The sequence below is a fragment of the Anser brachyrhynchus genome, assembly GCF_964034855.1.
Source record: "Anser brachyrhynchus genome assembly, chromosome: 3".
In the NCBI taxonomy this organism is placed as follows: domain Eukaryota; kingdom Metazoa; phylum Chordata; class Aves; order Anseriformes; family Anatidae; genus Anser; species Anser brachyrhynchus.
In genome coordinates, this window is record NC_137696.1 from 66,439,373 (window position 1) to 66,583,551 (window position 144,179).

The following is a 144,179-nucleotide window of genomic DNA, read 5'->3' on the forward strand; positions in this document are numbered from 1 at the left end:
TTCTGCCCTGGCATGGCCCCTCTTCACACCCTGAAAGGAAAGGGCTGGTAAGGGAGTTGGGCTGCCACAGGAGTACTTCTCCCTGCGGGCAGGGAGAGGTGACTGTCCCCTGCCCTCTGGCCACTGGTGGGGCCGCACTACCAGCTGTCTTCATCCAGATGTTGGGAGGAGGGAGATGTCCTGTCATTCACGTTGGCATGGAAAAAACAAGAGCAGATCTTCTAAGGCGTGACATTTTGTGATATTAACAGGAGCACAGCTACTAGATTATGCCATCTCCTCAGCACTCATCAGACCATGTGTGGACACTGCCTCCAGTCAGGGCCCCCGGGGTGGGAAAGACACTGGAGCAAGCTCGGGGTGGCCAGACCAGAGCAGCTGTCCAGGGCCGGGAGCTGAGGGCTGGGGCTGGCTCAGCCAGGCCGAGATGGGGCTGGGGGCTGCCAGCGGCCCCCCCCCATGGGGAGGCAGTGGTGGAGACACAGCCATGGGTGCACGGTGGGAGGCCAACAGACAGCGGGCAGGCCTCGGGAAGAGAGGCTGAGGCTGTAAGGGAAGGGTTGTTGTGGCGGGGCTGCCGGCAGCGGAGCAGGTTCTGTGGGGGTTTGCACACCCGAGTGGGCACAGCCCTGAGCAACCTGGTCCAACCCCGCAGCTGGCCCTGCAGGGAGCAGCAGGTTGGACTAGGGACCTGCTGAGCTCCTGCTCAGCCTGAGTGACACTGATTGAGTCCTCTGATTCTATCATTTCTAAAAACATATTTACCTGATAAATGGGAATTGTTCCTTCAAAGTGACTCCATGCTCTAATGAGATGAGCATTCAGCTTTTGTAATTGTCAGTCTCTCCCTGTACTCATCATATTGGGGAAAAAAAAATAAATCCATAAACAGCAACTGCTATAGCATCTTTGAATATTTTTTTTCTGTCTGCAAAAGAAATTACCAAAGTTTACCATTGGAGGGAGATAGCGATGAAGCTTTTGCTCTCTGACGAAGTATAACGGTCTATGCAGAGAGGAAACATGAAATAAACAAATACTTCTAGGCCAGGTGGTAAGCTTTGTATTTAGGTTGACAATAAGTTGCTGAATACCATTGCATTCACTGTTATTGTAAACTCTGGGAATAGATATTGCTCGGCAGCCAGAAGTAGCAGGTCCCTGCCCTGAAGACACTGTGACCTAAGATCACAGGGTTAAGCTTATAAAAAGCACCTAGACTCTTTTGAATCAAACGGAATTAAGCTTCTAGAAGACTGATACTCAGGATGGGATTTTCAGTGTGGTACTGCAGGACCCCTCTTTTAGATGTCCTAGTGAACTCCACTGCCTGAAAGGTAAGAACCCTACACTCCTTTCACAATATGCGGAGAGGTCTAAATCATTATCAGCTGGATCCACAAAAGCCAGTGCACCTTCAATTATAATATAATATACATATAATATGTATACTATGTACTATATGCTAACATATAATATTATCTGAATTCCCACCTCTTCCTAGTCTCCATACTGAAGGGAACTGGTGATTTTTGATCACAATTCACCGTCTTGAGCTCTCTTCCAACACCAGCTGCCTGTTCTGTGCAGAGTTCACACGGACTGCAGCCATGGTGACCTTTCTGCAGCAATACGGGACTAGCAGAAATAGGACCAGACAAGGAAGAATGTGAGATTTGACTCTTTTTCTTTGTCTGTAAGAAGTGAAAGCAGCATTTCTTACCTCATAGATAACCATTAAACTACATGACTATTACATATTCTGAGACAGCCTCTTGCAAAAACAGTGTTTTATAGTGCAATCTCTCTCTCTCTGACCTAATTAAATTGCAATTATTCACGGCAGTTTATTATTCAGATCATCAAATAGAATCACAGAGTACCCTACTGCCTGGTATTTATGGTATTCACATCTAAATTTGTTGGGCATGCCTTTCAGAAGAGGATGGAATTGAATGATCTTCTCCTACTCCAGATAAGAGAGTTTCCTGGAGTGCAGTCGGAAGAGGAGAATGGAGCTGAATATGATCTGAGGCAAAAAGGTGGAAGTACTTCTACTACGGGGAGACTTCATTAGTAGAAGTGCTCCAAAACCACTTCCCAGATCAGATGAGAGAAGCAGACCATTATTAGATTGAGATGTGTTAAGATTGAGGAATCTGACTGATAGCAAATGGAAGTGCTTTCAGGAATTGAAAACAGCCAAGTGAATGAACCACATTTGGAATTTAAACACCTTCAAAGCAATTTATCTGGAGTTATCTTCTTAAAACACCTGTGAACCCAGCCTAAATGCTCACATAGTCCAAAACTGAATAATCATGTTGAAAGAAGATGCCAAGAGTCAGCTGAGATATGGTCACTAGCCAGATATGCATGCTTAAAGTGTTGCAAATATGAAGCATAATTAGGTGTTTTGTCTCACCCTCCAGATAACATCTTTGTAGCACCTTAGGTCAGGACACTAATGACCAAAGATTATGTCTGACCTGAGGAAGAGATTATTTACTGAATCAAGATCCTAGACCTCAGCAAATGCTAATGTAAGTGTTTAACTAAATTCATGTTAACCTCACTGGTTGCTTGAATCAAGGAAATTCCAGTTCAAGCACATACATAAGCATTAGCAGCATGGAGTTAGGCCATAATATATTTTGGTTCAAATTTATCCAGAAATTCCATTCAAGGCCCATAGCCGTCCAATTCACTGATGCTGAACTAATTTGAGCCAGTTTGTACTGAAAAAGAAAACACTTCAAAGTGAGTAGATTTTCCATTCCAGCTCCTCTCTCCATCTGACCTGCATGCATCCAGCAGACACTGTGTTTTCAAACACAGACACTTGGTAGGGAGGAAATCAGGCCACCGTCCTCCTATTCTTGTAACAATACAGGCTTTTCTAGCAGTGGGAGAATGCTACCAAATGCACGGCCAGGTTCCTCATACAATAATAGTGGTTCCCAGCTGCCTCTCCCTCCTATTACACTCAGTATCTTGGTTCATAAACTCTGTGCACAGAGGATCTGTTTCTGTACCACTGACATCCCGAACATATGGGAAGGAGATTAGGAAAGGAGGGCTGGAAAGTGAGATACTGCAGTGTCTACAACTTTCACCTGTTAAAAATCAGTGTGTTATGGGATATTGTAGATAGTTTTGATGTAATGGAAAAGACCAAGTGTGTGCAGGTAAATGCAGAGAGCTTCCTTACCTTTCGTTCATCTTCTGCTGTTTAGAGCTTCATCCTCATGATTTCCAGTCTCTGCTCCTTTTTGTTCCTTGAAAGATAAGCATCTCCTCGGCACTGAAGTGTGTATTGGTTGCATTGTACTCACTGCACTGCAGTCCACAGCCATGTTGTGGCTGCAGCACCAGTAGCACAATGAACTTGGACAAGGTGACTGGTATGGCTAAACACAGTTGGGTCTCCAAGTACATAAAAAGCTAGAAGCAATCAAATTGTAAGAGTAATTTCTCATCCTCAGTCTCATGAATCTTCTGAGCGGAAAGTACAAAACCACCTTAAAGCTTTCTATCCCTGAAAGTGGGGTAGGTCCATCTCTAAATACGCTGTGAAATATCTAGTAAAATTAATGAAGAGGCCAAATGTTCTTGCATTATTCAAAGATGGTTGTTGGCTACTTTAAGGAGTTTCTTTTGTGAATAAAAGTAAAGGCTCAAAGATCTTCTTACATGTATCTGAAAGATGACTGCTGATGAAGTGATTGACACACCTTTTAGCTTTAGAAATGAAAGACTGATTTCCATGTGGCAGGAATAACAGTTTTCTGTTTTGAAGAAAAATTTTATGTAGTTAGAAGAAATTTAACCATGACTTCATGAGGCCAAGATCTTGCCACAGTCATCCAGAGCACTGTAACTGTGCTGCTGTAAAATCTAGTCTTTTAAATTATTCTTACATTTTTTGTAGTATTTTAAAATAAGTGAGGCAATATTTAAAGTTTACATTTCCAAATGGGTTTTATTTCCTTGCATTCAATTGCACAGACTGAAAGATTGACACAAGTGTACTTAGAAATAGGTTCCTTGGCCTTCATGCAAAGATATAAATGGTTTTATTTTCCCCAAATCTGGGTACCTTACAGTTGCCTTTGGAATGACTAAGTCAACAGGAGATGCCTGCATTCCCAATGCTCATGAAATTCAATCTATTTCTTTAGGTGCATAAGTAAGAATTTAGGGCTCAGACACATGATCTAATTATGTGGTTTAGCAAGTTGATACTCATCTTATGATGTGTGATAAACTGTCCTTTCATTTAACACAGCTCAAATCAGCCGGAGAACTCAGAAAGTCTTCTGTCACAGACATAAATGACAGAGGTCCCACTGTCTCGAGTGGAGTAACTTCACTACAAGGCCAAGATGTTTTACTTCATGCTGTATGTACATTGACATGCCTATACAGTGTTTGTTCTGGGTTTCTTATCTTTCTTGAAGCTGGCATTTGTGCAAGTCTACAGATGCATGCTCTTTTCCAGCTGCAGCTGTGCCAAAGAGAAGGTAAGTGCACCAGCCTACTCCTCCCTCTAATGCTGGAAATTATCACCGTCTTTGATCTGCTGGCCAGGCTCCTCATGTGACTTTCCAGAACTTGTTTCAGTCAAAATAAGCTGCTGTAACAGTGGCCATTCTTCAAATTCTTAAAATTGACTCATCTCATTTTAGTGGATGTTGGTTAGAGGCCACAGAGAGAAGGTGACGAGTGTATACGGACGAGGTGCCGCTTCAGTAACCTCTTCAACTGGTGCAGCTACATCCTGAAAAGGTACGTGTCCACAGCCTACATGCAATTGTTAATTGAGTTTCCTGTTGTCAAGAAGCATATTCTGGGAACAAGCTGTCTGAAACAGCAAACTGTTTACATGACCCAAGGAATTGCTCCAGGCAAGATGAATGATCAGGCTGATGAATATGCTAATATTGGTCCTTTTAGGTTTTTAAAAGTTCAGTTAAAGAAAGTTAAGGGAACAGAAGAAGAAAAGGTTGCTGTAGAACAAGAGGTGGCTACTGGAAAACAGATGTGTTTATCCTTGAGGGTTTCTTTATTTTTGTTGTTTTATTTACACTTATAAAAAGTCAGCATCAGTCATATTTGTCTTGGTTTCTGGTGACCATTATTTTAAACTAACTGTGTACATTGTTGGAACATACAAAGAGCACTTAGTGCAGAAAGCTTTACCTGGCTGATGACTAATTTCACTTTTAGTTCCTTTCCGGATTACTTTTTCTGACTAGCTTCAATGAAGATTTCAGTTTATACCTACGGTAGTCAAGAGAATGTTTTTTTGTTTCATTTGCTATTTCTTCCTCCACTTCCTCTTAACCTGTGAGGCAGACTTCTTGGAATTCTACCTTAATGAAATTCATTATAACAATAAATCCCAGCATTAGCAAGTGACCCATGCTAATCTTGGATTCGCAGCAAGGCATGAAGCAGAAAGTCAATAGGCTACTTTTCACACTACAGCTTGGTAAGAATAAGACTGAAGTAAATAAAAAAGTGCCTTTTCTTATGAAAAATCTTTCCTAAGAAGGAAGGGAGACCCCAAACACTTGGTTCTGCAGAGGGAGAGGATGAACATTTGGTCTCTTGTAGGACCAGCAGACAGGACAGTGCCACATCAGCAGAACTATTTTCTATCAGACTTTTCTATCTAATAGTACCCACCAGTAGGAAGGAGTCTACAATCATGTGGAGTGGGTAAGGGGTGGGAAAGAGAGGTTACCTCCATAGATCACTGCTACACGTTATTGTGTTATGGATATCTTTTTTATATATGAGTATATCGTATTATGGGTACATATAGTTACATATGTACCCTTTCCATGCTTTGCAGCCAGGGGTACTCTGAGGCTAGAAATGGGTTTCCTCTCTCAGGGATAATCATGATAACTAGAGGCCAGGTAAGGCACAGAGACCCAAAAATTCATCCAGAAGAGAGGTAATTTTTATAGCGGAACCTGCCAATGAATTTAATAGTTCTTGTGCAAAGAATGCTGCAAAGAAAACTTGAAATGGGGCAGTCCATGTTATTGCCCAGGATTATCAAGACTGGTTAACATTACACTGTGGAGCTGACAGATCAAAACACCAAGGCAAATGTTATTGTTTTTCGGGCTGAGTCATAATTATGTATGGTGCACTTTCCAGTAAGAGTTTATCTTTCATCCTTACAGACAGCTGACACATAGATTACCATTCATCAAAGAATTTGGGGTTTCTGTGAATAAAGATAACTGAAAGGCACTATACCAAAGTAATTTGTGGTCTGTGCTTAGTGGGGAAAACAATGACTGATTGCTGAAGCAGTTAGCCCTGATAAAGGCAAAGAAACAGATCAAAATGAATATTGAAAGTAATTTCCAAGTCAAAAGCTATAATCTTATTCCTGAAACTGATGTAAAAAATATGGTCCACTTCATTCTCATTCACCAACAGAAACAAGACTAACAACGATGTTTCCCAGCAGTCAAAAGTGTGCAGAATCTGCCTGAAGGTTCTGGACATTTTTGCTGTAGTAGTGCAATTTTCTCAAGTCCTGTTGCTACTGAGGGACAAAGATGTAGCTGAGCCTCTGTGACTGAACTCCGGCATTGTGTCAGTGGATGGCCAGCACTTACGGGAGGAAAAATTGGCTCTGACTCTTTAGAGTTTTTCACAGTTTTTATTTAAAAATTTCAGAGGGTTGGTTGCTTTGTTCGTTTTATGATTTTATATATATATATATGTTATATATATATATATATTACATTTATCATGGGCTTATTAAGTTAATCTTTATCAGGGGAGAAGTTGAAGCTCAAGCTAATTTCAGCCTTTAGAGAGCCAGCCCCCTTGAGCTCACTGGAGAGTCCCTGGGGAACGACAGGATCCCCCATGACTTGCTGTGTAGAAGAAGGCAACCCAGGGAGATTAGTTTGCATAGAACAATAGCTGTTGGACTGGGGATACAATCACCCCAATCTGTACAGAAGGGTACAACCCTCCCCAGTCTCAGTGGTGGCTTTTTTAAACCTGTTTTGCTCTGTTTTGTCTAATCCTCTTTTTAACCTGGAGGTTTGCTCTGACTCCACCATGGCTCTCATGGCAGCATGTTTCAGAAGTGCACTGCCTGCTCTGTAAAGTTGCTTTTACCTGTTTTAGACCGAGCCCTGTTCTACTAGTGGAGAATTTGGGTTAACGTCTTCTTCCTCACCTTCTCCATTGCCTTTCTGATTGTATAAACCTAAGTCATATCTTCTCACCTCTCCCAGCTGAGCCCTCCCAGCCTTCTGCCTCTCATAGCCTTGCAGATATCCTCAGCTGATCTCTTAGGCTTTTAATTCATGGAGTATTAATGTCTTATGCAATGTAAAGCAGAGTTTTAGGATAAAATGTTTATGCCATAGTAATAGCCTGAAGACCAGTGGATACCTAAGGCTGCTGTGCCTGGTTTTGAAATAATGAGCTGGCTCAACATTACCATGAAAAAATGATCCACAGACTGCCACAGTAGTGCATAAATGCACACCTTGTTGCCGGCTGGATGTTTTGAGGTATTTTGTTTTGGAGGAATTTAGATCTGGTGGTGAAATCAAGCAGCTGAAGTCCATGATTCTCCATGGTATTATTATATTTCCTCTTTTTCAGGAAAAAGTGGGTGCTCTGAACTTCCAGCTGAAAACAGCCTGCCCTACACAGCTAAGTAAACTGTTATTGTCAGGAATGTGGGCACTCTCCATTTTATGCCAGACTGTGTGCGCGCTCCCTGCTAAAGCATTTCCTTTAGCAAAACAAATAAGCACCACAACGACAAATACTACAACAATCGGTCAATTGAGAGACTGAAACACTACTTTGCCACAGTGAATTTTCCACATGAAAAACTCAGGGCCTGAAGAGATGCTTTTACCGCATCTTATGTCAGCACCATATTTTCCCCGTGATCCAGACCTCACAAGCATTGCTTCCTAAATTTCAGAAAACAGAGAAGTTTTTATATTATAATATGTTTAAATCTGCTCTCATTCTCTCTTGCATGACATAAATCAAGAATCCTATTGTTTTCTCCTGGTGGAAGCATGGTCCTACCTGAAGAAGGCAGCAGGGTATTTGCTCTGATGGTCTTTCTGTACTTTGCAGTAGAAAAGCATCTCAAACAGAGCTGGATGTCTTGGAACAAGGCAGAGATTTCAGGCCATGAGCCATGAGCCACCTAGTTTGTATCACTCACTTATAAAGCGTCACAAGGCACAGGGATATTTTTGCTCTCTTAAAAGAAATGCACATTAAAATGGTACATTCCCTAGTTAGTGAACAACCATATGAAAAGGTGTTCTTCTCTCCCCAGCTAGCAGCAGTGGCTCTGTGGTCATTTGGTCTTCTTCTGTCTAAAAAAGTACAGTACATTCCTTAGTCCCAGCCACCTTGACCGCTAGCTGTTGTGTTTCCTATGTCAGAGGAGATGAGATCATTTATACCACCAGTAATGGTGTCTGCAGAAGCTCTTCTTTTGTGCCAGGTCATAGTGCTGGTCTGGATGAACTACGAAAAGGATCTACAAACCATTTAAACTGCTTACTGTTTTAATTGGCTATTAGATATAAGCCTTCACTCTCTTTGGCTTCTTCCTGATAAAAGAAGAGAGGACCCTGTTGAGCTATCTTGGTGGAGGAAGATTGCACGAAAGCAGAATTTTGCAAAAAATCATTAAAGAGAGAACTTAGAGCAAGAAGTGAGAGGAAAAAAAAAGAAATAAAATAGAAATCTGAGGGAAGAGGATGAAAAGGTAGATCTGCAAACATAAGACCTGTGGAACAGAATTTTATTCAAATTATATCTTGTCACATCTTCCTCGTGTTCAAGAGAAGGAAGACCATGTCAAATACTGCTGAAATAGATAGATGGGAGTGATAAAGTAATTATGCAATATATGTGGGGAGTGATAAGGCCATTATGTGACTTATGTGTTGGAAACTGATTTTGCCATTAGTGTGTATAACAATAAATTAGGCTTGTTGAACTTTATCCCTAGGAAACAAAGAAAGCAGAGAACACAGACAAACCTGCCAGTTTATAGACAGTACATGAAACACCTAGCTCATTCTCCTGTGCAGTGCAGAATTTGTTTGCCTTAAAATGAGTAGTGATGTGGCTGCCTTTGAAAAGCAGCACTGAAAGCTGATATTTAACTCTTCTACCCCGGAGTGTCTGAGAGAGGCAATTCAGATCCTGGAACAAGAGAAGCAGCTGAATCCCGGGGGGATGGCTCCTGGCAGCCTTCATGGAGGTGCTCTGATGGAATCTGTGGGCATGATGCTTCAGATGATCCATGGTATCCTGAGAGGAGCTGCTGCATCCTTGTGAGGTAAAAAATAATAGCAGAAACAAAGAATGAATTATTCTTTTATTTGCTGATGCCAGAAAGCAGAGTGTTACAGACAACAAGCTTCTACAACATAGAATGAGCAATGGGAGTCTCACTATTTTATCCCTCACCTTGCTCTTCCAGCTCAAGAAGAATGAGTAAATTTAGGAATAACTGACAAAACTTTTCTGCAGAGGGTGTTTGTGAGGAAGCTGCGTAGCAGAATGAAGGCTACTTGCCAAGTGTCCAGCCAGCCTGAAGAGGGTCTGCAAACATTGCAGGACTAGACATGATGAAAAACCATTTGAAGCAGACATATTTTTTTTTCATTAACATGTCTTCCTCATTTACAATTCAGTTAGCACATGCACTGTGGCATCCAGGAGGATATGCTGTGATACTCCAGGATACTGGTACAACACTATAGCTGGTGCATTGGGTTTTGGCACAATGCTTCTGAAATACACACTGTAAAAAATGGCCAACAAAATGGTGTTTTCTGAACTCAGCCTTCCTACCTTCTACATTCATCAACACTCAATAGAGTGGTAAACAAGCTGTAATCTGTCTGAGAACCAAGTGCTTAAACAGATTCTGTTGCAAGATTTCACTTATTATCTGAACACATGGGTTGCTTGAAACTTTCTGTTCTTTACACACTTTCTGCAAAACCCACAACAGCAATAGTCAAATGTTCTTACAAACTTTTCATGGACTTTAAATTATTCTTTTGTTTATTCTGCAATGCATTAACTTCTAATACTAATATGATTTTTTTTAAAGGAATATAACATGTATCATCTGAAGTGCTGGGTTTTTTAAGGTCATGTTGGCTCACAAGTTTTACTCGTCAGAATGTGCAGCTTTGCTTCTGTGGATGTGATCATCTGTCTTTAGTTCAAAGTCCAAATTACCTCTCAAAATCTGATTCAAAAATACAAATAAGCTTTGTTTACAGCTGGGTCTACTCTAAACGATGCTTATCAGCTGAACTCCTGCCTCTTGTACAGCTTTTAAAACTTCAAAGTGCATAAAAAACACAATCGTGTCACTTTTTTTTTCTTCTATGTTTGCCAATAGCATCTAGTTGTTGGCTAGGGAGCTAAGAACAAAGTACAAGTGATAATGGAATTATATTGATAACAATGAACAACAGCAATACAAAAATCCCAGTACTGCCCATGTGACAACCAATGCACAACAAATAACCTGACATCTGGGCACCAAGTTCCCCATGGACTGCTTTGTCATTTTCCAGTATACTCTACTAAATAAGTCATGTGCTCCTCCCATTAATTTCAAAACTACTTGAATGTAAGCAAACTTTATTCTGAAATGTTTATAATAAAAGCTGAAATGTAGCAAGCCAAGAATTTTCTAGGATATTTACTTCAGCAATTACATTTTGAATTGCAGAGGTTGGGATTTTTTCAGGATGAAACAAATCTCTGTGTTTCTGTATCATATGCTTTTGTGAGATACCTGTGAAAGTAAGTTTGCTGGCTTCACAGAAAGCTATTGATCCCAGTGGAAGAGGTTTTCAGTCTGCCACAGGGTTGATGGTGATAAACAGGACTGTATTTAATAGTAGAAGTCTGTTACTACCCAAAACTCAGTAAAAACGATGTCTTGACAGAAAATTGTTCTTCACACAATGGAAGACTGTATTTGATATAATCAGCACAAAAGCACATTGCCCTCTTTCTGGTAATCATCAAATGTTTGGTTTCTTAACTTGGAAATAAACAAGCCTCAAGGAATCTGAAAATTTGAGGTTTTATACATCTCACATACTGGTTTGTGTGGTGTTTTGTGTTTCTTTGTGTGTGTGTGTGGTTTTTTTGTTGTTGTTGTTTTTGTTTTTTCTTTCTCAAACCTAGCTAAATTTGCAAATACTTTAAAACAAAATTCCATTCCAGTAAAGAATGGACATGGAATGGAATGAGAAGACAATTTCTTTTTTAATAGACTTAAACATCACTCTAGTTCAAATGAAATACTTGGGTGCAAGGAGTTGCCACTGTTGCTTGCAGGACTACAGCACATTTCAAAAATATTTTGTGGTCTTTAGAATGTGACAACTGAGCAATAACATTGAAGGCTCACATATATTATTCAAGCGTTTTATATTCTCAACCTTTAGTCTCACTGGTACTATTTGATTTCACAGAATCACAGAATTGTAGGGGTTGGAAGGGACCTCAGGAGATCATTGGGTCTAACCCCCCTGCCAAAGCAGGTTCCCTAGAGCAGGCTTCCCAGGTAGGCGTCCAGACGGGCCTTGAATATCTCCAGAGGAGACTCCACAGCCTCCCTGGGCAGCCTGTCCCAGTGCTCCGTCACCCTCACCATGCAGAAGTTCTTTCGCATGTTGGTGCGGAACTTCCTGTGCTCCATTTTGTGGCCATTGCCCCTTGTCCTGTCCCCACAAACCACTGGAAAGAGGTTGGCCAAATCCCACTGTCTCCTACACTTAGATATTTGTAAACATTGATAAGGTACCCTCTCAGCAATCTGTGATTCACTTTTGTCACTCTTTGCCATACAACGTTACATAGCTTTTGTTGTGTGTCTTGAGGGATGGCCTGACCCTCTGCTAAGGATGGAGAGTGTGCAACCAACTGTATGAGCGATTGTGCTGTGTCAATTGACACAATTTTCCCTCTAATTACAGACCCTGGTGTGGCTTTTCTTCTGAGTGCAATGAATGTCAGACCTTTAACTTGTTTTCTGGCACATGGAAATTGTGTGAGGGCCTGAAGAGCGGTTCCAATGGAACTTAGTTATAATGCAGGCAGGCTTTCGGTGTGTGAGATCATCCATAGGCTAGCATAGTATCATAGGATGACAGGGCTCTGCATCCCACTTCAGTGGAACCAGCTGCATGAGACTGATGGTGTGATGGGAAGTATGCTGCAACCTTCCTGTTTCCAGGAATATGTCTGGAAATAACCTCGTGATTTAGGAGATGTCTCTCAACATCTCCACTGAGGATATGAAACCAATATGCAGTAAAACACAACAGCCCAATTTTAAATGTGGATTTTCCTCTTTGCAATGATTTTTTGAAGCTGTTTGGTGTAGGACTGTGGTTAGATTTTGTAGTTCACTAGCTAAACACAGTAGAAATTCTCCAAATGCTAGGAAATCACATTGAAAAACTTGCTTGAAATGTTAAGATGGCAATATCTGTATCTCCATCATTAGTAAATAACAAAGTTAAAAATCTCAACCTTCCAACCTTGGGGCCATGCTGCAAGGGTAGTCTGTGGAGCTTTGATGTCAAAATTGGGCAGGGACAAATCAACTGCTACGTAAGAGTACCAGTACTGTTTTCATCAATAGTTGAGAAAGACGGCAAGAGAGCTAGCTACCTCTTTGATAAAGATTATATACAAGTTTACAGTTCTGCAGTGCACTCTGACTGTACTTACAACCACAGATATAATTCTCTGAGACGCTTGCCTGTATCTATATGCACAAGGTACTAGCATCTTTGAAATCCCATCTGGCTTCTCAATGGGCTATTGCCTAAGCTGGAAGATGTATACCTTATTGTCAAGTCAGTTTATAAGTCCTATGCTGTTTGGGTCCCAAGAAAAATCAGAAACCATCATTCTTACTATGTCCCTCTTTATTTTCTGGACTGTTTTTGCTAACAGTTTGGTTGCTTGGTTTTAAGTTCTGGAACAAGGGGGTAAGATTATTTCCAGCAAGAACATTTCTGTTTGGTCATCTGTTTCACTACTTAAATTAACCCCATGTATGTCAACTTGAAAAGTATGCTGAAAAGGCTTCATATCTTAAGGAACTTTTCTTGGGCATGCTGACTGTAGAGTGCCTTTTGTAGCAAGAATTGCAAACTACTTTGGTGCTGGCTTATATTATCTATGGTGTATATAGTTCTGTGTATTGTCTGTAGATGGTCCTCAGAGACTGCAAAAGTCATATTTTCTGTTAATCCATGAAATGAATGGTTAAGCACAGGTATGAGCTAAACTAGAGTCATTCACGGATTAATTTTCTTTCAAGATGGCTGTGCTATTATCATTTATTTGCTTTAAAAAATCTGATTTTAAGTGTGTTTGCAATGATAACTGATCAGTAATAGCTGTGACTTTAATTAAGAACTCTGTCTCCTCCTCACACTGTTCCATCTTTACGACACTTCTCTAAAACTATTAGTAGAGGATGTATATAAACATAATTATCACAGTATCACAGATTTCTAGGTTGGAAGAGACCTCAAGATCATCGAGTCCAACCTCCGACCTAACACTAAGTACTCCACTAAACCATATCGCTAAGCTCTACATCTAAACGTCTTTTAAAGACCTCCAGGGATGGTGACTCCACCACCTCCCTGGGCAGCCCATTCCAATGCTTAATAACCCTTTCGGTAAAGAAGTACTTCCTAACATCCAACCTAAAACTCCCCTGTCGCAACTTTCGCCCATTCCCCCTCGTCCTGTCACCAGGCACGTAGGAGAACAGGCCAACCCCCACCTCTTTACAGCCTCCTTTAAGGTAACTGTAGAGAGCGATAAGGTCGTCCCTGAGCCTCCTCTTCTCCAGGCTGAACAAGCCCAGCTCCCTCAGCCGCTCCTCGTAAGACTTGTTCTCCAGACCCCTCACCAGCTTGGTCGCCCTTCTCTGGACTCGCTCGAGCATGTCCATGTCCTTCCTATAGCGAGGGGCCCAAAACTGAACACAGTACTCGAGGTGCGGCCTCACCAGAGCCGAGTACAGGGGCACAATCACTTCCCTAGACCTGCTGGCCACACTGCTTCTTATACAGGCCAGGATGCTGTTGGCCTTCTTGGCCACCTGGGCACACTGCTGGCTCATATTCAGCCGACTATCAACCAATACTCCCAGGTCCCTCTCGGCCAGGCAGCTTTCCAGCCACTCATCTCCCAGCCTGTAGCTCTGCTTGGGGTTGTTGCGCCCCAGGTGCAGGACCCGGCACTTGGCCTTGTTGAACTTCATACAGTTGACCTCAGCCCATCGCTCCAGCCTATCCAGATCCTCCTGCAGAGCCTTCCTGCCCTCGAGCAGATCGACACACGCACTTAGCTTGGTGTCATCTGCAAACTTACTGAGGGTGCACTGGACGCCCTCATCCAGATCATCGATAAAGATATTAAAGAGGACCGGCCCCAGTACCGAGCCCTGGGGGACACCACTAGTGACCAGCCTCCAACCAGATTTGACTCCATTCACCACAACTCTCTGGGCCCGGCTATCCAGTCAGTTTCTAACCCAGCGAAGCGTACGCCAGTCCAAGCCACGAGCAGCCAGTTTCTTGAGGAGAATGTTGTGGGAGCGTGCTAAGATACAACAAAGGAGCGTGCTAAGATACTCAATACAGTATCAAAAGTACTCAATACTGTATCAATTGCCTAATGAATACATCCATCTTTCCAATAATGGGTTGATTTTTACATTACTGCTAGACAAAGGGTAGTTTTGTATTTAAGGCACAGGACTTAAGTCAATTAAGTAAGGGTCAAATTTAGGCTTGAATAAATGGGCTTTCAGATTCTAGTGGGAATTGTGCACATTTGTATTATGGTCTGTTTTGTTTCCGTTCTTGGCTTTGTCTTTGACTTCCTCTGTAACACTTGGACAAGTTACTTCACATATACATGCCTCGGTTTCCATGTTGTAAATTGGGGACTATGCAGAAAATTAGCCCACAAAGCGTTCAGAACCCAGCTTAATTAAAGGTTGCAAAGGCAATTTTGTTCCTCAGAGGAGAGGCAGCTTTTTATTACAAACTACTATCATAGCTATTATAACGTACTGTAGTTACTAGGGTCTATTTACTTCCCCTTGTTTTATGCCAGTGTAAATTATGTAACCTCCACGAAGGTTTTCTTGATTTAAAGCAAGGATGTTGGCTACATATCAGCTGCTAAGTGTCTCTGACCAGCTGTCACTCAGGCAATTCTCAGCTTTTGAGAGGAATTGTGAGTCTCCAGCACTAATTTTACTTCTGTTTCAGTTTGCACAAGCTCATTGTGTTCATTTAGAGAGGGCTGCAAGCAGTCTTGATAGCAATCAAGAGGAACGGCAAAAAATATGGTCCTCTTGACAAGCACTTATGGGAAACACAAGACTTGTAACTGGGAAATGTGAGATATTTCACTGTGCTGGAATGCGAGTAACAGAGGAGAAAGAGTCTCTGTGTTTTAACTCCCTCCTGGGGCTAAACAATATGTCCCCTCAGTAAAGGATATCAAAGGCAGCTGAAGGATATCTTATTAGAGCTAAATTGCCAGGGAAGGTGGGCAGGAATGAGCAGAGAAAACTGTGGGTTTGGATTCCTGCAGAATAACAAACTCCTGATTTCCTGTGTTGCTCTTTCTCTTGGGGATATTTTGGTAACTGGCCAGCCTCAGCCTGGTGGCAACTGAAAGGCAACTGGCCAAATGAATAGCCCCGATGATATGAATAATGATTAAAAGGTTAAAAAAGCCCCATGTGACTAGCTGGCGTAACAGGAGCATGAGTAGACCAGGTATGCCAATAAACGCATGGCAGCAGTTTTACTGCAGTAATTAGATACATACACAGCATATAGGCTTTTACCCTATTTACTACTTCAGTGTTCTTATCCCTCATTGCTGTGATATTCTTTCATCAGCCTAAGTAAAAAATGTTATTTGCTTGAACTGGGTGAAATAAAATAAAACCAAATCCCAGACCAGGAAGTTTTTCTCCAGATTCTTTCCACCTTCCTTGGCATCTTTGATGTGTGACCCTTGCCACCCACCACCCTCTCTTTCAGCTGGCTGTCCCTGTAATAGCCTCCGAATGAAATGATCGTCCCCAGGACCAAAGAGGAGGCTGTGGTTTTCATAGACGACTGCCCGCTGCAGGCACTGCTTACTTGTGGTGTTTATTTCAGTCCCTCCTAGCTACGGTGCCTGGAGCTGGAAGGGTCAGTCTGCAGTTTGAATTGGCATATTTTTAAGGTCTTTTCTATTATGAAATATTTATGAGAGGAAACAAGGTTGGACATTCCTGCAACGGGTCCAGTGTAAGAACGCTATGTGCCTTCCTCCCCGAACATGTAAATGCAGTCAGTTATTTAATGGAAGACTCACATACCTTGTTCCTTTACATTTCAAGTGAGCTGTCAGAGGAATGTAAACATTTATTTGGAGCAAGCCCTCAGGTAAAGGATTACCATATGCCGCACAAGGAAATTCCAGCATGCCCACCAAAATTTATGCTGTGGAGAGAGCTATGAATAGAAAGTTTGTACACTGTTATGAATATGGATAAAATACATCACTCATGGCCGGGCTATGGCACGCAAAATTGAAAAACACATATTTTGGATCACACAATATTTTCAAAAATATATTTAAAAGAAAATAAACATGGGATCTTGTGTGTTCATTTACTGTTTGAAGTACCTTCGGGGAAGAGAGACATCAACAATTTTTCTTCCAGACCACTCACTTCTCTTGATAACAGGGGGTTCTTTGGGAGAAAGGCAGAAGGCTAATTCCTGGGATCTCTTTGTTTCCTTAGCCAGTGACCATTTACTGGGAGTTTATTTGGTGTTCAGAGCTAGCAAAAGCAAATGCATTCAGAGGGCTACGTTCAGTTTTAAAGGTCAGAATTCCTCATTCTCAGCCACCTCACAAGGTGACCTTTTCATAAGCATTACATGACCCTTGTTCACCTTGCAAAGAAGTGTAATTAACATTTTTATTACTATTATTCTACAGCCAGCCAGTCATCACTGATGTTTTGGTGTGGTCAGCATCAGTTTCTTTTGAAGTGAAAGAACTGCTAAACGTGTTAAAAAGAGATGTTAAAACTTGTGTCTGTGAGGACAACCCCACTGTGCAAACCAATGGCTTCTAGACACCTCAGCAGCTCTGGGTTGTACTACGCAATGGTCATGTCTGAGCTGTAAGAGCTTGCTAGGATGACCCCAGGCCATGCAGAACTTGTGCACTCCAAATCCTTATGTCAGCCCCCCTCTAACTGCATTTATAGCAGTGCTGCATGAGTTTCTTTCAGTGGGAGGGACTCACGGGGTTGATCTGCCCTTACTCTGAATATCTGTGGTTGGGCCAACTCATCGATTTCTGCTCAGGGCCCTTCTGCTGCCTGTTCACTGCAACATCCCTTTCCACCACAGTTTCTTTCTGTGTATGTGTGGAAGTGACAGGAGAACAATGCTACACTTAAATAAGAGTAAAACTACCTTATTGGTGCTGAAAGAGAAGTGTGAGACAGCGAAAAAACAGTGTTTGGCAGCACCAACTTTTAGTGTGGCACCAGGCCCAAGCTGTCCAGATTTATGTTGATGCAGAGGAAGGGAGGAGTTTGATGTGGGATATCAAACTGGTTTGATTATCTTATACTTTTACCACAAAATTGGGTATATTTTAACTGGAAATTACACCTGACAATTGAATGAGAAACATTGAAAAAAAAAGTTATTGATTTAAAGTCTTAAGACTCCTACAACTTAAGGGATGGCAGCCCAAACCTAGCTCAGGGTAGCTATGGCACCTATGTTCAAGCTGAGCATCAACAAGCTCCCCAGGAACATACACACACATACACATACATGCACACATGCACATGGACACCCCTACCCTCCAGGCTGTTCATACCCAGAACAATTTGATCTACAAGTATCCTACACACACATGCCCCTGTCTTCCTCCAGCACCCTGTCCCAGCACAGTCTCCCGTACTCATTGCGGGGGTACAGCAGGGTAGCTCCTTCATGGGGCACTCTGAGCGCAGTGTGATACCTGGAGTTATTGTCGGTGAGAGACAACAAGGAGGTTTGTTTAGTGATGAAACAGCAAGGTACAGCTAAGGATGAACAACTTTGTTAGAAGAGAGAGGTATAACCATCGAGTAAGAGCTTTACTGCAGTGTAGGTGAGTTGCTAGGTGAGGCTGAAGTGAACAACCAACCTCAGTCTTTTTGCCTTTGATCATATCTTTTAGAACAGGGTTGGGAATACAAATTCTGAAGTTATGTCTGAGAGCATTGTCCAAATGCTTCTCTAACTCCAGCAGGCTTGGTGCTGTGACCACTACCCTGGGGAGCCTGTTCCAGTGCCCTTTATGGTGATGAAAAGATTATTAAGAGCAAATATTTGGAGGCTAGAGAGTGAGAACATGGCTGTTGTTGTTTTAGCATTAATAGACTGTTTCCTTTGAGCATCAAATGCCTTAGTTATTAATTCTTAGTCTATATACTCTCTGACCTCACTGTAAAGAAAAAATATTACTACCCACTTCAGTCTACTAATATTGGGATTAAATCCCTGGGAGGTGATTGTACCCCTCTGCTCTGCCCTCATGAGGCTCCACCTGGAGTACTGGATCCACGTTTGGGGACCATAGCACAAGAAAGATGTGAACCTGTTAGAGTCCAGGGAGTCATAAAAAGATGATCAGAAGGCTGGAGCACCTCTCCTATGAAGAAAGGCTGAAAGAGCTGGGGCTGTTCATCCTAAAGAAGAGAAGGCTCTGGTGTGTCCTTACTGCAGCTTTTCAATACTTAAAGGGGGATTATAAAAAAGATGGAGAGCAACATTTTGCTTGGTCAGACAATCACAGGAAAAGAGGGAATGGTTTTAGACTAAAAGAGGGGAGCATTAGATTGGATATTAGGAGGAAATTTTTCACTCAGAGGGTGGTGAGGCACTGACACAGGTTACCCAGAGAAGCTGTGGATGCCCCATCTCTGGAGGTGTTCAAGGCCAGGCTGAATGGGGCCTTGGGCAACCTGGTCTGGTGGGAGGTGTCCCTGCCAATGGCAGGAGGTTGGAAATAGGTAGTCTTTAAAGTTCCTTCCAGCCAAACCTGTTCTGTGGTTCTGGTTCTAAAAAACCCTAATGGTTGGCTGAGAATTGATACTTAAGAAAGCAAGGGTAGTGTTCAAATGAAATACGGTATCATAACAATTAAGGACTTCAGACTATTCAGTGTCATTATATTATTTATGCACATCTTATTTGTTGCAGCAAAAGATCAAGGTGTTATTGCCATTTTCTATCTGAGGAAACTTAGACAAGAAGCTTTCAATGGTGGTGGCAGAGATAGAAAACAAAATCTAGTGTGCTTACTCGCAGGCTGCTTTTTGAGCTGGAGATCATTTGAAACCACTTTGAACTTTTAACATCTGATGAATTTTTAAACATGCGGCCCTACATGAAATATCTCAGTCTAGCAAACAGGATAGCCAGTTTGATCCTAAAGTGCATCAATCATATCATTGTAGGTGCTGAAAAGTGGCATCAGAGTCCAGCACCCACATTTAACAGCTGAGTGCAGGAGCCGGGAACAAAGACTTTCTATCCTTGTGCCCACTTGCACAAACATCGCAGTGCTCTGAGCCTCCACGCTCTTAGCGTGCGCCTCTGTGGGTGTAAATCACATGAAAGGGATTCTTGGAAGCACTGCCCCAAGGAAGGCTGCGATGTGCCCACAGTTCCTGGGTGGCAGGCCCCTGGGTGAGGCACAGCCCTTCTAATTATGTCCAGTTAAGACCTTCAGGGTGGACCCAAAGTTATTTTCACAGTTTGCGTGGAAAACATCTCACAGATCCAGCATATTCACTCTGCGGCATGAGGGCTGTAATTTGATAGGGAACCCTTTTTGTGGTGTGACAACCCACAAACACCCTCGGGCCACTGCTGGCAATGTGCCCGATGAGGAAGAAGCAGAAGGCACTATCCCAAAAGGCTCCTGACCTGCTGACCAAATAATGACCAGCAGTCTAGTGTTCTCGAACACGAATTTGGCTATGGATTTTTTATGAAAATTGTTTCTAAAAAAATGGTGTGCCATACAATAATTTACAGGCAAGCCTACATTCCCAGGATCACAGTTGTTTCACTTGTGGGATGGTATATTGAGGTATATTCATAACTTCAAAAGGTGACATAACTAAAAGGTGACTGATGTCTGGTTCATTTAATTTGCTGTGGGCTCCTTGCAGACAATGCACTTGCACATGCAAGTTGATTCCTCTCTGTCTGTACACCTAATATGCAAATTTTATCTCGAAAATTAAAGCCCCCAGGGAGGAGGTTCCATCAGTGCTAGCCAACTTGTGGCCAGACAGCAACCTGAGCTCTTTTGAGGTCCATTAGAGCAGCTGCTGTAACAAAGAAAGGTGTGTTTGATTGCGGCTACAAATAACTGGCCATTCCGGAAGCATACTTTTGTCCCCGGGGAGCAGGTGAAGGTGAGTGGCAAAGCAAAAGCTTCGAGGCAAAGAGGCAGACAGCGAGGGTTTTACAGAGGGCACAAAACTCAGGCAAGGTACTTAAAACTCCCAATGCAATATTTAATAATCCTTAATGATTTCTTTATCTATTTTTCTTTCTTTCTTCCTTTGGTTCTTTCCTTCTCAAATAAATAAATAAAACCTTAAGATTTTTAAATCAATTTTGTGATTTGGTGGCAGGAATGGGGTTTTCACTTATCATTTGTTAATGTTTAGAATATCATATTTATTATTATTTAATGTATTTGTTTTAATCCCCTTAGTTGACATTTCTCAATGGCAAATTCCAGGTACACCTGTGGATCACATGGTGTTGTTTCTTCTTGTTTGCATAAACATACATAAACATAACTGTTCTTCCAAACCAAAAAAAAAAAAAAAAAGAACTCAGAAACAACTTGCACAATAAACATATGTGTAAAATTTAGTATGTGGGAATGACAGATACTTCCAAGATCATGGAAACAGATGCCAAATAAGAAACAGTGTAAGTTTGTACAGCTCAACGGTCTTGAATAGGAGAGGAATCGTAAATCAGATCTACTTGTTTTGTTGTTCTTGATTACTTTTAATTTTTCCTTTCAGTAGTTATGAATAACAAACAGATTGATTTAAGTCATTTTAACATTTGTACATGGTTCAGAGAGTGAGCAGTGATAGAAAGGTATCTTGCAGTAGGTAATATTTAAGATAACACAACCTGTTGCTTTTATGGGATTATATTGGTTCTCAGGTACTTCAAGTCCAGATTTGTAAATGTGTCAAGTTCAAATTGCAGAAGTAGGATAAGCATCCAAATTTAACTTTTTTTTTCTGTTTTTTTTTTTCCCCCACAGTATTTGACACCTTTAAAGCTTAATGCAATTATTATGAATATGAATGTTAATTGTTGCTGGATATATAAGAGACATATTAGGACATACAGCTCTTTCACTACTGAATTAAAGGCCTGACAGTGATTTATGAGTAATGAGATTATAGCTGTCATGCTTTTGTCAAAAACTTGAATCCCTTCCAAGTAATATTTATATTATGAATATGATGCAATTATCTGTAGCAATATTATGACACCCACTTTTTTGGGTTTTGAGTATGGTCAAATTTAAAATACTGTTTGTGACTACTGGTGATATGCTTTTGTTTTGTTTGGGTTGTTTCTATTTTTCACAAGGCAAGGAACATTTTTTCTTACTTTTGCTGGTAATAGCGGCTGTACAGATTTCAAGGAATTGAGTTTGAAATGTGAAACTGTATGTGAGTGCCAATAATTGTATATCTAATATATATACACATAAGTCAATTAAATGCAAGGAACAAAAGACAGTTTAGAAGTACAAAAAAAAACTTTGGGCTGTATATGTTTCTATGGTGAAGATGCAGACATTTTATGGTGAAATTCCTCTGACAGTTCTATAACGTGTGCTGTAAATGCAAAGGCGGCCATGCTCTGTTGTTTGCAGTTGCAAAGTGTTGGTTCTTTGGCTTGGCAATATGACATTTTGCTCTCTGAATCTGTCTCTTCAAGAGCAGCTAAACCCCTCAGTTGCATTTGCATCCTCCAAATAACAGCCTTCTTACTGGGGCCTGGTCTTAGTGTGCCAAGGAGGACTTTGCTGATTTGCCATCTTGGTTGTGAATTCTCTTGGTAAGATACCATGACTCACCTTGATGCATCCCTGCTGTGGAGAGATTTTACAAGCGTTCTGAGCAAATCCAAAGTGCTGAAATGCGCACACAAGAAATCTACTTGCATTGCTGGTTTAACATCCTGCAGTTTATCACAGGTCGTACTGATCTGTGTTCAAGAACTGAGACTGTAGTACAGGTAAATAATGAATCAGACAACTCCAAACATGAAAAGATTTATTTCCTGTAAGGTGCATCATGAATTTCCTTGCAGAGCTAGTCTAGAGTTCCTCAGAGTCTTTATAGGATATGACTGTGGTCACAGACTCCCACAGAAAAGTTTTACAGTATAGTGGTGAGCCTGGAATATGCTGGTCTTTTAATATTATACACACAATATCTTCAGCCAGCAGATGCTCCTGATGAGAATTCATACCTTCTCCTGAAGTCGTTGTAGAGATGCTAGCTCTGAGATGGAATATATTCCTGATTTCTGTAGATATTTATACTTATCAGTGGTTTGACAGACTGTTTGTTAGAACAGAAATTCTGACAAAGGTAAAGTTTACTGCCGCTAGAATAGAATAGTTCAGTTGGAAGAGACCTTCAAAGATCATCCAGTCCAACTGCCCGGCAACTTCAGGGCTAACCACTAGTTAAAGCATATTATCAAGGATGTTATTCCAAATGCTTCTTGAACACTGACAAGCATGGGGCACCAATTGCCTTGTTGGGAAGCCTGTTCCATTGCTTGACCACCCTCACAGTAAAGATTTTTTTCCTAATGTCCAGTCTGAACCTCCCCGGCATGGTTTTGTGCTGTTCCCGAGTGTGCTATCACCAGCCACAAGGGAGCAGAGACCAGCACCTCCCTCTGCACCTCCCCTCCTCAGGAAGGTGCAATGAGGTCAGCTCTGAGCCATGAGAGAGCAATGAGGTCACCACTGAGACTCCTCGTCTCCAGAATAGACAGTCCAAGTGTCCTCAGCCTCTCCTCACAGGACATGCCTTCCAGCCCTGTAACGAGCTTTGTTGCCCTCCCCTGGATGCTTTCAAGGACCTTGACAGCCTTTTTTTATATTGTGGAGCCCAGAACTCCTCACTATATTGCTGATGAGGCCACACCAACACTAGTATAGTGGGAGAATCACCCCTTTTGACCGCCTGGCTGTGCTGTGTTTAATGCACCCCAAAATGTCATTTGGCTGCCAGGGCACGCTGCTGGCTCATGTTGAGCCCACCATTGACCAGCATCCCCAGATCCCTTTCTGCTGAGCTGCTGCCCAGGCACTTGTCTCCCAGTCTGTGCCTGTGCCCGGCATTGCTCCGTCCCAGGTGCAGCACCTGGCATGTTCCTTCATGGAAATTCATGATGTTGTTGATCACTGTTTTCCTACATGGATTTCTACCTTCCCTGTTAGTTCAATATGAGACATTTAAAAATAAAGACAGAAATGCATGCTTAGCTTCATAGGTCTGCATTACCTCAGAGGAAGGAACTGGTGACATGAACTCCATTTTTGCCTATGCCACAAAGAGAACACAACATTGTTGGTCTCCTAAAAAGTCTGTGTAAGAGTGAATGACATACTTAAAGCAACATGACATCCTACCAGAAGACTAAAGTGACAACTTTCCTAGAGTAAGAAATTAGATGATCACTGGACACCTTGTACTCATCTCTGATGTCACTTTTCCTTGAAGTGTACCAAAACTTCTAGTATATTGGAATGTCTGGTATGCCAAAAACCACCCCTAGATAAACAGTAGCTTTATAAAGTGTCATGTTAAAAAGCAGACTGAATTTTACACAGATTTGCAATAGTTCGTAGCTTTCTCTATCATGCAGAAATTAATGCTGCTATCTAGAAAGGGATTCCCCTTTGATACTGAGATTGCACAGCAACCTGTTCTTGAAAAGATAATCTTTGCAAAACTGTGCATTGACTGAGAAAGGTGAATTATAGAAGAAGACAAATACTATTTTTTTCAACTTGTCTTTGTTTTAATGAAAACTCATTTTAAGCTGAGACCTGGGTCATTTCACAGATTCCTGTCACCTACCTGTGGGGATTATGTTAGGAGCTCAGTTACCTTGCAGCAAATGAAGGAAGATGGACTTATTCAGAAGATGGCCCCTGGGTGGCCTGAGTCACTTTCTAGAGCTGCCTTCTTTCATGGTCTATAGGTGTAACCAGTGACAACTATGCTCTTACCCAAGGAGTCCCAGATGGGTGCTGGAAGCCAGAGGGTTGAAATTCAGCCATAGACCTCATCCTAGCTTCATCATGTAGCTCCTGGAGAAAGAAACTATTATTGTTTTTTCCCCAATGTGGACTGCATTTACATAAATTTATTCTGATTTTTCTTGTTGCTGGAATAACATACTCCCTTTTCTGTCAAATTCCACACTCCTCCTTCCTGCAAAACCCATTCTTCATCTCTGTGTCATATTTCTCCTTGGCGGATCCACTTTCACAAGGATCAGACTAGAAAGATACCAGCAAAGAAGCAGATAGAGATAAGCAATGTGATTATTTTTTTTTCCATAGTCACAGGATTTCTTCTGTGGCCATGTCTTGAGCTCTGTACGCCTGATGCTCCCAAATTCTTAAAATAGCATTCAGTGAAGCAATGTGGCACACCAAAATTGTTTGTTACACAGAATAATGCATTAGTTAAGTCTTCTGCAGGTCTGGAATTTGTTCCATTTAGTCCAAAATAAATTATAACCTTGTCCATACTTTCTACACATTTGCAGAGCATGTTTGCATGTACATTCCAATAGCTTTATAAATAATTATGTTCCGTGTGTGATAGAAAATTTCCAAGGGAAGCATCAGGATCATTATTGAAAAAGTCTTGGAAAGGATTAAGAATAAATTAATTGGGTCCGATTTACAAATATTTAGTTATATTTTTGTAAGCTCTGTGGAGGCATAGGGAGTATGCTAGGTATGTCTAGCACTGCAAATACAGAGTGCTTTCACTGTATTATTTTTGCCACTTAGTGGTGAGAGGCTACATTAAAATGATTTAGTAAAATTTAGAAACTTGCAGAATCTCAGTTAATGAGATCTCTGTTCATTATTTTTGGACCCGGCTCAGTTTACTATATGATGTGCCTGTATCCTGAAACTATGATCTAACTATTGAAGTTGCTGGGTATCAATTTCAATTTGGCCTTCTTTTTTATTATTTTTCAGGAAGATGAACTCTGAATAAGTATATCTTTGCTTAATCTCTTTGCTATCCTAATCTCTACACCTATATCAGAATATCTTAACTGTATCTACCCTAGTATTCTAATGACTGTTTTCTCTGCAATAGACACCCATCCTTTTTTTTTTATTTATGATTTTGCACTTGCAAATATAATTATTATTATAATTAATCTTAGTAGTGACTAATTGTATTTACAGATCTTGCAGGAAGACTCAAAAAAGCTCTACAAGTCATTTTCTTTTCCCCTTGAAGTTGTGCCACAACTTCAAAGAGAGAAAGAAAATAGGATTTTATGCATTTGGAGTAGCTAATACCACAGTATTGGATTAGGATAGAAGCTAGTGAGGATATCTGAAGAATATGGAGGGAGCTTCTTTCTTTGAATATGCATTAGATCACTGATCTCTTAGTTATTCGTTTCTATTTCTGTCAACTGTAATACCTTTATATTTTACATTTTTCTCCATTTTGAAATTATTCATCTAGTAGGCCTCTGTTGCAAAATGTGGGCAGGGCTGAAAACAGACAACTGTATATTAACCACTATGCTCTACTTCAAAAGATGTCAAGACGTTGGAGTAAATTGCAAAAGTAGTAGGTCCAGCTGTGTTATGAAAACCCAGATCTTCACAAATATTATTAATTCTGTAATATTTTCACAACACTGATTAATTTATTGCAAAAGGAAGGAATGTGATATTTTACTAGCATTTACTCAAAGCAGCATGATTTTTTTATGGCAACATTTTGAGTATAGTAAGTAACAGTCTTCTGTCATGCTTTTCAACAGCCTAGCACTGGCTTTGCACCAAAGAGAGTTTTAAAATTACACCATGTATGTCATACTTACATGTCTAACTTAGTCTCTTCCTGCTATGTTACACTGCACATGTTCAAGAGCAGCTGGGGTATGAAATCTGGCACTGACACCACAGAAGGGTGAGCCAGACTCCATGTACAATAGAAATCAGTGTCTGGTCAATTTATATGCAGCTTCTAAGAGGCACAATTGACCTGTTAATTTTACCCAAACTTAGAGATACTTTGGGGTACAAAGCCTGCCTTGGGGAGTGGGAGAGACTAGTATAATGTAGTAAAGTAGAGTAGAGTAGGGTAGGGTAGGGAAGGGTAGAGTTGAGTTGAGTTGAGTAGAGCAGAGCAGAGCAGAGCAGAGCAGAGTAGAGTAGAGCAGAGTAAAGTACAATATAGTAGTTCTGCTGTACTCTGGAGTTTGAAAACCTTCTGCAGATTAAACCCTGCTTTCTGAATACTTCATGTCAAAAGCAACCAGTAACCAGATTTGAGTATTGAATATAGATAAATAAATAGCACCAAAGTGTTTCAGTGAAAATCTGTTCAGCTGTGCATAATGTACCAGTAGGTTTACTTTAAACCAGCTCCAATTAACGTGTAGTAGTTACACTGAACAGATGAAAATCTCTAATGAGGCCACTAAAATACACAGCAGAACTATTCTCCAGAACCTTATGAAAACACGTAGGAAATATAAGAATGTGATTCTCTCCTATTCCTTGCTCTAGTGAATTTGGTGATGATGTAACAAGGTTTTTCTTGTTGTTTTTTTGCTTTGGTTTGGTTTGGTTTTGTTTTGTGTGTGTTGGTATTTCCCCCCTCTCCACCCCTCCAAAAATAAAAAAAAAAAAAGGCAAGAATATTTTTAATGAGAGACCAGCAATCAGTTTACCAAAAAGTGAGCAAATAGGTTTTTGGTTTTTCTGAATTTGGGGGTTTTGTTTACGCTTCCCATGAAAGGAACATGGTGGTTAGGCACCTTCCAAATTACCAAGCCAGCTCTAAACTTTACAGCCATTGAGTACCATATCATTCTGTATTGTATTGAGTTGCATGTGTCACTATGGTTGTGTATGGCTCTAGAGCCCTTCTAAGAAAGCAGTAGCCATCATATAAAATTATCTATACAGGACATGGTTTTATTCAACTCGTTCTCTGAAGACAGAATATTTTAAAAACTTGGATTTTCTATTAGCTCTTCGTAATATATCAGGAAATCGTTAGCTGTTCCCAGCAATGATGAAAACATATCCATTAAGTTAACAGAAACTAAAAACAGACACTTCCCTAAAACAAACAAACAAAAAAAAAGAAAGGAAAAGAAGGAAGGAAGGAAGGAAGGAAGGAAGGAAGGAAGGAAGGAAGGAAGGAAGGAAGGAAGGAAGGAAGGAAGGAAGGAAGGAAGGAAGGAAGGAAGGAAGGAAGGAAGGAAGGAAGGAAGAGAAGGAAAGAAAGAAGGAAAGAAAGAAGGAAGGAAAGAGAAAGAAAAGGAAAGAAGGAAAGAAGGAAAGAGAAGGAAAAAGAGAGAGAGAAAGAAAGAAACAAAGAAAGAAAGAAAGAAAGAAAGAAAGAAAGAAAGAAAGAAAGAAAGAAAAAGAAAGAAAAAGAAAGAAAGAAAGAAGGAAAGAAAAAGAAAACATTCATATAAACCTCAAGCAAACCATATCAGTGATACAGAAAACACATCAAGAGCTCATGAATATCTTGTCAACACCAGAAAAACCACATCAAGCATGTGATGCATAGCCCGAGAGATGTCAGACAAGGGGCAGGGTTTTTCTGTGCCACAATTATATGGTGTCAAAGTAGACATCCAGGGCTCACTATTGAGACTGAGAAGTTTAGTCATGCAAAGTACATACTTATGAATTCCTTTAAGGTAATGCTTTAAAACCCCCCTCACAATATTTATTTATCTTAATGTTCTGGAATGCTCTTAATGACTACTGATAAGAAAAATACATATTTCAGAGAACAAATACAACAGAAATAGTGATTATTTTTAAACACATTTACTACTGGGAGATAATTCAGGAAAGAACTTAAATGGATTACCCACATGCAAGCCTATTATCTGTAAGATAACGTTATCAGTGCTTCACATTGTAAGTTAACACCATAAAGCCTATGAATCATTTAAGACTGGAGTCTAAAGCTCTTTAGTAGAGAAAAGAGATGTATTGCTGCAGCATTAGGTCCTGTTCTCACAGGAGACTTTAGGGAACTGTACCTAAAAGGAGTGCTTTCTGTGCTTACGCCACAAATACTATTACCAAATCTTTGGCCTACTGGAATCTAGTATGGTGGCTGCCATCTTCATACAAGCTATCCAGCAGGATTTGCCTTGAGATTTCTGCCACAATTTTTAAAGAAAATCTTAATAACAGCTGGTGTGCTGAAGCCCCTGCTTTCAAATACTGCTTTCTCATTTCCTTGTGCACTACTGTCTGTCTACTTCCTTAGAATATAAAGAGGGACAGTCTTTTCACCCTGTATTTGCATTGTGCTTGCCACAGGGACACAAAGTTTTGGGCAATAAATGCTCTTTTTATCTTTATTCTTTCTCATTGTTTTTGCTTTTACTTATTAAAACGATTATTATCAAGTAGAAATGGCTACATTTTGATTTATTCCTACACAGAAAGGACTGGAAGACAAATCTTCCATCTGTTCCATCAACAGAGCCCAAATATAGCTGCCGTGGTAGTCCATTATCGATTAGAGAAATGCCAGCTCTATTTGCTAAAATACCCAAAGGCTCCTCTAATGCAGGACTTTTCAGCTTAGCTGGTGCCCTAGCAACTCTCTTAGTTTTTCCATTAAATTGTTTATGCACACTCTTAGGGATGGCTGTAAAGCTCTTGCTACATATGCGTGACTACATTTGCTATCCTGCTATTCCCAATTAACAAAAATAGAAGCATTATAAATGTCAAATCAATTCTGAACATTCCTCTACTTCATGAAGAGTTGGTCATTAATGGGGGACAAGTAATCATGTGAAAGAGTGGGCTTGGTAGGCTTAAACATGAGCTGAAACCCTGGGAAACAGCTATGCCTGGGTTTGCCAGGTGACAAGCCCTGGAGGCTGCTTGCTTGACAAAATGAGACACAGTTGGGGTGGTGTAGGGCTAATCCTGTGCTCGTCAGCACCTAGACAATGTTACTTTGACATGATACCTGGATCATATAGACCTTTTGTCAGTGCTGGACAGGCAAAATGAAAAGGCAAGAGGACAACTGGAGAACAGGTTGCCTACTTTGCGGTGGGCAAGTGAAGAAGCAAACCAGAGCAAGGGCAGCTGAAGCAGCAAGGGAAAGTGTAGGCAAGGGAAAGAATTGTTCCTTCTCACTGGGCTTAAAATTCCAGTTTGGTTTTAGCAACCACAGGGATTTACTGCCCTTTCAGTTGGTGTGATGAAGCCCAGTGGGTGTCCTCTGGTGACCCACTTTTGGGTCATGCCCCAATGCTTGTAAGCTTTTGGTCTGTCAGATCTCTGAAATAGGAAGTTTATTCTGATGTGGTTCTTGCATGTTTTAGGAGATGTTTTGGAGGGAGGTTTGATGTAGGTCATGGAGCACTGATGTGGTTTGTCTGTGTTTTTCCATCTGTTTTTGTTCAGGGAGGGACCTAGTTTGAGTTCTTTTCACCACAAGGCAAGTTCCTCATTTCACAGATTTTTGCATGATCCCCTTGCATTTTAGGAATGTCTAAAAGCCAAGCTTGACAAAACGTAGGAAGTGTCTGATCCTGAAGAGCTGTTGGAAAATTCTCGCCCAAGATTGCATGCCACCACCAGCAGCATTGGCACAACAGTGGCTACTTTTCAGAAGTCATTGTGTAACCAAACTTTTCCTTGGGTTTTCAGAAATGCCTTAGCATTTGACATGTTTCAGTATATTTGAAATTCCTGTTGGTTGCTTTTTGGACACCAATGAAGATTCAGTGTAAGAGGGGGACCTGCACCATTAACTTACAGCAGTCATAGCTGGGCAGCTGGGTGCTGGGTGGACAGAAGTGCACACCATTTCCTTCTGGAAGAGGTAGATACCCTCTGGAAGTAGACTGTCTTGTTGTATAGAGAACTGGGGGAACACTGAAAGGAGGTTGTATGGGTCCTCTAAATATACAGAAAATGCATCTGTCTCTTTCCAGTTACTGAATAAAGAGATTGAGCATCTAGACTCAGTCTAGCTCCTGACAGCGTCTTGAAAATATGATCTTAGTTGATGAAAGGGCAATTGAACTTTCTATCAGTTTCCTTCAGTTTAAGATTCATTGACCTGTGCAGAAGAAGCATTTAAAAGTATTCTTTTTATTTTTTTTTTCTCCTAGTTTTCCCTCTTCTATTTGTGTTCCCGAGTGAAAAAGCACAGTTCACGTTAACTTAGAAATGTTCACATTAATGTAAAATATGGCACAAAAGTAACTTCTGGTATATTAACAGAAAATCCATCCATCAGGTTCGCCTAAGAGATGAAGTCTACAAACTGGTGTGTCCAGTAATGACAGAAATAGCAGAAAAAAATAGTTAGAAAGTACAGACAACAAGATTTTCTTCACTTTTGGCACATCAGCTGCTCTCCTTATAGCAGGGCTGCAAAACTGTGAGAGGAGGTAGGTTGGGTAGTATGTGGTGGCAGAGGGAAGGCATGACATAACTAATAATTATCTCATTTCCTTGGTAGATGACTTAAGAACTCATGACTTGGGCTTTCCATGATGAACCAATCAGCATGTAGTGCATTTCCTAAAGATATCTGTAGGTACACACAGTGATGTGATGTTATCCTTGTCTTTGTTTCTTATTTCCACTAGTACCCGTGTATACAAACACATTGCCCACTGCTTGGGTCAGAAGACCATTTGACTGACCTATGGCTAACCCTGGCTGTGGTAGATCTCACATAATTTGGCTGATAGCAGAGTGAAGAGCTGGAGAAGAAAGGCAAAAGATCTAATGGTAGCTGGCCAACCAGATCAAAAGGTCATTCACTTTCTTTCTTGTAGGGTATTTCAGGGACAAGGAACAATGACTGTACCAAGAAGTAATATTAGCAGATAGCCATGGACTTTCTTTTCCATGGTCTGGAAGTCATAAAATCAAGTTGGAACTATGTTACAGCTTAGGGTGTTTGGGGATGGAGGGCTGAGCAAGGTAACTGAGGAAAGCTGTTTGATCCATGTGGATAAGAAGTATAATGTGGTGTGGTGTGTCAGGGACAACATACAGCTTAGGTTAGATGGTGTAAGTTTAAGACTAACTTTGTCTAACCTAACTAACTAACCTTTGCTATGTACCAGGTTCATGCAGCACAAAAAAATAACTAAGTCCCTAAATACCAAAATAATCCACAAGAATCATGGCCATTCTGTCATGCTTGTGCAGAAGGCTTTTGGCCCATCTGTAGTGTCAGCAGTCTTGAAGAACATGTAGACTTGCAACACAAAACGAAAAGACATAAATGACAGCCTTGAGGTTTTGCCCTTAACTGCTGTAGTAAACCACCAAAGGGACAAAGTTTGCTTCCTGAGCCAGACTGGTCTGCGCTAAGCTATGCTCACCTGACTGTCAGTGTAGGATACTGGCACAGTATCAGTAAATAGAAAGCAGTACTCAGAAGCCATTTACCAGGCTGAAGAATCAGTACAATCTGTGACAGGAAAGAATGTCTTGGCAACCATACTTGAACAATGTTTCAAGAGCAAAACTGAGACCAATCATGCTTCCAAATACTGACTGTTTTTTGAAAACAAGTGAAATTTATTACAAATGATTTTGTGCTGATCCCTCTTATGCAAGATGATGTTTAAAATTGAATATTAAAAAAAAAAACACACCTAAAAACTCACTTATGAAAAAACAACCAACCTGAGAAAAAGGCGTTCTCAGATTTTGTTAACCACTGCTTAGAAGTGTTCTTGTCATGACAGAGTGTAATTGCTACTACAGGTAATGGTACCAAAGTCTTTATTTCACTGACTATTTTTGAAAGAAGTAGGGAACTACATTTAACAAATTTTTTTTTCTTCCCAACTCACACATTTTCTACGCAGTCTGGGAAAAAAAAAACACCACACATCAAGAGATGATATATACAAAGATAGTACTGTTGGTTCAAGAGGTACCAAACCACAATCTGTCAAAAGGAGGCAGAAAATACTACTGTCTTCCTCTGCTCTTACACTTTTTCCTATTTATCTGCACTGAATAGTTGGAGAAGGATATTGGCTATATGGACCTTTGGTCTGACTCATGAGTCGTCTTATGTTCTGTCTCAGTTCTGGTATGGGAAGTATAGTAGTAAGAGGCATGATGTAAGATATTGCTGCTTTACTTTTCACAAAATCAAATACTGATGGCACTTATACCTTTTCAAGAATACAGAAACATTGGACTTTTCTAACCTTAGATAAATATAAAATGTGTATCACATGAAAACCATCCTGTCATCAAAGCCAATATAACGTTCACAGGCTGAAATAACGGTGAAGCGATAACTCCTTAACAGTAGAAGATGGTTATATCTGACCACAATAAATGGTCTTTTCTTTTGTAAAACAGACCAAAATGAAAGATATTTATTAATTACCCAATAATCCTATGAGGCAGGTGGTATTTCCTACCAGCATCTGACAATAGCAGGGACACACAGCTGGCATGGCCCTATTTATTGATTTGAGCTAAAATATGAAAAAAAGGCACATATGAATGAATTTTAGTTTTCTGTACTGTGACAGTTTCATCTTTTTTATCATACAATCTTCATCTAGCTTAGGAGGATTTTTAGCCTGGGTTTTGTAGCACACTTTCCTCCTTTAAAGAACCCCAGCTAATGCTATATTTCCCTAACTTAGTAAGATCAAAAACACTTAGTGTACATAGTTTTTGAGTCTACACACTGTTTTTGTCATTATTCATACGCTATTTCTGTGCAAGCAGGATGCAAAGGTCTCAGTCACTCATATGCATCAGTCCATTTGTTCAAAGCCCATAAAAGAGAAACACAAAAACTGAAACTGCCCTTCCTTGAAAACCTACAGCCATTTTCTGTGGAGTTCCTTGAACAGAAGGAAAGTCTGGATAAAACCAGATACAACCATTAGGTATGGTGAGCAACTGTAGGATCACAAACTTCAACTGTGTTGAAGTGTGTAAACCTCCAATGGTTAAATATATGCATTTGCAGTGATTGTAAGTTCCCAGAATGTTGCAGGTATTTCCATAATTCACAATTCAATCCTGAAAGGATAAATTAAATACCTTATAGAAATGGTATTATTTTCAGTTACATTCTGAGGTCTTCATGCTCAGAGACAAACTCTTCATGAGGGACAATGCTTTAAGAAATGCAAACCCTACAGACATTTCCAAGCTGATACTGTGTGTGCTCCATAGCTGTACATTTCCATCTGTTTGGGCTGGCCAAGGCAAACATACAGTATCTTGAATAAGTTTCTGCTTCCTCCAACAGCATGTAATGGGTAAATCAAATTCAAGCTAGTGGGAATTTAACTACATTTGAGGTACTACTCCAGCTAGGATTTGTTTATGACTGATTATGTTGCACACGTCAAGATCACTGCTAATCTTTGGCATGAGGAACTGATTAAAAGGGATTTTTATATTTTTTTACAACAATTATATTTTCTTTAAAATCTTCCTACAAACAATCTGTTGGCATCACAAGATGTTTTCAAATCATTGATGGAAGTTGGACATAAGCAAACATTTTGACTGAGAAGATGACAGAAATTTTCCTAAGTAAGATGACATTAAGATAATTATATGCAATCTTTTTTTCCAATTTGTAAGAAGGATAGGTAATGTCCTGTCAAAACACTCACCCATACACTCTTTGCACTTTTCTGAAAAGATGATCACACTTATATTTGCTCTTACAGATGCTGAGTATATTTCAAAAGCAATAAATAAATAAATAAATAAATAAATTTAAGAAGAAAATTGGCAATGCTTCTTCTGCTGCCTATTTTCTGAGTGGATTCATAAGAACCACTCATCATAAGATGGAAGCAAGTGTGTTATGGCAGCCTTGCTTTCCCTGCCCCTTGGTCACCTTCGGAGCCATCATTTTACAGCTCACAGATAGAGCCTGGCCCAAGAGTCAGGGACACTTTTGTGAGCCACTATGCCACTCACATTACAAAGATTTAATACTGGTGGATGAAAGCTCTCAGTGTATCTCAGGGTTAGGCTTTTGTATTACTTTGGTGTAACAGAAAAGAGAGAATCTATGGTTTGAACCTGACAGTGAGAAAGGGAATGAGAGAACAGTGATGTCTTTTTGTGGGTGTAGGAACACAGAGATGTCCTGACGGCTCAGACATATGGGCAAGAAAAGCCTTAAATAGTTCCTATCACTTTTCAGCAGATTCTTGCCATTAAAAATGAATTATTTTGAAGTGAAATTCTAAGTGAAATTTGCTGTCATTATCTCTGCCCTTGGGGTTTTTGACCATCTTTGTTGGCTTTCTCTAAGACACCTGCTGTAGTCTGAATGAACTGATAACAGGTCTGTCCCAGACTTGCTTGGGAGACTGTGCCACAGCATGTATTAAGTCTAATGCTTCTGCTACTGCAAGTTTTTTCACTAAAGCAAATTATCACCACCAAACTACAAGGTTCATCGGAATATGAGTGTGAATATTGCTATATACATGCATATTCATTTCTAATTTCAATTTTAAGGGATGGCCTTTATAGAATTTTCTCCATCTCCAATATGATAGGTAGAAATTCTCTTCTCTGAAAAAAAAAAAAAAAAAAGATTTGATACCACAGCTCAAATTTGTTCACTTGCCTTTCTTTTACCATTTTATTTCGGCTAAGGAAACAAACAAATGAACAACAACAACAAAACATAGAATCATAATATCCCAAGTTGGAAGGGACTGGTATCAAAACACTTCTTAAATTCAGGCATACTTGGTGCCGTGACCACCTGGGGAGCCTGTTCCAATGCCAAACTACCCTCTGGGTGCAGACCCTTTCCCTAACCCCCAGCCTGACCCTCCCCTGTCCCAGCTCCATGCCGTTCCCTCGGGCCCTGTCGCTGTCCCCAGAGAGCAGAGCTCAGCGCCTGCCCCTCCGCTCCCCTCGTGAGGGAGCTGCAGGCCGCCATGAGGCCTCCCCTCAGCCTGCTCTGCTCTGGGCTGAGCAAACCAAGGGACTTCAGCCACTCCTCATATGTCTTGCCCTCTAGACCCTTCACCCTCTTTGTTGCCCTCCTGCAGAGCGTAACACCGTCTAATAGTTTTATGTCCCTTTATACTGTGACACCCCAAACTACACTCGGTACTGGAGGTGAGGCCGCACAAGCACAGATCAGAGCAAGATGATCACTCCCCTTGACCAGCTATCAGCGATGTGCCAGAAGTACCCCAGGACATGGTTGGCCCTTTTGACTGCCAGAGCACACTGTTGACTCGTGTTCAACTTGGCATTGACCAGAACCCTCAGATCACTTTCTGTGGGCTTCTCTCCAGCCTCTCGTCCCCCAGTCTGTATGTATAGCCAGGGTTGCCCCTGTCGTAGTTGAATCTGGAAGTTTCTCTTGTTAAACTTCGTATCGCTGGTGATTGCCCTGTCCTCTAGTTTTTCAGTATCTCTGTGCAAGGCATCTCCACCTTTGAGGCAGTCAACAGTTCCTCCTAATTTAGAATCTGCAAACTTTCTTATATGCATTCAAGTCCTAAAAGAAAAGTCTTAAAAAAATAAAATTACTTCATTAAGAAACTAAAGAAATTTTAAAAGTATTCAAGTACTTAAATATGGAGTAATTTTTTCTTTGCAAAATTTTTGAAATATTTTATTTGACATAACATGAACTTAATTTACCATTTTTGTTTGTCAAATACTTGACACTGATGTCTTTTCATTTTGGTTTTACTCCAGAAATTACTTTTGTTTATATTTAATTCCAAGGGACTGACAAATCAATTATGTATGATGTATTGGTAATAATAAATTAGACAATCTGTTTAGTGCTTTCACTGTTAAAATAAACATGGCTAATTAGATACAGATGATACCAAAAACTTCTCTAAAGCTAAATAGTAATCCAGTGAAAAGGATGGCTTTGTGATATCACCATTTGGTCAGGGCTTGGAAAACATGCGTTTGATTCCGAGTTTTGCTAGGCAGATCATCCCTTATAATTTATTTCATCCCATTTAAGCTCATCACCCTGGCACAAATAGACACCTCTGAAGTTGAGTTATTTTTCCTGCGTTAGATGTCTGTCTAGGTTAAGGCCTTCAGTGGATAGTTATTTCTCTGTACTGACTGCAGAACTGCTGAGATGAATCCCCCTCTTTCTGGCTCAGGCAAGTCATCTATAACTGTGAGAACGGAGCCTTCAGACAAAGATTTATTTTTCTTCAACATCTTCCAAAACTGGTTAAAGTAGTCTGCTCTCTGTCAGAAAACATACCAGACGTTGCGAAGGACAATGGTGTTGTGTAGTGACAACGGGTATCAGTGTCACTACATTGGAATGTCTTAGCCAACTAAAGAATAAAGATAAAAGTATTTCAGAAAATTTGCCTACAGAAGATAGAAAATATCATTGTTAATATGTTCCTTTCTATTCACTCCTTCTATGCTAAAAACAATTCTACTCCTGTGGCCAGAACCATGCATGCTTAAATCATAATATTGGACTTCCTTGTACATTTATTCAGATGCCTTTGTTAAATCCTTGTATGGCCATGGTGGTTAGCCTGGGCCATTGCAGTTGACAGGAAGATTTGTACTTAAGGTCTGGAAGAAGACATGTCTTTGGGATCTATGTGCACAATGACAATGAAGTTGCATTAAAAAACAAACAAACAAACAAACAAAAACATTCAGTTAACTACAGTGCCAGCGGTGGGGTTTCCAGCACTGATAAGCACTGATATTCTTTGGGGTTCTTCCTATAGAAATGCTGTGCAGGTGACTAAAGACTTGTTGTTTCTTATGAGAAGGAGGCAGGCAACATCTCAAGGGACTGGAAGACATCACAGCCTCATTTTACAAGAACCAGCCAACCTGTTTACCAGCTCACCTTCTCAGCCCATCCCAGAGACAAGATCCAAATATCAGGAAGAAGCAAGTCTGTACTTTTGGATTGCAACCTTTAGGGCCACAGCATGAAAGAGCAATTATTTTTCCATCATCCAAAGCCAAAGTGTTTCACACAGAAATAAAACTGCAGTCTACACTCATATTCTGGATTAAATACTCTGTATCCTCTCCCAGAAAACCAAAAAGAAGAATTCTTCTCACCTAACTTTATTCTGCTAAAAGATAAGTATCCTGTCCCATCTGGTTGAGTGTCCATGCTGTCCATGCTGTTGAGTAGAGTATGATTGACACCTACGAGGATAATGTGTCATATCCTAAAAATGGTGTCACAAAGAAGTCTTCATATAGGCTAAATGTAGAGTTGTCTCTCTACATGGATGACAGAGGAAACACAAATGACCAGTTTAGACTAAAAATATTCCTTGAAGATGGCTGATATTAGGTGATATACATCCTACTTTCAGCAGTCTTAACCCACATACAGTCTCCACCTCATTCTCCACAGTTACAAAATGCAGTTTCAAGACATTTTTCTAAAATGTACTCCCTCAAAAATGCTCTTGGTTTCAACATTTCAAGCTGTTGCTGCCCAAGGCTCCTTAGTCTGGGAAAAGTGATCCTAGCAGTTCTCAAAGATCTGGGCAGAATTCCCACAGACCATTGTTCTTTCCAGTCATTATCTCATGAGCTGTTTTTGAGTAAGATTCTGCCCTCATATATGGCACATAAACATAGTCAGTCCCATGTGTGCATTACAGGGCAGAAGTGTTATTATGGAAGAAGTAAAAGCCATATGAGACCAGTAAGAAACACATTACTGATTTCTGGCATCATTACTGATTAAGAGAAATTTGGGGTTTGGGGAGGGGTTTGTAGTTTGGCATTTCCCTACTTAAGTCCTAAAATCCCATCTCACCTGTCACAATTATATGGTAGCCTTGCTACTCAAGTGATTGGAACTTCATTTTATTCAAAATGACAACTGTCTCAACATGGTCTGCATAAATTGGCACTATGTCAAGTCAGTACACCCAATGCAGGTGCAACTCCAAGATATTGAAGACTGAGGCATTTTGAGACTCCCAGTACACAAACAGTCCAAAATTAACTACTACCAGTTTTACCCTTTTACTTTCATCATTGCCCACATCCAAAACTACATTGGGCATCTGTTTCTCCAGAATGCCTTTCTTGGTATCTTCAGCAGAGAAGCTGAGAGTTGAATAGCCATAGAAACTGGACTGTATTCTCAAAGGTAAGGGTACTTCCACAAGAGCAGACTGGAAGTATATTGGTAGTATGAGAAAGCTTGCATAGCCATTGCAAGCGCTTTTACTATTCTGGGAATTTATAAAGGACTTAATGCCTACCACTTCAGGCCTATTTCTGAGCACAACATTCACTTTAAATTACGTGTATACCCACAAATATGTGTTTGTCTACTGAACAGAACTATTGTCATTGCCTAGAAAGGGGTAATGTAGTTCAGCAAAAATAAGGATTGTTCCAGAGGTCAAAGATTTTGAAGCTTGGAAGATATACATAAACACACAGATAATAACAGTATCAGCATTAATATTAATATAAAATACATCATGCTTTGCATCCATCTGTTTATTGTCAACCAGTTACCTGAATATTGAAACACCCCAATGGCTTTTTCTTTTTTGGACCATTTCAGAGCAGTCTGAGACATAGGATACCTGGAATGTGTTCAGGAAATCCAGATCTGATGAAAATGCTTGCCCATTTCTAGACCAACAAGGCTGGTAAATGTACCCAAGCTTTTGAATAGTTGACTAAAACTGAACTTCTTTAGTAGTATTCCCATTAATAATGATTGGTACCATGTGAAACACTCATTGTGAAATTCAGAAGGATGAAAAAGTCATCTGGTTTTACTACAGAGTTTAAACTCAGCCCTTGTGCACTGAATAACATACATCCTTTTTTAGCCCTAACATCCAGGGGAAATTATACCTCCTCACATCCATAATGACAACTGCGATAGTTCCTTGTTAGAGCAGGCCCAGAGAAGGGCCATGAGGATGATCACAGGGCTGGAGCACATCTCCTATGGAGACAGGCTGAGGGAGTTGGGGTTGTTCAGCCTGGAGAAGAGAAGGCTCCAGGGATACCTTACAGTGGCCTTCCAGTAATTAAAGTGGGCCTACGGGACAGCTGGGAAGAGACTTTTTGTCATGGTGTGTAGTGATAGAACAAGTGGAAATTGTCCCTGCCCATGGCATGGAGCTAGATAATCTTTAAGATCCCTTCCAACCCAAACCATTCCATGATTCTATGATAAGGTGAATGTGTTTCAACAAAGCCTGTTTCAAAATCTAAACACAGTCCTTCATTATTATTATTATTTTTTTTTCCAGAGGGATGGCAAGTTGGAAGCAATGGAATATGAAAATAATATTTACATGAAATGTTAAATGCTGTATATTTCTATCCCATTGCCTCTCATCTCTTTACAAACAGCTTTAACCTATTTTCACTTACTGGCATTTTCAACATCAGCAGTGCTTGCAGTATTTGCATGAGTCAGATCATGTGTGGTCTTTGTCTTGTTCTCATTAACTGGAGGTCAGCAAGAACTTAGTGGTAGAGCTTGCAGTTCAGATGAGTCCTCATAATAAGTTAGAAGCTGTTGAGCATTAGAGGATAGAGTTTGAACAAAAGAGAGCAAGTCCTCAAATAAAATAAGGAATGTGGAATAACATTTTCTGGAGTCTCATATGGGTGCTGCTTCTCGGCTGGAGCTGAAGTTCCTTGTACTCCTATACCTCCTTTAGTAACACCTTGTGCACCACTGCCCCATCTTCCTGCACTTCAGGAACTCCCTGAAGATCTGACAGGTTCCCACAGACCAGACAATCTGTCGATCTTAAATTCCTTCTTCCTGCTGAGGTCCTCTCTTTTTCCTTCTTCTCTGGTACCCACCACAAGAGGCACCCTAGTTCCCTTATGTTTTTACATCCTTCAGCATCCTCTGCATATTAATAGGCTAACATGTTTTGGGAAGACAGTTAGACATGGTATGGGAGAATTGAAATGTGTGAGCATGTTAACAGCTGTAAATTTATTTTGCCTAGGGACCAATGGAAACTGGTACCAAGACTAACTGCATGATGGAGCTCCATGACTTCCTTGCTTGCTTCACCTGACTACCATCAAAACCACTTAGGTTCATCCCACTGACATCCGGATTATTTCAGAATCAATTCCACTTACTGAAATATAGAAGTGTTAGGAAATGGAGATTAGGGCTGAATTGCATTCAGCCAGTGATTATTTCAGCTTTCAAATAGAGGTCTTTAATAGAAACTTGATAATGACTGTGTAAGACCCTGGCTGCCACAGAGGCTCTTGGTATGCACTGCTGTATGTCGAGCTTGCGGGATCTTCTTCCGCCACTTGTTGTAAACTAAGAATTTATATTTATATCCATTCTGAATTTTTCAGGACAACAGCTCAGCTTAGCCTTGGTGATTCCTTTCCAGCTCTCCGCAGCAGTGGGTCCAGGTAGTGCCCCAGATGGGCATCCTGAAAGTGCCTTTAGGAACCTAGAAATGTTTTGAAGGGACTCATTCTCTTCTCAGAAGTGCCTGTGTGGCATACCACCCCCTTCAAGTTCTGCTTCTACCAGTGCGAAATGGTCATCCTGCATAGAATCTTCTACAAATGTTTCTGTTCTTATAAATGATGAAACAAAATGCAGGGGAAAAAGATGGACCCCTGGAGCAGAGGGATACCTTGGCAGTACTATGTCCCTGGTTTCTCTTCAAATACCCTCAAATCTCCCAGAGGGTTTTGGGAGAAAATTGTCTCCATTTCACAACCCACAAAGCGTGTGACTTTTCCCCTCTTCACAGTCACACTGTGAGGTGAGTTGAATGACTCTTATCCAGTATTTTGGGAGTTAAAGTTGGAAGCATTCCTATAAATGTTTCCACAATGTCTGTACTTAATTAAACATTTTTCGTACTGAAGAATTCCCTCAGCATTAAACAACAGCAAGAGTCTGAACTTAACCCCAGTCATGGGCAAAATGATACTGTAAAAAGACAAGATATTCTAACCTTTTTTTTTTTTTTTTTTTTTTTTGTCATTTACCCTACCTTTCTCTTTTTTCTTCCCATTTTTAACATAAGAGGAAGGTGAAGGTGCTGAGTGCCCTGGCAGGTGTGTATGTCAGCTATTACCTCTGGCTGCAGCAGACACGTACATGCGACGTGTGTGTGAGCAGGATGGCGTTGTAATGAGCAAGTGTTTCCTTCCTTCCCTTTTCTGTTTATAACTTCTTGGTGTGGCAGCCCTGTAAAAATGCAGACGGGTGAACACTAGATGGAGACAGATGCTCCTGCCTTTGGGTTTAGGAGATTTCTTGGGGTGAGCTGACATTTCCCATCAAACAAAGAGCTAAAGCTAATCAGGTGCTGACTGTTCTAAAGCAGCAGGAGGATTTAAGCATTAGAGAGGTTTTACTCCCTTCACGTCATCTCAGACCTCAGCAAGCAGCTTTTTAAGGGCTAAATTTGAGCTTTGCTATCATGTGAATGTCGTATTATTTCATAGCAGAATATATGGGATGTTGCATAAAATGTGTAGCTGCAAAAGGGTGACTTTCATTAACCTCTTTCTACTTTGTGCTCGCAATCGGTGATCTTTACCAAAACCAATGTTGTGTTTAGTGTTTGTGACCTACTTTCGCTTTTTCCTAATATATTCTGAAGATATATACACATTGCAGCACTGGAAACAAACCATATAAAAGAATATGTGGGTGAAAGGTTTGGAGTTAGGATGAGACACACATCTGGAAGTTCAGAGATTCATCAGAGTTTCTCAAACTATCCAGCCACCTGAAACTTTCAGCAGTCTTGACATAAAATCTAATGTAAAAAAAAAAAAAAAAAAAAAAAAAAAAAGGGGGCACCAAAGAGGAAGATATATTAGTAATAATTCGCATTATAGAGGAAAATATGTTAATAATATTTCTGGGTTAGAGATGTCCTTGTCTCTTGTTTTAGTCATTGACAAACAACTGTGGAAGAGAAAATGGTCTTCTCTGGAATTGCACAAGAGCTGGCCTGGGGGAGGCAGCAGAGCCTGCTAAGGGAAAAGTGGGCTGTTCCAGGACATGAGCCATGAGTGCGAGTGACTCACCAGCACATCATCAACCCTGGCCACACTCTTTCATCCTGATAATTGAGCAGTAGCTGGCACCTACATGTGAAAAAGGGAGATGCAGTAGTGGGCAAGGATGTAAAGCAAATAGGTGTCATCTGCCAGCTGACACCCTTTCTCACTTAACAGGGTGTCTTTGGGCTCTGAGCTCTGAGCTCTGCCCTGGCCCTAACCAACAATGGGACTTTGAGTAAATCTTTTCACCAAGCTGGGCCTTCAGTTGCCCAGAACTAGGAAAAAAAAAAAAGTTAAAAAATGCCAGTTCTGCCTGAATCAAAATGAAATAAATAGAACACAAAGATTTCTCTTGAGGTAAACGGAATCCCATGAAATATGGTAGAAAATTATGGTGTATCTCATGGTGATGTATATGAAATGGGCATGCAACAGAGGGGAAGACTTCACAAAGCTGAATCTTTTTTAAGTTATTTGTATTTCCAGACATATTTGATTTTTTTCTTTTCTTTTTATTTATTTATTTATTTATTTATTTATATATTTATATATTTTCACAGGCAGGGAGTAATAGCATGAGTATGCATTTATGTAAGCATGCCTAAGGCACAAGAATTTGGAAATCTGTCTTTACCTCACAAACAGGTGATGTTTACCTCACAAACAGGTGACAATAATGACCAGCTAAGAAGAAAATGATGCAATGGGGAACAGCTGATATTAGATTGGTCAGATCATTGAAGCCATTATGTTTCATGGAAATAAGACCAATGAAGAAAAACAGCCTAGTGGTAAATACACTATCTGGAGGTACTGAGGTTAAAGTCCATTCTCTGCCTGACTTGTAAACATTTGGATTGAAAAACACGTCTGATCCAAACAAAATCAAAGACTTGAACAACTTCATTTTCTTGGAAATACTGTGAAGATTTGGTTGTCTTTCCACTGCAGAAAGCAATACCTTCTGGACAGTTCTGCGTGTTTTTGACTCACCTATTCCCTGCCTCCCCCATTTCCTGGAGCTACAAGCAAAGAAAGCATGGGGAAGCTGTCAACAGAGCACACTTGTCCTTTGGAAGGAGCACTCTGAACTTTATTCATGCAGTCAGTAAATGACTTCTGCAGCGCTTGTGTAGTGAGGTAGATTGCTCTGACAAAAAAAGCAAAATAAGGGAACTGCAATGAATATGAAAGTAAATGTAGAATCAGAAGCTTTAAGGTAAAATCCTTGCACTGTTAATGACTGCCAGGAGGAGAAAAGCCAGTGGATCACTGGCCTTCACAAAAAGACATTGTAAGACATGTCTGTTTCCCTTTGTTGTTTTTTTCTTTCCTTTTTTTTTTTTTTTTTGAGCACTGAGAATTTTGTGAATTCTCCTGAGATACGATAAAGTAGAAAAAAGTAACTATTTTTATATATTATATAATACGTTATGGCATATGTTGTATAATTTTAGAATGTGCAGTGAGAGTTGGAGCAGGAACTTTTGATTTCTAAAAGGTCAATTTCATGTATAGGCCGTCACCTGCTAATCTAATCTAATACTTAATCCCATAAAATAGGATGTTTTTTATGATCATAGCTTCAAAAGCAGTAAATTATTATTTTAAATAACACATCCCATCCTTTCTTCTTAAAAATGCATTGATAATCTTTTTTTTTTTTTTTCTCCATATAATAATTCTCTTCCTTGGAAAAATGCATAAAGCTAGCTGAATTGTCTTCAGCTCATGGGATTAATTAGTTCCAACAGAGATAGTTGAAAGTCTTCTGAAGTTTGACAAGTATTCAGAAGACTGATGCTTTTTTCAAAAGTTTCAAACTTGTCCAAACTAGATGAAAATGTTTGCCACAGAAATACTGAAAGGCCAATCTGGGGAGCCTTTCATTACATCCTGAAATGACCGCCCTTCTTGTAGTAAGAGATGCCTGATTGCTACAAACTGCACTGGAGAGTATTTGTTCACATAACAGTATTAAATGTGTTTGTCATTCTCTTCCTTGCCCACATTTGCAGAGAGATTTTTTTTTCCTTTTTGTTTCTCATGTCAATGTTTGAGAATTGTCAGTCCTTCACTTGTATCTACAACTGGAAAAGGGTGCTTAAGCACAAATAATTAATTTCCTTAGAAACTTTCGGCAGACCAGTCAGGGAACAAAATGTAGGGAACAGATCCCACCACTTGAACAATGAATGCTGAACAGGCAGAAGAACTAGTATTCATGAAAATCCAAATCACACAAACAGAACTACCAGCATGTGGATTACTATTGCTAAATACATATGCAGAAACTGAGATTACTACAACAGTTTTTTTGACCAAAAGGTTTAAATAAGACTTTTTTTTTCTCGTGTTTTTTCCATCTTTGGTAATTTAGACCTTTACTTTAGCCCTTTTCTGAACCTGAGACTATGAAGGGTTAGTGACAAAGGAGGTTTAAAGGGTGACTGTCACTGTTTTAGTTTTCTGTGCTTTAAATCCTGCCTCACAATGCCATTCTTTGCTCTTACACTTATTTTGAATTTTCAAAGCAAATACATATTTTTGAAAACCATTTCTCTCTGATAGTTTTACAGTGTCAGAGAGGGTCTTCTCTGATGATACTGGGCCAAAGCTTTAGAGAAATGCCAGGGAAAAGTGTTGAGCCACAGCAGGGCAGCTAAAAATGCATTGGTGTAGAAAGACAAGGGCCGGATTTAAAATTTGTTTACCCCACCTCAAAAGCAAAATAAGCCAGAGACGGTGGTGAAAATACTCAAGTTTCCACGAATTCAGCTGATATCAGAAAGTTGGACCATTTAATGGGCCAGTTGTTGGAGTCTCAAGGAAACGTCGTGTGATGTTGCTGTTGGGAAACAAAGCAGCGTTAGGGAAATGCCATCTCTCAAAAGAGAAGCCCCTCCATCGGTCAGGCATACCGAGGGGATCCTGCTGTCACGGAGGGTACGGTGCTACCTGCTTGAGGATGGTGCCACCACAACAGTCTGTTCACAGAAGAGCTAAAGCAACCGCTGTCTCCTTGAGTCCTTTAGGGCCAGTCCTGGGGTGATTCACACTGTCTCCTGTCCTGGACAGTGGCTAAACTCACAAAGTGCAAATAAGCAATAAGACAGACAAAAGAACAAATGGACTGGCTGTGTAAACTACAATCAGTGCTTATTCATAAGTTTGTTTTTCCTTACAGATCCCCCCCTTTTTAGGTGCAATGAGGCACTCCAGCTATTTGGCAGAGAAGAGGGGGAGCATGGTTTGTAAATCAGAGAACCTGCTTCCTTCCTAAAGCTGTGCGTCATTGCCTTGGGGGACTGTTACCATAACCAAGCTCTGAGCAAGTCAGTCCCGCTGTCTAGCCACAAAAGCTTCTCTTAATACAAACACCGCTGCATGCTGCTCCTGAGCACGGCAGATGTCTGCAATCAGCTATTGACTGACTACTATGTTTGTCTCGTCGGCTGGCCAGTACTTTTGGTTGATAGTAGATATCTAGGCCATGAAGTAATGCTGCTGAGAAGAAGCATATAGACATGGAGATTGGTACTGTCTCATAGGAGTTTACTAATCCTTTTGCAGCATAGTCAGAGACTGCAGACATGAAATCAGCAGTAGGAGTAAGCTCTGGAAGATTTGGTTATGATTAATCTTTCATGGGGGATGAGTATCCTTCTGTAGCTCCTTTGCTTCTGTGTCGCTTTGATAAAAACTTCATAGATATATTAAAGCATTCCCCAGCAACCTTTTAGACTATTACCAGCTCTAATAGCTTCAAGCAAAATACCAGGCACCTTATCCAGTTTCCACCCGATCTTCCTTTGGAGCCAAGAGAAGTTTGTCTGAATGGGAACAAAGAACCTAAGTATCTCGTCCTGTTTATCCACGGGCTGTCACCACCAGCACCTGTGAGTGACTGAAGTGTCACTGATGGCAGACAGCTCAAGTTCAAAACCTGCTTCCAGCTCAGCTGCCTTTCCCATTAGCCCCTGTTGTAATTAACATACCAAGCATTGCATGGCCAGGACCTTGTGCAAAGTGTGGCAGAGCAAACACAGGCTGCTCTGGTGGCAGGTGCCGGGATTTCGGCAGTTTACATCAGCAGCACTCAGCTTACATCGGCAGCCTCGGCAGGAAGACATCACTTGGTGCTAGTTCAGCATCATTCATTAGTGCCAAGCTAGATTTCTCTGTGTCCTCTGTGTTTTACATGTGTTTTGGTAGCTGCTGAATGTCCCAGCTGGGGTCTAGGCCCTGCTATGTTGCAGCTAGGCAGGCAACTTCAGTCTTTATACTGCAGAAATTACCCTAATTTGTGGTTACTTTCTACGTTCCCACTCACTGTATTTTTCTCAATGACTGAGTAGCTTGATGCCTTTGCATTGTGCTGGAATCATTAAAGTGAGATAAGACTTGGCTGGTGGAAACTATCACAACTCCACAAAAGGCATACTTCTGTAACCTTTTACAGGAAATGAAATCTTCGTACCTAAGGTAGAAATATTTTTCCACGCTAACATTTGTGTTCTATCTTGTGAACAAGCTAAAGCTGTTTTACTTACTTCAGTTTCACCTTGTTTCTAACAGTAGGTTGCTCACTGCAATAACTGAAGTAATATTACAGGATTTAGCTAACCAACAAGGAGATTTATGAATAACAAACGCTAAAAGAAATGTATTTCCAGGGAATATATTGTGTGACTTATAAATGAATCTTGTAGTGTAAATAATGGGCATGCTGATGAAACGGAAATCTGCCTTAGGCAATATGTGAGCAGACAATAGTGTTAGATCAAATAGATCAATAAATTATCCAGCTGTTGCAGAAAATTATTAGAGATGCAGGAAAAGGCCAATATTGTGTTTTCAGCTAGTTCCATTTGTTTGATTTGTTCATTTCACTGTTATACTTCTACAAGCACGGAGTGTGCTTTTCTGGCTCCAACTACCCACTGAGGCAACTGCAATCCTGAGTACTTTGTGTGAACAGCTGACCATGGTAGGACAGCACAGACCCTCTTGCTTCAAACACAGGCGGTCCCTTTGACAGGCTGACTGATACAAATTCACAGGACACAGCTGACTACAAGATCTGCACGCAGCTCGTGTGCATGGATCCCACGAAAAAATAGTGGAAGTATTGAGAATAAGATGTAAGGCTACTGATACACCTGCACCTAGAAAGATTTTGAGGCTCTGCATTATGACACAAAATTTGGTTCGAGTAAATTGATGAAATACGGAATTATTCATTAGATGCTCAGCGATGATGTCAGGAATAAAAAGCAGAGGATACTTGTTTGACCTTGCTTTTCCCAACTGCTATATCTTGTTCCCATACAGTCAAACTTACCTCCCTATAATGTAGTTGGTCATTTTATGGTTAAGTCGCCTTTTTTTGATTGGCATAAAAATGCACAGCTATCACCACAGGGCTGTACAGGCACACAGTTAGATGCACTGAGTACATAGGAACAAGAATTCTCTTCCTGCCAGAGGTGCCAGAGAAAAAATGAAATAAGTGAATTGTCTCACAGGTTAAACACTGTGCAACACATGTCCAGTGGCTCCTTCTAGGTCTTGCCACTCACAGAGCATGTTGTGCAGGAAATGGTAAGATCATTACGGTAAGGGCTGGATGAGTCCTACATGGAACAGTTTGGCACGATAGCTTTCCAGATAAATCTAGGAAACTGCTGGTCTCTGTTTCAGAATGAGGTGGTCATAAACCAAAATTAGATCTTATGGTTTAAAACTGAGCAATGAAATGAAGTGATTTCTGTATCCTTTGTTTGAGGGAAGTGAGGAAGAAAACAATGAAGGTAGCCAAATATATGTACAGTGAAGTATGAAAATTAAGGGTAACAAGAAGGAGGGAAGTTAAGAAGAGAGAGAAAGGCAAAGAGTATATTTTCGGGCAAAATACTTTTGGGAAAGAAGCTTACAAACAGTGAGCAAACACTATTTTATCCTGCTGTGCTCCAGTATATTCAAAGAAAACTTTTTGTGCACTTTCTTTCTGAAGGAGTTGAATCAGAGAAATACGCATCTCCATGCACAAGCTATGACCCACAAGTTAGGAGGAACTTTAGAGGTAGGCTAACTTATCGAGTCAGGAGTGGCAACAGTATGTTCTCAGCATGCCGCATCCTTTTCTGCCTCTTGTCTCATTAAGAACAAGATCTGTTAGAGCACACTGCTTAGGAGACCTTTTAACTTCTTAACGTATCCACTGCCTTTCATGCAGATATTTCCTGTTCTGAAACTGTGCCAGAAATTTCTGAGAAATCTCCATCTGTTGTATGACACACTGAACACCACGAGATAGCTAAATCCGTTATCCAGTCTGACTTTGCCAGGGTGATGACTCTGCAGACAATATGTGAAACTGCATGGGCTGGATTTCTCCTCCAGGCACATTGCCACTGGAAGACAGTTGCTTTCAGATGAACGCGGCTCCATGGGATAGCAGACAGGCAGTCCGTCCTTGTATCCTTTGAGCTGTCAGTGACCTGGATTTGCACTCGGCAGTCTGGTATCGGTCATCTTTTTCCTGTCTGGGAGAAGATTTACAAGGTGAACTAGAAGGGTTAAAAGTGGTGAGACAGAGAAAAATATAAGAATATTTTTCTTCTGGATGTGGTCCTGGGAAATCTGCTCTAGGTGTCCCTGCTTGATCAGGGTGAGTAGACCAGATGACCTCCATCAGTCCCTTCCAACCCAAGCCATTCTGTGATTCTTCAGGAAAAAGCTGCCTCTCAATACTTGCTTGTCCATCAGCTAGTGAAAGAGGACCCCGAGCCATATCAAGGACTTTGGAGTCCTACTACTAGTAATCAGTAGTTACATAAACTCACAATTATGAAAACAGTGAGGCACAGCTGCTCTGTGTCCTTGAAAGGTAGTTAAGATGTTTCCTTTGAAAGATGGCATCAAGCAGACATTAACACAAATGTCTCAGATTTTTTTTTTTTTGGTTGAAAAATTACAATACCAAGACAATTTCAATCAGATTTTTGCTTGTCTGAATACAAGTAGACAGGTTTGAAAATATTGGCCTGGATGCTGTCAAGTTCTGCATATTAAAGACCACACGAGATACAAAACGCACTCAAGATTTGCTGCTATCATGCAGATGATTTCCAGAAAGCCCAAATAAAAATATAGCCTTGTATCACACACTTTAATATGTCTGATTCCTTCCTTCTGCAGCTGGGTGGTTGTCTCACACAAATGCCAAGAAACGCAGTACAGTACGTACTGTACCTGTAGTTTATGCATCTATTATTCATGCAGATTTTTTCCAGGAGTAGATCATTTTGGGCAGGAATTGTTTGCTAGCTAGGAAAAGAGCGAAAGAAAAACAAAATAATGTCGCTTAGGGTGGGTGGTACTGGTAAGCAGAACATTATTGGTCTGTGCAGGCAGCAGGATCTGGGTTTGGTGGTGTCACTGACATCTTCTCTGAGCATGTCAATAGAGAACTATTACGGGAGCCGCAAGTCCAGCATGCAATTAGGGTTAGGTAAAGGGATTGAGTAATCCTGCAGTGGGTACTGTTATATAACTTTTAAGACTGTGCCCAGGAAACAGAGATGTAACTTGACACTACAGCAGCAATTCTTAACACTGTGACTGCCAAAGGTCAATTGCTATTTCCATTAAAAACCTCGTTTTGCAGCTAATTTATAACCCAGACAGTTTAATTCACAACAGGCTAAAAGTTGGCATAGATACTTATTTTTTTTTCCATTTGGAAAACTTAAATTAATTATATAATAATTAAAAAAAATCATTATAGTTACTGTTATTGTTATCGTCCAGAGCATTGGAAACAGCAAAAGGAGCTTAATTGCTTCAGACTTTATTTTCTTCATTTAACAAAGGTTCAATTTATATCTCAAAGGATATATTAAGTCACTCACTATACTGTAAGCTTCTTCCTTTGCAGTCTATTTGCTATCTATCTATCATTCTACTTAACATACATTTAATTTACATCCCCTTAATTAATATTGAATCTGATACGTAAGTTCAGGTTCTCAGTACCTAATAATGGAACATTTGAAAGAAGCACTATTTTTTGTTGTTTTATAAGATTGATTTTTCTATTTCTTGTTCTTTTTTTTTTTTTTCATGCAGGCTATCATGTTTGCAGTGTTAACCATTATTTTGCTGCAAGATTTTTCTTTTTTAATTATCTAGCTACATATCTTTATTACAGTGTCAGTCAATTATAGAAATTCTGAGTGTGTGGAAAGACTTAATTTGGGTGTTGACTGAATTTTCCTTTATAATGTACTTTTGCTATGATTACTTTTATTACTTTATTATTTACTTCCATGGCATCTAGCCAAGAGTAAAAATAGGAACTGTCCTGAACTCGGCAATCCTGCATAAAGCAAAAAATAAAGCCCATCACACAACAGGAGATTAGATTAAGATGACAGAACTGCATAAATTGTATAATCATTTAATTCAGGTGGATTACACCTGGCCTGTGATCCTGAGCAAAGCTACATGGTCATGGGGGAGGTCTAAGGGGTGGTGTGCTCCACATCTCATGCCCAAAGGTAGGCTGTGATTTGCTGTGAGCAAACAACAAATGTGTGACCTCATGACAACGGATCTACCACAGCTTAATACTGTGGGATCTGAAAGCCATAGTTTTAACCTCTCTCTTCTCCAACTGCACCATTTGGGAAGAGCAGGTATGGTCAAGGAACAGACTTAGGAATGCTATGTACTATTTTCACAATAGTCACAAAACTGGCCCCAGAAAATAAAGTCCAAGGACATGGCTCATTAACCCTACTCTTTTGAAAAATCTATGGAACTGCACAGAAATCACTTGAAAACCACAGAAATCCAGAAACTCATAAGTCTTTACTGTGAAGAAGTTAGACTTTTATCCTGTTTCTCTTATTAAACAATGCCCTGTCTCAGTAGGTTCAGGGGCACTTTTCTTAGAAGACACGTGGGGAAGGACCATAGTCTGTGTCTGGTAGCAGTTTAGGATAAGGCTGTAAGTTACAGATCATTATTGTACGTACAACATTTTGGTTGAGTTGGGGTAGCTCATTTTATTTTCAGTTTTACTTTATTTTATTTTTAGTTTGTTTTTTTTTTTTTATCCTTGAGAATTATTAAAAACAAAATGAGCTTTCTAAGCATGACTGCTGACCATCACAGTATGCAGGGCAAGATTACATGAAGCTAGAAGGGTATCCCAAATCATATTATGAAGGTTCCATGTTTGTATGAGTTACATAAATTTATAGCTAATATCTTCACAAGAAAACATGCAAAGGATTATTTATAGATTCATTTGCTTTCAAGTGTGCTTCTGTGATAGTGCTGTATTATATCCCCCATGCCTTAGCAAAATGTTTTGTTAATAAGATTTTTCATTTTGTAATTATTTAACTGGTGTGCATGTTTGCACATGGTATTCTGTGAATTTACAAAATAAGAAAGCCAGGCATTCATAACATGAGAAACAGACTTTGAGTGCTAGGTACAAATAGCAAGGGGAGAAGGAAAGTGAAAAGAGTTAGTCAAAAGCTGTTGTAATCATTTGGCCCCAGGAGATATTTCGTTTGTTTTTTTGTTCCTATTCCAATGTATTATAACATTATTGAGATGATTTCATAGTTCAAGTGTCACTAAGAAATTGTATGTTTTAATTAGCATACTGGGTTTCAAACCTGTCAGAGAGCCAATATTTATCAGAGACACTCAATTTAATATTTTTATTTTCTACATAGCTTAATCCGTACTCTAAAATTGTGAACTCAGTCAGTGGTCTACTCAGTCTGCATTTATCTGTACCAGCATGTACTGATTCAAACTGCTTGCTGCTAAACGTAAGGCAGAGCTGAAGAGTCTTTTTAAACTACTGTTGTGTTGTGGATCTGCAGTGTATATATTATTGGACACGACCAAATTCAATTTTTGGTGATGTTTTTAGTCCTAATTTGGGACTTCCACTCTGGAAAGTGAAGAGTCTACAAGTGGTTTTAATATGCATTATTAAGAAAAAATGTAAGCTATTCGATGTGTTTCATTACTTTAATCAGGTGCATTCTATTTCTTTGCTCAGGCACAAAAATAATAACAGCACTTCCTTTAAAATCTACTGTGATTTTGAAATGAGTCAGCTTTAGGGGCAGCAAAATCTTCTAACATTGAATCCAAAAACAGTCTGAGTTGCCTTCATCTTGGTTTTCATTTGGTGTTCCATTTCTTGGTTTTAACTTACCTTAAAAATGTCACAAAAGATCAACTCAGAACACAGTTCCAAGCCTTCCAGGCTGCGGTCGTTTTACCCAACTGGGCAGCCGAGTTCCACCACAACCGCTCTCTCACTCCCCCTCCTCAAAGAAAAAGGGGGAGAAATACAACAGAAAAGGGCTCAAGGACTGAGATAAGGACAGGGAGACCAATTATCATCATGGGCAAAAAAGACTCCGCAGAGGGAGATTAGTATAATTTATTAACTTACCAGGAGTGGACCAGCACTGTGAAAAACTTAAAAAAAAAAAAAAAAAAGGAAAACCAAACAACAACAACCACAACAACAACCACCTTTTCCCCCATTCAACCTCTTTTATGCCCCCGTCCCACCCCCCCCCCCACCCCCCAGCAGTGCAAGGGAACGGGGAATGGGGGCCGTGATCAGTCTATAGCACTTTGTCTCCGCTGCTCCTTCACGGTCCCTCCCTGCCCCTGCCCCACGCGGGGTCCCTCCCACGGGATGCCGTCCTTCCCAAACTGATCCAGCATGGGCTGCCCACAGGCAGCAGCTCTCCAAGCCCTGCTCCCACACGGCTCCGTACCACGGGGTCCATCCCCCAGGAGCAAACTGCTCCAGCACGGGTCCCCCACGGGCGGCAGCTCCCCCCAGGCCCCCTGCTCCTGCGTGGGCTCCTCTCCACGGGCTGCAGCTCCGGCCCGGGGCCTGCTCCTGCGGGGGCTCTCCATGGGCCGCAGCCTCCTCCAGGCCACATCCACCTGCTCCACCGGGGGCTCCTCCACGGGCTGCAGCGTGGAGATCTGCTCCGTGTGGGACCCGTGGGCTGCAGGGGGACAGCCTGCTCCACCAGGGGCCTCTCCACAGCCCGCAGGGGAACTGCTGCTGCCTGCCTGGAGCACCTCCTGCCCTCCTGCTACACCGACCTAGGGGTCTGCAGGGCTGGTTCTCACTCCTTGCTCTCCCAGCTGCTGTTGCGCAGCAGTTTTTTTTTTTTCTTTTTTCTTTTCCTGTTCTTAAATCTGCTCTCACAGAGGTACAGACAACATCGCTTATTGGCTTGGCTCTGGCCAGTGGTGGGTCCCTTCGGAGCTGTCAGACTCAGGCCCTTATCTAACATGGGGCAGCTTCTGGGCTCTTCTTACAGAGGCCACCCCTGCAGCCCCCTGCTACCAAAACCTTGCCACATAAACCCATTATACAAGTGACCGGATGGAAGAACTAGAAATCTCAGCAAAATGCCTGCCCAATGCCCAAGCAAATTTGTGGATTAACTCTTGCCATTACTTATCCAAACCCAGCTGAACTTCCATCTGAAGTCTCTGAAGTCCTTATGGAAAACTAATTTAAAAGAGTGACTTGTTAATCACTCATTAACTCACAAGCCACTGCTTAAAGTCTTATATTGTCACTTGGTTGAACTGCCAATAGAGCTGTTTCCACTTTCCTTGAAGTTAGTGTTTTGACATTTGGGATTCTCAGAACCCAGCATTAAGATGTAAATATAAAGAATGTGTTTTGTTTTGTTTTGTTTTTGTTTTTGTTTTTTTTCCCCTCCTGGTGAAACAGCCACGTATTTTTTCCTTAACTGACTTCACAGTGTTCAGACTTAAAACATTCTGCTTTTAGCAACTGCATGTAAGAGCTATCTTTGATTGTGCAATGGTAGAACAGCAAGGGCTTTTAGGAGATGGACACCGCACAGAAGCAAGGAAAGCAAAGCCGGTATGGAGTTTTGTTGCCCTGATCCAACCCTTTCATTGATATTTTCATTTAGTGCCAAGCTGCCCAAAGAACAGAGAAAGCCATCGTTATGGAAAGCCATAAGTTTCTGTTTTGTTTTTAATAGATGTTATCTGATACCACTCAAATATAAGAGTCAAGGGCAGGAAAAGAGGGTACAAGGGTGAGTCATCAGACAAACTTGCCAGCCTTCCCTCCGATCATAAGAAATCCTCTGAGGTCAGCCACACAAACCCTCCATCTGTATCAACAGCTACAGAGAGCCAACAGCACACAGAAAGGGCACAGGAAGGACTGCAAATTGCACATGATTCTTTCTGAAATCTGTCAATACCTTCTTAGACAAAACACCACTTCGATTCTGAAGAAGACAGAAACTTAGAGTCTGCAGCTGGTGACAGTAGTTGTTAGAGGCAGTGTCTTTCGTACGAAACAGTGAAGAGAACAGGAATGCTGAGCAGATGTGATGGTGGTTTTCAAAACATGGGAAGTTATAGAAAAAGCATGTGCACTCTTATATTTAGCCTTTTTCATAATACAGGAAAGATGGAAGTCCAATGAAATTGAAAGGCAGCAGATGTGAAACAAATGGAAATATTCTCAGAGTTACCGATTAACTTGAGGAACTCACTGTCACCAGACATCATGGAGGTCAACAGCTTAAGCCCAGGCCAATAAGAAAAAAAAAATGTTAAACTCTTATACTCTCATCTCTAGCTCCAGGGGGCCCCCATTCTAGAGAGTGCCTCTGCTCCCTTTAGAATTTGAACAGCAAATAGGTTAAGATATTCCTCGTAAATACAAGTAAGCAAGGTCATGCCTGCTGAATGTGATCTTCAAACAGAATTAAAACCATGCTTTAGAAATTGTTATAAAAATGACAAAATTATCTGTGACAACTGTTTTCAGCACTTTGCTATCAAACATTCATTGGAAATAGCTGTTGGAAACATTACTCTGATTTCCTAGGACAACCTTTGTCTTCCTATACTATTGGATTTCAGGTAGAAGAAGAATGTTTCTGCTGCCCCTTGCATGAGTCTAGAAGATTAAAAGGCTGGGAACTGCACAGACATTTACTAAAATCTTAAGAAAAACAAGAGCTGAAATCAAAGTTTAATGTTCCAGCTGTCTGCAGATTGAAGAATAAAGTAAAAATTTAAATGAGCTCACCAAAAATAATGAAGTCTGGCTGAAAACCATCTGGGCAAGAACAGAGTTTAAAATCTGGAGTTACTCTGAGTACTGAATCTGATTCCAGTAAAGCTTCAGTATGATTCCAGCAAAAATCTAATTTCCCTGCAGTTGTTTTCTCTGGGAACTACTTTTTAAAACTAGTTGTACCCATGCCACCCCTTCCAGAAAACAGTTTGAATTGGCTATAAATAAGGATAAGATTTGACCACTATTCTCCCTTTTGAATGTACTGATGATTGGTGTAGGTTTAATGAACATAAGAACCTGTGTCCCCCCCCCATCAAAAAAAAAAATCAAAAACTCCTATCAAAATAAAATAAAATAAACACTAGTGTCTAAATACACCAGCTTGCAAAATTGAACTACTTTGGGTTGTTTTTCAGTGAAGTCTGGGCCTCCACAACACAAGAGAGTAGACACTTCCCTAAGTACATGCTTCTTTTAGACACTGTTTACTGCTGAAGCTTCCTACTGGAGGCTCTTGCTCCATCAGAAAGGACTTTTATTAGTATGTTGACACTCTAGTGGAGCCATTAAAAATGACAAAGAGCCTATAAAAGTGGCAGAGATGGAAGCAAGTAAAACTGAATGATGCTAGAACCAATGCAGAAGGAGCACATGTAATGACTTACCTGAAATATATTTTACCTGTAAATATGCCAGAATAACCTAACTGGGACAAAGCTGAACGCCAAAGCCACGGTGTCCTGAAAATTTTCAGATACGTCAGAGGTACTTAAAAACATACTGCATGTAAAAACACAGATTTATGTGTGCAGAAGAGAAAGTACTTTGTAAGGCAAGTTGATGTGATGGAAACTTCTGTCAACTGGATCCTTAACTACAACTGAGCAACAGATTGGTTTCAAGAAAGTCCTATTAACACAATAAAGAACTCATTTTTGATGCCCACAATGCCAGAAACTGCTAGAAAGTACCTCTCAATAATTGCAAATCAATATAGTATTCAATAAAGATTACAGGATGATATGAAGTTTTCCAATAAGTTGTGAAAATTTTAGTAGATATAAAAGGACATTAAACAGGAAAGCAAGAAAACAAAAGTCTTCATAATTTTAAGATTTCATAGCCAGAGTAGTAGTATAGTAAATTCTTCAGTAATAACAGTCAATAAACGTTTTATGGAAAATCATTTGACATGTTGTAGGTCAAATGACAAAATCTGCCAACACAAAGTACAGGAAAAGAAACGCTTGCCCTGTGAAAATAGGAGAATGCTGTTACAGTTTCTTAAAGTCAGATTAGCAGGAACAAATAAGGGGTGGAATAAAATTGCCACACTAGAAAGGAAGAAAACCTTATACAAGTAAATGGCTTTGAAATACGAAATTATTGTGACTGTTACCAAGTTGAAGAAAAGGTGACATGGAATAGTTGCACAGACAGAGCAACTGTGGGATTTGTCATTCTGAAAGCACGCTCAGATATGAGCTGACTAGAGAATGAATTCATTTTGTTCCAAACTCAATGAATGGCTAGTATAACAAAAAAGACTATGAAAATGAAGCATTTTTGATAAATCACCAGTGCGTGTTGTTGATAGATTAGACCATATGCTCACTCAAAGGAAAAACATTGCCCAGAAGTATTTAAATTGCTACCATTACATCAGCCCCAAGTTATAAAAAGAGCCTAGTACTTTTTACAGATAAAGTCATTTTTAATTCAGCAGAAGGAAATAAATTGCACAAAAACATTATTGCAACACAAAACAGGCTTTTATTGCCCCCCCAAGGTCTTGGGATTTTAGCAAGGATTTACTGAATACAATCACAGAACAAAAATGTGAGCAATATCTTTGCCAAGAAGTATCCCATTGACATTGCTACCAAATTTGGAGATGGCCTTGGAGCAAGAGGTGGAATTTGAAAATAAATAAATATATAAACAGGAAATGTCAAAAATGAAATGTATGAAAATATGCACCTGATTAGAGCCACTGAAAATACTTGGAACATCACAAAAATTCACTAAACATTGGAAAGTGAAGGTTGCTTCTGAACCATATACTTTTACATTTTAAAGGAAGAGATGCTGTTTTAGAGAAAGAGGTGGTAAAAAATAAACAAATGAAGCTACATTTGAATACAGTATAGAGAGATTTTTCAATCTGAATTTTGGCACATTTTCAACAGAGAAGTGAAACTTTCAGCTTCATTAAAATGAAGATCTACAGAAATTGTATTACTGTCTGTGGGAAAGATGAGAAGGACTAGAAGTCTTGACAATTTTGTTGGCTGTACTGATAAGCTCTATGGGCTCCATGGGCTACAGTACCAGGAATGAAAACAGTCAATCAATAGCTCATTTTCCCAAATACTAATGTTCACATCCATTTTACATTTCTTTTTTTAATGAAATAGCCAATAATCTTTTAAATGTTATTCTTATTTTCCTTCTAAAATTTTCAGAATTCAGTTTGCATCTGGAAAAAATCATTTTTGGCAGGAAGAAATGTAAAAGAATTTTGGAGATAATTTCAGGAGCTCTGTTGACAAATATTTCATACAATGTTATGGGGAAGTAAAATGGGTCATTTAAGTCCTAGGAAATTGGGAACAACTTTAAAACTGTTATTTTCCATTAAATACTCAAGGAGCACTAGCAGGCATGCAGGAGGTACATTCTGTTCCCAAAGTTTAAGTAAGTCAAATCACCACTCTGTGATTATTTCTTCTCCTATCTCTTGCCTGCTTTTTCAATAAGGATCACATGCCTTAAGACGGGACTTGGTCATGGTGAATTTATACAACATCTGTCCCAGAAAAAAAAAATATATATATATATATAAAATGCAATCCAAGAATACCAGAACAATAGAGTGATAAAGACACCTTTTAATAGTTCCTCCACATGCTAAATGTCAGGTGTTCAGTTCCAAAGATAAAAACAACACATTTCCATTGGCTATAATTGTAGTGCAGTTGTCCTCATCACACATTTCTGAGATCCCTGTAGAGGGAGAATCATGGAGCTATATGCAGAAAATACCCTGTGTCTTAGTAAATACCTTGTTGTAAACTGTTTTATTTGTGAAAAGCAGATGTGTTTTTCACAACCGGCAGTGTGGAAGATACCTAGGCAGGAGATGGAATTTCTTCGGGATTAATCAACCCACTAGGAAAAAAAGAAGTGGCTTTCAGAAGATGACATCAGAGTAGGCAGCAAGATAAGATCACATGAGAAAACAGGCATTTTGCTGCATTTTCTGAAGGACGTATCTGTGCAGAAAGCAATTTGAGGAGGATGAGCTTCCAGATGACAAAAAGAAAAAGGTGGGATACTGATCTCTTCATTGCCATTAAGAGAACAGAAAATGGCCAAAAACAATTGGAAATACTCATGTTAATGGACTGCAAACCTTGAGAGCATTTTGTAGCCTACTATTCATCTAAAGAATAATTGTATTTGTTTTGTCTCATTGGTATCTGTGCCAATTTTAGCTGAAAACAGTCCAGATAAGAGAGGGAAGCTCATATCTAGTACTTATAGCTGTCCTTCTTAAGGACAGAACAGCAAAAACAAGAAAAAAAAAAGATAAATTCTGTCAGCAAGATTTTTATTTATTTATTTATGGACTTGTTTGTTTGTTCCACAGGTGCTACTCAGTGTACCCATGTCTCATCATCAGAAAAATACAAGAATAATAATAAAAAAAAAAAGACTCCTACTGAAGGAAAATAATATTTTTTTTCTTTCTCAGTAGGAGATTTTCTGTGAGACCAGCCAGGTAAGTGGGACTTTTTGTTTTTCCCACAGTATTGTGCTTTGCTTCCCTTTGACAGGAAATGTTGACTTCTGTAGTAGGAATATAACTTTCTTTGGAAATTGTAATGTAACTAGAGTCTTGAATCAGGTTTTGTTTAAATTAATGTAAATCTAAAATAATATCAGAAATAAAAGTCTGGAAAAACATACAGAAAACAATCATGTTTTCTACAGTTTGGAAGTCTCTCTCCATCACTTGTTATTTACCTATGGTATTTATGTCATGTGTAGTAACCTGAGGTATAAATCAACAACAGATACTACTTTTTAAATCCATGCATAGGGACTTGGCTTAGTAATCTTGATGGTAGCGTCTCTAAAACATTCGCCATCTCCATAAACTAAACGTGTGATTAAAATACAGGATCTACAAATATCAACAAGTAATCATGTTCAAATAAAAGTAACAAAATACTAGCACTAGATTTACCAAGACTTAATAGTAGCATTTGTAGCATAGAAAGCTGATATTTTTTCCACGGCCAGACAACTACAGTGTGTACTGGACGTCTGTCTAACCAGCACTATTTCTAAGAGAGGATATAGTCTCACCTTAAAACTTTTCAGTGGGGATATATCAAGAAAATTTCTCAGGTGTTCCAGTCACACGATGCTGTGAGAATATCTTTCTTGGCAGTCTGGAAACACAAACAAGAAAGTATTTATGAGAGAATAGGATAGCTGCTCTTGTTTTTTAAATTCTCTCTACTACACATGACCAGTTTCCAATGTGTGAAGCCAGCAGCAGACACTATAGGAGTAACTGTACTCTACAGAAACACAAAGGAAAGATCCCAGGTGCTAAAGTGGTCATAATGGAAACCAGAAACACTCATATTCTCAGATGTGCTATGATCTCTAGCTGAGATAGCATCTCCAACACAGCAAACAGCTCAATTATGAAACCAAGGAAACTTCTTAAATTGATGCATCAGCTTGTCAAAGATTTGCTTTCATATGTTATGCTGGTCATTACTTTCATTATACATGGTCAGTATTTTTATTATATACTCTTTTTTTTTTTTTTTTTTCCCCAGGGCCTATGCAAGGTGTTCCACCTATTGTTATTTGGGACACTTTATCATACATTTTAAACTAATACATTTGACATATTTTTCACTAGTCACTGAAAGAGATCAGTAAAGATCAGTAACATGGAAGGCACCTCTTTATTGTAAAAATAAGTGAAGATACCCCAAGCACTAGAAAATCGTACTCAAAAATTGGGCTTGGCTTCTCCACGCTACCTTGAAGTTCCCTCTCACGTGCTTTTATACCTCTTGAGCCTCCTTGGAGGCCCTTCTTCTCCCTTCATCCTTACTGGAAGCAAGGTAGCATTTTTCTGCAAGTTCCCAGCAGCTAATTTTTTAGCATGATTCCTGCTTCTGTTTTCATGTGACAGCTATTCTCCACTCTGCTTGTGTACACCATGGGCATGCCACAGGTGAATTTACACTTGTAACAGTTCCTGAAGTACATGGGGCTTAATTAGTTCTCTGTTTGGAGCCCCCAACAGGACAGAGCACATTAATGAATCATCTCAAGGTGTCCAATGCACCTATCCTCTAACTAAGGCTGGACAAATCCTGTGTGTGAAGCAAACCTGAAATAGAAAGACAGCAAGGCAAGCCCACACAACCTTCTAGGAATGTATGACCATGGTCAACCATTTCCTTTGAATTTAAGGAAAACTTTTCTCCTCTTTCTGTATGGTTCTGAAAAATCAGGTAGCTTTATGAGATTTTTTTTTTTCTTGGGGGGGGGGGGGGGGGGGGGGGGGAAGGGGAGGAGACTAATCTCCAGAAAGAATTTAATATAATATTTTCAGTGTTTTATTAATGAATAATAAAATACTGAATATTTTGAAAATAACAAAATACTGAAGCAGTCCTTTTTCTATTCTTTCTAACTGACAGTTTTTTTATACTTATACACTAAGGTTAATGTGTCTGAGATCAGGTTATTTTTTTGTTGTTATTGTCATTAGTTGGCTATCACTTCCTTTTGTCTATAGCCTCTATCCAATTTGCTTTTATCCCAGCTGTGCTCACTGATCAGATGTTCACCGTTAGTGTTTTCTCAGCCGACTCAAGCAGAGGTGTGTGGGGTCACGTTAAACATGCTTGCTCTGGTCCACTTCTCTTTACCCAGGAGAAGGAGTTCAGATGACCAATCTGTGACACAACCTAAAACACAGAAACTAGCTTCATGTTCAAAAAAGCTGGCTCAGCTCATGAATTTATTTTAGCATGTTAAATATATTATGCTGATGTTCATTCATGGAGGATGTGTTAAGTTGCCTCCAGAGTTTCAAGTTGAAAGTTATATAAAGCTCATATTTCTAGGTACTTCTCTCTCTTTCACACACACGCACAATGTATTTAATGTAATTACCAAAAAGAGAAAGAGTAAAAAACACACCTCTGGACAGAATTTAGTGCAGTTAGACTAGAGGTGAATTTGGACCTGATTTCTCTGGGGAAAACCGGTGATCAGCAGACAGAGTGTGCTCCGTGGATGATTTCTGTGATGTTTCACTACACAGGCAGGCTATACAGACCAGAATGAAATTCCTGTTTAAAGACTAATATCAAATTCTATTGTATTCTATGAAAAAGGTGATGTTTTCTGCAAAATATTCTTAAAATATAGAAAATTTAGTAGAAAACATGATACTAAAAAAATCCCATTTTTATTAAGCAATTTAAGCATTTGTGTAAGTCATGCATATGCAATATGTATACAAAATTTATCATGCGTATATTCTGATAGAGGCAGATAGTGCTTTCTTCTTTAAAATAATTTGTCTGACATTTCTGAAATGCCAGAATGTTAAAAAGTGTTGCTGTTATCTGATGAGCCAGGGAAAGTAGTAAGTAGATGCAATGCCCTTCTAACTGTTGATCACATTTATTTTGTGCACAAGGTAGAAAGAAACCTGTTTTCAAAATATGATAACAGCTTTGGAATGGAGTTCCACTGCTAGTTGTGCTTACTGTCTGAAAAAGGTTTTCAGTCCATTTGATGTAACGATAATAGTCAAAGGTAGGAAACCATTTTTCTCTCTCCTAAATATGTCTTAGCACCAGCATGATTTTAACAAGACAGCTCTTCGTTTTTATTTCTTTCACTCATTCCTTGGGTTTGTTGCCAAGAGCAACACAAAGAATGCACCAGGGTGTCATAATAATCCTCCATTAAATCCCTAGTATTTAAATTTTAATGCTATAATTCAACAGCTGACAAAAGCCCATTGAGCAGGTCTAAGGAGAGGAAAAGAGCCGGTCCCATTTTCTCAGGGGGTGATGCTATAGCAACATGGAATGAATTTGGGGTCAGGGAACAAGCTGTCTCCAAGCTTTGTTTGCATTTCCTGGCTAAAAGTAGAATCTGGTGTTATAAATTTTACCAAAATAAGTGGTTATTTGGAGCTACATGAAGATAGTTCAGTCTGTAAAAACCTTTGCCTTGTAAAAAAAGAGTGGAGACAACAAAACCAGCAGCCAGAAAGACAACAACAGACTATTTTAGAAAGTGCCAGCCTAAGAATTATTTCAGAGTTCTTCTTCCTCGTCTGGTTTCCCTACCTTCCAGTGTGAATCCTGCACCAGAACTTGAAATGATGCAACACACTAATACATTTTAAAGGATAACACAAAGACAGCAAAGTCAATAACTGCGGCACAGAGACCTCTTACAATCATCAAAGACCCAGGGAAAGTCTGGTATGTCATTTGTTATGCTTAGCTGTCCCTACACTGAAGGCTTTTGTGCTCTGTGGAATGTTGTTCTGTGGAGACAAATGAATACACCTGGAAGACAATTGCCCATTGTGTGCAGTGCTGCTCATCGGGCACAGCACAGCCGCCGCTGCCTCCCCACTCCCTTCTCAAAACCCCCAGCTTTACGCAGGGCTGAAGTCTTGGGGTGGCTGCTCTCAATTTGGGTTTCGGTTGGGGTTAAAGCTCAGGGTGTACATAACACAGTATACTGGCAATTTCTATTTTTTTTCACTGTACTGTGAAGTATATTTTAAAGAAGAGTGTTGATGCATTAAAAAAAAAATAACAAAAACAACAAAGCAAACGTTCATTAGATATAGTGATATAGAGGTATAAAAGGTCAGATATAATGATATGCAATTTTCTGGGTGTGGAAACAGATTTTGACACTGAAAAAACTATAAATGCTTTATTGCGTTTGAAATCACCTAGCTTTTTTCACTGTATCTCCACAAGGAAATCCATTGCCGACCTGCTGCTGGAGCCTGCTGCAAGGACCTCTCCCGGCTGGCGCTTTTGCTCAGGCTCTGAGATCAGGGACACGACAGCACAGGAAATATGGGTGTTAACAGCCTGATGTAAGGTGGGTGGAGAGTGTTTGGTAGGTGAAATGATGCAGATGGGATGGATGAGGGAGGAACTGATGTGACAGTAGGGTGGAGGAGCGAGATGGATGTTTTGGTGCCTTTGAGAGGTATGCGTATAGGAAAGGGCAGGATGAGTAGAAGCTGGCAGAGCAGTACTTCCTCTTGCAGCTGCTACATCTAATAGCTGCTTGTTCCCACAGGTGCTGGTGATAGATCACCAAGACACCTGGAGGAGGGTGGAGGCTGACTTGGACTGCAGTGCCTGCGCATCTCACTGATGGGGTGACATTTTCTGTCTTTTTTTGTATCCACCTGACTAGGTTTTGGTGCACAGTGAGTGTAATGTAGAAGCCTTCCTTCTTCCATCCTCACCATCCAGAGCTCAGTAACAAACTTTCTACAAGAAAAACAGAGTACATAACGTCTTCCTCTGTGATTCCCAGCCTTTATTCTTGCATGCTTCTGAGTGGGGGAAGCCACTGAGAAGGCAGTGAACCACTTCTTTTCAGTGTATTGCTGTGACAAACCAGAATGTCCTCTGCTCTGTCAATTAAATCCGTATAACAAATAATTGTTGTGGGTTTGTGCTTTTTATTTTCTTCTTTACAAACTTGCATAAGCTTATATAGACCACACTTGTATTAGAGATGCCACATGTAATGTATGTGCCTGTTGCTAGGCTCATTTGAAATAGTACATCCATTTCTGATCTGCATAGTGTATGCATCCATTTTCTGCTCACTATTATCCCGATATTATTAAGCTGCTCATTCACAGCCCTTTAAGAACAGAGCACCTCATGCCTGCATTTTCTTTCCCATGTGTCTGAATTGCTTTCTAGTTTAGATTTGCTGTATCTATGATGAACTGATTTTATGAAAATTCCATTCTTTCACCCTATAAAGAACTGGTTTTCAATAGAAAAGCTGTGAGCACTGGAGTCCCACTCCAAAAGAGTTCAGCTCACTTGACTTTGGGGTCTTTAGAGCAGGAATGATTCCTGTCACCCTGCTAGAACTAAAAGGGAAGCAGTTCATGTGCAAACAGATTTCCATCATTACTCTGTGAAGAATCCCACTGGGAGAATAAAGAGTAGCCATAGGAGAAAATTTTTGCAGTAATGGCATGTCATTCCCTTGACCCTCTGCTGATGTGTTTGCTTCTGTTATAGCCGAGGCAAGAAATATGACATTTTATTGTCTAAGATTTCCAGGCAAGCATTCCTGAATGGGGTGCAGTTTTCATTGGGTAATAATCTCCAGGACCATCCAAGAGAAGAGAAGAAACTTCACTGTCATAATTTTAAAGACTGGCAAACTATAAATTGTGAAGATCCTTTGTTAGCTTTTTTTTTTTTATGTCCTCTGTGTGACTGAACTGATTTACATGTTGAGCTTATTGGATTTGTATATTATCCACACAGATTCTGATACTTTCAAGCAATGATGATTAGAGGCAGGATTTAGGAAGGTTTACCAATGCTTTGGAAGACCATTTCTTTTCTGGAATTGTGGATTCTGTGGATAAAATAAAAATCTGACAGATTGAATTAGGAGTTCCTGATCTTTCACAGCAGTCAACTCTTGTTCTGAAAAAAAAAAAAAAAAAAGAGCTTTTATTGCTTTTATTTCTTTCCCTTGCTGCATCTTGCATCCCATATGTTATTGTCTCTAAAACTATCCTGTCCTGCTATAAACACTGCCACAATGTGACTGAAGAGACGTCATCCTCTGGCAGCAAAATCTACAGGTATGCAGGAATGGCACTGTCTGGGATTTGCTCTGAGGCAATTCTTCATTGAACAGCATTTCACTGTTTAAGTGCAGATGCTGTTCTGCTAGTCTTGGTTCACACCAAGGTGTTTGGAGGAGCAGTGTGCTCAGGCCTCCAGCATGCCAAACATACATATGCAAACATGCACTGAAAATGCCAGCCATCAAGCCTACGAAAAACACTGTTGGAAGACTTCCTTATTTTACAGCACTGCGGTTGGCAATAGGCCTTAGAATCAGTGAAATATATAAATGACTTCAATATAAACTGGATATACATGTGTTGGAGAAGGAGAGTCAAAGGCAAAACATAATGGACCAAGCTGAATTGACACTGAAAGCAGGGCTCACTGCTTTTATGACACTGGGTCTGCCTATGGTTGTTTTGCACACTAATTTGTTATGGCCAGACATGCATCAGCCTCAGTCTAAACACACCTATTTTCTGAAGCACACTGGTATCCACTGCAGAGCCGAGCTCCGAAACTGCAGTGGCTGTATTTCTGTTACCTCCACTTCCAGTGTATGCAGGGTAAAAATATCCTTTCACGCTAAAGATACATCTGGTCCTCACTGTCTGTGGAAGTCCCTTTCCCATCCCCTGTTGGACTGATATAAATCCACTGGATTACTGTTAATACTGTTTAAGAATCTGCTTAAGTGTTTTACTCTCTTATACTTTTTGAAAGACTCCAAGTGATGCTTGAGGCAGCATGTTCAGCTAGGAAATCAAAGTAGCCATAGTTGTAAAAAAACGTTATGTCTTTGCCTAGGAAATTTAAACAAGTAATTCACAGTAAGAATTTAAAAGAGAAATTAAAAAAAAAAAAGAACTAATAAAAAAATAATAATTTCAGTGCAATATAACACTTGGGTAGGTAGATAAGTATTACTAATAACACATTAAAAATGGAGAAGTAGACAAGAGACAGTTCCTGGCCTGATGACCCATCATATAGAAGGCAGGCATCAAAACTCAAGCTTACTGTGAGTGCAACACTGCTGATTTCTGCAGATGACAATGTTAAGTGTTAAAAAGTCTGGAACTGTTCTCCTAGAACCCAAGGAAAAAAAATCGTATTATTCTTTAATCATTTTCTTCAGTGCTAGCAGAGGTCTCCAGAAGAAAATGATGCATTTCTGAAGCATTTCCAAAATGCCTGTTACAGATCCACAATACTCACCAGGTTTTTCGCAGCCCCTTTGATGTGTTAGCTCTGGGTCTAACTTTTCCCAAAGGTGTTCCCCTCAAAATAACCGGTTTCCCTTTTGAAAGATCAATCAATCTTTACAATAAAGTAAGCCTCAGGGAAGATAGTGGATGGTATACACATGAAGAATATAGTGCACATAATGAAGTCAGGGTTGGAATTCACAGTCAAGGGCAACTCAGAAGTCACCTAAACAACTTCCTCCAAGTTTCACGTAGAGTATTTTCTATGGTCCAAACATGTACTTATCAGAGAGGAATCCTCTTGGTAACAAATTCCAACTGCAATCAAGTCTGTGATCACAAATAGATCCTTGTGCTTCCTCCTCTTTATTTCATATTTTTGTGACAGGTTAACTTGCTTCTTTGGGCAGACAAGTGTGAAAATCTTGTTGGGAAGCAAAAAGGGATCTTCACACTGAAGGTGCTACTGAAGCACAGTGGATGTTCCTAATGAAAGACTGTTCTCCTAGCAAATTCCAGTGGGAATAGCTCTGTGCCCTAATACTCCTCAGATTCCCATGAGGAAATCTGACATAGTCTAACCCATGAAGGTCAGAAAGTGTCAATAATGCCTTTTGAAATTAGTCAAAGGAAGGAAGTTGGTAAAATCAGGGGCAGAACACATAGCTAGTAGCATATAGTCAATAAATCTGTGGTGCCACCTTGCTCTTTAGATATATTGGATTCACGTGACAAGGTCTTGGTAGTGGGGGGTTGTAGGGGTGGCATCTGTGATTAGAGGCTAGAAGCTGCCCCATGTTAGATAAGGGCCATTTTCAGATGGCTCCAAAAGGGACCTGCTGCTGGTCAGAGCCAAGCCAATAAGTAATGTTTTTTGTGCCTTTGTGAGAGCAGATTTAAGGATGGGGGAAAAAAAACTGCTGTGACACAACAGCTGGGAGAGCAAGGAGTGAGAACCAGCCCTGCAGACCCCTAGGTCGGTGCAGCAGGAGGGCAGGAGGTGCTCCAGGCAGGCAGCAGCAGTTCCCCTGCGGCCTGTGGAGAGGCCCCTGGTGGAGCAGGCTGTCCCCCTGCAGCCCATGGGTCCCACACGGAGCAGATCTCCACGCTGCAGCCCGTGGAGGAGCCCCCGGTGGAGCAGGTGGATGTGGCCTGGAGGAGGCTGCGGCCCATGGAGAGCCCCCGCAGGAGCAGGCCCCGGGCCGGAGCTGCAGCCCGTGGAGAGGAGCCCACGCAGGAGCAGGGGCTCTGGGGGGAGCTGCCGCCCGTGGGGGACCCGTGCTGGAGCAGTTTGCTCCTCAGGGATGGACCCCGTGGTACGGAGCCGTGTGGGAGCAGTGCTTGAAGAGCTGCTGCCTGTGGGCAGCCCCCGCAGGCTCAGTTCGGGCAGGACGGCATCCCGTGGGAGGGACCCCGTGTGGGGCAGGGGCAGGGAGGGACCGTGAAGGAGAAGCAGGGACAAAGCGTCAGGGACTGACCGCAGCACCCATTCCCTGTTACCCTTCACTACTCAGGGCGAGGAGGTGGAAGAAGGTGGATGCGACGAACTTGGTTTTAGTTTTTCTTTGTTTCTCACTTCCCTATCTTGTTAGGAATAGGTAATAAATTTCTCTAATCTCCCTACTCTGAGTCTGTTTTGCCCATGATGATAACTGTTGAGTGATCACCCCGTCCTTATGTCAACCCTTGAGCCCTTTTCCATCGTATTTTTTCCCCCTTTCTCTTTGAGGAGTGGGAGTGAGAGTGCAGTTGTGGTGGAGCTCGGCTGCCCAGTTGGGTAAAACCACCACATTAGCACATGGACCAACTGAGGAAAGTCCAGAGTAAGAGTTATTTGTAGTCTTCTAAAAATGTTAGATGTAAAAATACGCTGAATATCCTTACAATAAGGGTAGTGAGAGACTGAGACAAATTATCTGGGAATTTTGGGAAATCTCCATTAGCAGAGGTCTTAGAGAACATAAATGTCCCTCTCTTGAGACTGCAGTTTGGACGAGGTGACTTCATATGATTGTGGACTTGTGTTTTATTTTTTAGCTTCAGCACTGAATATGGTCTACATTGTTTAATGGCAGGCATGTAGCTCAGAATACTTAGTGCTTTCATTTAGAAAGCAGAGCCTTTCTCTGATCATTTTCCCACCAGAACTACTCTTCGGTCTTAACTTAGTTCCTCCTGTTTAAGGCTGGAAAGAACATTACTGTACTTTCAGCATCTTAGTGGTTACATAAATTCTTGTATTTCAGGAATGAATCTGGGACCTCCCCATAGCCTGTGGATGTAAAACACATAATCCTGATCCACTTCCTAAGCCATCAGAAACCATTTTTCAGGAGAAATATGTACACATTTTTCCCAGCTAGAGATGAATAATGGTAAAGGAATAGGGTATAGGATATTTCAAAGAGAGGAAAAAAATATATTACCTTTTTTTTTTTTTTTTTTCAGTTTGTTTGGAATTTGTTGGTGGAAACTGTGGCCAGTTAAACAGCAATCTCCTAATGTTATTTATCTGTAAAAGTAAAGAAAAGTTATTTCCCATGATGAAACCAACAGATGTGAGTTGCACCCTGGAAAATGAACCTCAGGGTCAAACAAGCACTTCTTGAGAGTGAACAGTACAAAAATTAAAGAAAGAACAAATGAAATTACATTTATAGTTCAAGAAAAGCTGGGATTTTTTTACCCTTTTCTCAGAGACAAAGCATTTGTTAGCTGACAGTAAGTTTCTGTGAAGGAGATATGAAGTTTTTGCAGTGTTGAAGTTATGCAATATTTTGCAATGTGTTTGGATGAGCACATGCAGACATGTTAATGAAAGCAAATTTGGTTCCTTGTCGGTGTACTGAGAAGGGCAAGCATGGACTCAGGTCACTTCTAATAATGATTACTTCAATGTGGGTACAGAAAGTACTCCCATATTTCCATCTGGGAAATCCTGGACTGGAATATATATATGCGTGCAACGCACAGATGGCTAACACATGTAATCAGAAACATTTTTGGGTGCATCAGACTAGATGCAAAGACTGACTACTGAGTGTATGTGCAGTGAGCACAGGGTATCTGTCAGTTTTCAGCTCACAACAGTGCTCTTGTCACTGGTCCAAGACCTCTGGACATGCAGGAATGTATCAAGAGCTACTGCTGTTGCCTGGTCTGGTAACAGAACATCCCCTAGGCCTTCTGGACATGTGCCACATCCCATTTGCCCAATCAAATTACTTTTTGAGCTGGGTGAAAAGAGGGGACATGTCAGAAAACAGGGTGGCTAGTTGCCATAGACAAAGGGAAAAGAAAAGGCTGAATTTGTGCTTAGCTCCATTTGTTTCAGCCTACACAGTTAACTGTCATGTGATTCAGGTTGAAAAAAGGTCCTCTGTTCACATGATTGCACAAATGTCTACACAAACCATGTATTCCTTGGTTTTCTTTGGAGCACCATTTTAAAGACCAATTAGCTGTTTTATAAAGAGAGTTGGTCAGAATAAATGTTCCTATCTTAAGTGGTATGTCTTTGCAACTATAGATCTTAAACTAGCAAGGAATAATATAGCTGAAAATGACAGGCTTAATTTGTAACAGTACGTCCTGTTCTCCCCACCTAGTCTAGAGGTAGCAAAAGAACTGGGGCTTCATCTCCACTTGTAGAAGTACTGTAGGAGCATTGCATGCATCCTACTTAAGCTCAGTAGTAAAAGTAGTATTTGTTGCTCTGTGTTGAGAAAGTCATTGTGACAGTATGAACAAGCCAGTGAACCTGCCAGAAATCTAAGAGAGTCTATTCCTATGATGTTGCCATCTTTAAAGCCAAGTGATATATTTTCCTTCAGTTTGGTCAGTCCAAATATCAGATTTTAGGAAGTCTTTAGATTGTAATTTTTCAGCTGCTGTCCAACCTTTGCATGTTTACCCTTATGTAGAGACAGTTGGACCAAGCATCTTCTGAAATGAAATTATGAAAGGAATAGTCATGCCAAGTCAGATTCCAAGGTTTAAGGTTTCAGGGTTGGTTTCTTTCTTTTTTTTTTTTTTTTTAATAAATTATTTTCACACACAAGAAAAGATGAGCCACACACAAGAGCTGTCCTCTGCAGCTGGATCTGCTTCCACGTCTGAATCTGAAGGTGGGATATAGACTGGATATTTTTAGCCACAAAATATGTGAACCGCAGAAGTATGTAAACTACACACATATATTTGTCTGTTCCTTTCAAAGGAATTCTCTTCATTGCATTAAAAAAAAATATTGCCCACAGAAAGTTGGCAGAGCAGTAGCCCATGTCCCAGCAGATGCCTATGGAATGTTCCTGACTGCTTTGCATGCTAAAATGTGCAGCTTTATAAATAGTGTTAAAATATTCAACTCTATTTAAAATAAAATAAAATAAAATAACATGAATACATTCCCCCAAAGCACATGTAGTATGGACAATAAACAATGTGTTAATAAACTAGCCATTCCCTAAACGCTTTTCTCATCTGCTGTGTTAAAAATGCAACAGTTTGGCAGATTTTGGCTATGAAAGGTACTTTCTAGCACTGAATAAATTGTGACCATCATGCCCACGCATTTTGAAACTACTCATAACTAGTTGTTCACCAGAATGGGCCCAATTAGTTCAAACAAGACTGTTTGCTAATTAAAGTAATACTTGAGGAGAGCGTGACTGGTGCAGTTCAGCGCTTATTCATCACCAATTTTGTATTTAGTTATGACCATAGGTCTAGATTCAGCTAAGCACTTAGATGAAAACGTACAGCAGTTTATCTTCAATATAGTGTATAAACATATGCTGTATTTTAGCTAAGTCTCCATGCCTGTTTTCTCCTATTAGCTAATTCCAATTACTACTTTCCTTAACATGTAATTTAAGCTCTTTGAGTGATTCGTTAAAGCACACTTAGTTCTCCTAGACATGGAGACTTAAGCAGATATTGGGCTGTTTGAGTATAACCCAGAATGATCAACTTTAAGTAAGTACGGTAATCAAACGTCAAATGGAAATTTAAGATGTACTTAATTGTGTTATTACATATCTTTCTGAAAATAGAATTATTGTTTCATTAAAATAATTACATATACAACTAACATAGTTTTTCATTCTTTAGGTATCTTTCATCTGAAAATCTAAAAACATGTCCTAGAGTTGTGTGAATTAAGCTACTAAATATTCCTCTGACAGGAATAACAATTAGCCCTGAATGAATAATTCTTTGCAGAGGCATCATTACCTTCACCTTCTCTTTGAGTAGTAATTGAATCTGCATTTTCCCAAATTAGTTATTTGAAACTATTCTACACTTGATCTGAAGTGGGTTAATCTTTTCCACATCACTCAGTAGTCAAGATCCTAAATTCATCTGCTTCCTAAATTAAATGATTTGCTGGTGTCATGTGGTATTTCTGTACCTCAGTGGAATGCATGTCTGTCATAAGCAATTGTCAGCTGTGAGTACTCCTCCTCTTTCAAAGGCTTTTGTTGCTCACCTCTCCTTCCCCTCTATTCACCATTTGTATGTCACCATTTGCACAGATTTACCTATTAACTCTGAGCTGACGTGTCTGCTTCAGAAAATATCTTTCTTTTACCTTCTTCCCTTCTTCATCTTCTTTCAGATGGGTGTTTCTCTCTCTCTCTTTTTCCCCAGACTTTGCATCCTGAACGGCTCAAGGCCAACTCAAGCATAGTCTAACCAAAACCAATCCTTTTTATCTTACCTGCAAAACCCTTTCCACTTCCATTTTCTATGGCTTTGAAGAACACCATTCTCCTTCACATCCAAAGGCACAACCTTTGATTCTTCTTTTGACTTCTCTCCTCCGACTCTGACAGTGAACAGCTACACAGGCATTATTTTGTACATCTTTGCACAGGGTCCAAATCTTTTCTTGAAATTCAAAACTTTATATAGCTCTGTCCCGTGTATATTTTGAAAGCATCTCCTTTAGTCTTGTGCTTATTTTAGTAACCCACTTTTCAGTAAAATTCCTCATAAAAGTATATTTTCATGTCACTTTTAAAAAGTGATTTTACTACAAAAAATTTAGTAAAATTGTAGCCATTGTAATAATGATACCAATAAAGATGGAATCAATATATAGAAATTCCAAACTGGTCTTCATAATTCCTATTATTATCATCATCATCATCATCATCATCATCATCATCATTAATATAAGTTATTTAAATAAAGATTATTAAAGTTTATGGTCAGATACATTCTCCTTTTAGTTCAGCAAAGTTCATGTGTGTGAATACAGACAATATATGAAAAACGTTGGCAGCTAGGCTTCAGGAGTTCATACCTTTCTTTTGAGAAGATTGCATGCCAAGGGAATCTATCCATGATGTGGAAACAGCTTTGTTGACTTCATAATGCTTCTTTGTTTTGAGGGTAAAAAGCAACAACTTTGAACTGGCTTTAAAAAAAAAAAAAAAAAAAAAGTGTTGCAAAGATTTGTGAAGGAAATAGTTTTTTTATTATTATATTGAACAGGTCAAAAGGTGAAACTGCAACACTCTCAGGCTCTGATTGACAGACTTTGCTGTAGGCTATCTGCCTGCATGATTCTCCAGGGCTGCTCAGCTGAAAAAGTGTTGTGTGATTAAACCTGCTCTCGGTGGCAGGAATAACAACAAGAGGTGTCAGGGGATAGATGGTAGCTCACTGAACTTTTGTTTGTAATAATTCATTGCTGTAATGCCCATTCCCTGAGAGGAAAAAAAACCACACTGCTCAATTTGGACCTAACCCTTCTTGAAATTAAATGCAGGCTAAATTTCATGATACTTTTTAAGTATACCCTTTCTTTCCAAAGATATGAAAGCAAAGTCAATAGAAGATATTTCTGCTTCTCCTGTAATGGAAGTCATTCTAGACTGAATATGTGATTTAACCACTATTAAAGCTTCATTGTCCGCTCTTTTGCAGTCCCAGCCACACACAAGAAAGAAACTTTGACTAGGAAGTGAAGTTTCTGACGCCAAATAAGGTACAAATCTCACTGATATTTCTTGTAGAAACAAGGCTTTCATCAGATCTCCCTTTTGTGTGCATTATCTGGTGTTTAGCTCACCACAGCCTCACCACAGTAAGAATACTAAAAGCAGTTATCTCTCTCTTCCACCTGTGTGATATCTCTTTTCAGACAATCCATTTATAGATCTGCTGAGTTTGGTTGAAATTGACTGGTGGGTTTAAATATTATTGGACTGAAAGGTTCTCCCGTTTTTCTGCATTACATAAATACTGAAGGAAAAAATGAAAGACTTAAAACACACACCTGTCATAAACATTTAACCAGCCAGGTGAAAATTATTCTGAAAGCAGATTTCCTCAAAGAGATTTCAGATTTAGTTAGTCCAGGTTGCATAAACTGCAGAAAAATAAGGTTGCATTTCCATAGTTTACTGGGTTTTAAGTATATTCTCATGTTGTAATTTTGCAAATAAATGTGTAAATTATCAAGGTCAAAGTTAAGCATGATGCTTTGACCTTTTGATAGCTCAATTTATTGGTGTGTTACCCCTTCTACTTGAGCAGCATTAATTTCCCTGATCTTTGTGTTGATGTTAACAGCTTATTGCAAAAAATAGTCACTGTGTTTGCTTTATGTGTTGACAATTCATTATGAGCTGTTCACTGATTCTTGAATTTCAGTGTCCCAAGAAGCAAAAACAAAAGTAAACAATTATGTTAGACTCTCAGTTTATTCCACTTGGTACTCTATAAGCTGCATTTCACCATTACTCTGCTTTATATTATTCCATGCAGATGACTTGGCTGTATAGGTTGCAATCTATGTATGTATCCACATTAGCAAGTATTACAGCCTGGTGAAATATTTGTAAACATGCTGTATACATATGTTCATACACAAAATGCAAAAGAATGATAAGTTTAGGAAATGCTTACGCCTTTTAGAAAATGTGCTTTAGTTCTTTATAGAACTGAACTTCAGACTAGTTTCTCTGTGGTATATGTCTTTCCATCATTCTATCAAAACACTTTTAAAAAGTATTTTTTTTTCCTTGGCAGCATTTTTCCATGCCATCTCTGTCTCTTTATTCAAGAATAACATTTGTCCACATGCATGGATCTTAAGTACAAATCAACCTGAAAAAAACAGGCAATATATATCAGAGGGATCTTGGCATTTCCACTGAAATCAGGTCTATAAAGTGCTGGGCATTCTGTGCATGGATCTGTGCAAGTATCTATGTCTTCAAGAGCCATGGACAGTACAAGTAAAGCCTGGACATTGTTCCCATTCTGATGAAGTGGGAAATGGAGGCACTGAGCAGAGAATTGTCTAAGGCAGTGCAGGAAGTTTATATCAGAAGGGAATTGATGCAATTAAACCCGTATATTTTAATATCCCTACTTCTGTGCCTCACTTTAAAACAATTTTGTTTGCTTGAAATGTAGTGTTATGGTTTGGGCTTTTTTTTTTTTTTTTCTAACCTCAGTTATTATCTCAGGCTTAAATGGTTATACTGTGCACATGGTACAGAAGCCAGGCCTTGTGGAACTACAAGCAGAGCAGTCTAATGTGGATATGAACCTTAGATTTTAGGAGACCATTCTGATGATATGTAAACACTTCTAAATTCATGTGTTTTGTGAAGCTTTTGGGCTTCTACTTTCAGTCTTTTTTTCTTACAGTGATGTTGGGAATGTGTCTTGCATGGGATCTATAGAAAGAAGGAGACCCAGGACCTGCCACTTTCAGCGTCATGAAACTGCACTGTACTAGTGGAACGATATTTGGACCAGAACGAGCTGAAGCGATGAACGTGGCTTCCAAGTTGGGCATGCCTCATCTTTTCCAAACAACATTCTTGTACAGATTAGAGGATAATGTGACAGGCAGGCCCAGCCAATTAAAACAGTAATTGAAATAGCTGAGAGTGTTTTATTTGGCAAAAGCTGATCATTCTGCTTCATTTTTAATGAACAAACAAGCAGGCTCAATCATAACAGTTTGATTAATTTAAGAAGTCATTTTTCTGCTAAGATAATTTCCTGTCCTCTGTTTCTGAAAAACAAAACAAAACACAACCAACAAACCAAAAAAAAAGCAAAAAAAAAAATACAACCACCCCCCCCCCCCCAAAAAAAAAGGCACCAGAAAAGACAGACAGAAAGAAAAGATTCTTTTTGACCTTTGATGGGAGACTATAAACATCAGTCAATGAATAAAATCCTGAAATGGTGGTGAAACCTCAGAAACCAAGACAGTTCCCCTTTTGACTAGAGGTAGGTAAAGGTATTTCAGATGCAGGGAAGGGGGAAACCTCAGGAAGCCCACACTCATTAAAGGATTGAGGTTCGTTTTCTTCAGTCTCAGGAACATTCAGGAAAAAAAAAAATTAAAAAGCAAACTAAAACTTCCCCTGAAACTTCTATAACCTTATTGAAGCTCTCACAAAGAGCTAGGACTTTCATTCTACCCGCTTTCTACAACCTTGTACTATAAAGAGAAAAAAAAAATCAAGAAAGAAGAACCTAGACCAAAAGCAAAATTTCAGTTAGGAAAGTAAATGTAAGGCACGTTTCAAACAACCATCACACATTACTAATTAGCAGTTGCTTAGTGATTTACAGGAGACAGTTTGTTAGCTTTGGTACAGAGCCAAATTGTACCCACATCACTGAAACCATCTCAGCCGGTGTTTGGGCATGGATATCAGACTCTCCTTCCTACTGTCCCAGTTTTGGAAAGCGTTGCTATTCATCAAAGTACTTAGGCCACATGCTTAATTTTAAGCATGTGCTTTCCTCAAAAGGGATGTCTTTAAACATGCTAGGGATTTAAACATGTGCTAGAGTTATTTATGGAATTGCTCCTTCCAGGAACAGCATACACATGAAGGCAATATGGGAAGCACTGACTGCCAAGGCAAAGACTCTGTAGCTGTGGGTCAGCTATGGATTTGAGTCCTCAGGCCAGCTAATTTGGCACCTTGCAGAAGCAATTTAAAAATGTGAACTGGTTCCTGAAGATAGCATTCATGAGTAACAAGACCTTATGTTCAGTCAAATAGTTGGAATCATGGTTGCAGTAATTTTGATAATGAATACAAACATTGATCCATGTGATTAAGTCTGAAGTGAGGATTGCTGTGGGGACCACAATATATGTTGGATGAAGCAATTAGTACTTCTAAATATTGTCATCCCTGTTGAGAATGTGTTAGGTTTGCCAGTAAGACATGAAGGCAGAAGAGGTAAGTTGGGCTTTTCAGGGATGCCACTCTCAAATATTGGAAATACCATTCCATACCTTACATTATATTGCAGATACACATTAAAGCATATCTTCTGGGAACTGATCTTCCAATGCTGTGAAAAGCCATGCAGGCTATTTTCATTGCTCCTGTCTGTGATTGCCTGATAGCAAGAATGAAAAATGTATTTAAGTGCAAGTAGCAAAACTCCTTCTCCTTCACAGTCCCACAGTTTTAAACTTTTTTTTTCTTTTTTTTTTTCAACTTAGCTGTAAGAAGAATTAATCAGAGTAGTATCAAAAATTTTCTGAGGCACTGTTTTTTTTTTATCTCGTCAATGACCTGGAAAGGCTGACCTGGGACAGGGTACATGGAATGAAATGAGGACGCATGTCTGGCCGACTATGAACCCTCACCCTCTTCTTCCTCCTTAGTCATAGAGTAAAGCATCCCCTTACCTGACTGCTGGGCTATAGTTCATCTGCACCAGCTGCCCACCTTCCAAAGTGAGTGGCTCCCCTCAGTTATGGATATTGTTCAGATAAGGTCTGGGATTCTGATGTGCCCTACTGGAGAATACTTTGTTATGAATTGCCCTACATATATGTGTAGCCATCCTCCTCAGTCTTACCCTCATAAGGACCTCACTTACCTCCCTGAACAACAGCACTCTATCCCCTACAGAACATCTGTAGGGGCTGATAGAAAACAAACCCAGCAGATCGCTTCACTTCTTACCTTGGCCTCAGAATAAGCTTGTCTCATTTGCCCTCCCTAACAGCAGGCAGGACAGTCAGGTTGCTGAGCTCTCTCCCACACATCTTAGTCTCAGTGACACCAGAAAATATCTCATGGCAGCATTTGCCAAAATCTGCAAAAGTAGCAGCCCATCTGTTCTACTTCGGGCAGTAATGCAGTGCTCTGACCTGCTCTCGTTTACGGTGAAGTTTGCAGGGCACTCAACTATTTTCAATTGTTCCTTTTAGCTGGCTGATTCAATATAATACAAAATACAATATCTAAAATGCACTTTGACTCCAAGTTTCAGCTTCCAAAACGTCTGCCACTGGTTCCCATGGAGTCATTCCTTGCTGCAGCCTGGCTTTATCAACTTTTTCTTAGTTAAACTTTAAATAGCATCAAAGATGAAAAATTCTAAGAAGAGACAATACTAAAGTGCTTTAAAAAGCTACCATGATATTTATTAAGTAGAAAAAAAAAAAAAACATGATGTAGGTCCTTGGCAAGTGATTGGGCAAGTATGTCTTTTTTTTTCCAGGAAATTTTATCTATTTTTTAGCTTCCTTGGCTTACTTACAGAAGCTGCCACTCCTGCCATTTGTGCATTGCTCGCTAAGTCTAGAGCTCACGAAGCTGGAATGCTACGAGGCTGTGTAGCTCTCTACTCCGGGATTTTCCTCCATACCTGTTTCCTTCTGCCCCTTTACATCAGCTTCTTCCAAATCCTTTTGCTATATTTTCACAATGACTGAAGGTCAAAAGTTCAAAGTCTGACAAATTATACTGTATTGCAGAAAGGCTGTAAATAAGTCGGAGTATAAGCAACTGTCTTGGCACCCTCATTTCCATCTGGTTTCTATGTGTAATAAATGCAGCCAAGTTTATTAATATTCTAATCATTACTCAAAGGCCACAGTTCCATGCACTGACTAAATTAACACTGAGGGTTTGGATCCAAGGATCATATTCTATTTATATAAACAGCAAAGATATTACATTGTGCAGCAATTTTGCTGATATTAGGATATTTAGACTCCGTTTCTATGCTCAGGATGGCTTAATAGGATTATCTAATTGTGAGAGAAACATTTGTTCACAAGTTCAAGAAGTGTACATTAAAGACTTGTGTACTACACCACAGAATGACCTTTACCTCAGGATTTGTGTGCCCTGTGTCAGAAATAATTTGTACTAAAAATATCATTGTATTTGTTTCCATTTGATAAAACTGGCTTTTCTGCAGGTACCTGAACAACATCTTTCTCAGCTAGCTGTGCTTCTTAACTTAAAATTGGGAGAGCTGTATTCTGTTTGAGATTTTTGTAGTAATACATTTTATAATACATTACAGTAGAATTCATAGAATCACAGAATGGTTTGGCTTGGAAGGGACCCTAAAGAAGGGACACCTCCCACCATACCAGGTTGCTCAAAGCCCCATCCAGCCTGGCACTGAGCACTGCCAGGGATGGGGCATCCACGGCTTCTCTGGGCAACCTGTGCCAGGGCCTCACCTCTCTCACAGTAAAAGAAAATTTCATTTTACTCTTTTAAATATTAATTGTTACATACCATAACATTTGAATCTGGCAGGTGGAAAAGAAACCACATCAGTAAGTTGTACTGTGAAAGAATACTTTGTGGTTTTATAATGCCTTTCATCTGAGGATGCCAACACACTTCATAAACTTACATTACCTTTCATAGCATGTCTGTGGGTATCTGAAGGCTATGTAATTCACAGAAAATGAAAACAAACAAACAAAAAAACCATGGAATGATGAACCAGTCTGGCCAAGGATATACATATTTTACTATCTGTGAATATGAGAAAAATCCAAAGAAGTGTGATCCTAATTTGCCTACTCTAAACATAATTTTAGGTATTATTTTCCTTATTGAATGACCACAAGCAACATGGGAAAATAGTTTGAATGATTTTTTACAACCAAAAGGAAAATACAAGTTCTGCATTGTACCACTATGGTCATGTGCTCTTGCAATAATTTAAAAGTATGCAGACTATTGGGTTTCTAGCAGCACTCTATAACACATGGCAGCATCATTCCAGTGTCAACAGTTTTTAATCCAAAATTTTTGTGATTTGTTTCCTCATCTCTGAAGCAGAAACTGCGTACGGAAGGATGTTCTGCTGGTTGAAAAGTTCTTATTGTAGAGTTTAACAAGTATAACTACATGGACCTGGGAGCTCAAATTCTGTAAGATGCCTCTGTGGTCTATAATCTACTTCTGTACATACAACGATGCTGCTACTGCATATTCTCCCCAATATTTGTTTGTTTGTTTCATATGATAAACAGACAGCAAAACAATTAAAAAAAACCATTCCAGTCTACTGTGTTTTCTCTTGCCCAACACGCTTCTTAAGGCTAGTAGCCAATTAACCATGAATTGATGCTGCAGTATTTGGCTTGTGGGTAACATCTGATAAGAACAGAATAACCTTCTTAGAATCTTAACCTTTTACTGACAGGACGGTGAGTCCCCAGACATCGTTATACAAACATAGAAGGAGACTTCTTTAGGTTTGATAGAAATTTCATGAAAACTATTAATACATTTTTATAACAAATGAAGTCAATCTGGCCACTGGGCAAGTTATGACAGTCCTAGTGACTACGGGATACTGCAGAATCAAACAGAAATGCTACTCGGCCACTTCTAAGTTTACTGCTTGACACTTTAACCAGGCAGCCAGCAGTGTCTTTTAATTGCTCTGCATATTTGGATGTGTGATACATATTTTCAGGTGTGTAGCACTCTGTCTAGCCAAAGACAGGCTATGGACAACCCTGATGAAATGCCACATACCGTCCTTTAGCAGAAAACACACCAGAGTCACATGAGTTTCCTACATAGTAATGTCAATAATTTTAATGTCAGATGATGAACCCAGTTTGAATTTCACAGCTACATATGATGATGGAGTTTAGACAGAAGGAATAACCCTCCTCATCTAAGTTAAAGAAATCAGCTCAGGAAGCCAAAGCATCAGCTCAAGGTCTGCAACATGTTCTACAGCTTTCCCCAAATTTAATTTTCCGAAGGGCACAATTCACAGTAGCACCATACCCTTGCAACTGCTGCTGGCACAGCTTGCTTTCACAGAAAGGCTGCCTTCTGTGTAATTACAGACTACAGGAGAATTTTCAGTCTTACATTTACTTGGTTTTATGCATGTGTGTGGCATCGCCCATCTTCTGAAGTCATCATCACGTCCCATCATGGAGAGACCATCTGTGTTTAGTTAAACAGCATATTTGATGGGAGCTATTTCTGTCACCTTGCACAAGGAAGGTGCCATGGCTTGGGTTCCCGGAGTCCGTCTGTCTCTCCCAGGAGTGCAGAATAACTTCAATAGTTACTTGCCTTTTAAAAACAGGTGCAACATAGTAAAGGAAACAAACTGAAGGAAGGGGAAAATTGAAGGAAAAATGAAATGAAGCAGATCTGTACTTCTCTAGGGAGTGGGAGCCAGAGATGAGGGGACAGCAGGGAAGGGACAGAGGTTGTCTTTGTCTGATAAGTCAGAAAGGTCAGTTCATTCCTGTTTTTGTGCCCTCTGCTCCAAACTATGGAATAAAAGTGTAAAGCTTTCAAAACTTCCTCATTCGAGTAAACAAATACCAGATGAGAGAATCTCTTGTATTTAGTTTATAGAGGCTGTCTGGTGTCCCCAGAGTATCTTAACTATCTGAAGACTATCTGCATTCTTCAAGCAGCCCCCCAGACTCACATGTTATTGACCTACACAGATACAGCATCAGTCATAAAAAAATTTATTTTGACCTTGTTGGATTATTTTTAAGAACATTTTTCAGTACAAATATGTTGTTGTTGTTGTTTTTAAACACATCATTCAATAATTTAACCTATTTTCCAGTGACTTGGAAAGTCCATGTTAAGATACACCATTTAACAAGGAGCTCTACTTACATCTGTGTACATTATTGTCAAATTTAGGTAAACCAAAGGCACCAGTGTCTTCTGAGAGTTCAAGATATGTCTCCAGACACCACCACTTTCCATTCCCTAGAGGTATTTCATGCTTTTCATACTGTAGTATTTCATGTGTGTTGTAAATTTGATTATTTGTTTCAACCTGACTGTTGCTCTCATTGTCACTGTGCATATCCAGAGAGATTCTGGCTCCATCTGCTTTCCATTCATCTTTTAACTAGTTGTAGACTTCAGTCAGATATTCCTGAACCTTTCTTCTTTAAGATGAACAATGTGTTTCCCTTAATTTCTCCTTGCACATTGTTTGATCCAGTCCCTGACCAGCTTGGTGGACCTACAGTAGACTTGCTCTAGCAAGTTCGTGTCTTTCTTGCAATGGAGGGAGCCCAAAACTGGTCCCAGCACTACAGGTGCAGCCTCACAAGTGACATGTAGAGGGAAATAAGCATTTCTCTCAACCTGCTGCTACAACCTGAGAGTGCCACCAAAAGAGCAGGTGCTTCCTGTCCCTCACTTTTGCTTTTCATGTGACTTTCTCATATGTTGGTATTGTATATGAGCCAGACCACATCCTATATGCACAAAAGTCTACATTCTATACTCCACTAACATGTGTTGAGTGTTTTTCACCCCTGTAAATGCTGAATGATTCCCCTGCCTTCAGTGGACCAGATTGTCTGAAACACAGTATGCAGTGGGATAGACCCTGGATTGCGGAGTAAGAGAATATGAGTGACATGATGATTCACGAGGCAAAAAAAATGAGAGGTATCAATATTTATTCCCAAGAAACTGTTTTTCTTTTATAAAAGTACCATTGTTTGTGGGACATTTAACTGCACAGAAGAATCTGGGCTGGTCCAGCCTTCTTACCTCAGAAAGAAAGGAGAATTTTGTTTCTGACTTCAACAGTAGTAGGTCCACAGATCCTTTGCCAAACCATACAGTGAAGGGGAGGAGGAGGTGTCACAGCCACTGCTGTGTAACTAGCAGCCAAGGCGAGTGGGGCATAGCTACCATTAGCATCCCCTAGTGTCATAGTTATGGATAGCCTTATACACAGATAAAAAGGCATTTTACAACTGAAGGGTGGAAAAGTGAGAAAATACCATACATTTTGCTTGCCCTATAAAATGAAATTAATGAGGGTAACAAATAAGAAAGGATTTTAGCTCAGCCATAAACTGACAGATTTTTGGAACAACGTGGGACTTTTAGCTGCTCCCCAAACTTTACAATCTGTGCTGGAGAAAGGAATTTGCCAAGCAAGAAAGAAGAGGCAAAGCCACACTGCCTGTCCCTAGCAAGGAGGGCTGGAGGGGGGCTGCAAAATATTTTCAGTGTCAGGGAATAATTATTTTGTAGTGAGACAGAAATTATCTCACTTAAATAACATTTTTCCTACAGTACTTTCTCAAAGCCCAAGGGCAGCTCTTCCAAAAAATGAGATTTTTGGCAGCCCCGTAGCTTTTCTCGTATTTCTGTCTGTTCTACTCATACCATAAACAGTATTCTTACAAAATAATTTCTAGACTACAGTTTCTTCATCAGCCCACTGGAAGAAGAAGGAAAAAACTATGTTTTATGTAACTTTGCAGCTGCAGATGGTTACTTGGTTGTTCTGTAGAAGTCTAAAATTTGCAAGCCAATCCAATCCTAAGGTCTGCATTATATGGGGGGCAGACTACATGTTTGAATAGCTATTTTTGGCATTAAAAGCTGTATTCAATTTACATCTCAGAGACAAATGACCAAGTCTTGAAAAAATAAGGGAAGCACCATTATGTTCAAATATCCACTGATAGAACATTTCAGAATGTTGAATCCTGTTTGGAACAAGAAAGCAAAGTTATTACTTTCATAAATCATGTGAGAAGCAACAGAAGTGTGATAGGTAATACTGAAAAAAAATATTGGGTAGCTTGAAAGTATCTTCTTTATCTTTATTCCTGTACATTTGTGAATATTTGAAGTACAATCCTTTTCCTGCTGAAACTGGTCAGTGACTTTGGATGAATTTGGTGAGTTGGTTTGGCAATAGCTAAAACAACGGTTTTAACGATAAATTTACAACTTGTGAACATTTTTGCCCTGTATAGGTTTCCAGGGGTATCTTGGATGTGTAATGAAGGAACAGAAAGTAATTTGCCCCTCTTTCTGGCTAGGGATCATGTCTGTTGATTTAGAAGTTCTATGATGCTCTAAAATATCTGGGGGAGAAGTAACTCCCTGGGAAACCTCGAAACTGATCTCCGTCACTCCACCTCCTGCCCTGAGAACAGCTGTGACAGAAGAATGAGTCAGAGACATCTTCCCAGTATCCTAAACTCCACAGTATCCCTGCATTCAACTGTTATCAAAACAAAACAGAAAGAGATCAACAAAGCTCTTTCGGATTTTCTGGGAAGGAAGAAAAATGATCAGGCAAGCAACTAGGTGAAGCAATTAGGGGAATCTGCAAATAACTCCACCAAGCACATGATTAGATGAACAGACTGTTTCCACACAGATATTTTAAAGAATATTTTTGTATTTTATATGTTCTATAAACAATTTTAAATGTAGTGGAGTTACTGGGGTTGAAGGGAAATGTAAGAAGTGAGCAGGGTGGGAGTACAGGATGAGGGAGGATATGAAAGACGAGCCGTCTGAAATATGAAGATCTTAAGTACTGGTGTGTCTAGCAGTCAAATAATGAACCTTCTTCATGTTTTGCCTTTCTGGACTTGGCTTATTTAGACAAATTTGTAGGCATTAGGGTCTGTCTGGAATTAGTTCCAAGAGTTTTTTTTTTTCCCCTTAACATTTTGCAGCTGAGGCAGCCTAGTGAAAAAGAAGCTTTGAAGAGAAACATTACCAAATATGTCTTTTCTCCTGCCCATATCTCCAGTTTCCACAGGAAAGGGACGCAGACGCAGGCAGACCAATGAAAGGAGGGGAGAAGCCATCGTCACTGGAGGAGAGAGAAAAGCCCTGCCTGAAGCCCAGTCGGCAGAGAGGAAGCAGCTGAAGGTAACTGTTCGTCAGAGGCAGGGATGCTGTCCCCTTGGCATTTCTGCCGGTTCTGCAGACGTTTTACTCAGCATTTCCTCCCCCTCCAGCCACCCTTGGCCACTGCTGGCCGACCACCTCGGAAGATTGTTTTGCTTCCCTCGGCTGCTCTCTGCAAACTGCAGACAGCAGAGCCTGCCTATTTTTGTCAGAGGACGCCACTCACACAAGCAGAATCACGGAGCCCTGTGCCATTAGTGCTTCATGCCAGAACCTCAGATGCAAATACTGCTGCATAGCCTGCTCCCTCCACTGTGTTTCCAAAGACCTTAGGTAATCATAGTATGAGAGTGGAGCAAGAGCTACTTGCTCTTTTCTACTACTATTAGTTTTCTAATATAAAATGAGATTACTAATAAAAGATGCATGTAAAAGCCCTGAATAAGGACAGTCTGCACTGTGCTAGGGTTCATAAAATAAAACCAGTTCTTACTGCTGGTTTGCAGTCCTGTTCAATGCTGCCCACTCCTAAAAAATTTCATGATTTTTTTTTTTTTAAGTCACAGCCTCTGATGTCACAGTTACCTTACAGTCTTGATCTATGCCTACTGAAACTCCCCTACCTTCTCCCAAAAAAAGTTACTTTGAGCTTCAAAATAAATGAAACCAAACTTCCTAAGTTTAATCATCTCCTTTATTCCTTCACCATTCTTCCCTGCCAATCTCCATTCCCCCTTTTATGTGTCGTATAATAGCCATATCAGACTTGAGACAGTACAGACTATGGGTCATCTAGAAACAAAAAAGTGTTGATTTCTTGTCTGGACCTTGTTCCGACCAAATTGGCAGCTGCTGCCAGGCAAAACCTCCTACGGCTGAGCTCTGCCTCCCTCTGCTCCTGCAAGGAACTCATTTGGCTTCCTCACTTCTAAACAGTTTTCACAGACTTGAGAATTTAAAGTTTGTGACAAGTCAGGTTGAAATTAGTGAATGCATTCAAAAGATACCAGAGGTGATAAGACAGGCCAGGTCAGTAATAAACATAGTTTTCCTTAGGAAACCAGACAACAGTAATTTAAGCCTTCCTGGTAGATAGGGAGAAAATCTTGAAACTGCAGCTATGCTATTTCAGAATAGGAACAAATCTGGATTATTTGTATAGCAGACTTCTCCTAAGTGTTCCTTCTGCAAATTCCATTTTGAATAGAGATGGTTTTGCTGTCTGTACTGCCTTTTTGTTCCATTGTATTGAAATATAATTCAGATCAAGTGAGACTTGTGAAATCTTGACCTCCACAAAGAGCTGGAGCGACATCACACTTTGACAGCTCAAGAAGCTATGTTGGGACAATGCTTGCACTTGGCTGATTGGCAACTTTTTGTTGGAGCTAGCAGATGAAGCTGCAGATAGGATTAGGACTAATAAAGAGAAAAGGGTTAGAAACACAGTTATGTCCAACAACATCCTGGGGCTGGGGTTTGGAGCCAGTAGGTTGTCTGTGTCTGGAGTATGTGCCTGTGTGAAAGCTTTAATGATGTGTTTTGTTTGGTGATTGTGGGGTAGCAAAGGGATAAACTGTAGGTGACCTACTGGTAGACCATTCAGAGCTTAGGTTATGAGGTATGAGGTCTTAGACCTCAGTTTAGATGTAAGGCAGTTTGAAGCTGGTAGAGCACATCATATGATAGTTTTGGATAATTTCAGTAAATACCTACTGCCCGTAGTTATGTTAGATAAGAACTAGAAGGAAGCAGAGGTCTGAGGGTAGGTTTGAAGCTCATGAAATAGTTGGGTAAGTCCTAAACAGTCACAGACTGCGTGTAGGATTTGGACTAGTGTATCGCTTTGGTATGGGACTGGGTATCAATCCAACACAAAACATATTTACTGTCAGGGCTTGGTAAATTAGGCACCACTGTGCTACAGGAGTGCTTGAGATGAATTAATGTTGTGGGGTGAGACAGGGAAGTAACCTGGCACTGGCATGAGAGAAGAGATGGTTAGGAAGCTTCACACTAATAAGAAGTTTGGAGACAACAGACCATATCTGATTTTTATTACATGTAGCTGGCACGGTTGAAAGCAAGGCCTCTGAGTGAACCCAGCCAAACATTAGGACTCAAGCCAACAGGTGACTTCAGGCTAATGAAAGCCAAGTAGGATTATAGTACTATGGTTACAAGCTGAAGTACATGACTTCAGGCAAGGTTATGGTGGGGCTGGCAGGCAGACCCAGTCTGTAGCCAGCAGAGCTGGCAGAGGACACCCTTGGGCCATGGCTGGAGGTTGTGTGTGCCTGAGACCAGGGGCAGCACGGATGGGCAAAGGCCTCCAGTTTGGTGTTACTTATTGGCTTCAATCCTAACCCAACTCACAAGTGCATGCCTGTGTTAAGAGCTACTAGAAAGTACTGTCCTGCTTCTGTCTCTCCTAGCTGCTGTCTGAAGCTCAGTACCAGCCCAGTAAATTGTTAAGAGCCCAATGGGTAAGTTTCACCCCACACAGTTTGAAACCGATATAATTAAAAACAACAACAACAAAATCTCGGAAGATATATTTCACAACCGAAAACCTGTGATTATTTTATTAAATTTCTGTGGCTTCATATTATTTTTCTATATAGCAGAAAAAAAGCAGAGGGACTCACAGCCTTGCACCAGCCTATACAAGGTGCAGAGCTGCCACACAGATGTTTTCAAGGTCTGCCCTGGAGGTTTCCTGAGCTCACCAGGATAGAGATCATGTCTGCACCGCAGAAAACACTGTGATTGTGGCACTGCTTCTCCTGAGCAACACCTCATGATATGTCATAAGCTTTTGAGTGCATCTCTGATGTTTTCATTTAAAGCAATAAATGAAAGTACTAAAACAGCAGAAAATAGAATGGGTAGTGAAAAGGAAAGAGATGTTCCTTTTCAACAAAACCACGCAGACAACAAAAGCTAAGGCCTTTGCATTTCCAGGTACAATATTCCCTCTGACCCTTCAGCTGAACTGTATGGGGAAAATGACTTACTGGCTTTCTACTAACTGGAATCAGTAAATAATTATTATTCATCTCTAACCAATATTTTTTCCCCTTGGAAAAACAAATAATGTATGATATTCCCTGTTTACTTCCAGAGGAGACGGATAACAACTGACTCCTGTTATGACTGTGCACAGATCCAATTCCTCCCGCAAGTCCCCTGTGTCACTCAACCCCTCTTCCCGCAAAGCCCTTGTGCTTGCATGGGTAATTACAACCATTCTGAATTTTTGATCTCTCAGATTTTTGGGTGGTTGGTGTTTTTCTTCTTTCCTGCTTCCATTGCTCTCTCCAGCCTTGTAATACTCTGCAGACTCTGAACAATGGATTAGCTGTTCCCTTCAGTTAAGTTTTCCAGAAATAGTCTTTAGAGTTTTGCCATATGTTTATCTTTCTTAATACTCCAGTGAGCAGCCCCCTCATGACTCACAGGCAAACAAAGGTCTTGAATGGTTTGTTTATTATTCTGAGCTAGATGGCACTGCCTGGGGCTCACTATGCGGGCACTGCAGAGGAGCTTTGAGGAGGTGCACACTGGTGCACCTATTTAGTTACAAATAAAATTATATTTACCCTGACCCAAACTACTATGAATCAGAATTAAGGTTGGAAAATCTAGCCCCAGGTAACCCCACTCTGACATTGTTCCTGGAAAGGGTTGCTCCCATGTGCCAGTGTGTTCCTACGCCTACACCCATTCCCATGTGGAGCCACTACTGGGAGAAGCACAGGAGGAGGAGGAGGGAGGAAGTCACCCAAATAACTCATCTTCTGACTTTCTACCACTAAGCTCTCTTCCTCTCCTGGCACAAGGTCAATGAATGACCCTAGTCTCTAAGTGGTAAGGTATATTTTGGCTCACAAAGAACAAAGGCAACCAATGGTACTGGAGTCTAAGAATTCAGTATTAAATAAATAAACAACTTTGTCATGCATGACAAAGACAACACCTACTTTACCCCAACAGCCAGTCACAGAATGAGATGCCCAGTAAAAATAAAGGTCCGTGGAAGACCCATGACAGATGACCTGAGATGTGGGGCTAATTACTCTTCAGAACTGAGTGTGCAAAGTCATGCAAACTGTTCAGATAGAAAACCTTAAAGTCACCTTAGGGACTGGAGAAGAAAAGATGCAAGATACCCAGTTATCCACCCCCTTAAGGGAAGGGATCAAGGTGAAAGAATTCAAAGGTGTGCCAATTGGGTACCTAAACTACAGGTTTTCATGCACTTTTAAATTCTCTGTTGCCTTTATGTGGACTGTGTTGGGCTGGCAGCTCTGACTGGGAATATCTTGGAGCCCTCACTCTTCTAGAGAAAGTGGTGAAAACGTCCCACCTGGTATCCAGCTCTTTCAGAATAACATGGTTCTCCTACACATAGATCTCTGCTATGTCTTAGGTACCACAGAACCTCTAAAATGGCACAGGTGACTTCTTCAGGCGTATGGGTAGGTCCCTAACTGCCTGTCCCCTGTGTGAGAGACTTAACAGTCAGCCCAAGTAAATAACAATGTCTGACCTTTCTGGAATACAGTCAACCGATGAAAACTCAGCACATACAGGATGACTAAATTTCCTTACCTCCTAGCCAAAGTCAAATCTTCTTCAAACGTTTTTTTTACCAAGGTGGGTTACCTATGGAAGATCAGTTTATTAAAGTTTTGGGGGCCCAGGACACCAGTGAATTCCAGAAGGCTGCTGTAGTGAGCACCTTTCCCTTACAGACAGGGACCTTCTGTTCAAAAGACTGTACTGATCACAGCTGTGTGAATAGGGGGAGAAGGATATCCTTTTTCTGTAGGGATGATTTATATGTTTTCATAGGTCAAGCTTGATCTGAAATCCAGGAAAAGACCAGGCCACATAGTGAAGCATGAATGTAACATATACACTTCAAGAGATAGTACTTAGAACACAAGATCTTTGCTAGATTAAGATTAAGAAGGAACTGATGATATCTGAGTATTCAATGTACCTTGGAAATATTTCCAGATTTCTAAGTTATCAACATCAACAGCAAATGAAAGATGAGCTTCTTTTCTTAAGGGTAGAAGGGAGGTGAGGGAAGAGAGATATAATGTTGGCAAACATTGTGTTGCTCTCTCTGAGCCACTCTAATCATCACAAGTCAAAATATTTTGCAAGAGGAAGGAACAGATAAGTTGTACACTGAGGTCTTTTATAGGAAAGGAAGTTCAGTCAAAGTGTGTATTTCCTAAGCATCAGAGAAACAAATACTTTCAGCATAAAAAAATGGAAAAACAGAACTGGTTTTCTGGGCCCAGCTCACCTCTTCTCACAAGGCAGGTAGAAATCCCACGGGAAGAGAATGAGACGCAAGTTTGGATGCTGGAGAGGTAACGCAACTTCAGATGCTGGGGAGCTAGCACCTTCATTCTGTAATGAAAAGTGGCAACATCTACAAATACTCTGAATCTAGAGGATAAGGTCTGAGGCTTTCTGTTGTCAAGCTTCCAGGCATGTATTACTTTCCTTTTATTTATGTATTTATTCTCAACAATATACTACCATCATACACCTCACTGCTACATAAAAAGGAGTCAAAATGTTATTTTGTAGATACCATCTTGTATGCTATTTCAGTTATCCATGTCATTCACAGATGATAGTTTATAATATCTTTTAGAAGAACTTATGATGAAAATAAATTCATTTTTTAATAGTACATTTGAAATGTCTGTAAAATCCTAACTATATGACTGAAAATCAAGGTGCTTACAATGCTTTCTGGTTCATCAAATCTTGGGCCATTGGTGTATGTGCTGAGAGCCAGCGACTATGTTGTGCTCTGTTTTGTGCAGACCTACCAGGCTGTTACTTTGTAGGACTATTCACTGCTTTTTGTCCAGGCCTGTTTTTGTATTTCTTTGTTACAGTTCACAATGACTTCTGTGTCTGTTTAAGATGATTTGCACATCAGAAATAACTGTAGTTTTCTTTGATTTCTTAAATTATAATTAAGGAATGTAAAGTTAGTTTTCTGTGTGACTACCATAATTTAACCCAATCAAAAACCAACAGAAAAGACAATATCAAGTGAAACAAAATCTTTGAACAGATCTTAAAGAAGACTACAGCTCCGTGCATTGTAGTTGCAAAGCTGTAACCCCATAAATATATCTTAATTCCTGAAAGCATTGATGCTTTATTTGTCAGAAGGAAATAATTTCATTATAGAGATGTTATTGGACAAAAATGGAGAATGCACATTTATAAGATGGAGTTTTCTTTAAGATTACTTGATGAAATGTTGTATCACAGAACAATAGCAAGTGATGGAGAAGAATGGAGAATAAGTCAGACTTATGCTCATGTATTTACTGATGTTTTCAGACAGGATGGTTCAATTTTAAAAAACAACTTGAATCCTGTATAGATATCATTAGATGAAATAGAACTGTCTACCGACAAATGGAAGTAACCATAGCAATTAATTTGCTTCTTATTTTACTGGTAATAAAGTATTTTATTGGTAATAACCTTTATCTTGATCTCATGCAGGTAGAAATAAAGGTTTTGTGAAGGCTATATGGGGGTTGATCTGTGATGTATTTCTGGTTATTCCATTACCAGCTGCCAAATCCAGTTGACTCTTCTTAACTATTGAGAAAGTTCATTTGGTTAAGCAGATAGCAGTCCTTCAACTGCTTCAACTGCAGGACTGAACTGCTCGCAAACTATAGAACACTATTCTTTCAGTGCTTGGTTATATTTCTGTTGAAAGAGTTGTTAATTTCTCTCATTTCCCATCAGACCCTTTGTCCTTTATGTAAATCAGTTTATTTTCCTTTATATGAGACAAATTGATAATTACAGCACCAATAAACTAGCAGCATAATTCTCTATTATGTGCATCAGAAATACTGAGAAGCATTATACTGAATAAATGTAATCACAACTTGGTACCCTCCTTATCATTTTCCTCTTTTCTAAGTGCTGATTTTGATTTACTATCTTGCTTTCATATTTAGGTGTTTAGCCACTTAGACTAGTTTAAGAGGACCAGCTCACTCCACTGCACAGCTGTTAGTTGCTAATTACTTTCAGCAATTGCTCTTTGAACTGTAGCTCACACCTGTCTTGATGTCAGAATAGCATCATGATCACCTGAATTCAGTTCCTAACATCAGGTCACAAAGCGTGACACTGAGATTTCTCCATTAGGCTCCTAACTTCACTACAGAAGGCTAAGATCCTTCAAAATTGCATTTCAAATAAGAAATCTCACCCTGTACAAAGAATGCTGGAGTTCTCACTAACATTTTATTCTTATGTATAATGTACATTAGTCATATTGTATTATATTAATACTGCATTATATAAAATACATTATCTTTCATATTTGAATTGTTATATATTTTATGTTGTTTATTATAATACATTATACAATGCATACAGTTCTAATATTGTTGTCTTAATGTGCTTATTACTACATTAATTATACGCATTAATATTATATAGATTATTTATATATATACTTATGTACATATATATAGGCAGGTTGTCTCAGTAATTAATTTTATAGTGTAAAAAATATGCATTTTTTTTTGTAGATGTAATTTATTCAGCCTTAGCTTATAAACACTGACTCATACCACAATTATTTTTTTTTTCTCCAAATCAAAGAGCAAAATACTAAGATGAATCTTTCCTCCAGGCAGACGGCTGCAGCCTAAAACAAATTCACCAGTAAGCTGTAGAGATACAGGTATTGATCTTCCTAAATGTTTTAACAGCCAGCATGGTGTCAGTACAATAGCATGCCTCATAGCCATTACCATGAGTTTCTTTTAATCTATATTTGTTAGTTGTGCTAGTTACCATGCAACAAGGGAACACTGAAGAAGTGGCGGCTTGTTATTGTTCTGAGTGATTTCCCATGGCACCGGTCCAAGTGTGACACGTCTCAGAGTCTGCTCCACCTTCAAGCTCACACCAGCAGCAAAGCGCTGCAAGCAGTCCCAGAGGGTGGGTGAAGGGTGCTGCTGGAGAAGCAGGAGAGGTGAGGAGGATGGAGAGTGTGCTGGCAGCTTCCCCTCATGTTAGACCAATGACCACCTGGTGTTAGTGTATGGGGTTCTGTAGCCCAGTCCCAGTGTTTTGAGGACAGACTGCTCACCCACGCCAGAGCTCTGGGAGTCAGTACCTCATCTTCACATTGCTTTGGGACTTCTCCCTTGCCGGAGCGCTCTCTGAGATTTTGGCTTTTCCCTGCTTTCCTTGGTATTAGAGCCTTACTCAAGACCCCAGGGCACCATGCCCTTGTATTTTCATTTCTGAGTATCTTTCAGCAGAGATGGAGGTGTGACGTTTTCAGTTTGCAAGGCCACATCCATGATGATGGCAGCAGACTGGATTCCTGCCCTAGATTTGGCCTTATATGCCAACAACACAAGTGTCTTCTGCTTGCTGTCTCACAGGCTGCTCCTGAAGACGAGTAGCTGATTAGCATTTGAACCCCAATATCAAGACTTGCTCCCTGTCACCAAGGTATTCATATCTCCCATCCTACAAGGAAATAGATTTCAAATTGCCACTTCCTCGGAATTTTCATCCGATGTATTTCAACTCAGCAGTTAAGATCCTTAGGATCCCAAATACCGGAGAGATACTTACCTGTAGTGTGAATGGAATATTGTTTAAAAGCTGTGTGTCAAATTCCTCAATCAGTGAAGACTTGTCTGGTAAGAAAAATATTACAGTCTCTTATTTTACAGAAGGGGAGGAAAAAAGCAACAAAAAAAAACCTCTATGTAAACTGTGAAGGAAAAAGTAAAATATCTAGTGAAGGACATTGCTATTTTCTGCAGGAAAAAGCGTCTCTAAATATTTTTCAGTGTGCTTCTCAATAAGTACTAGTCGGATGTCTATTATGCAATGAACTAGGCCTCCAGTAACATATTTTTAAGGCAGCTGTATGGCTTCACAGAGTCGTAAGTCATGGGCAGATTAAATGATCTAAGACGGTACTCATTTTTCCATTGCTCTCCTAGTAAACTATTGTTCTCTGAGCTATGTTTTTCCAGTGCTTTTTCTCAGCTCTGTTTAAAGGAATCAGACAACAGGGGCTCCCATTGTTTTCTCAGGAGATTATTCCAGAGCCAAAAATTCTCCTTAGATGTAATCAGTAGGAAATTTTTCATAATATTATTGTGTTTTCTTGTAGCTCATGTTGTTAATTTCACTTATGCTTAAATCATACCTCTGTGATGTTTACACCCTCAAAAATGTTATATGCTTGCTGTAAAACATGTATGTATTCCCCGTTATATTTTTGGTCTTAAATTAGATCTGTATGAGTGGGTTCCTGTGGTTGCCTACAGCTCTCCTGGATTTAATAAAATAAAATCTGTGGTAAAATAGTGATCCACTAATAGGGATCCCTCAGAAAACAATTTCTCCTTGCTTTTTTTTTTTTCCTGGTCTTCTTTGAATTCCTTCCAAATTGCTTAATTTTTCTGCATTTTCTTTAAATCAAATGGCATTTTGCAGGTTAAAAATAAATATTTTTTGTTTTGTAACAAATATTGATGTACCAGTTTCTCCCAGTGAGGAGGAGGTTCTCAGGTACTTTGAGCTAAGAATACACGGAATAAAATTTTCTTATCTCACAGATAATCACCGTATTTTTCAAAGTGTTCCAACATACAGTCATTCACATTTTAGCTTGTAGGAAGTCACAGGAAAAATATAGAAAACTTACTCATGTTCATGCCAAAACTAAGGTAACTTCTGGTTTCCATCCATCTTCAGAGGTAGTGTTTACTATGACCAGCAAGCTACCACAGCCTTGCAGATAGTATACACTCAGTTTGCTGTACAAAACAAATGCTTTTTTAGTTAAACAATTTGACTGTAAGAAAACAAGCCTGTGAAAGCTCATTTTTACAAAACTAAAGAGTTCTTATAAAGAATATTCCTCAGTTCTTAAATAGATGTCTTTAAAAAAAATTTTACTGAAACTTCATTGAGTCAAAATGCACTATAGCTTCTTTCAGAGCACTGTGCAAAAGAGTTATTAGACTGCAGCACTTAGAGGTGCAGGATGTTAAAAGTACCTAATGAGTGTGGTATGCTAAAACCACCTCAGTTCCATTACACATTAGACAGTACTTGCTCCATCTGGCTGGCTCTCAAGCATCTGCTGTTGTCCCTTTTTGAACTACTGCTAAACAAAAAGAAGGAAAAGACTCTTTTCCACATTACATTCCACATTTCTCAGCTCAGATTTTTTCTTTCAAGATGCATATAATTCATTAGTCTGGAAGGTAAAATAAATGATATAAAAGAGGAAGCCTTTCAAGATGATGTAACTTGGGTTGTGGAGTAGGTCAGGACGGAGAGTCCCAGCCAGTGTGCAGAATAACTTGGGTGGTTGTCTTGTGCGAGGGCTATGAGGAAGAAGTAAGGAACCTTTACAGTACAGATATCTCAGCATAAGCTCTATTTGTGGGAATCAAATAATAAAATCACTGGTACCACATGTTATCCCCTCTATAGAGAGAAAATCCTTTAGAGAAAAAAAGGCCTAGCCTTTTCTAGCACTGCTTGGCTCCAGCCTTGTGATACCTCTTGCCTTCAGCCCACTTTGAGTCCATAGTTGGAAAACAAACTTTCGCCTTTCCCAGTAATAATGTTCTCCATGTATCTTGAGGTTGAGCTAAGAAAAAACATTGTTTATTGAGATATCATGGAAAAGAAACCAATGGAAAGAAGCATTTGCCGAATAATGGGATTGGGTCAGGATCTTATAAATTTGAAGCTTCCTTCATGAGTTTGTTGATAAGATGTCACCAAAAAATACAAAGATTTTCCATTCAAAGAACTGAAATATTTAAAGAATGTGTAAATTTAAGCTAATAACCACATCTGCCCATTACACCAATTGGAAATAAATCAACATTTCTAAAAGGTAACTCCTCTCATCCCCTCTACAGCCATCCAACAGGAGATGACTTGCCCTTTGAAGAGGTATCTATGCCTTTCTATTTATTTGTAAATGGAAGGTATTTACACAGTCTTTCTTCATGCTTTTGTCAACACAAATCCTTGGCACTAGAAGGGGAGGGAGAGATAATAGCAGTAGGTAGTGGGCAGTCAGAATTTCTGCTTTCTCTTATTTCTTTCCCTGATGAAGAAGCGCAGCTTTCAATATAAATGCATAGTTATAGCCAAATTTAACCTGAGCCACTTCACTATGCTTATCTGCTTTTTGGCAAAACACCTGACTAAACAGTAGAGCTTATTAAAAATATAATTGTCTGAAATAGCTTTCTAAAAAGATTTTAAATGTCTTTTTCAATAACTGTGCCTTCCTAAGCAGGTACAACTATTTGTATATGAACAGTTTCTCAGTCTTCAAACAAAAATATTGTATGATCCACGGTGCTATGGAGAAGGTGTATTTTATTATTTTGAGGGGGCAAGTATTTTTGAATATTGCAAAAGGTTAGCGTTTTGATTTGAGCCATGTGACAGGACTTCAGACATACTCTGAATGATGTTTATGTGGGCATCATAAATTCCTTAGGATTTTGTAAACTCCCTCGTCTGCCAGCCAGTTATTAACACGCACAGGTGTAAATCTTGCCTGCTCCTCCATAGAAGTAAAATGCCTCCATTTGCTGTCAGAAGTTACCACCATGCTATTGCTCAAAAGAAAAGCATGAATAGCAGAGGTGAAGTATGTCTCCCATGAGGCTTCCAGGAGAGTTTTCTTCACGGGATCTCTGTGACGAGAATAGGGAGAAGATAAAGCAGTGTGGTTCCCACATACAAAGATGCAACATTAGCCTGATATGTTTTACAAATTTGTTTTACATGGGAATGACTTTTAGGAAATAGTTGTTTTTAATAAAGAATAGGGAAAGAGGAATGAATTCTCCCAAAAAGCTCTAATCCAGTAACCATGAAGTCAGCAGTCATTTATGCCTAGATAAGATTCTAGCATCAAAACTGCAAGGCTACCTCAAACCCCAGGGATCTTCATATGCCAGATGAATCACATGTCTTCACTTATCATTTGGGAATGGAATGCCAGTAATGACTGCATTCAAGCAGTAAATACAAAATAAGTGCTTCAAGTTTCTACACCCTGAGTAATACCAGTGAGGCCAGACAGTATATTTGGACTTCCGAGTTTTGTGTGTGTGTGTGTGTGCATGTGTGTGCTGTCATACTCTTTCATTTTAAGTAGCAGGCTTCCACCATTGTCTTGTATGCAAATCCAGAGCTAAGTGAACTGAGGAGAACCATAGACTGTTTACACAGTACCCACAGTCTGCTTACTGAGGTGTAATGGTTTTAAAATGCTCTGGTAAGGAGCACACTGTGTTCTCTGCTGTCTAAATGTGCTGGAAAGCACACTGCATGTGTTGTCCTACCAGGTTTTGGTGATGTGAGCTCCGTGCCACTCTGCTGCAGGTGGATAACTTATAAGGCTCTCTTAGTACAGTAAAGACATGCAGTGGAAATGACTCATTTGAAAACCTGGAGCAAGTAGGGATGCAGAGAAGCAGGAGTTATGGTGAAGTTGTACTAATGAGGCAAAAATGGTGTAGTTTCATTACTTACACAGACATGCAGAAATTTACTCTTGAAATCTTGCCTGATTCATTGGTGTTTTCAATCCTGCTAATAGGGTTTACAGGAGAAATACTTTTAAATACTTTGATATTCCATGGAAAATTATATCATTCCACAGGGATATAAATTGATTGCATCTCTAGATCTTGGTAGGATGTACCAAGAGGAAAAGTTAGAACAAAGCCTGATCTGTTCTGGGATCCACAAAAAAAGAATAGGAATTTTGCCATTAAGTTCAGGAAAAGACATCTTCTTTGAACCTGAAATCTTTCTAATCACAGCACCTCCTTTACTAGGTAGTAAGTTATGGAGCTTGTGAGTGAAATACATTGTGTTCTGTTACTAAAGCTTCTTGCAACTTCATACAGTTGCCTGTTTTAATGTGTTAAGTAATTGGCAAAAATGTTTATTGTAGAATTTTTTTTACAATTAAATTTCATATGGAGGCCTGAATCAGCACAGTTTACCCACGTGGATTTCAAAAGGACCAAACAAAAATAGCGGTTGTGGTATTGGAAGCTGCAGGATGAGTGTCAGGAGTGGGTCTCTTTAATTAGCAAACCCCTTCATCATGGAATGTGGGGACCTCCCATATTCATGAACAGCTCTGAGGGGGATTTTCTACAGAAACAGCAGGAAGTAGAATGAAGTCAGAGGAAGAGCTATGACGAAAGCAAGGTCGGCAAGGATATTACTGACCAATCCAGACAACATGTTGGTGAAACAATGTAAATAACAATTTCAGGTAAGAAATCCTTCCCCAAATGTCTTTGGTCAACACCTGAGCTCAATCCAAACTTCCTTGGAGGTCCAAGAGAATTATTGCATTCTTCTCAGGCTTCTTCCTGTTTGTCTGCCACTGTCCTCCTAAGTTTTAGCCTGAATAGAGCCACTCAGAAATCATAGCATAAATTACAGAACACCATAATGGCACTGTCTCTCTTCTAGGGTACTACCTAATTTTCCAAACCCCAAAGGGTCCAAAAGCAACTTCAGCCAGCCAAGGGCCGCTCAAACAGGATCAGTTCTGATCCTAATGCACAGGTTCCCAAGAAGTCAAGCTGTCACTAAGAGCAAAGCAAGGGAGAGATGAGGCTTTGAGTTGCTGCTAGGCAAAGGCGTAGGCTACTTGCTGGCACTAAGACTGCTTGTAGCTGACATTGATAAAAGGAGGTTCTTGTCCTCGTGTGGGACTTCAACTTCCCGGACATATCCTGGACATGCAATACAGCTCAGAGGAAGCAGTCTAGGTTTCTGGAGAGCGTGGAAGATAGTTTCCTGACGCAGTTGGTTAGTGAGCCTACTAGGGGAGGTGCCCTGCTTGACCTTCTGTTCAAAAACAGAGAAGGACTGGTGGGAGATGTAGTGGTTGGGAGCTGTCTTGGGCAGAGTGACCATAAAATTGTAGACTTCTCTATTATTGGCGAAGTCAGGAGGGGGACCAGTAAAACTACTGTCTTGGACTTCCGGAGGGCAGACTTTGAGCTGTTCAGGACACTGGTTCGCGGAATCCCTTGGGAGGAGGTTCTGAAGGGCAGAGGAGTGCAAGAAGGCCGGGCACTCCTCAAGAAGGAAATATTAAAGGCTCAGGAGCGGTCTGTCCCCACGTGCCCAAAGATGAGCCGGTGTGGAAGAAGACCGGCCTGGCTGAACAGAGAGTTGTGGCTAGAGCTTAGGAAAAAAAGAGAGGGTTTATGATCTTTGGAAAAGAGGGCAGGCCACTCAGAAGGATTATAAGGATGTTGTAAGGATATGTAGGGACAAAATTAGAAAGGCCAAAGCTCATCTGGAGCTCAATCGGGCTACTGCCGTTAAAGATAACAAAAAATGTTTTTATAAATACATAAACATCAAAAGGAGGACTAAGGAGAATCTCCATCCTTTACTGGATGCGGGGGGAAACTTAGTGACAAGAAATGAGGAAAAGGCTGAGGTGCTTAATGCCTTCTAAGCCTCAGTCTTTACCGGCAAGGCCGGTTGTTCTCTAGATACCCAGTACCCTGAGCTGGTGGAAGGGGATGGGGAGCAGGACGTGGCCCTCACAATCCACGAGGAAACGGTTGGTGACCTGCTACAGCACTTAGATGTATGCACGTTGATGGGGCTTGATGGAATCCACTCGAGGGTGCTGAGAGAACTGGCAGAGGAGCTGGCCAAGCCACTTTCCATCATTTATCAGCAGTCCTGGCTATCAGGGAAGGTCCCAGTCGACTGGCGGCTAGCAAATGTGATGCCCATCTACAAGAAGGGCCGGAAGGTTGACCCAGGAAACTATAGGCCTGTTAGTTTGACCTCAGTGCCAGGTAAGCTCATGGAGCAGATGATCTTGAGTGTCATCATGCAGTACTCGTAGGGCAACCAGGCGATCAGGCCCAGTCAGCATGGGTTTATGCAAACTACCGGTTGCTTCTGAGGTTTAAAAGTTAAAAGGTGTAAGCATCTGTTCAGGTGTAAGAAAAAGTGTGATCAGCTGTTTGAGTACAATTCTTATGTATACATGAACATTTTCCTCTCCAATTTCTAACTTGGAGTGCAACATTTTTCATCATACTCTTAGATCAGGATTCTGATTCTAACAATGGTTCCTTGTGCAAATCTCCAGAGAAGAGAGAAGTAAACCAGTCCTGACTGCTTTGAATGAGGTGGAGATGGCAAACAAATGTAAGTAAAGAAAATAAACCTATAGGAATGTTTTCAAGTAAATGTCATTATCCAAAAGCTTTAAATTGGTAGAATCCTAGAAAGTTAATTGATGTAAACTCAGGTTGCATCACTGAATTTGAAGTAGTAAGATACACTTGCACCATTGCAGAGCCTCAGTCACGGTTTAAATGGGCACTACCCCTAACTTCACAAGAATGAAAAAGAGAAGCATATCTTTATACCTTGTCAGCTACCGGCAGACCTAGAGAAAGAAAAAACAAATGTTGTTAAAATTAAAAAATGTTTTCTTCGGACATTTAACTGAATATGTAATACTGAGTAGTAACCAGACAAAAAATGAAAGAGAAGATGAAACAGTAAAAGGTACTTGCATGAATTCAACTACAATGTAATTGACAACAACCACAATCTGCAATGATTTATAAGTCCCTTACACCATTCACCCTTAAGACAGAAAAATGGGATTCCCATATTCTATAATGGGAGTGCAATCCCTCTCACAATACGAGAATCTGAGGTACGTGCCTGAGTACTGAAAAAACTTTAGACTAGGCAGCACGGAAGTTAACTGAGAAGGGAGGATGACTCTCTGGATGTTCATGTAAGGGAAAAGAAATTGAGATTTTAGTCCTAGGAGACAATTTTTAGAGAATGGCTGGGAAGACGATCTTTTCAAGCCAGAGACCATTCCAGCATCTTCAAAGCTAAATAAACAGTTCACTGCTTGGTTAGGGGACCAGAGCTCTGGGGACCAGAGCTCTGGGGACCAGAGCTCTGGGGACCAGAGCTCTGGGGACCAGAGCTCTGGGCTGAGCAATCCTAGCTCCCTCAGCCGCTCCTCGTAAGCCTTGTTCTCCAGACCCATCACCAGCTTTGTCTCTTTTCTCTGGACTCTTCGAGCACCTGCATGTCCTTTATGTCCAGCACTGCCCACTCCAATTTGGAGCAGAAATCTTCCCAGAAAACCCCGTTTTCCTTTTTTTTTTTTTTCCCCCCCCTTGCAGCTCACGTCCTGGTACATCTAGCTTTCCTGGTAGATTGTTCATCTATTTTTCTCCTGTCCTCCCCGTCATCACATCGGTAAAACCACTGTGTGGCACCACTGCCTGTGTACCCAGTCTGTTATTTTCCTTGCACAGAAGGATGCTTACCCCGATAGCTGAGACACTTATTTGTACAGGTGGGGAGGAAGATCAATTGTATTTAAGTTGGTGGTCCTCTTCCGAAAGTTCCTCCACAGCTGAGACCCAGGCCTGTAGGGAAGAGGAGAAACTTTCTCCCTTCTGCTTTTCACTTACATATTGTGAAAACAGCATTTCTTTCATGAACAGCACCTTCTCACTATTTCCACTTAATGGAACTAACTATCATGCCACCCATATCTATCCACATCTTTTGCCTTCGGGTAAGTAGAAACATTTGAATTCGCATTATGGCACCTATTTTAAAACAGCCTGTTGTTCAATCTTACCAAATACTTAAGAATGTTCTTCAAAGTCAGGCTTACCTGTATGCACTTGAGCTTCTGAGTTTTTTTGTTTTGTTTTTTTTAAGGGATGGGAAAGGAGCTTAGAATCCACCTAAGTAATTTCTCTGAAAACAGACAAGGTGAAGAAAGTACTCAAACTCCTCAACGTTAAACAACCGTAGAGCCCAGAAACACTTACCTGCTGGCTTCTAAACTTGAATGATTTCCAAACTGCTTCACAGTGAAGTAGTACCACCAGCGTTTTACTGTACTGAGAAGGCACCACCAATGTAACTAGCTCATAGAGTCTCTAAAACTATTTCACAGAAAAGGTAGAAAACACAAAGAAAAAGCAACCTACTAGTGAACACTGAGTCCATTTCACCACAAGAGAAAAGCACCCCAGAGAACCCAAGCCTCAAACTCCCCTAGTGAGGCAACTCCCCATAGCTCCTCAGGCTTCCTATATAGCAAAGGTCAAATGATCCACACCTGGCAGATTTCACTTAACAACGGTAGAGCCAAGAGACCTTGTGGAATAGGCTCATCTACCTGGCTTCTTATCACTAGTAGAAATAACCTGACAAAGGGCTTAGTGGTTGGAGTTGACCTAATGAATTAACTACAAAAGCTGCACAAGGGTCATATTTCTGTTAGTTATTCTGTGAGGGAAATTAGTACAGAGCCTGTTAAAAAAATAAATAAAAATAAATAAAATAAATAAATAAAAGAAAAAAGAAAATGACCTTAAAGACAAAATTGCTATCATAGATTTTCACCTGTCTAGTCATGACAGATAAAGAATGTAGCAATCAGAATTCCTTTTCTTGACATTAATGTTATTTAAATTTGCTTTTCTGAGATCTCTTCTTTATGCAGGGCTTTTCAAAATCTAGCCCCATAACCTCTGACTACGGTATTTACTTCGGCTGCATATAAACTATCACATATAAATGCCAGGATCCAGATCCTCACTTACTATTCAGGTCAAGGACTGGGCTGAAAGTTTTGGCTTTAGTTTGGTTACAAGCCTACATTGCTGTTTTCTGTCAGGTCATGGGAAGAAGATTGGCTGGCTTGGGGGAGCTTATGTAGACATGGCTTTTAGGCGGCAGCCAAAGTGTTCCTCTAGATCTGGAAGTCTGAAGATGGTTGGAAAAGCCATCTGAGTGGTCTGAGTGGTTAGAAAGCTGCCTGGTAGAGAAGGACCTGGGAGTATTGGTTGATAGTCGGCTGAATATGAGCCAGCAGTGTGCTCAGGTGGCCAAGAAGGCCAACAGCATCCTGGCTTGCATAAGAAGCAGTGTGGCCAGCAGGTCTAGGGAGGTGATTGTCCCCCTGTACTCGGCTCTGGTGAGGCCGCACCTCGAGTACTGTGTTCAGTTTTGGGCCCCTCACTACAAGAAGGACATCGAGGTGCTCGAGAGAGTCCAGAGAAGGGCAACGAAGCTGGTGAGGGGTCTGGAGAACAAGTCTTACGAGGAGCGGCTGAGGGAGCTGGGATTGTTCAGCCTGGAGAAGAGGAGGGTCAGGGGCAACCTTATCGCTCTCTACAGGTACCTTAAAGGAGGCTGTGGCGAGGTGGGGGTTGGTGTATTCTCCCACGTGCCTGGTGACAGGACGAGGGGGAATGGGCTAAAGTTGCGCCAGGGGAGGTTTAGGTTGGATATTAGGAAGAACTTCTTTACTGAAAGGGTTGTTAGGCATTGGAATGGGCTGCCCAGGGAGGTGGTTGAGTCACCACCCCTGGAGGTCTTTAAAAGATGTTTAGATGTAGAGCTTAGTGATATGGTTTAGTGGAGGGCTTGTTAGTGTTAGGTCAGAGATTAGACTCGGTGATCTTGAAGGTCTCTTCCCACCTAGATGATTCTGTGATTCTGTGAGGCATTTGGAGCAAGGGGAGATTAGATGGAGGCATAGGCTGGGAAATTAACTTAGAAAAGTCTCTGTTTCTGATGGCAGTACAGGTTCACTCTCTCCAGCATGGTCCTGCTTCTGGTCATGCCTTGCCATGAGGATGCTCTGTGCTTGGACAACCCACTCAACCAGCTGGCCTAGCCTGAGGGAAGAGGTGCAGACCACCTTGCATTTGGTGTTGTTTCACATAACCAAGTTTAGAAAGTCCTGGATATAAAAGCTTCACTTGCCCCAAAAGGCTGGCACAGGAACATCTACAACTGACACCTGTTTCAAGCACAGGAAACCTCACAGCAGCCCTGTTAGAGCCTCTGAATCTTTGTGACTATCTAACTCATGTTCCATGGGGATTTCAGTGGTTTTTGGTGTTGATCCTGAATCCTCATGCTTAAGAGAAGTCTAAGGAAACTGGATTTACATGGAGTCATAAGTATTCCCCTCAACCTGCTTTTATTGAAAGAAATTTCAGCAACACTTACAACAACTGCTGAGTGTTTTCAAAAAAACTTCTCCTTTGATCCTACTTTTGTGATGAAGGGATATGGTACTTTCCATTCCAAACTTGTACTTTCCCACACTGTTTTGTGAATAGTGAACAATATTAAGAGACTTTCTTACCTCAAAATCTCAGGATGATTTTAAACTCATTACTTAAAATAAATTATTTATATCCTGTTTTTTCTTTCTGAGAGGACTAAGAAACAAACAAACAAACAAACAAAAATGCACTTTAAGATACCATGATAAATGCAAGAGAATGAAAAGTCCAGGTTTATGTTCAGTCCTAAACGACAGCACTTGAATATATTTTTATTCTTTTAATGAGCTCATTTTTCAATTACTTCTCTTATCTGATATTCCTGGAGGGCCCTTGACATTCCTCGCATTTTTTCCCATTTACTTTCAGCTGCTTCATGGTCCCCTTCCTACTTCAATCTTTCATTGAGATGCGAAGCTGAGTGACAGACTTTAATGAGGTGACATTTGTTGCTAAGGAGACATGCTTATTTAAACTAAATAAGAGGAGGTTACTTTAAAATCCAAATACTCTATAAATGGTAGCTTTATGTTTGGGAGGGGGTAGTAGGTTTATCAGAGTGGCTATTAGCATATTTCTCATGTGCTATACTGGAAAGAAACCACCTACAATAACATTTTTTTTTTTTTTGCTTCCCAACATAGTTCCAGTCTTGCCAGTCTGCCATGCTAATTAAATCTTTTTCACAATTCTGCAGTTGAAGTTGGCAGTGCCTTGCAAGCACTTTGATTTAAATCCTCTTGGAGTCAATGTTGACTTGTTATTATAAGACCTATGCTTTTACCATGCTTATTTTGGCATTTTGCAGTCCTAATTCTAGTAATGATAATAACAACTTAAAAAAAAAAAAAAAAGTAAATGGTTTGTTTTCTGGAGTACCCAGCCTGGTTAGGTCTTGTCTAAATTCCCCCTCTAGTGAAAGGATGAAAAGATGAAGAACATACAATATTAGTTATGGGAATATACAGTGGCATATCAGATTAGGACTTCATAGCATGTTTTAACATCCATTGGCACACACATGTGTTTCAGTTAAAGCCATTAAGAACCTTTAGAAATTTAAAAATTTAAGTGCATGACATGGTGAAAGGTAGAGGGCAAAGACTGGTATTACATATATTAAAACAAGTTTACAAAATAATGTAGGCAATCAATATGTAGCTTTACAGTTACAGAAATCTCCTGCAGAGACTAATATACCAAATTCCAGAGAGTTTTGAACACTCCCACAGCTTTTGTTCCTGATGTGGAACCTTATTCATTTTAGAACAGTTGTCTAATACAATCTTGGTTCAATTTCTGTAGATGAAAGTCCTATAAATCCTTGAAGACTTTTCCATAAGAATGAGGTCAGAAAGGGTTGTTTTGAAGTTAGTGAAAATTAAATTTTCACTTAGATAAGAGTAAAATAACTTACTATCTCACATAATCATTATCAGAAAAGGACAAAAAAACTTTTGTTGTACTAATAGTGATAAAGGAGATCGTTACTACCGCCTTGTACTGCAGTTGTTTGTCTTTGACCTTGCCTTTTTCCTTGAACAATACTGATTGCAACAAGAGAGGAGGGAAAATGAAACTTTTCCACCCAGAGTAACAAGAAATAGCTTTGGCCCCTGAAGTATTTTTAGTGCCTTTGAACTTATCCTGCAAAGCATTTTATGTTAGATGCACATTTAGAATAGCTAAATTTATGTGACACATACTAAAAATAATATATATATGTATATATTTTGCTATCATAACTACATCTGTAACTATTATCTCATTATGTTATATAAAATTTAAAAAATAAAGTCTCTGTTCAGAAGCATGGAGCATACAGCAGCCAGAATATACTTAGTAATAAACATAAATCCATAAGTGCCTTCCTGATCCAGATAAGAATCTAATCTCACATATGTTTTTCTACCTGGCTTCAGTAGGACTAAACCCATCTGCAAGGATTACTTGTGAGCACAAGGAGTCTGAAGATCAGACATTTTACCTTTATAATATATATATATATATATTTTTTTCATGGAATCAAACCATATAGGAAAAAGTAATTCTGAAATAGTGGTCATATTTTGTAATCTTTGTAGTTTTTTTTCAAAATCATGCACCAGTAATCTTATACATTCTCCCTTGGTTGTCCTTAGTCTTTAGTTGTCTGTTCCATGATCAGCCACAGACATGAGCCTACACTAGAGAAAGCTGCAGACTGTAGATATTAGGCTCATCAATTTATCTACTGAGATAATGCCTACTAGAAGAGCACGTTCCTAGTACAATGTATTTCCTACACAAGTGCAGACGTTTCCTGTGTGGGTGGATAGCCACTAGACTCCCAGAAGTTTAGGTCTGGGTTTGCCAAAAACTGCAGCCAACATAAACCAGGGATAACAAATGCTCTGTATTTTTGGTTGGGTGTGGGCTTGTAGGCCTGCTCCTGCCTCTCCAATTGGCAGCGTTACTCGTGGATGCTCCACTTTGGCACCACGGGGGTGAGACATGGGCGAGGGGGGTGGCTTACTTTGGCAGCTGGATCCCAGAGCTGGTACCTGGGTCTGCCTCTGCCACAGTCCATGCTTGCTGTAGCAATCAATCTTTATTGATTTGTTTCAGCAAAACAGGATATCATCCAAGAGAAAAATAGAGTGTCCCTTCCTTTAGCTAAGCATTATGATAACCATTTAGCATCACGATTTTTAAAGCTGAAAGCTAGGAAATGGGAGTGAAGTTTTCTTCAAGAAGATGAGGGAAACGAAGCAGGTTTCCCACACCCTGACGAGTGCCTGAGGGAACTATTCACTCAGTAAAAGGCAAGGGCAAGGAGTTCATCTATAGTTATGGGAAATCGTACACATTTTTCTAACCCAATTTCGTGAACTGTTTTGTAGTAAATATGAAATGGAACTGAGCTCTAGTGAAATGAGCATTGATAGAGAAAAAGAAATTTACTTTCATAACTTCAAATTCAAGGCAGCTCTAGGAAGAAGACATTCTGATAAAACAGTTATCTGAATCTGCAATTCCCCTCAGACATTGCATTCCATACTTCTTTGCAGATTTTTTTTACACTGTTAACCCAAATATAACATAAATGAAGGCAAGTGACTTGGGCAAGCTAATAACAAAGAACAGAGTACAGAACTCTTTAAAAAGATTTATTAGATTAGCTAGGTTCTTGCTGTGAGACAAAAAGGGACGGTGTTTGCACAGCATCAAAGAAAATGAGCTCTGATTGATAGCTGATGCTTCAAATCTATCAGTAAATCATTTAGGCACATTTTAATGTTTTCCTGAATCAGAGTTCTTGTTCAGGATATCTTAGTGCTGTTCCCTTCACAATACTTACAAATGGTTTATTAGAGAGATGCTAAACGTGCTCTGTAAACAGCCTTTTCCAAAAAGATGAGAGTCAGGTAGAATGAAATTACTGCCACTCCTGCACCTTCTCTCACTTCTATTTTTGCTTCCCTAACAAAGAAAACTTCAGTGGAAATACCAAGATTCATTTTATCTTGCTGTTTATTTCTTGTTAAACCTTTTTAATTGAAATTTATATTGAAAGTTTCATTCTATCTAGTTATTTGCGTGTCTATACATTTCTATCTTACTATTTCTCTTCATAGAGATACAATTATATCTACAAAACACAGGGAAAAACAAATTTATTTATTGAATCGTATGACATAATAACATGTCTATCCATGATTTCAGTCTAATTTGATTTAAAATAAACAGAAAAATATTTTACTTTGATTAAAATCCAGGGTTTGACCCCACCCTTCCTCCCACATCCCAACCCACCAGCCCAGGGAGAGCCTAAAGTAATAACATAGCAATTCTGCAATATGGCCTAAAGGTTAAGCGATTCAAGCTCTGCTGGATCAGGTGGAAATCTGGTCTAAAAGTCCCTCACTGAAACAGTTCTCTTTTCTTTTTAAAAACAAATGAGACTCCAGAGACAGCCACTGCTTCTCTAGTTTTTCTGATGGGAATGTTCAGTCATTATTCTGCATGGCATGATGCGTTGACTCCATTGACTTCATTTGGGTAATACCCAGTGTACTCTGGCATTAGGAAGGTCAGTAGTGAACTTAGGAAGTCTCAGAGGCAGAAATTTTGTTCTCTTCCAGCATCACAATAAAAGCTACTATTTAATGCACAGATATCTCTCAGCTGTATATCTGTGCTAAGAGTACACTACACTCAATTTTTACCCTATGGTTTTCTTTTCCTCCTGCCACTCTCTCTACAGAGAAAAGTATTTAAAGGTGAATCTACCAAATATGTTTTTAGAGTAAAAATTTGAAACAGATAATAATAATAGATACAGATAATAATAGTTTCCTGTGTTATTCACCCATCCTCCATTAGGACAGGCAATAAGGAGATGGCTAGAGTACTATTTACTTGTGTAAAAGTTTTTCTTTTTTATTTGTTTTTAACTGCTAACTTTGGAACCAAAAGCTTTTGAAAGTCCAGCTACAAGTGGAATATAGGTGGTGAATCAGACTTTAAGCATACTTGAAGATGGGAATGAGTATGGGCATGCCTATACAATTTTGCTTTGGTGCCAGGATGGGCAGGACTCCCCTGAGAGAGCAATTGAGAGCTGACCACAGCACAACCAGATTGTTTCCAGCCCTGTCACTGACTCCCTTCATGTGAGTGCCAGTACCTCTCTGCTGAATGCAGTGCAGAAAAGCCATATACACACACAGTTCATCTTTCAGTTCTTCCCTTCGACCCAGGGGAAGCCCAAAGATTTATTTATCTGCAACGCTGACATTCCATTTTCTTTCTTATGATGAGGTCAGGAGAGAATTGCCACCCACCCTGAATCATAACATGCTAAACCTCAAAGCAGTAACACCAAAGCAAACAGTGGGGTGTATTTTCCCATTGAGAAAGAGAAGGACAGGTTGCCAGAGAAAGTGTTGTGACTGTGACTCTTCTGATCTCTTGAGATGATTGGATGAAACCGTGTCCACAATTAATATTTACTTCCTTTAAAAAACAATCACTGAATATACCTTGCTGCTAAAAGGCATTAGATACCAGTAACAGCAGGGTTCTGCTGGACTATAGCTCTGGTAAAGCTCCTGAAGGCAGCCTGGTTAACACAAGGTCTGGTTCCTTATCCTTGCTAGCATGTTAACAGTAAATGGATGTGATTACTCCTGAATCCCACATCTTCTGTGAGGTGGTGTGAATAGAGAGAGACTGGAACAGGATCTCCTTGGGATAATATTTTGCTTGGATAGGACAAAAACACAAGAAGAATGCTTGCTGGGGACCACCACCCTTTGCTCAGAAGGTGGTGGTGTATTTAGCTACATGCTGTTATGCATTTTGAAGTTGTCCTGGAAGAGTGTTGCCAGCTACAGTGCAATAACGCTTTTGCAGGATATCCCTCTGCATATTCTGTACTTCTACAGTGCAAAATTTGGTGGATACATAAACATTCCTCAGTGTAATTCTGATTAAATAATGTGTTATTTGGACTAAAGACCAACGCCTATAATAATAGTACCTGTTAGATCAAACACATGAATTTCAAAGGAGTGCCATATACTGAAGCTATAAGTTTAATTCCAGCTTTCTGTGTAAGTTGTCTGATTTTAAAGGGTGTTTTGGAGGAATCTTTAACTTTCTTTGCCTAAGTCAAGCAAAATACTTACCAGATATGACCAGTCTTCTGAAACACTCATTTTCTACCTGGCTTCTGTGCTTTTAGAACTCTTCACATCTGCTGTCTGTGAAATACCTGTCTCCTACTTCAAAATTTTCCACACTTTTGAAAGCAGTTACCACTTATGTAGTCTTCTGAACTTTAAAATATTTAACAAGTGGACATTTGCAGTATTAGAACAAAGAACTAGAGTTAGCATCCTACAAGTTAATGAGATTGTTCATGTTAGAGAATTGCTATTTCATTCTACATTTGTAGTCCAAGTATTTGTGTGTGTTTGCAAACACATAGGCACCTGCATAATGAGAGGTTGAAAAGACAGCATCATACAAAACAAGAACAGTAAAGGCTATACGTCACTAAGATAACAAGAAGATGACAATATTTGCTTCTTAGGCATTGGAAAACAGAAAAAAAAAAGGAAAAAAAAGGAAAAAGAAAAACAAAACACAACAACAACAAAAAAAGGCTTTTACCTTTGAAAGCTTTTGTAATCAACACCGGTTCCTATGTTCTCATCCCTGAAAGCTTGGGGATAGGCAGTAATACTCCCACCAAAGGCTTATCGTGCAGGCACATGGCTACACAAAAACTCCTGCCACATTTAAGTTAAAAAAAGCTTCTGTGGAAACTTATAACATTTTTGCATGTCCAAGTTTGTCCAATGTTTGTAATTACTTCTGTTATCATTGCGTATCGCCAACATGACAGAAAGATTACAGTGAGGTTTCTAAAATTCTGAAGATGATGGACCCCTATATCCCTAAACTGAGAGACCACTCTGGGACAAAGTAAATCTTTATGTTGATTTTGGGTATTAGAAACTAGAATCACGGTCCTGGAAAGGTCAGATTAGCTACCATCTAACCCTGATATAGACTAAATTCTGTATGTGCATCTTCTGATGAAATTTTCCATGTATCTAAATTTGTTTCCTCATATGCCTGAAATCTGTTCCAGCCTGAGTTACCCTATGATCCTATGAACTTGATGCCTAACTTACACATAGGTAAAACAAGGAGCAGACATTTCTTCACCCTGACTAAGGGGACATGCAAAGAATATACCTAATACAGTACAGTATTGACAAGAACAAACAAACAACCACTACCACCACCAACAAAAAACAGTGAGAATAAACATTTTCTTCGGGAATATTGCCACAGCACGCAGCAGATCCCATCTGGCAACCTGCTGTCTGTTTACTGATAATGCTGACTAAGGCACTCCCTGCATGGGATAGTGTTTGTCCTCGACACTGAGTGACAACTGCCATGGAATACACAGGGAATCTGGATGTTTAAAAGTTAGGCATTACAAAGCTCACTGTTGTAGTCTACAAATCACTTTTTTTTTTTTTTTTAATTTGTCCTTCAATTTGTTTGTTTTAAATGAAAGCTGAGACCCTGAAGATAAGCAGGAGCCTGTTTTATGTTTTTCAAGTGGCTTTCCTAGGTGCAGGAAAACAGTGTCCTACTGGAAGTGCAAAGTAAATTCTAAACATTACTGTATAACCTGCCCAGATCCCTAAAGCAAAAGTACAACAGAGGAATGGCAGAAGTATAAACTCTCCAGACCGTAGAACCCATATTTCCTTGCCCTGTCCTGACATCTTGAATTTTAAAAATGGATAAACATTAAAAACAGTAAAATAATCAAATCATGGAATATAAGCCTGATGGACAAAGGTAGCCAGATCTAGTTCCCACCCTTGTCAAAAACAATAGGAAATCCACTTCAGACATGAAAATAAATTTCTGCAGAAGAAGTCTGATTCAAAGCCAGAATGAAATACTGGCTTTTCACAGAGGTTTGTGTTTGTCTAGTTATTCAGTCAAGGTCACCTAAGCAGGAAAAAAAAAAAAAAAGAGAGAGAGAGAAAGAACTAAAAGTGCTGAAATACAAAATAATCCATGCAGGAGATGAAAATATTTTTTCTCCATACTAATATTTGAAAATGGAGTAGAGTTGCATTACCTTTGCTTGCTTGACAGCCACTTTCTTTTTTTCCCCTGTATTCCTGTGCCAAACCAAACCTCTGATTTGACAATATGAAAAGCCCGTGGCAATACAGATTTGGCTACTGCCTTCCACAGACAAAGTAACAGCCATAAAGGTGTAGCTTGGGATTTCATGGCTACTCATGACAGCCACAAGGTTTTAGAGAGAGAATTCATATGCAAAGGTAAAGGTGAGGAAAAGATGGGTTGATCAAAACTTACATTTCTTTTTAAAGGAAACCCTTAAAGAATCTCTGTCTTTTCTGAAAGATCCCCTCTTATTCCTAAATTTTGCTTTGTAAGGGATAGGTACGTACAGACAGAGGGTAACTGTGTATTCTACTGACCCTAGACATAAAAGGATAATCTGTCCATTTCATCAAGAATATAAGGATGGTAGTTAAAAAGCCTTAGAAAAATAATCAAGATAGAAAAACATGCCTGTGACAACTTCTCACTGAGAAACTGGCCCACAATCAAACACAAAGCCACAAAGACATTTCTTGCCCATGTAATACAGTCTTCTTTGACTACTGTACTATTCACAGTACTTCTTCAATTAGCGCACTACAGTTTTCTCACACTTTATTATTATTATTCATAATATTCCAATTTCCTTTAGTGAGAAGTGGGAACAATACTAGTAGAAGGAGGAAGTTATTTCATAAGAAGAAACAAACTTTATTTGGAAAAAATAAAATATGGTCAGAAAGACTGCATTCACTTTGGCAGGTAGCAAAAAATTCTCATCATGATGTACCATGGAGGAAAAATATACTGAATGATAAAAAATAAAATTAGTGAGTTTAAAAAAAAATGGCTGCCTATTCTGTTAGATACTTAGAACAAGTTTTTTTAAAATATTACAAAATTAAGTTTAAGAGTGCTACCCTGAAGATTTACTGCAGTCTGGAAAAGCACCCAAAGAACGAGGAACATAGACTGCATACTGTATGTGTTAGCACAGCTGTATAATTTCTTAAAGCTGATTTTATTGTGCAGTAAAAGCATATTCTTTATTTGGAAAGACCCTGGAAAAATAATTACATGTCTTATATGCTCAGTGTTAATTTTCTTACTCAGTGAAGTAAAATTCAATCTATTTTATGTCCAAAGACTGTCATCTTTTTGGGACACACTTATCTTGTCATCACTTCCATCCATACTAGCAAGTGTAGCAAATGGCTTCAACAATCCATAAGCTGACAGATTATTTATAAGGTGAAACAGTTATTTAAAATGCCTATTTTTGCATTTACCTCTACATTAATCAATTTTATACCAGCTTTCTGCATCACTTCACCTTTCATCAGAAGTCCACAATGGAAAATTATAGCCTCACTCAAGGACATTACAGAAATTTAAGTAACCAGAAAGGAGTAGGAAGAAGAGTAATTCTCTCCCACAGAGAACTTTGCCATTTCAAAATCTGAGTTACATCTGGTTAAAAATTCTTTATGAAACTGCATTATCAGCAGAAGATTCACAGAAGCACAGGAAGCCAAGCAAGCAGGGGATCAGGCAGGAGGTAAAGGCAGCCTGGTTGGCTTCTACCAGAACATTTTCCAAATAGCTGAAGTCCCATGGTATTTCTCCATTCTGACTGATGAGCAGACTCAGGAGAGCAGATGTTTCACTCAGTGTTTCTGTGCCCAGCTCTAATCATGACAGCAATTAGTCTTCCTAGACTGCAAAAAATATTAGTCAGTTTTAAATGCAGGATGCTGGTCTAAGCAGTCACTTTGCCCTTTTAAAGAAGTGTCTTTTTTCAGAAGAACACTGAACATGTGCCTATTTCCTATTTTCATCAAACAAGCACAATTAAGCACCAATAAGTTAAGCACCTATTTAGACTAGACACATGCTTGGCTTTTTACTAAGTATCAATAGGTATAAATGCAATCCCTAAGTTTTCCGAGCCAGTTCTGTCACATCAGCTCTGAACTGGAACACCTCTAGAAAGCTAGAAAGGAAGATCTGAGCAGAAACTGTCTATCACCAGTTCTGTCTGTCCATGGGGTAGTAAAAATGAGACTTAAGAGAAGACTGTGATGTTTTCCTTAATTGATATGAGGTCAAAAATTGAGCTCGACTTGCAGAGCCTCACATGACTACTTCCACTGACTCTCGATAATTCTGCCCCTGAAGACCTGCATTAGTAATGCAGCTATAAATGAAAAAAAAAAAAATGCTACTTACATAACCAAGCACAGCGTTTCAGCTCCTTCTGTATTCCTACAGTGAATTAGTACAGGGCAAGGCTAAGAAGAGGTGATATCCTGTCCCCATGAAGACTATCTTCATGAAGGAATTTTTAATTATTTCCTCCTGTGGTTCAACTTTGATGAAATTAGTGGTTTTACTTGCCTTAAACAGAAAAACTGATGGTTGCCACCAACTTTTTAAGACTGGGAATACCTATTACTGGAGTCCGTCTCAGTAGGAGTCCTCTACTGGGCCTTCAAAGCCAGGTCAAGGGAAATCTAATTGGCATGCAACTTCACTGTGAACTGATTTCAACCTCCCCATAATTTTTTTTTTCTTTTTTGAGATGCACAGTTTTTCCTACTGTCCATATTCATACAAGCAGGCATAGTGTGTGATTTAACGATGTAATTGTAAATATTTTGGCTTGCACTGGCAATAGCATTTATTTTTTCGCATGTACTTTGAAAAATGAATAAAGCTCAGCTTGAGAAGGGGCTTTCTGTGATTGTTGCAGTTAGAGGGTGGTACTTTTAGAGAAAAAACATCGTCCTTACAGATGTTTTCAGAGTGCCAGATGGCTGTAGGCTGTCCAGTTTCACAATTTGTAAGAAGACTGGATTATATTTTTATTTAAATATGTGCTTTTCAAATTGTGGTGACATCAGTTATTATCTGCTACAGCCTGTCCTGTTTCATTAATGTAAATGTAGAAATGAAAATTCCACCCACTGAATTAGGCAAGGAAAATGGGATTCTCCCGCAGGCCACCTCAGAGTATTTTTGAAAATCCCACCCATGGAGTGCTTGTAAGAATTGGTAGCAGTCAGTACCTCAGAGTTAAGTCCTTTCTTAAGTCCTGGTTCAAAATATCTAAATTAATGGATTCAGTATGGGGAAAAGAAAATCAAAAGTCAGGGAGGATTGTGAGGTTTGTGTTTTCTAAACAGTTTTGTTCTGGACAGTTTGTTCACAATTATAGCATCTCAGGGCCAAATTATCTGATTTGTTTAATTCATCTAGTATTATCCTTCCATGCAGAAGGATTCACTGCTGGGGAATTCCCACAAGCCAGGGTAGTCTCTGGCCACTTCAGTCACTGAGGGAAGAGCTCTGCCATCTGCCCCCCATGCCTGTGTCAGCACCTGCTTTACTGGACACTCATGTCCTCTAGTAAGGGAAACCAGAATGCAAATGAATATTTTTCTTGTGTTTTTCATCCAGAGAGATTCAACAGAAGAAGCAGTCTTATTTTATAGGTAGTAAGTTAGGGGGGTGTTTCTCTCAGATGAAAGTGCCTCAATTTTTCAGGATCCAGATGTGTGGGGCACATAGTCCCCAAGGGCAATTCCTTAGCATGAAGCCTCTCTCACTTCTGCAGGAAAACGATGTGAAAAGCTGCTCTATCAAATGGATATGCTGCCCAGCCATGCCACTTCATTTGTCCATTTCTTTCCTGTGCTTTTATTAATATGGTATTACCCCCTTCATAGTCATTCAGAAAGTTCCTACAATGATCATTTTCCTAATCCAGACCTATTGTCACCTTACTTTTTACTTTAAATCGCTTCTTTACTCTTTCATGTCATAGAAAAGTCATACTTTTCTTCATGTCATACTTCACCTTCAAGCTAGTTCTTAACTAGTTCTTAACTAGTTCTCCTCTCTCCTACTATTTCACCTATGTTGATAGTTGGTTTCCATCTTTTGCAGTCACATTTCTCCACAAATTTTCAAATGTGGTCTCAAAACCCAAGCCATTTATTTGGTTTCCTTTGAATCCCCATTGAAATCTTTCTCTTGACAGGATGCCTGTGACAATATGGAGGGTTGACACTGCCAAGAGTGCTTAAAGTGCCTGTAACCAGTCTTCTGCTGGTGTCCAGCCTCTGCCATCTTTTTTCAAAGAGACAACAAATTTATGGGAGCATGACCCCTTTTTGATTCTCCACAGTGTGTTCATAGTCTATGATTATGGCTCCTAGGCACAATGAAGACACTACCTCAAAAAATTATTCTTAGTAAAAGTACTTGGGAGGGTTTTTTATAGCTCACTTTTCCATTACAGTTGGTTCAGACATTCAGGAAGTTTTGCATTTTGTCAGTCACATGTTTAAATCTCCACAGTACTGTTATTCATAACTCTGCTTAGTTTTCACAACAATAACAAATAAATGTTATAAAATAATGAATAAGTAAATTAAATAAATGTGACAGTAGTGTCCCCACATTTTTCTGATTGGAATGTTTGCAGGTGTGTGCAGAGATTGGTTTTGCTAATTAAAGCCTGGGATGAAAATTCTGTGTAGAACAGAATACAGTTTGACTAACTTTATAGGGAACTATGAGTTCATTCTACCAAATGCTTTAAATAGGGTTTCAGTCACTAGTTTGCTCAAAACATTTTAAAGCAATTCCAGTAGAACTGGAATTTGTCTTTAGAACATGATTGGTTTTATTTAAATCATTATTTTCAACATCTTTACATAAGAGACATCAGTACTCCAGACACATCATGAAATTACATCCAAGAACATAGCCTGTACAGGTGAAGCGGTGCTTTGCTTTAGTTTATGTTCACTAGTGAAACATATGGATACAGACCTCATGGGAAAACAAATGTCAATGTTCATCGGAAATTCAGCAAATCTGTGTTGACTCTTCCTAATATTCTTTTCCTAAAATTCATCTTTCCCCATCTCTCAGAAAATAAATTACCCAGCCATTCCCTGTCTGGTTAGAAAACAGGCACCCTGGATTACCAGGTTGACAAAAAGTATGTCCTTTGTCAGATCTCACGCAGTCATAGCTGAAAAGTACAATAAATGGAAAACTTCTCTGTATAGAGGTTACCACAAACTCCTCTTAGCTGATCAAGATTCAGTTCAGATGCTGTATATTTTTGATGTAGTGTCTTTCAACTGAAAGTAGAAGAGTAGAGTCACAAAACCAGCAAGGCTGGAAAGTTGCCATCTCCATACCACAGTGATTAGGACATTCACAATGGATGTACAAAACAGATCCAAGGTCCTTCCTTCTCTCATCCAGCACAAGGCAATGAATCAAGGAGTAACAAGCTATGACCAAAGTGATTCATTGAAGTTAAATTCTTCCCTGATGAGGTTTGTTTTACCTTCTGCATCATTCTTAACTGTTTGGAGGGAGAAGGTGTAATGTAAATGACTGTACAGTCTGGCAAGTGATTGATCTGTGGGATAACTTTGGGAAAGTCACATCATATCTTTTAGTTGTCAGGATCACTTTGATCACTTTAAGGGCAGAGCCTGTCTCTCGTCATGTGTTTACACAAAGCCTAGAAATGCAGGCCTCACTTTGGATCAGGGCCTCTAAGTACTACCATTTTCAGAGAAACAAAAATCAAATATGAAAACTACGAGGAGATGAAAAGCACACGTGGTTTTATGGTGACTCATTTTGTTCAGTCCTGAACACGTTGTTTTATTTTGCTCGCAAAGGCCAAGTCACGCATGGTGCCCTCCAAAGTAGAGCAAGGATGCCAAGCACAGAGGAGTAATGAACAGCAGAGCTCAGGGCAAGCATTTAGGGACTTTTTTTTTTTTTCCATTTTTCCTTCACTGAGTACTGCATCACTAAGCAAATACATCTCCCTGCTGGTTATAAATAGGCTCTAGTGCCTTATCATGTTCTTGCTCACTGGGAAAGAATGTGGATCAGCTGAAGAATGAGACACCCAGGAAGGCTGCTTGAGCTTCAACAACTATTTTTTTTAAACCATCTCTCCTAGAATCAGAGGCATACATTCTTTGGGAATTAGTTTCTTGACCTGGTAAATGACACGATGCTTTATATACAAAAATATTAAGAGGAGATTATGTCACTGGTAAAAATGTGCTGAAATGAGGCCTTTCCCTTTTGCATGCCTTTAAAGGAATTTCCAAGCTTACCAAAACTGTGCAGTCATGCTTCTGATCGACAGCCAAGTTCACACAAGGACCAGTCCAAGGGCACCTTCAAAGGCAGTGGGCTAACTGACCTACCATACAAACTGCAAGACATGTTAGGCACCACATTTTACCAATGCAGGATCTCAGTAAATGGAGCCCAGAAACAACTACCTTCCTTTATCCTTGTGTCACAAAGTGAGCCTTGCAATATCTGTAAATCATGACTCCAGGGGACATGGAGAAGGTTAAGGAAAAGAAGCTATAAAGACAAGGCACCGGGGTCAAGAGACAAGCCAAGATGTATGTAGCTACTTAGGCTCCTATACTCCCATCAATTTCACTGCGAGTGTTGGAGCCTAGAAAGAGTTACAATCTTAAATTCTTGTGTAGTTTTTGGCCTTCTGTTTTATACCTAGGGTCATTCAACTGACAAATCAATTCACCTTTTTGTGAGGAGTTCACTGTTCATAACTTGTAAAACATATGCATAACACATGTATCACAAGCACATCTTCACGGAATTGAGGTCATGGCAACAAGAATGACAGAATATCCCCAAGCAAAAACGTTTTGGTCAAATAATTGAACATTAGTTCTGCTTGTCTGGTGGGAGGTACTTAATGTTTCTGTGGGTACTTCCAAAAAAGCAAGGCATCAGATTTCTGTTCCAGTTAAATGCATTCAGAAGTGACAGGCCAGAGATCTTTACTTCTGAGCAGAAGGTAAATTAATTTGAATATTGTCTCTTTGGATTTCACCTGTCCTTTCATTTCTCCCTACAATAAGCATCTAATTCAAATTGATCCAGCTTTATTCAGATTTCGCAGACAGAAGTTCTATTGATTGAATCCCTATCATCCTTGATCTTCAGACTAGAAGAAAATTAAAGTAATAAAATAAAATAAAATAAAATAAAATAAAATAAAATAAAATAAAATAATAAAATAAAATAAAATAAAATAAAAACACTATATAGAAGATAAAAATATGGTCAGGATTCGCCCTTAAAAAGCATAAAGATTAATTTAAAAAATAATAAGAATAATGAACATCCTTTTCATCTTTACAGATTGGTTCTGCAGGAGAATTTTTGTTACATATTCATTGTTTTAAGCTTTAGGAATGCCTTACCTAAAGCATATATAGATTCAAAAGACAGGCCTATTTTTAGAGTGATATTTCTCAGCTTGTTTTGGCAAGGTAAATGTCAAAGCATTCAAAAGACTTTCATTCCCTGAGATTATAAACTTTGAGAATACACAGATCAGTCCCTGTCTTTAGAGCTTTCCAGAAGGAAACTCTTACTTCAATAGCTTATTTGCTATGAGTGTAGTATCTAGAGCAAAGAAATACTTACCATTGCACAGGATTCTATAAAACAGGCTGTTGGTATAGTATTTTCTAGATTACTCCATGGTTTTCAGAACTTCCTGAAGCCCTTTCTGTGAACATCCACCCCATTCAGACAACTAAAAACTAAAAACTAAAAAAAAAAAAAAAAGTACTATTAGAGATCTATTTTCTTCCATTAACACTCCAGAAAACGTTCTAAAACTCAACAATAACTGCAAAAGACTGGTCTGGTGTTCCAAATTAAGCATAACTTCAGAGGAAAGAGATACTAAATAAAAAGGAATCCCTTGACCACAGATAACTGTCCAATGTATGAACAAGATAGAAAACAAGAAGACATTTCCTTCCCTGTACAGCTGAAGTTTCATTTAGAAGATTGTCTCCTACTTCTGGCAGGAAATGTAGTGTCAGCATGAAGAACAGAATCACCCATAATCACAGGTCAGTATCTCTCCAAGGCACCCAGACTTCTATAGCACTTTTTTTTTTTTTTAACCAACAGAGATAATTTCTGTTCAAATAAATGTAACTGCAGACAGGAATCTGGGCTAGGTATGGTAGAATTACACAAGCAGACTGACTTACATCAAACTTAGAGAGCTACTCCTAAAGTGTATACACACCCTTTATGCTTGGAAGTGCTGGACTTTGATCTCTATTTCAATTTAAACCACAGCCAGGGTCTAATTTCCCTTTCTTCACATTTTTAAGTTCTCAAAACCAACATCAGCAAGTTCTCATCCTCCCCTGCACCTGGGGAGAAAAAAAAAGGCCAAAAAGGCAAGAGAACCAGCCAAAAGGAACAGGGGTGTTCCTGGTTTGCTAACTGGCTTTGCTCTGGGAGAGGAAAAAAAAGTTGACATTTGAGGAAAAATCAGGTAGAGCCAAAAACCTTGTTAAGCAGAAGCATCTGCAGCTTTGCCTTTACCGAAACCATTTTTCATAGTAGTCACTGCCCTCTTAAAAATTAGTTACTCAAGTACAGATGCCAATGGAGGCAGTTCCTCAGGACAGGTGACAGCTAAGTGTTTCACTGGGTGCACATTTGAAAGCCACTCAGCCTTTCCCTTTGCCTTTTGATTAATCATGCCCTTTCTGAGTTCTTCAGCTTGTTATACACCTCATCAAAAACTTTTGGAAATTGTATTAGAAGAAAGACTCATGTCTCATGTAACTTTGTTTTATACATGAGAATTTTCATTTTGAAAAAAAAATACTGGTTAATGATAGAAAGATTCTATAAAAATAAAATCCTGTCCATAAAATTCCTTTATTCTACAGCTCCTGGACTTGAGTTCAGCATAGGAAACTAGCTTTTCTGATATGGGAGTCTGTTCTTTTACAAGAACAACTCAGAGTACTTCCTAATCTAATCTGTTTATCCCTCTAGCACAAAATAAAGGAACCTTTTCTGACATGATCCTCTGCTGTCTTGTCTGCACAATGTCAGCCATGCAATCAGTCTACCAGCACAGACAAAAATGGTGTCAGTGCACTGACACTGTCAATGGCTGTGTGATGGAGCTGTCACAAAAAGTCTGTCCAAGCTTTCTTTGCAACATTTTCAGAGATTTTTCAAAAGGCAGATGAGAGATGAGATGAAAGCAGTTGGACTTGATGACCTTAGAGGTGTTTTCCAACTTAAATGATTCTATGATTCTATAATTTTACTTTTTCACAGTGAAAACACACAGCAGTTCATGTGCAAAGCATGATAGAAACATAGCTACTACAACATATCTACAGAGATGGGTGCAGTCATTTGTATGTCTGTTAGAGGGCTCCAAATTATTCTATGGTATAATGTGCCTCCTCCCAGGAATGCACCTCCAGCCACCTCCTCCTCCTCAGCAGTGTCACCCTCCATGTATCCACCACCCCCAGCAGCTGCTGCTCTTAAATACTTTTGAGAAGGGCAGCAAGGGCTCTGCTGACCAGCCAGAGCTTTGACACGCAGTAGGTAACCTGTGAAAACACAACAGGATGGAGTAAGGCCCAGAAAAGGAGGTGAACTAAGACATAGAAAGCAAGGGAAAGAGAGAAGATACAGGCTTTGGAGGTCTATTCATATTTGTGGAAGAACCTCCTTTATTGGTTTAAAACAAAACAAAACAAAACAAAACAAAATAAAATAAAATGCTGATGGACTTGAGCGCCAGTGGTTGGACTCAAACCAGGATCTTGACTTCATTACAGTTCTGGATTGTTGGGGAGTTGTGTTGTCTGCTCTCTGTTGCATAATTGCATTACATGAGGAACAGATCAGCGTTCCCTACAAAGAATGTGAGTATAAACTGTCCTTCCTTTCTCTGGAGTAAATCTAGTTTATAAAGACAGTAAATTGCATGATGTGGGCTGTAGCATTTGTCACCATTTAACCCCTTTTGTACATATAATCAAGTTTCCACCTTAATAATAATGGGAGGGGAATAAACTTTTACTTGGAAATCTATGTTAATTTCTCAATGAAAACAACTTAACTGATCATGAAAAGAATATACTGATTTAAAATAGTTACAAACTGATGAAGTTCACATTTGTTTCACATAAAATGAAATGAGAACATGGGACAGGAAGACACTGCTTAACACTGTAAGAATGCTATTACAACTGACTTCCCACATTTAAAAGTTGTAAACACTATAGAGTGAGGTGAATTGTGTATAATTACAAGTGATAATATGGCACTGAACAATACAAAATTTTGGCTTCATATCTGGAAAATAGCTCTCTTCGTTTGAGACAAATCTGCTGTATAGCACAAACATAACCCCACCTTGGTTTTCTGTAAATGTTCCAGTTTCAGGCTAGGAGTTTTGGAAAAGGTGCCATACACTACTGGCAGAAGGGTAATAAGATTTTCTTCATCTTTAAGAACAACAGCTTGTATAGTAGGAACCTCACCCACTTAATGTCTGTATCACTGATTCCTGTTTCCTGATATTGCATATACCTTCCTATATAACCCCGTTCAACAAGCATCTTAAAAAACAGTTGTATCCTAAAAACAGTTGAGTTCTTTGTCCCAGACTCATAATACCTCTGCTAAAACTTTGCAGTACTGCCACTGCTTTTATTTTCTAACTTAGAGTGATTTATAGTCAAATTAAAAAACGTGTTTCTTTTTTCCTGTACAACACTCTCTTTCAGCTCAGATGGTTCCTTCACTTGTTCTCTTTCACCCATGAACATATGTAGGGAGTGCAATCTTATTCTTTCTCTCATTATTCTAGGCCATACAAACCAGTCCTTCCTAGTCCTTACAAAACAGGATTCTCATCCCATAGCCATTCCAATCATCCTCTCTGCACCTGTTTTGATTCCAACTCAGCTTGCTGGAGAAATTGTACTAGATTCCAGAGGTAAAATCTCCTATGATGCATCAGACTCATCTACATGCCTATGTTAGAAACATCATATCTGATAAATTTTAGGATTATATGTCTTTTTCAGTACTAGTTCTATCAGTGTTTCCTGGTTATCCTATGACTGACTCTACAGCATACACTACATCCTGTTTTCCAAGTGAATTCCAAGTTTTCAATGGAAAAAGTGTAACTTCTGCACCTTGACAATTCAAATGGGACAGGGATTTAATCACCTAGGAGCACAAAACCTGTGCAGTTGCTGTCATTCCCTCTGTCTTGAGAATGTTTCTCTCTTCCTCAGAGAAAAAGAACGACCTAAACAGAAATACAATGCATTGCATGTTTGCATGACCTCACCCTCATCTTGTCTCTTTGGAAAGTACCCTACACTTGACGTGCATTCCAAGTACATTCTACTTTGTAAATGTTTTTTATTCCTTATTCCCAGAGTTTATTTTAAGCTACTAGTCCCTAAACGAGGGTCACGACCTTCACTTTTATTCACAAGCTTGGCAGTATAATTGAAAGTGGGGTCATGACCCCAGAAGTGGGTCTTGACAGACAGATGTTCTGAGATTCAAAACCCCTTCTGACCTCTTTTAACACTGTTAAAGTCTCTAGCAGTGTGAAGCACATCATGAGAAGATGAAGCTCCACTTACCACCATTTAAGCAATTCTGATGAACCCTGCAACACTCAGCCTGAGTAGGAGTGATGTTGGTTGGTCTCAAGATATAACTCTCGTGTGTTTACCCAATGTACAATTAGCAATACAATTTTCTCTGTGTCAATACAGGGTATTTTCAAGCAAGTGCAAGTAATATAGTAAAGCTCCTAGTAATATGCAGCACTTTACGAAGACTGTGAAGTTTATTCTAGGCTTCTGTACTTAAGCTGTGAAATTATTCTGGCATGCTGATAAAGTCTTTGAGGCTTCCATAGGGATCATACGCATCATTCCTCTCAGATAGATTGCATTCAGTTATTCCAGTGAGGTTAAATTTTTTGGTTTAGTTACAGAACTGTTCATGCCTAGACAGTGATCTGGAAAGAATTCAAGGGCAAACATAGCCATTTTCCATAGAAAGGGCACAGAAGTATAATAGACACAGACTGAGCCCTAGTGTCATGATAATTCTTATTTATGACCATATTCTAGTACATTCATAAAATGAGGAAGTGTCTTATCCTGTTAGGGTGGGTGTGAAACAGTGATGAAATGTGTGTCACAGAGCTCTGGTTCCACAGTTGTCTGGATAGTCACCCTTCTCGTGTGTGTGTCTAAGTCTCCTTCTCAGAGCAACAAAGTATTGAGATCATCTTTGTCTCATTTCAGAATGAGTTTGGGAGGCAAAGGGACATATATCCAGATTCTGGAGTTAAGAAGCTTGCTGGAGTCCATCACTTCAGACAATGAGGCTATGTCTATGCTAGTAAATCAAACAGTGCCCAGGAGCAGTCCCAAGCAATGGAATGCAATTGTCTATACAGTTCTCCTGTCAGAGTGCTCCCAGGCATGCTTTTGGTCTGTGCCAGCCGGCACTCCCAAACAATTCCTGGACATGGTTTGAGGGGCTGAACATTCCCAGGATCATTCCCAGCAAAGATTTTGAATGCATGTTTTCTGCTTTGCATGCTGAAAGAGTTTATTAGAATAGACATTGACTATTCCTGACAGTAAGCTGTTTTAAATTACATATGTAGGGCGTGAAAGGTTCCATTACCTTTGGTAAAGCTATTTGTGATGTAATGTGTTATTGTGATTAAGGTTTTGGGATCCTCACCGTAGGAGGACAATAAAGAGGCCTTCTGAAACACTAAGCAAGAAGCAAGGCCACAAACAGCTTTTAATGGAACCGAAGAAGACAGAAGTATTCACTTTCTTCTTGTATAAGACCTGCTCATATATCAGCCCTGAATCCACCTACCTTCCCCAGAGCATGGAATGATTAATAGGAGGCTGCAGGGCAACAGAGCTAGAAGTGGTGCTTGAGGAAGGTTACACAACAGGAAGAATATGCCAGCCAAACATAAACTCTATTGTGGACCCTAATAAGAAAGTCTCCACCACACTGACTAAAGGAGTCTTCACTTTACGTGTTACCCCTTCCCTTCGTTCTGTCATTTCTTTTATTTCTTTCTTGAAGAAGAATAGTTGACACCCAATCTCATGTTAACACTACCTGCTTTTCCCTTTTGGTGGGGACTTTTTTTCTCCTTGTGAACTACTGCCAGCCTTTTTTCTTTTGATGTTATATTGCCCACTTTTGATTTAGGCCTGTGTATTCTCTCAGCAATCCCTCTGAATTTCAGGTAGTTTTGCCACAGTTCCTTATATACCAAATTTGTCAAAGGAAATGAACATGCCTTTGCAAGGGTAATACTAACCCTCTTTAAATGACTGTGCAAGTGTCCACATCCAGGACTTAACAAAAATAAACCATCCTCTGCTCTGAGACCATCAGTTCAAGATCTATGGCTCTGAGCCCAAGTGCTTTATTTTGGTACCTGAACCACAAGCTGGCTGGCAGGACTGTGCATCAGCAGCCAGGCAGTCTTGGTCTGCTCTATTTAGACAGCTCTAGACACCTGGCACATTTGTCAGCATATTTCCCAAGGTGCTCTGACATGTATGTTCAGCTGTAGGGTAGCTCCTGAACATTCGGAGAGTCTTCCTTGGATCCAATTTCATTTGTATCAGAATGCTACTAAAACCTGGATAAATGTGTGTAGCATGCTTACCACACTACTATTTAACATGCTAGGGAAGAGAAGTCACCTCAGTATCTGTCTACTTACTATAAATGCTTATTATGAGAAGAAAAGCCTACAGGCTTCTAGCTTTTTACAGATGAGCCAAAAACTCCCTTCTCAGATGAAATATTTTCACTTTAACCTTTTTTTTTCCCTGAGATAAAACAAAAAATCTGGCAATGAATATTCATACCCACTTGAGTACATAGGTCTTGTGCCCACAGCTACGTCTGTAGCCTTATGGAGAGCTCAAACAGTGAGCCACAAAGGCAGCACAAACCTTCATGAAGGCCTAAATTGCTATGCAGTAGATATGATGATTGAGTCATACATGACAATTCCTCTCACCATCAGGTCCAGCTGTTCTGTTTGCTGATCAGTTTGCCTTTTTCATTCTGTATCTCCAGCCATCCTTGTTGCTCTTCCCTGAACTCTTTCGAGTTTTGTTACACTCTTTTTTATATGACAAGGTGGGAATACCATGCATCACTCAAGGTGTGGGCAATGCCATTCCCTGTTTTATTTGAACCTTCTTACCTTCTTGCCTGCATTGCATTTCCATCCCCCTAGGATGACACCGTGTTGTTCACTTCATCAGACAGCTGAAGACAGTGACCTGATGATATATTTTTCTTCCTGTTTAGGCCTGGGATTTCATCTGTACAAACTTGTTGTTGCTCATTGAGGTAATTAATTTGCTAATTTGCCTTTATGTTAAGTTTTAATTAATAGAAAACACATCTTGAGTGCCAGAACAGTTTACTACGTGTTCATGTATATTCTATCACCATGTATCATGGTGATCTTTCTTCCACCAAGGTCCCGGCATACCCAGTGCTGATATTTTCATGAAAGACTGTGTACTCCAGTTTTCTCATCTTCTTTATTTGACTCCTTGCAATTCTCTGGGAGCATGCATATCACTTTTTCAGTTCTTAGCAGTCTAAATGACAGTTTTCCATTTCCATGATATCATCTCCTCTGATCTCCTATTTGGATAGAGAATCCACATGTCATATCCACAACAGAAGAACTGATTAAAACCTTGAGCTCTTCCATACCCATCAGCCTCCTTTCATGCTCTTCAGTTTAAAAACTCATTAACAGTCTTCTTAAGTGCTAGAAAACTTTGGTTTCTTTAATGTCTATACAAAGCCTGTATATCTTTATATGTCTCCCATATAAGAGAAGGATCCCCTCTTTCTGTGGTCCTGAAACCCTGCTCATTTACCATCTTTTCTGCTGGACACTGGAACTCTGCCTTTTGGCTTCTCCCTCCAGCCCTGCTCAGACCACTGTAAACCTTGCAGAGGATACAGCCATAGAAAGAAGTCTTATTCTGTTTTTAAGCTTCTGCCTACGCTTAGCCTCCCAAATCTTTGTCCTGGCCTTCTTATGCTTCAAAGTACATACATTGACTAGGGCTCCAGGATGCTACTTCATAAGTTTCATGAGACAACTCAGATCTCTTAGGAGACTTTTCACCTTTGCAGCCCTCTCCAGCCTGTTCCCAGCAGAAGACACCTGTGTCCCTCAGGCAGAGTGGGGCCTCAGCTCTGTCCATCCTTCAGTGTCTGCTCCCCAGCCCAGATCTTTGGGATCCAAAGCTTTACACAAGCGTCCAAAATGCTGGAGTCAATGTGAGGCAATAGACATTCCCCCCCTGCCCCGCTCCCCCCCAAAAAAAATCTGCTCTGTCCGAGGGGAGAAGTTTAGCAATGCTCTCCTTCTCCCCTATGCAGCCTGGAGACCCCAAGAAGTCTCCCCACTGCCCACAGAGCCCTCTGCATCGCTAGCAAGGAACAGATAGCCAAATGAGTCCCTTCTGTTTCAAGAACGGCTCTGAGCCTGAAGTAAAGAAACCTTCGTTTCCTGGGGCACTGAAACTACACAACTACCCAATCTCAACTGCATTAAAATGAAAAATCATGTCAGGGCACACACCTTTGATCTATGCCAGATGCAAGAAATTGGACCCCATAGGTGCTGGAGCATAGGGAGACACAAAATGGATTGCTTCCTTTTAATTGCTTACAGTTAAAAATTTGAGAGTATAAACTCTGGAAGGCTAAACAATATCTTCTCCCATAACTTATTAAAGTTGAATGGCACACAGGCTTGTTTTTTTTTTTTGCCATTCTGCTTCACAGAGCTGTCTCAGAATGGTTAGTGAAAACATGCTTTAAGATGAAAAGCTTTTGGAAGGAGAACAGCACATTCTGAGCACATAACAAGTACTCTGAGGCAAGAAAGGCTTTCTCTTATTTTTAAAGTTAAGCTCATTAGGGATTGGGCTCATGCTTTGTAAATGATGTTGCAATGGCAACAAAGCTGGATCCTTAATCACTCTAGGTGGAACAGACTCACCTCTTCATATCTGCATATGCCTCTCCCAGCCCGGATATTTTGTTCCTCTTACATTCAAGCCCACAGACAAATCTGTGGGTTGTGCATCCCCTCTCACTCGGCCCAGGCAAGCAGTGTCTGACTGTCTGGCTTTTGAAAACAGATTGCTTTTACTCTCCCTCTCTGAAAGTACAGTAGTCATCCGCTGGAATAGTGGAGCAGAAAAAAATTGCCTATAGAGCTGTTTGCAGCTGTGTCCTGTATATCATCTATGGCTGTGCCCATAATAATCTCTGCCTACCACTTTCCAATATTAGAGAATTCTGGTTCACAGAAAGCAAAACGACTGACAAAAAGTTCTGATCATATTGGTTTTCTTTCTACTGGATTTCCTTCTTTCCCTGAAGCAGAATAAGAGTCCTTGTCCTTTTCTTCAAGACCATTTAAAACTCTGTCCCTCCTAATTTGTTTTGCCCCATCCCTGGAGGTGTTCATGACCAGGTTAGATGAGGCCCTGATCTAGTGAGTGGTGTCCTTGCCCATGGCAGGGGGGATGGAACAAGGTGATCTTTAAGGTCCCTTCCAACCCAAGCCATTCTATGATTCTATGCATCACAAATTACAGCTTCAGTCTTTTCACCCTTCAAGTCAATTACTCTCCATTCTCCAAACCACATCTGTTATTCCATAGTCCTCAGCTCACTCAGACTTTTCAAGTTTTCCATTTACATCAAACCCTAGGGAAGAGTGAGGAGATCATAATATTTTAAAAGTAAAACAACTTCTTAAACATGTGTAAAGTAGAATCAAATAATCCTTAGCTCCCTGTGGAGAAAGAGGGACAAGAATCCATCATGCAAAACAGGCAGTCACTCTGTGGTTCCCCTGACTCATCCCTTGTTTGCTGCTTCTTCTCAAAGCTGCAGTTTTAAGAGTTTATGTGCTCCAACAAGTCTGTGTAGATCTTAACACGCAGCTATACTCTATGGTCAAGGAGAAAGGATAATCCCAAGAAGAATGAAAGCTGGAGGCTTTTCTCCAGCAGTGGTACTTTCTGTTAATTATTTTGTTTTGTTCTGCTATTTCCACGTAGAATGACAAAGGTAACACTGTTATGGCCTACATTATATTTGGACCTACTCATTATTAATGTCTTCCATATTTTCCCACTAGACAGAACATAGATTTTTTCCTTTAAAATTTTTTTCAACTTTCTCCCGGAGGACTAGTTTTCATTTTATACAAACTCAATTACTTTTGGTGTTTAAACTTACAAAATGACTGAAGAGTCAATTACTTCTCTAGATCCCAGTGTTCAAGGTGTAACATTTCAAAATTCCTCCTCTGTGGCACCATTACAGCTTTTCAAGGCTGTGAAAACAAATGGCAACAAATATGGCATATATCTGGGGAAAAATACTGATGGTGAACTCAAAAAGGATGAAGCAATACTGTGAGGTGAAAAACATACTGTGATGTCATGAGAAAAAATAAACTTTTTTTTAGACAGGAAAAAGAAAGATGGCTTGGCTTGAAATGGTGGTCTATATTGCTTTGCTGGAGCAACTGGCCTTTATCCACACTACTGTTAAGTACATATATAAGCACATAAAAATGTCACTAGGAGAAAAAAAAAAAAAACAAAACACTTTATTTGATAGTGACAAAGTGGAAGCATCATATTATGAGAAGGATTAAAATAGCTTGTAGCAGCCAGATCAAAGAAAAGAATTCAATAACAACTGTTAATTTATTTCCCTCAGCTGGGCATAAGAGAAGGAAAAGGAAAACAAAAGAGGAGAAAAAGCCACAGAAATGATAAAAAGTAGAAGAGAAGCAGAAGACAGCAAAAATGGGGCACATATTTTACCAGATGGGCATACAGAGAAGTGGGCTGGCATGACAGTGAGTTAGGAGCCAGAGAACAAAACCTCAGTGATGTGAACACTTTGCTTTGCTTTGCTGCAGTTCTTTGCTTTGCTTTGCTTTGCTTTGCTGCATTCTACCTAAGAAAAGACACTGTGTGCAAGTGCCACGCCATTTTATGAGCACTTGACACAAGGCATTAATCATTTTTCTTCAGTAGAGGCAGCTTGCCAAGTATTGTTCTCTATTCTGGGGGAGAATTGAATAAGTGTTGCACCTACCTAATAGAGAGTGAAAGCTGGCCCAAAGTTTCACTTTGAAGCCATTTTGCTGGAGCTTTCCTGTCATACTGCATTCATTTCTATAAGATTCAAAATCTTTATCTCCTTAAACAGCTACATGGGGACACAGATATGTGGGGTCACTCCACCGGCCCATGCAGCTCAGCATCCTGCCCCCAACAGCCTCCATTTACCACTGCTCTGGGAAAAGATGGAAACCACTCAGACAACTGCATAAAGCTCTCATGAGGGGAAATGCCTTCCTGGTTCCTGCAGAGAACAGCATGTGCCCCGAAGCATGAGATTTGATTACCTTACTCCAGAACATTAAACTTCTAATGCTCTTAGAAAGCCTACAAGCTATTAGGCATTTTCTTGAAATACAACTACCATGTCTAGCTTGATGGCCCCCTATAGAACAGGCCATGTGCCTGGTATTTCCTTGTACTAATCACCAATCATTAATATCATCACATGATCCCTGCTCATAGCCAAACATCCATTTGCCAAAGGCCAAGTGCCTTCCAGTCTTAGATTCCACCACAAAAGAAAAGGTCAGTCTTGGATTTGGGGCCAATGAGACAACTTGCTTAGTGATAAGAAGGATCTATTTTACCATTTCTTGCAAGCAGCTGCACATACAACACTCAGGGAACCCAAACCTACCCTGTGGCAGGGACATCCTAAGAGGAAAAGTGCACCTGCCAGCTGAGCGAAGTGGGTCAGCAGCCTGACCATTAGCATTTCACCCAGGGGCTTATTCTCAGTCTTGTGGTGCACCTGCTCTTTTGCTCCAGGGCTTAAATAGAAAAAAAGCCCTGTGAACTAATAGTGATTTGGAGAATCTTGAGTCTGAGACATTCTGGGGAGAAAAGAAAGAAAAAGAAAGGCAAAGTGAGTTATTTCACTGTTGGCTGAGCCTGTGATCCCTTGTCGTAAAGCTGACAGGCGAACTGTTCCTACAGGCAGACACTGTAAAGTCATTTGATCTGCACCATAAGCATAGATCATTCCAAGTGGTCTAGGAAAAGGTAAATTTTTCTCTAACCCCATCCACTGCAGATCATTCAGCTGTGAAGGGTTCTTAACTTTCCCCAGAAGAGACAAGATGCTCCTCTTTCATCATTGATACCCAGAGATTTGCTGGAAGTAAGGCCACTTATCTGGAGTCCCTGGGTATGCCATGACCAGATCTGACCAGGTAACATCACTGACAAAATTCCTGCCATTCTAAATGAAACATGGGTTTCATTCCCTGTGACTGTAAAAGCTTTAGGTTCTGCAGTTCCTCTACAGTAGGATCTGTGGATCTCAAAGCTGCGCTGTGTAGTTACTCTTCAGGCATTTTTCTACCATATGCTAGCAGGCTTTAAAGGCAGTATAGTCAGCTAGATTATACCAAATGTTTCTGGGTCAACTTACTCGGCCCAGGCTCCTTTCTGCGAGCAGACCCCTTTCTCCCTCCATACAGATCTTTAACAGAATCAATGGTATGCAGAAGTAATGCAGCATTCTCCTCCTGCAGGTTTAATGGGACATGCATACACAGATGGGTGTGTGGCTAACATTATCAAAAGATATGAAAATAAAAATAACTACTTCCTTATTGAATAACTTTATAGATGCCACAGAAGAGATGAGAGAAGACAAGCAATGGTTTCTTCTGTACTATATAGTAACAATCTCCTCTCTTATTAGAGATATTTCTGAGTAGAGAATAGATTTAAAGCCTTGAACTTGCTCAAAAGAATAACCACGTTTTATTTTTCAAGTTGTGCTGAAAGGTGCCAACATAAAAATATATTTAAAATAATAAATATATGAAGATATAGCTTAAACTTAATATTTCACAATTTAAAAAAAAAAAAAGTATAAAGAATTGAGACAAAAATGACCAGTACTGCATATGTAAGAGGAAAAACTTGATATTCTCCATCTCATAAAATGACTGGAATTAGAATTGAGATTTGCTGTTCTGCTTGGTGTCTGTGTCTGCTTGGTTCTTTATGTTATCAAATCTTAATTTGATTTGAGTTCTATGCTGAATTAAATAAAGCAAGAATAGCAACTTTCATTCAATCTTAAGATGACATTGCTTGTTTTTACAGGGTTCCTAATTGAAAACACTTTTCATCCATGACTTAGATAGTGGACGATGTTACCTGAGCTACAAAATTGAGACCTGGATATTTAACCTCCATTTGTACTCAAGGTTTAAGAGAATTTGTAGTAAGTCTTTTTTTTTTTTTTTTTTTTTTTTTTTTTTACACAGCCAATTTAAATGGCTGCAGATCTCATGAATTTTCTAATAAGTCTGCGCTGTGAATTTTTCTCTGTAACAGGAATCTAGACAACTTTTAATCTGCCTCCAGTTTTTGGAGAAATCATTCTGAACCCTCTGGTCCTGTGCCAATTGCCATCAGGCTCAGGGCAGAACTATTTCTTTCAGAAAATATAGATCTATTCATATGCAATGATTCTTTGTATGAATTAAAGAAGTGCACTTTTTCTTTCTAACATATTTTTATTTCTGACAGATTATTTATGCACATTCATATTAAACTGGGGCAATCTACCAGAAACAAGCTTCTGCAGAAAAGATGTCTGACAAAAGCCAAATTAGAAAAGTGTCATGTATCTATGTAATAATCATTTTTCTGTGTAATTAGAGAAGACAACATAGGATAAATAGAGAAATGATACTAGTACTTTAAAGTAGCATTTTACTAACATCCTGTGACTTGAATTCCCTACTTTACATTTAAAGTGAGCCAACTGATTGTTAAAAGCGTGTTTATTGGGGATTAACATTCATGTAAAGAATGAGTGCTTCCTAAGCCTTGGCATATCTGTTTTTAATGATCAACTGGCATGCAATTAGCCAAGAATAATGAACCTTTATGATCTACATTAAATGTGTATTGGAGACATGTTTCAAACTGTCACTGAAGTCTTTCTTAGCTAATAGCATCAACATTTTTATTCAGAAATATAGAAATAATCACAGACTCTTATTTTTATTGCCTCTCACTGTGGAAAGTCTGATTGGAGTAATTAAGTATGTCATCTAGATTAATGCCCTCTGTTTCTTAGAAGCTGAAAATGGGTTCCTCTCCACATTTGCATTCATTAAAACTCATAAGAATTGTCTCCAGTTAATGCCAGTATTCTAACGACTTCTTAAAGTTAACAGCTTTAAGGTTTGAGAAGAAAAGCATTAGTTAAAATAACTCTGTTCTCATAAGTTTTCTTACCACAGCAGCTCACTGAAAACTTCACAGCTGACATTGGTGGATAGGAAACATTTGTGACTCTGAAGCTGTCACCACTGCAGAAGAAGTTATTGTAGCTTTGCACTAGCAAAACTGAGCATTTATCTATATATGTGTGTGTATATATGTATGTGTGTATATATATATATATATATATATTTTTTTTTAAGACAAGCAACTGAAGAATGACTTGTCCATTTGAAATATGAACTCTTCTACCAGTAGGTGTTGCCTCATTCAGGTAAGCTGGCAAGGGCTTCAGTCCGTTCTATTCTGCTGCTCACACTTCATCCGTGATGGTCACTCTAGCACTGACCTTCAGTTCCTGGATCTCAGGGACTATTTTCCCGTGGTTGCAGTGCACTTACATTATAATGTTGCAAACTGATCCGTATGTTGGTTCACTCAAAAAAGTCCTGTGATTACAGTGCTTGGGGATGTTTGACTGTTTACAAATGTCCACTGTCATAACTCTGCCTAGAAGTCATCATTTCCATTTCTACCAGTGTTGATCTAAGATTAGGATTTATGTTTATCAATTTTCTGCTGTGTTTGGATAGATACTTGACAAGAAGAAATTAAAAGAATTATTTGAGTGAAATTAACTGTTTTTTTAATTCTTTCTGTATTTTAAAATTATACCTCATGCCAACAGACTCTAAATCTCACACAACAACAGCCACTAAATCAGTCAGAAAAGTATAACTGGGAAATTCTTTGGGGCAAGAAATACACTTCCAGAGGCATGTCAAGGAGCAAATACTAATAGTTAATTGTTACTGTGTTAGCCTGTTCTAGCTAGTGGCTTTTTTTTTTTTTTTTAAGAGGCTGCAGCCTTCTGCTTCCTGAGAAATGATAAGGCCTTGGACTTCTCAACAGGAAACTCTTATTTTTTAGAAGAATTATTATTTCAACTGTTCTATTACGCACGTTCTTCTGGAAAACCTAAAAAGGGAGGAGGAGTTTCTCCAAATAAAGTTGCAAGGATCTGTTCCTTACAAAAGATTCTTTTTCTGCAGTTCAACTGGACTTGTCCTTGTACCGAGACAGCACTTCCTCATGATGAGAAAAGACAAATAAGGAAAAACAAGTCATCTTGTTGTGCATCTTAACAATCCCTTTCAGAAGTCTTAATTTAAATAGCAATTTTCCCCCCATTAACAGCAAATATATAGCAACTTTGCAGTTGGAATGTACATAAACTCATGTGAAATCATACTATTCACATTTGGCAGATGTAAAATTGAAGCGCAGAAATCAAGGTGAGTGCAGCCTATCATGATTCTGTGGCTGAGTAGTTTGTGCAAGATAACACAGCAGGTCTGTGACAGAGATTTCAATTCAGATTTCCTGAATTTTCATCTGTCATCCTGACCATCGTCCTGCCTTTTCTCTCTCATCAGTAATATTACCAGAGTGATCCTTTCCAAACATCAAGCATGTATTTGGAAAGGAAGTGGGAGGTAGCTACTAAGGTTAAAAAGAAGGTCTATGTTTTAGAAAGAAAGCAAGCTCCATAAACTCCAGCTGGCATCTACGGTTGGAAAATGAGGTTTTCTTTCTTTCAGGGTGCAATTAAAAATACTACTTGTTGTGGTCATATGCAAAATATGCATGGAGGAGAATAGGCACAAGCTGGGGAATAAAATAATTGACTAGCTAGCACCATTGAGTCTTGAATACCCTGAATATTGCTTTCTCTAGAAAAAAGACTGAAGAAGTGTGAGGACTTTTCCACTGCTGCCAATTCTCTCCTCTTTCTGGGCATAAAAAGGAGGCTTCCCCTTGCCTTTGTCTCCATCTCATGATCTGAGACAGAAACCCTCCTCACATAAGTAGCACTGTGGTTGGCCTTCAGAGATAGCATTTTCTGCATTAAAAAAATCCATGTTAATTTCATAACACAACATTGTTTTGGAGACATGCTGAGATTGGAAATTGTGCTTATGAAGTAGCCTTGAATTCCTGTGCATCTCTGGCATGCCATAACCCTACCCAGCCTGCTGCCTCCAGCAAAACAATGCATTTTTATAGAAAAGGCCCCTAGCCATGACTGCAGTTGAGGGTCTGTTGTTTTGAAGTGACCTTAGACATAGGCCACATCCATTCACAGGGCAAGGAAAGAAAATACTCCTTTTTATCTATCCATACAGAAGCAATGGATGAGGGAAAGCAAAACCATACAATTATCACTGACAAGTATACAGTGGAGAAGCAAGTCTGCTGTAAAACCGATCTTTTCAGTAGTGGAATGAAACTGAGAGATAAGACTTAGAAAAGTTGTCCTCTAAAATTTATCAGGAAGTGTGTGGGGTTTTTTTGTTTTTTTGTTTTGTCACACACAGAAACCTTGCCAGCACAGTGAGAATCCAAGAGAACTTAGTGTCCCCGTTTGGGCTGAAAATGGCCATGATAAACAACTGGAGGGTGCTGATAGCATATTGCACTACATGCATTCTCCACAATATCCTTGCATTGCTCATTTTAAAAGAAGAAAAACATTTCCTGCCTGGATACATAACAGAGGAGGGCAAATGTTCTGGAATGACCTGAGACAAAGGCAGGGTTTTGTTTTGTTTTCTTTTGTTTTAATGAGACTCAGAGAAAAATAATGGTTCAGGATACCAGCAAATAGCCCAGTTGGGCTTTTGCCCTCAATCTCGGAAGAAAAACAACCTTCCCAGACTCCTCATATTTTTCCCTATACCTGTCTTACATCTTATCCAGGACGGCCTGCTAGTACTTGGAGAGTGGTATTGCTCATGCTAGAAATTGGTATCAAAAGGCCTTCAAGTCTTAAGATTTCTTCTTTATGTTGGGTGATGCGGTTGCCTTTTCTCAAGATGTTTCTCCGTGGCATAGCTGTGGTTTAGTAGCAATTGTAATGACTAGTAGTCAGGCACAGAGATGACCTCTTCACCAGCACTGAAAAAGTCAAAATAGGCCCTACACTCAGAAACTCAGAAACTTTTTTTCTAATACTTCTTAAGTATTTTACATAGGAAACTATTTGGTATTTGAAAATGCAGTATTTATTCAAATAAAGTATTTTACAATATCTTGAATAACATGTTAACTCATTACAATCAAAACCAGAGAAAGCCAAGATTTGAAGAATCTGTTTGCTGGATTTTCCTGTCAAAAGCAAGGCCTGTTTTTGAATTTTCATTAGTGTGTCATTATTTTTGCTCAGCTGGCTTGCAAAGAACTCTTAACACCACTGTCAAATGCAATAGGATCCAGGGACAATGTTTTGATTGCATTCAAAAATAATTTCTTGTGTAACAGCAGAATATATACACAGGCATCCAACTCCTGACTCCAAGACTAACCTTTCATAGCATATAATATCACCAGTCACAAGAAGTTTCCACTCTCCTCAGCTGTTAGTTCTGAAGAGAAGTAAAAGCAAGAGACACATGCTGAATGATTCTGCTTTCACATCACTGAAAGTCAGGACTAATTCCAGAAAGATCAACTGAACTATACTAGCATAATCTCAGCATAAGTGAGAACGCAAGCAATATGTAATACCATTGTAATTGTTGGCAGTAAGAGTTCTGCCCTCTTGTGTATTTGTTCTTGTAATTATGACTGTCTGCCTAGTGTCTTTTTACATGCTGAATTTCATAATTATGTTAGCCCCTGTTTATTTCTTTTTGTCTGGTGACACCCATTCTCAGACATTTCTTTTTCAGGTTCTCCTGATAAGGTTAGGAAATCTTAGTAGATCATGAAATTTGAACAATGTCATAACACTGAATGAAGATTAACATTTTCTCCTTCTTTAGGCCAGAATTGCAGACTTTGCTGTAATTCTCTGGATGGTTTTATTTTAAAAGTCTTCATAAACAAATTTGAACCACTGTTAATAATTCTTATATTTTTCTGTTTAATTTTCCACTTAAATTTTTATGAGTCTCTTCACACTTTCTTTAGCCTGAAGAGAACTTTATTACTAATATATTGTGCACCACCGATAGCTTCAGGTATGCTTGCTGTAGTCATCTTATAGATGATGTTCAGTACTGCATCTTCCTTCAAACTTTTTTTGCACCATCTCATCTCTAATGCTCAAGTACTGTTCAGATCCGGAGCAGGACTCATCTCACATAACTATCCCAAAGTCATGCTACCTGGTCAAGTCCATTACCCTGGTTTCTTCTGTAGTTAAAAGAGAGAAACCATTTTGTCAAGATACAAATATTTTCTTCATAAGATCAGTGAACTGAATTGCTTTACATCAATTAGAGCTTTACCCTAGACAACTAGCACGGACTAGGTTTCGGCTTTCCTATGGCAAAGGTTAAATGAGATGAATCTAAATTCTGGTGGCAGGAGTTGGGAACCCCAGGCACACAGTGAATGGGAAAAAAGTAACACTAGAAATGGCGGTTTCAAGCAGGTAGACAAGAAACTTCATCAAAAAATCTTATTTTACCATTTGAAAATATCTCCATGGCTAATGTGATAAGGCTACGAAAAGTAAATAAATAAATAAATAAATAAATAAATAAAGCCTGTTCTTGCAATGTGCACAGGTAGGAGTATATCTGGTTTATTTTGCACAAGTACAGCCACTTAATTGTAGGTAGTCTCCTATATTCAAATGTGATGAAGTAAAAAAAACCTCTTAGAAAATCAGGAGTGAAGAAAATAATACCTAGTCAGTAAGTTAGTGTGGTCTGTTTGGGTTGGCAAGACAATGCATGGAAAGTATTTTTCAGTTGCTTTCTTTAACAGATACAATGCAGGAAAGAGAAAACACAACAACAATGAAAAAAACAGCACTGGCAGAAGACTATGTGGAAACAAAGGGACCAAAACCACACTTAGGTCAGTTTTCAGAACTGTTCCTGCCTGTAGGAACCAGGCAGCAGTATGGCTTTGTAGGCATGTCATTAACTTTTGGTTTCATGTGTGAACACAGGACAGAGGCTCAGAGTCCTCAATACAACAGAGAGTGAGTTGAAACAGAGAGTGTTAGGTCTTTTGAAAGAGGTGTCAAGGACACATCTATTTACATGATACTCAAGCCCCTGTTTGATACTGACACAACACATATAACTGCTAAAACCAGTTTTCCTACAATGGTTAAACAGGTAAAAAAATCCAACACATCCCTTATCCATCCAGTCTGCTCTTTCTTCTTTTCAGAATAAGTGAGGCTTTTGCTAATTGCTGCCACATGCAGTTTTAATGCATGAACAAGCGTCTCAGAAAAATATATAACAAACATCAACCGATACTTTAGTTTGTGATTTAGATCCCATGTCACCCTTCCAAGACAGAAAAACAACAACAACAACAAAAAACTTCCGTGATAATCTTCTTCTCCAAGTACTGGTAGGGACATCATAATCCCTTGAAAAAAAAGTATTAAACTGGAAATACTGATAAGCATTTCACTAGAAGAGACCAACTACTGCTATAGGAAGGAAATGGAAAGAATGAAATTTAAGAATTCAGCTATCAATTTCTTGAAGAGCTTAATTTTTCCATAGAATGCTTTTATCATTTTACCAACTCTGTAAAAAAAGTCTTGTTGGCTCTCTAAATGTGTGCCAGGTTATGCAATCAAAAAAAAAAAAAAATAAAGGATTAAAGAGCCATCACTTTAAATAGAAGTTGCTGTTGCAAGTAAACACTTTTTGTATGTCATGTCTTGTAGAATCTGACCCTGTATTAATAGGCACTCTGTGGTATGCTCTCCGTTTATAACTTTATGCTCAATTTAGAATAAACAGTACTAATGAAGAATGGTTTGAAGTAGAGGATGCCGTGCAGAAGTGTTTATTCTGGGCCAACGCCCTGTTAACAAAACTCTTTCCATTTGGTCCTCTTAGACATTTTAGCCTGCAAGTGGCCACATGAGGGGAAGAGACATTAGAGAGGACTACAGATTATCTTCTCTTATTTTTGCTCCAAAAGGAAAATGTGTTTTGATACAGACCTCAACCCAGCCAGAAATAATTGTGTGCTAACGGTCATAGGTCAAAATGAAAATAATCCATTTGGGGAGCTGGCATGGCAGGGCTGGGTGTAAGAGGAATAGGTGCAGGTGCAGACTGACACACAGGACACTTGCAACGTGTATGGTTCATACTGGTTATTAAATCCAAAAGTAGAACTGAATTCCCAAAGGATAGGTATTGCAACATTTAATTTTTAGGGTTCTGTCCAAAACGTTAGATCTCCACTTTCCTTTGTACCACACCAGAGTAGAGCTGAGGCTTGAATATTAAACCACCTGCACTACAACACTTGCAGCTGCCTACAGCCAGCCAGGTGGGACAGACTAAGCCTAGGTTTTCAGTCAATGCCCAAAGCAGGGTGAGTATGGTTCATGCAAACATTGGATGCAGACATGGAAACAGCCTTGCAACCTGCTATCCCTTAAGTCTCATACTCCCTCTCCCTGTCTTCCTGGCCCAGTGAGTGTTGGATTCCTCATTGCACAAGGTTTTCTCTTTAACAGAAGCTGTGGAAAACAAGTTTTCCAAAAGCCAGATGATTAAGAAATTCTTCAAGGACATCAGAATCCAGATATGCCACAGCCTGGGAACTATACTTAGATTAACTAACTTCTTGAGGACTAAGGCAGGATAAATCCCACCCCACGTGCCCACCAAAGTATCAGACATTGTTTAAAATCAGAACTGGACCCTGCACCCCTGATTCAGAACTAGCTGGCATCCAGAACCCCTAAAGCTCAGCGATGCCTAGACTTAAAAGGTTTTTAATTAGTTCTTTGGTTATTCACTTGTTTGTATAAACAGTGATCTCTACTCAGAGGTCCACAAAGTAACAGCACAGCACGTTAAGCCCATTCACACCCATTCACCACAGGAACAGATCAATATTTATTTCTTTTTATAACGCACTTTTTATATCATGTATTTTTGCATCTGGAGCCCAGTAACAGGGAAACTATTTCAGGCTGCAGAGTATGTATTCCCTTTGAGTAGCTTGCATGTCCTTAGAAAGGCCAAAAGCAAGCAGGCAGCAACGAGAGGGGTCATAACTTCACTGCCTGCCCACCACACCTGACTTCTTCTGGCAGTGAGGACTGGTATTGACAAAATACAAGAGCTTTCTGCTAAATGCACTGGGGGGTGGGGGGGTGGGGGGGTCAGATCCATGTGCTGCCCCCTTGCACTTGGCAGCCCTGGCTGTCAGCAGTGGCGTGAGGCTCAGCCTTCCCCAGCCACCATGTGCTTGGGTGCAACCTGGCTGCAGCCTGGCTGGCAGGGCCTCAACAGGATCAGTATTATCAGCCCAAACCTGTTTCTTATATTATCTGTCATGCACATAACAGTTTCAAAGAAAAATTTATGTCTGGAAACTTCTGCGTCCCCACAAGCCTTAGAAAGTCAAATCCCTTAGGGCTCAATCCAGATGCCTTTCGGTCAACCAGAAGACTCCCGTTGGCCATAGTAAGAACTGAACTGACAGTGGTGCTTGCTGCCAAGAGCAGCATTTACTTCAACAGCTGCTGGGTAGCCTGGAAGCTTTCAATCATGGGAAATAACGGGAAGCTGTAACGTTACGTGCCGTAAGGAGCCTGAGGAATTTGCTTAGGAAAAGAAAGCTGAGGATATATATTAAAAAAAATAATAAAAAATCCTTTGTTTTAGTCTTCAAGTATCATAACAGATTAATTATGACTTGCAATATTTACTTTCGCTTTTTTTTTTCCAGCAAAGTTCTTTTGTGAGGCTTTTTTGTATATAATCAGTTAGATTCTGCCCTTTGTCCCCCACTTAACCATTCTCCTTCCTATTAAAATGCATTAAAAATATATCCTGTTCTGAGCTGTTGTTTCATCTCAAGGTAAGGCACTTCAGTGACTTGGAAAGTATTACATCCCACTTGTTTTATGGCAGTATCTGGCTCTCATGGAGATGTGGTTCCTACTCATCCAGCTTTCTTTGGATTACTGAATGCAGCTAAATCTTGTTATTACTGGAAAAATGAGACATCCTGGTCAAACTGCAGCTTGGAGCTTAAAAAATCCTGAGGACAGTCACAGCCTAACACTGTTCCCATAGCTCACACTGTCCCAGATGCATATCAAGGTTTCTGAGATCCAATTCTATTGTTACCCCTATCCTGCATTAAACAAACAGAAAAAAACATCTAGACCTGCCTTTAGAACTGGGGCTGAAGAGAAGTAAAGGTAGCAAAGGCTATCCACAGAAAATTTTGTAACAAATTAACAACAAATATTAAAATATTAGCAAAAATTAAAATTTTAGCTAGGCCTCAATGGAAAGTGAAATGGTATCATAATGCCTTAAGCACATTATAATAGGTTTTATGCTCTTATTTCCCTCTTTAGACATAGGTCTCCAGTTATACCACAGTTTCAGGACATACCACAGCCTCCTCACTTGGAGAAGAGGTCTGGCTCACTATTGGAGCTGGAGGGCAACAAAGGAGTGTGCCCTTCTATCAGAAAATTTGAATGCAAAGATTCAGCTGTACTGCTTGGCCCAAAACAAATCTGATTCTTGGCATTCTGCTTTTCCATTGCTAACAGTAGATATATTGACAGACAGAGACAGACAGATAGAATATATACCAAAGACAAATATATTTCTCATGTATTGCTGTTTTTGAAAAGACAGTTTTCAAACACCCCTATAAAGACTGATTATCATAGAATAAGCAAAATTTGAATTCAGCGGCAATTAAAAGCCAAATTACAATGCACAGATTCATAACCCACCTACAGCTCTGTGGTTCTGGCCACATCTGGCTGTTCATGCTCAAATTAGAAAACGTGCTCTAAGCCTGAGACACGGTAAGAGGAAGCTTAATGCTGTTTGCCATAGGGTAGCAAACGTGCCTGAGTTCATAGCTCTCAAGGTGCATTTGAAGTCTTGCTGTGGAAATATTTCTCTGGCCTACAGCCAACAACAGAATGAATGGTGAAACACATGCCCTTCTCCTTGGACAACTGTATTAATAATGGGGTCTTCTTGTGACCTTTCCACAAGACATGTTTGAACACCGTACCCTGTTATTAGGTCTGTACAACTTTCAGATCAGAACTGGCAGGCCAGCCTAGAGGACAGAAAACATTATATTGAAGTCTAGTCTGTACCCATTTAGAAAAAGATGCCCTTTTAAGATTCATCATCACGTTCCTGGATATTTTATGCAGACAACACCTGAAGTGATATATAATCAACTGTGTGGAAAGAAGAAGGGCTCATTCCCTTAAAATAAAAGCTCATTCTCTAGACCAGTATAAATTAGTCCTTCTTCTCATGTCTCTTTAATTCTTTTTCTTTTTCCTTTTTTTTTTTGAAAATGTAATTATTGTCTGGGAAATCTGACTCCAGCTAGCCACCTGCCAAGTACTGACTCACATCTGTGTACAAGATGTTCCCAGCTCTTCTGCATGCATCTGTATCTATTTGCAGAACATATCGGATCAGCTGCTTTTTGCATGCACAGAAATAAAGAAGAAAGAGCCCCCAGCATAACCACAAGGACAGGACCTATGGTTTCTTTCCCTGCCTCCTAATTGCTCTATGCTTATCTCTCCATTCCCCTTGACTGGTGACAGAATTGATCACTGTGGCTCAGAAGCATTGCCCTGGACTCCCAGGTACAACTAAATCAAGTGGCAAATCTCCAATCCTTGGTTTGGATATGTTGTAGTCTACTATGACTACATAGTGTCTTGATAACAAGCTGGCTAAAACGGCTCAGTTCCCATTCCTCAATTATCAGGTTAGAGCATTTCTCTAGTGATAGCAGTGTTCAAATATAACATCATTCATGGCATCGGCCTTGCATTGATGCTGCCTTCCAAAACACTCAGTGATATGTGGGCACTCCTGAAATTAATTCGGATTCTTTCATGGGGGGAGAGCAGCATGTACACATGTGCATCACTCATGAATGATTGTTTAGATTGGCCTTGTCCCTCAAGTTTGGTTCAATCTTCTGTCAGGGACCTGAGTGCACCTGAAGGATACTGTAGGGGGAAGAAAAAGACTGCAGAGAATCACTGCCCTGAGTAAGGCAGTCACTGCACCCGGAGCCCTAACATCTACTACTGGATAAGAGTCAGGCAACCTCTCTTACACATTAAGCCACCCCATCCATAAGCTATGCAGACTAAGGAAGAAATTCCTCTAGTAGCTTGCAATTTGCTTCCTGTCTCTTGGTCTACCAATTTGGTCTACCTTTTGGTTATTCTTGCAGTATAGCACTCTCAAGGAAATCTGAAGTTACACTTTCCTGACTCAAATCCATTTAATCTGGTGAACTGCAGAAGACCCTGGAATTTTCTGGAAGCTAGAAATAGCTGGAAATAGCATGCTGTAAGCCTTCTTCTAAGAGCAATTGAGAGTTCGTCTTATCTTGTGTTGCATCTGAGAAGGTTATTTTCACCAGTAAGAAAACCTATCATATCTGGTCTCCAATAATTTTCTTTAATTATAAATCTATAGAAAAAAAGATATTTAAATGAAAAGAAAATGACCAAAGAAAAACACTTGGGCTCCTTTATATAGCTCTCTGCCAAATAATAAAATTTTTCCAGAAGAAAAAACTTCAACTCATTGCAACAAAAGAAAATACAGCACAAACTCCTTTACAAGTTAAGTGAAAAGCTATGTACAGTATTTAGCCATATTTTTATTCTTTGTGTCATAGCAGATCCTACCTGTATATTATGTACATGACACATGATTTGGTGTTCATAGTTTAATGTGTGTTCATAGGTTGTTAACACTCTTCAAAATCTCACTTTGAGAAGCAAAAATGCAAGAGGTTATGCTCCTGCAGCCTTGTGGAAATAACAGTTCTGGCAGGGAACAGAAGCACTGCCAAACTGTGTTATCTGATTGGCTAATCTTCTTTTTACCCACCTTTCTGTGAAAAGGAATGCTCAGAGTTGCACTGTACAACCAAAAACCAATCTCTTTTACTTTTCACAGAAATTTATATTTAGACAGTCTGGGACAGGAGCCCATATTCTCTCTGCAGTGTATTGATACCCATCTGGTTGTTCAGCAGATATGAGAGGGGCCATTATGGTTGTGACTGTGTTGAAAAGGCAATTACTGTGTAGGTATGTGTCACACT

The 144,179-nt window shown here is 39.7% G+C and overlaps 7 long non-coding RNA genes across 14 annotated transcripts; 2 read left to right on the top strand and 5 right to left on the bottom strand.

Moving 5' to 3' along the window:
• Positions 1 to 4,564: 4,564 nt before the first annotated feature.
• Positions 4,565 to 75,961, top strand: LOC308191449. Of its 6 annotated transcripts, none has more exons than XR_013947998.1 (9): positions 4,565 to 4,788; positions 7,654 to 9,370; positions 59,361 to 59,492; positions 62,457 to 62,575; positions 63,125 to 63,255; positions 63,769 to 63,895; positions 64,100 to 64,312; positions 73,782 to 73,842; positions 75,516 to 75,961. It is a non-coding gene; the product is annotated as an uncharacterized lncRNA (long non-coding RNA). The 6 variants fall into 6 exon arrangements; XR_013947999.1 differs by having other exon boundaries at positions 4,569 to 4,788; positions 64,100 to 64,181; XR_013948000.1 differs by lacking the exons at positions 73,782 to 73,842; positions 75,516 to 75,961 and having other exon boundaries at positions 4,574 to 4,788; positions 64,100 to 64,470.
• On the bottom strand, positions 47,524 to 53,364 carry LOC308191451. Its single transcript, XR_013948007.1, has 3 exons — positions 53,054 to 53,364; positions 52,811 to 52,925; positions 47,524 to 49,106 (listed from the first exon to the last, which is right to left on the bottom strand). It is a non-coding gene; the product is annotated as an uncharacterized lncRNA (long non-coding RNA).
• Positions 57,484 to 65,575, bottom strand: LOC308191455. The gene is made up of 3 exons (XR_013948011.1): positions 65,376 to 65,575; positions 60,083 to 60,168; positions 57,484 to 58,879 (listed from the first exon to the last, which is right to left on the bottom strand). It is a non-coding gene; the product is annotated as an uncharacterized lncRNA (long non-coding RNA).
• LOC308191454 lies at positions 69,293 to 78,074 on the bottom strand. The gene is made up of 4 exons (XR_013948010.1): positions 77,137 to 78,074; positions 73,156 to 73,269; positions 72,568 to 72,689; positions 69,293 to 69,357 (listed from the first exon to the last, which is right to left on the bottom strand). It is a non-coding gene; the product is annotated as an uncharacterized lncRNA (long non-coding RNA).
• A 5,262-nt stretch (positions 78,075 to 83,336) lies between these two features.
• LOC308191453 lies at positions 83,337 to 85,045 on the top strand. The gene is made up of 2 exons (XR_013948009.1): positions 83,337 to 84,814; positions 84,904 to 85,045. It is a non-coding gene; the product is annotated as an uncharacterized lncRNA (long non-coding RNA).
• A 7,046-nt stretch (positions 85,046 to 92,091) lies between these two features.
• Positions 92,092 to 96,726, bottom strand: LOC308191452. The gene is made up of 3 exons (XR_013948008.1): positions 94,551 to 96,726; positions 93,464 to 93,528; positions 92,092 to 93,355 (listed from the first exon to the last, which is right to left on the bottom strand). It is a non-coding gene; the product is annotated as an uncharacterized lncRNA (long non-coding RNA).
• Positions 96,727 to 99,810: 3,084 nt separating this feature from the next.
• On the bottom strand, positions 99,811 to 102,443 carry LOC308191450. 3 transcript variants are annotated; one of them, XR_013948004.1, is made up of 4 exons: positions 101,764 to 102,443; positions 101,604 to 101,689; positions 101,248 to 101,349; positions 99,811 to 100,337 (listed from the first exon to the last, which is right to left on the bottom strand). It is a non-coding gene; the product is annotated as an uncharacterized lncRNA (long non-coding RNA). The 3 variants fall into 3 exon arrangements; XR_013948005.1 differs by lacking the exon at positions 101,604 to 101,689 and having other exon boundaries at positions 101,764 to 101,835; positions 101,926 to 102,436; XR_013948006.1 differs by lacking the exon at positions 101,604 to 101,689 and having other exon boundaries at positions 101,764 to 102,419.
• Between the last annotated feature and the right edge of the window lie 41,736 nt (positions 102,444 to 144,179).